Source organism: Pangasianodon hypophthalmus, chromosome 19, assembly GCF_027358585.1.
Source record: "Pangasianodon hypophthalmus isolate fPanHyp1 chromosome 19, fPanHyp1.pri, whole genome shotgun sequence".
NCBI lineage: Eukaryota > Metazoa > Chordata > Actinopteri > Siluriformes > Pangasiidae > Pangasianodon > Pangasianodon hypophthalmus.
This window is the reverse complement of record NC_069728.1, coordinates 2,318,662-2,462,840: the sequence shown is the minus strand read 5'-3', so window position 1 is coordinate 2,462,840 and position 144,179 is coordinate 2,318,662. Positions and strand designations below refer to the sequence as shown.

At 38.7% G+C, this 144,179-nt stretch overlaps 3 protein-coding genes and 1 non-coding gene across 4 annotated transcripts in view; 3 read left to right on the top strand and 1 right to left on the bottom strand.

Moving 5' to 3' along the window:
* cd2ap (CD2-associated protein) overlaps positions 1-42,740 on the top strand; it is a 56,938-nt gene extending 14,198 nt beyond the window's left edge. Inside the window, exons 2-19 of the mRNA XM_026946933.3 lie at positions 1-153; positions 7,168-7,345; positions 11,649-11,749; positions 12,031-12,151; positions 17,730-17,893; positions 19,832-19,925; positions 20,528-20,622; positions 21,859-21,957; positions 23,625-23,678; positions 26,853-26,889; positions 29,756-29,818; positions 35,851-36,004; positions 36,131-36,240; positions 37,569-37,684; positions 39,594-39,674; positions 40,779-40,948; positions 41,440-41,503; positions 41,983-42,740. The exon at positions 1-153 is cut by the window's left edge and continues 8 nt beyond it. Of these exons, the coding sequence (XP_026802734.3) occupies positions 1-153; positions 7,168-7,345; positions 11,649-11,749; positions 12,031-12,151; positions 17,730-17,893; positions 19,832-19,925; positions 20,528-20,622; positions 21,859-21,957; positions 23,625-23,678; positions 26,853-26,889; positions 29,756-29,818; positions 35,851-36,004; positions 36,131-36,240; positions 37,569-37,684; positions 39,594-39,674; positions 40,779-40,948; positions 41,440-41,503; positions 41,983-42,024 (1,896 nt within the window). The 3' untranslated portion in view covers positions 42,025-42,740. The remainder of the gene's footprint in view (positions 154-7,167; positions 7,346-11,648; positions 11,750-12,030; positions 12,152-17,729; positions 17,894-19,831; positions 19,926-20,527; positions 20,623-21,858; positions 21,958-23,624; positions 23,679-26,852; positions 26,890-29,755; positions 29,819-35,850; positions 36,005-36,130; positions 36,241-37,568; positions 37,685-39,593; positions 39,675-40,778; positions 40,949-41,439; positions 41,504-41,982) is intronic.
* Positions 42,741-47,816: 5,076 nt separating this feature from the next.
* ptchd4 (patched domain containing 4) lies at positions 47,817-73,081 on the bottom strand. Its single transcript, XM_026946831.3, has 3 exons — positions 72,246-73,081; positions 60,411-60,891; positions 47,817-51,981 (listed from the first exon to the last, which is right to left on the bottom strand). Exons 1-3 carry the CDS (start codon positions 72,801-72,803, stop codon positions 50,330-50,332), a joined length of 2,691 nt encoding a protein of 896 aa, XP_026802632.1. The 5' UTR covers positions 72,804-73,081; the 3' UTR covers positions 47,817-50,329.
* A 12,286-nt stretch (positions 73,082-85,367) lies between these two features.
* Positions 85,368-122,545, top strand: cnih3 (cornichon family AMPA receptor auxiliary protein 3). Its single transcript, XM_026946947.3, has 6 exons — positions 85,368-86,152; positions 92,135-92,203; positions 100,084-100,131; positions 114,872-114,984; positions 118,308-118,451; positions 120,508-122,545. Exons 1-6 carry the CDS (start codon positions 86,075-86,077, stop codon positions 120,533-120,535), a joined length of 480 nt encoding a protein of 159 aa, XP_026802748.1. The 5' UTR covers positions 85,368-86,074; the 3' UTR covers positions 120,536-122,545.
* A 19,156-nt stretch (positions 122,546-141,701) lies between these two features.
* On the top strand, positions 141,702-141,773 carry trnaq-cug (transfer RNA glutamine (anticodon CUG)). The gene has a single exon. It is a non-coding gene; the product is annotated as a tRNA-Gln (tRNA).
* Positions 141,774-144,179: the final 2,406 nt, after the last annotated feature.

Sequence of the window (144,179 nt, the reverse complement as noted above, 5' to 3'; positions counted from 1 at the left end):
GTGGTGGAGTATGAATATGAAGCAGTGCATGAAGATGAACTGACCCTTCGACTAGGAGATATAATCAAGAATGTGAGACGAATAGAGGAAGAAGGATGGATGGAAGGTGACCTAAACGGACGAAGAGGCCTTTTCCCAGACAACTTTGTCAAGGTGAATGTTTTCCACACGCTCCTTTCAGTGAATGTCTGACATGTCACTGCAGCTGTAATGCAGCTAGTTTATTTCTTGGATGGAGAAGCTGCTCGAATAGTTTTTTTAGTTGTATTTGGTTAGAGGATCGTTCGTACTCTTCGGTAGTTTATCTACACTAACATTTAAGTTACTATTTATAAACTCTTCCGTCATATTTCAAGACATGTCCCACCCCAAAGCCCATTTTACACTGCACAATTCCATTGCTCTTTTACGATTATTGCTTGTCACACAGTACAGCATGATCCTAATAAAATTCTATAACAGGCTGTGCAATAACACCAGATTATATGATAAAGATCCTAGACCTACGATTAAAGAAAATGACTACGTTCAGCCGTACCGAGTACTCAGCAACTCGGCACCGGTTTGTAGCTTGTCAACCGGAAATCATGAAATAGCCTCACGTTGTCATAACAGTAAATAAACTCGACGAACAGAGCTCTTGCTTGCTGATTAGCTAGCTGCACACCAGGAAGCTGTGATTCGTCCTCGATTTCTTTTATCTGTTTTGTCCTGTCTGAATAGCACCGTGATCAGACATTACAGAAACGTTCTCTCTGCAGTTGAACAAATCGCTCTTCTTTAAAATCCCATGTTTTGTTTGTTGTGCCACCGCCATTACCATATTTGTAGCTGTCCAGTGATGTTTCTGTAACTCCATGCCGTCCTTCAATTGGTGGATTTTAGATGCGTTTAGTAGCAGCGCTCACACTCTGCGATTTCAATTTTTAAATTTTTAAATTTCAAGTTTGTCATCTGCTGTCTTTGGTCGTAGCAGCACAATATCATCACATTGTGAAACTAACTCCAGACCAAATATTTTCTCTTACAGCATCCAATTGTGCAAAAGCCAGCTTTAGAATTAAGCAATTTCGCACAAGCAGCAGTGCAGTTATACAGAATATGGGTATCGTGCCGTTATTCACACATGATTGCGAGTGCAATATTGCTTTTATACAAAAATTTTATAAATAAGAAATTACATGTTACATAGCTACCTCCACTGCCACTCCTAGCATGTTCGTAACTAGGACCACATATCAAACACACACAGAACACGGCATTGTTGACCACAGCTAAACGAAACAACCATCTATTCTTTTCTAAGCCGTTATTTCAGCTTGTAACGACAATGTGATTTTATGAAAAAGTCCTCTCAAGAACAATGAGAGGATTTGAATTTTTTCCATTTTATATTTTTTGTTATATTTTCAAATTTTAAGATTTCATAATAAGTTTTTCCTTTAATGTTTCCTTTAGTGTTTTTAAGCAGTTGTTTAGTACTGTGATGTTTGAAGCTGTGACATTTTTAGACTAGGAGAAAAATTCAAACCTGACTGTGACTACCGTCACATCTTTAATTGAAGATCAATGATTTAATAAACAATCAAAAATTCAAATGAGTATTATCCTTTTAATCCTTTTTGCAGTTTTAACTGCTATAGAAAATTTGAAAAATGGAGGATAACGATCAACTTCCCAATGAGTTTATAAATGAGAAATAAATGTGAGCAGCAGCTACCTTCCAGCTTATATCTTTCAATCTAATGATTTTTGCGTTTGTACTCAGATGTACCTAGTGAAGTAGGCTGTTTGCGTTGGCTAACAATATGCATTTTTTCAGTATTACTATGACAATTATATCATTCTTCTCATTGTTTGTTGTTGGTAAATATATATTTTTTTTTTGACAAGCACATTTCTTTTGCACAACCTTAGGAAAAAAATCAAGACCAAGGATTTTGTTGATTTTTCTGTCTTCATTTTTAATAGCAATTAAAATTAATACATGAATTTGAGAGGTTTAAAAACAAAAGCATTGCCTGAACATGCGTCATAGGCGATGAGGTATGTAACTGCCTGGTTGTGTGCTGAGTCATGTTGTGTGCATGAACATTTGCTGCATTGGACTAGAAGTCGTAAGAAAACGCCCCCTCAACTTGAAGTTCCTGCTCGGGAATTGGGGTCTTCTCAAGCATTTACTCTGGGTTCAGGAAGTGACATCAAGTCAACATGGATGCTCACAGCGTGTTATATTAGAATTAAGCTCTATTATCTTTTACACTTATCATTTCTGACCTTTAACAAATGTTCTGTCATTAGCATATTTTATGAGGATGTTCGGGATTGGCCATAGTCATGAGTGGAGGACTGAGAGCTCCAATGAAAAAACAGTTTGGATTTTTAAATCCTGTTTCCACTGTGGTACTGAAAAATAACCAACTTCTTCAGTTCCTGTTTTTATTTTGCTTTCACAGGTTTCTGTAAGAATACAGTTAAGCTGGTTAGTTAAACATGCCATAAGTTAACTCTTTGCGAGGATGTTGTGTTTTAAATTTGGAATCCCTCCTACCGCAGCGCGCATCCAGATGCATGCAGATAAAGGCTCACTGTTGTGTGCTATACATGTTGGGACAGTAGTACAAATATTTGCATATTGCTTGAATAATGCCTTGAAAAATTTGAATAGTAATTTTGCCTGAAACGCCCAACCCTAGTGGCCTCTACGCTGAGTAAAGCAGAGTGCAGGTGTAAAATGATGTAAGGAATAACATCCAACAGAGCGTGAGGTTGTACGGTTATATTATAAATAATCATTTATTTACATTTACGTTTATGGCATTTGGCAGACGCCCGTATCCAGAGCGCCGTATCCAGAGCGACTAAGAGTGCTGTTGGGCGGGTTAGTATAGTATGATAAACATACAAAACAAGACAAAAGTGAAGTCATGTGAAGACTGCCAGTGACTCAGCTGTTCAGACATCTAGGGGAAGTTCATTCCATCACCTGGTGCCAGAACAGAGAAGAGTCTTGATGCATGTCTTATTTGTACCCTGAGAGATGGTGGGAGCAGTCGAGCAGTGCTAGAGGATCAGAGGCAGCATGGTGCAGAGCAGGGTGTGATAAATGCTTTAAGGTAGGTGGGTACTGGTCCGGTTTTGGCTTTGTAGGCAAGCGTCAGGGTTTTAAATCTAATGCGGGCAACTACAGGAAGCCAGTAGAGGGAGAGTAGCAATAGGGTGGTGTGGGAGAACTTAAGATGGTCATATAACATCAACGGTTATAAGTTTTTCTTTGCTAAACAGTACATTTTCTAAATCAAATTTATTCTCAGTCTTAGATTAGATTATGTGGAGCGTCTGCCGTACAAGTCCCCATGTATGAGCTGTTACTATAGAAACAATAACGTATTAGACCGGGTGCATTAATATAAATCTATAGTTCATGTTACAGCCGGAACCGCTGTTTGCACCATGTTGTTATATGATAATAATGCACACCGAGAATTCAGTGGTACTGTGTACTTTTGTATGTTATGTGGAAGATCATGTGTAGACTGCTAGTAAATGAGTTTGCACATTTTTGTGTAAGTGTTATAAAGTTTGCATATGTGTTTACAAATGCAAATCTTTAGTAAATGAGGGCCTGAGTTGAAGGCAGTTAGTATTTGTAGTATAAGTGTTTTTTTTGCTCTTAGGTTCCATATACACACACACACACACACACTGTCCACTGAAAAAAAAACATCCACTGAGCAGCAGTTCTGTGGACTGAAATGCCTTGTTGTTGAGAAAGGTGAATGGCCAGACTGGTTCGAGCTGACAGAAAGGCTACACTAACTCAGATAACCACTCTGTATAATTGTGGTGAGCAGAAAAGCATCTCAGCATGCACAACACGTCAAACCTTGAGGTGGATGAGCTACAACAGCAGAAGATCACATCAAGTTCCACCGTCAGCCACGAACAGGTGCCCATGAAAGCCTCAGATTCTTGTTCTTGACTGACAGGAGTGGAACCTGATGTGGTCTTCTGCTGTTGTAGCTCATCCACCTCAAGGTTCTATGTGTTGTGCATGCTGAGTTGCTTTTCTGCTCACTCCAGTTGTAAAGAGTGATTGAGTTACTATATCCTTCCCGGCAGCTTGAACCAATCTGGCCATTTTCCTCTGACGTCTCTTATCAACAAGGCATTTCCACTCACAGAACTGTTGCTCATGTTTTTTGTTTTATGTTTTCCGCACCATTCTGTGTAAACTCTAGAAACTGTTGTGTATGAAATCCCAGGAGATCAGCAGTTTCTGAAATACTCAAACCAGCCCATCTGGCACCAACAACCATGCCACGGTTAAAGTCTCAGAGATCACACTTTTACTTCATTCTGATGTTTGTTGTGAACATTACCTGAAGCTCTTGACCTGTATCTGCATGAATTTGTGCATTGGACTGCTTCCACATGATGATTGATTGATAAGAAAACTGCATGAACTGTACACCTGCGCAGTGTTCCTAATAAGGTAGATGGTGAGTGTACATACATATACACATACGTCATATGTATGTATGTATGTATGTATACCAGCGACTGGGTCATGGGCACCCAAAGCTCACTGATGCACATGGGGAGCGAAGGCTAGCCTGTCTGGTCCGATCCCACAGAAGAGCTACTGTAGCACAAACTGCTGAAGAAGTTAATGCTGGCTCTGATAGAAAGGTGTCAGAACACACAGTGCAGTGCAGCTTGCTGCGTATGGGGCTGTATAGCTGCAGACCTGTCAGAGTGCCCATGCTGACCCCTGTCCACTGCCGAAAGCGCCTACAAGCGCCTACAATGGGCACATGAGCATCAGAACTGGACCATGGAGCAGTGTAAGAAGGTGGCCTGATATGATGAATCATGTTTTCTTTTACATCATGTTGACAGCCAGGTGTGTGTGCGTCACTTACCTGGGGAAGAGATGGCACCAGGATGCACTATGGGAAGAAGGAAAGCCAGCAGAGGCAGTGTGATGCTCTGTACAATGTTCTGCTGGGAAACCTTGGGTCCTGGCATTCATGTGGATGTTACTTTGACACGTACCACCTACCTAAACATTGTTGCAGACCAAGTACACTCCTTCATGGCAACAGTATTCCCTAATGGCAGTGGCGTCTTTCAGCAGGATAATGCGCCCTGCCACACTGCAAAAATTGTTCAGGAATGGTTTGAGGAACATGACAAAGAGTTCAAGGTGTTGACTCGGCCTCCAAATTCCCCAGATCTCAATCAGATCGAGCATCTGTGTTATGTGCTGGACAAGAAGTCCGATCCATGGAGGCCTCATCTCACACCTTATAGGACTTAAAGGATCTGCTGCTAATGTCTTGGTGCCAGATACCACAGCACACCTTCAGAGGTCTTGTGGAGTCCATGCCTCGACGGGTCAGAGCTGTTTTGGTGGCACATATATATATATATATATATATATATATATATATATATATATATATATATATATATATATATGTGTGTGTATATGTATATGTGTGTATATGTATATAATTTTTTTTTCTCCTATTCTAGCACACCTCCCTGTAGGGTTTGGTTTATCATGTGCACTGTACAAATATTTTACCTGTCTATCTGTCTTATCATATCTACGTCATTGTCTCTCTTTGACTGTATGACGATACAAAGGACCGCTATTTTTTTTTTTTTTTTTTTTTTTTTTTTTTTAATGACCAAATGAAGGAATTATTCTTCTACTCTGTTTTAATCGGTACAGAATAAAAGACAGTATCATGTTAGAGAGCTTGTGTATGATTTATAGGTTGAGAAGTGAGTTGATAACCTGTGACCAGTATCTTTCTCGTAGTAAATTATTGCCTCTTAGACCTCATTACCAGTTCCTTTCATAGCCCCAGTTGCACTTTGCTCCCGGATAAAGCCTGTGATTTTTAGTATCAGGGTAGAGTTTCCCACAGGAATGAATATCACAGAGGCAAGTGACTAACATTTCTTTCATATTATAGAGTAGACATGGGATTTTCGGAATATAGCATCTGGTTTTAATGGTTTTAATTTCAAACGGTTTGGCAGTTTGGCATATCTTATTGATTTTCTGACTAATCATCTGGCCAATCAGTTTTATTCACCAGGGGTTGTGTTAACAAGGAATCTTTTCTTGTCCGAAAGCCACTGAGAGCCACTTGTGTAAAGCCACTGAGAGGAACTTTTCTCAATAAGGAGACATAGGATATGTTGTTGTGGATGACGGCACGTGTGATGAATGAATAGGGAGAGCGATCGGCAGATGCAGTAGCAGTCTGTGTATTAAATTCAAGAAGGAATTTCCAGTTCGTGATGCCATTTAAAAAAAAATATAAATAAATAAAATGAAAGTGGCACAATATAAACATGACAATCACATAAATGCTGTTTATTTTTGGCAAATCACCACCATAGCGTATATGCGCACATTTGTATTTTTCATGTACATTTAATCAGGGTATTGATTTACACAGTTCTTACGTGGCAGACTTTTTTGTTTTTTTTTGTCTGAAAGTTTCACAGGGCATCTGGTTGTGACTAGAGGTGTGTAACAAGGGAGTAGGGACGCAACAAAGAAAGTGACATGAGAGGGAGGTCTTTACAATCATATACATGAACTCTCTTGGGGTATATATGTAGTGATATATGAACTCGCTTGGGGTATATATGAACACTCACTTTGGGTTTAAATTTAAACACAAATACAGGTACAAATCTTTGGAGCACTAAACGGATAGTGTGATTATGTTACATCCAAAATGTGGCAACATGTAGTGGTTTGACCTTTAGGCTCATGAGCCACATTTGACCCCATACACACCTGTACTTGGAGCTGTCCAGACTGAGTTAGGTTTCATATTTAAACTTTAAACAGTAACCCCCTTCTTTTTTAATTGAAGGGGCTTGCACATTAAGTCCTACTCAGAACACCCTGAAAAATGAATACAGAGAGACTGCAAGTACTCAGATGTTGCCAGATGATACTCATGTAACATGTAAATTAATCATGCAGTCTACTATTGTCATAAGTAAAGTTTGAGTTACTGAAGCTGAATTTAATAACTAGCAGGATGTAGTAGGAAATAAATGTGTTTACGTTGAGTTCATTGACCCAAATCCTTTACATTACTTTAATCTGGTGTCTTTCTCTGTGTTCAGGAGTTGAGGAAAGAATCGAAAGAGGAAACGAAAGAGGTGAAGGAGGTGAAGGAGGTGAAGGATGATGCGCAGCTACAGCGAAGGTCGTCAGGGAACGTGGCCAGTCTGGTGCAGAGAATCAGCACTTATGGAATTCCAGCAGGAGGTCTGGGCTTCCAGCCTCGAACGTCCAGAAAGAGTGAGTCTTTCCACTTTCTCACTCAAACTTCTCCCCAAAGATGGCGTCTGTAGTAGAAATGAAGAAAGTGGTTGAATTTTGTTTCAGGTGAGGTACTCTGTAAACGTGGTGATAATGATGGAAACGTATTAAATGGTGGTGTTAAAACCTATCAGGGTTTATGTGTGGAATAGAAATATATACAGGGGCTGGACAATGAAACTGAAACATCTGGTTTTAGACCACAGTAATTTATTAGTATGGTGTAGGGCCTCCTTTTGTGGCCAATACAGCATCAATTCATCTTGGGAATGATAAATAATGATAGATACAAGTCCTGCACAGTGGCCAGAGGGACCCAGAGCCATTCCTCTTGCAGAACAGTGGCCAGGTCACTACATGATGCTGGTGGAGGAAAACGTTTCCTGACTCGCTCCTCCAAAACACCCCAAAGTGGCTCAATAATATTCAGATCTGGTGACTGTGCAGGCCATGGGAGATGTTCAACTTCACTTTCAGGTTCATCAAACCACTCTGTCACCAGTCTTGCTGTGTGTATTGGTGCATTATCTTCCTGATACAAGGCACCATCTTCAGGGTACAATGTTTGAACCATTGAGTCCACATGGTCCTCCAGAATGGTTCGGTAGTACTTGGCAGTGATGCGCCCATCTAGCACAAGTATTGGGCCTAGGGAGTGCCGTGATATTGCCGCCCAAACCATCACTGATCCACCCCCATGCTTCACTCTGGACATGCAACAGTCGGGGTGGTAAGCTTCTTTGGGGCTTCTCCACACCGTAACTCTCCCGGATGTGGGAAAGACAGTGAAGGTGGACTCATCAGAGAACAATACATGTTTCACATTGTCCACAGCCCAAGATTTCCGCTGCTGGCACCATTGAAATCGACGTTTAGCATTGGCACAAGTGACCAAAGGTTTGGCTGTAGCAGCCCAGCCATGTATACTGACCCTGTGGAGCTCCCGATGAACAGTTTTGGTGGAAACAGGAGAGCTGAGGTGCACATTTAATTCTGCAGCTGTGGTTTTATGTTTTTTGGATACAATCGGGGTTAGCACCCGGACATCCCTTTCAGACAGCTTCCTCTTGCGTCGACAGTTACTCCTGTTGGATGTGGTTCGTCCTTCATGGTAGTATGCTGACATTACCCTGGATACCGTGGCTCTCGATACACCACAAAGACTTTGTGTCCTGGTCACAGATGCGCCAGCGAGACGCGCATCAACAATTTGTCCTCTTTTGTACTCTGATATGTCTCCCATTATGTTGTGTGCATTGCAATATTTTATGTACAGCTGCTCTGCTAATTCAACCTTCACACTCTGCTCTTACTGGTGGAATGTGCAATCAGTGAAGACTGGCCACCAGGCTGCGCAAATCTAGCCATGAAACCTCCAACACTATATTGGCTAGTGTTTCAGTTGCATTGTCCAACTACTGTACATATTTTATTATGTTTCGATTTCATACCTAGATCATAAACAGTGTTAAAACCTGTGCAAAAATTGCAACAACACACCCAGTCCAAAAGATTTGTGTTGTTTATTGGGGCATTGACTGAACAGTATTTGTGGCCCGATACCGCAGAATGTTATTTTTTGTATAATCGTACAGTCTGGAGTGTGTTATTCCTCTTATACCACTGGGATTTACCAACAATTAAAATGGTTAATTTATTAATGAAAGACACATTGTGCATTTTAATAGTTTATAGTTAGATTTGATGTTGTAGAACATCTGAAAGACACGTTAGTTCCTGTTCTCGCTTACATTATAGCAACCATAAACAGTCATTCTCTCACCAACCTACCTATCTCTCCCTTGCTCTCTCTCTCTCCCTCGCAAAAAAAAACACAGTTTATGTTTTCTTGGTAAAATGACAAAGTATAAACTCCTCTTTCCTGAAGACTTTCCTGTGCTGGGAGATTTTACAAAGCACCGTGACAGTTAAAAAGCGCTAACAAGCGAGACTCCTTCCAGAAATGTTACAGCAACATCACCACATTAATGACTATACACTCATCGCCCACTTTATTAGGAACACCTGCATACCTGCTCATTCATGCAGTTATCTAATCAGCCAATCATGTGGCAGCACAAGGCATAAAATCATGCAGATACACGTCAAGAGCTTCAGGTAATGTTCACATCAAACATCAGAATGAGGAAAAAGTGTGATCTCTGTGACTTTAACCGTGGCATGGATGTTGGTGTCAGATGGGCTGGTTTGAGTATTTCACAAACTGCTGATCTCCTGGGATTTTCACACACAACAGTCTCTAGAGTTTAAACAGAATGGTGTGAAAAACAAAAAAATATTGAGTGAGCGACAGTTCTGTGGGTGGAAACACCTTGCTGATGAGAGAGATCAGAGGAAAATGGCCAGACTGGGTCGAGCTGCTGGGAAGGATATCGAAACTCAAATAATCGTTCCTTACCACCGTGGTGAGCAGTAAAGCATATCAGCTGATGCACAACACATCAAACCTTGAGGTGGATGAGCTACAACAGCAGAAGACCACATCAGGTTTCACTCCTGTCAGCCAAGAACAAGAATCTGAGGCAAGTTGGCACAGACTCACCCAGACTGGAAAAATAAAGACTGGAAAAAAGTCCAGGTGATTTGCTGATTAGATAACTGCACAAATCAGCAGGTGTACAGGTGTTCCTATTAAAGTGGACAGTGACTGTACGTTTTACTTTAACATGTTTTTTTTTTTTTTTTTTTTTTTTTTTTTTTTTAATTTGTTCTTAGATTATGTCGACTGACCACTGTACAAATCCCTGTGTATGAGCTGTTACTATAGAAACAATAACGTATTAGAACGAGCGCAGTAATATAAACCTAGCGTCCATGTTACAGCCAGAGCTGCTGTTCGAGCTGTACAAGCTGTTGCTGTTCTACAATAATGCACACCTTTTAACCAATCAGATTCAAGAATTCAAATGCGCTGTGCTAGAACTTTTAGGTTGTTAAACTAGTTAGCGTCTGAACCGTGAATATTCCTCCATTCAGAATTCAATATTCAAGCGATATTTTTTTTTAATTACAGTCTTATTGTCAGTAATGTCCGGTATTGGGTTATGGGTAATATATTTTTTTTTTTTCCCAGATGTGTGTGTGTGTTTTGTTTCTAGAGGATGAATCATTGTATCGCAAAATAAAATCACTGTAATTGAAAAGGACGGCACATGACCGCATCTTTCTCCAACTACAAAGTGTTAGTATACACAGCATACGCAGATCAGAGAAGGCGGGTCCAGAGTTCGCGTTCCAGTGGTGGCAAATTAGTCCAGTCCAAAACTTCCGACCTTTTTATCTCGTTGTCTTCAACAAATAAAGAAAAAATGTCACTGCATCTCATCACATATTTTGAGAAGGATGTAGGGCTGGGCAATATATATAATATATAATATGGATATAGTGATAAATAATTTCACAATACACTTTTCTGAGATATCATAGATATCTCTTTTTAATAATTGTTTAAAAATATATATTTATGTAGTAATTACAGACTAACTGGAAGCAGCTATATAGAATTTTTTTAGAATTACATTTTTTTTCTCTTTTTCAGTGTTAAATATTTTAATTTTTTTAATAAACAAAAATGTTTTTAAATGTAGAAATGAAAATACATTTAGTATGCTGTGTGTTTATTAATAAAAAAAAATAATATAGTTATTTAGTTTTCATCTTGGAAAAAAAAGTCAGTGATTCACTTTTGTTTTTTTGGTCAACAAAATATTTTTATGGTGCTTAAACATGCTGAGCTACTTTGTGTAGCAATATGTCATTAATGATAATTACAAATAATACTGAATCAAAAAAAAACTGTTTAATAAATAAATATTTCATTTTATTAGTAATATTTATTTCCCATACGCATTTGAGCAAAAATAGAATAGAGAAGTGTAGCACACGTCCTCCAGTGTATAATGTGGTGATGCTTTCAGGGGTTCAGAGGGTCTATCATTCAGCTTGAAAATGTATTTTAGTGGAAACACTGTAGCTGATGCACTTGGCTACGAAAAATCATCATATGTTTTCTACCAAAATCTGGAAGACGTGTCTGAAAGTAAGAATGTCATGTGGTGTTCAACTGTTTTTTTCCTTCAGGCATTGTGAATCCTATGAAAAAATGTGCCCTGACTGGTTGTGGGGTTGTGTGTGTGTGTGTATTAGTTCTTTGAAAACCTACTTCCTGAGCAGTAGTCAGTGAGTATCGACCCCAAACATACTTTATCGCAGGTTGGTTAAGTTGTTCAAGCCTGTGTGTGTGTGTGTGTGTTTGCTGCAGAGCCGAAAAAACGCCAGTGCAAAGTCCTGTTCGAGTATGTGCCGCAGAACGAGGACGAGCTCGAGCTGAAGGTGGGCGATATCATCGAAATCTCTGAGGAGGTAAGGAACGGTTCAGCCTTTTCAACGCAACCGTTCGCCATCACGCATGTGCTGCGCCGTGTGTTTAACATGATGCATATATCGTGTAGACTGTAACGATGCAATGCTGCCTGTTTATGGGTTGTTCCGAATAGCATCTTGTTCATAAATGCACTTTCGCTTTTAAAAGACATTTGAAGTGATTTCCACCAGGCTCGATGAAATATTTGTTTAATGGTAGATGTATTTCTTTAATAGAATACATGTAAGGAAGTAGTAGTACAGCGTGTGTGTGTTTTTAGGTGGAGGAAGGCTGGTGGAGTGGGATAGTGAACGGGAAGACTGGCCTCTTCCCCTCCAACTTTGTCAAAGAAATCGAGACAAGTGAGGACGGCGAAAGCAACGAAGTCCCAGACGAGCCAGGTACTGCTCGCTTATCCGTGTGAAGTTTTGACTTTTTCTCCATTAGAGCATGTCATAACAGGCCTCAAAGGAGGCTCTTGGTATTTTTCTTGGGGCGTGTTAGAGTGTGTTAGACTCTGGCACACACTCACTGTTTAGTCTTATATGTGACTCGGTGATTCAGTTGGAGTCACTTCCCAGGAGGCTTTGCTGTTTTAGTGTTGCTGTGGAGTGATTTTCATGCATTAAGGCAATGTTTATAGTGTTCAGACAGCACTGAGTGCTGAGGGTTTTTCCCAGCAGAAAGAAAAATTAGTAGTAAGACTAACTTTGGGCTTCATTTATCAGTCTTTTAGTAAAGTTGTGAAATAAGTTTACACACAAACCCATTTGCATTTAGTGACACCCACAATAAACAATATTTAGCAGTGTAACAGCACCTGAAAAATTTTAGATCTAGAGCCAGATTACAGAAAGGTGAATCAGATATGAGTGAAGTGAGGTGAAAAGAAAAGGTGTAACATGAAAACAGAGGAGAAAAAAGATCTACCCTGTGCTCAGGTGATCATAGACGTCACACAGGGGATCTGCTGTGTTAAATTGTTTTCAGTATCTTGGCCAGAATTTTGTATCTAAAGCATTATTTTATTTTTTTAATCGTGTTAATGCATAGCCATGTCAGAATCGTTTTGCGCTTCAACATCACAGGCTGTTGTTACTGTACTGTAAGCAGCTGTCCTGTTTTATGTGGGTTTTGTGGTTACCATAAGATAGAAATTAAAATTGAGAGAATTGATGGAGAAGAAATAGCAACTTTTTACCCTTTTCATTTTAATACATTCCCAGATGATTCGATGGACAATGGTGTCATACTTTGCAGGTTTGTCACGGCAAATTTTAGTATCACAGAAGTACGACATCTTTTAACTTACCATTTAAAAAGGACGAACATTGGTGTGAAAACCGTTACAGTGAGTCATGGAGCGTGGCAGACTACAGCGGCACTGACAGCGGCACTGACGGGGGATTGCTGCACGTCGTTTAGCAAACAAAACTGGCTGTGATTTCATGGCTGAGTGCAAATGCTGCAGAATGCATGATGTTCTTGAATCGATTTGCATTGAGGAACCAACCTGATTTCGATGAGTTTTGGTACAGCTAAGTTAAGTTCAGTTTGGTTTAATTTGTTTAACATGGATCCAAAAAAATATCACTGATCAGTAAATATGTATGGTGTGAAACTGAAGGAACGTCACATTATATTGTGATTATATATATAATCGCACACACACAGTAGTGTGCAAAGGTCTTAGAGACGTTGTGAGTAATGCTGGTAACACCTGAATGGACTTACTGCTATTAATCCAGAAGTTAAAAAAGGGTTTAAAAAAAAAAAGCAAATCTAAACACAATTGTGTAACAAGTCCTGAGCAGTTTGAATATAGATAAAGGATTTTGTACGGTGGCGGACTTAGCGAACTTAAGAATTTATCCACCACTACTACTACCAACAGCACAATATGGATTCCAAAGCTGACACACTGCAAAAAAACCGATCAAAACAAAGAAGAAAGACTCATCCACTGACAGATAAGATCTGTAGTTCTGAAATAGAGGTTAGACTCCTTGAAAGTATTAATAAGAAACTCGACTTACTGACATCCGTACATGAAGAACTCAAGGAACTCCGCGCTAGCTTGGAATATGCACATAACCACATTCAAACCATAGAGAAAGCAAACACTGAACTACAGTCAACTGTCCAATCATTACCTGAACAAATTGGAATGGTAAAAAAAGAAAAGCAACTAGACAACAGGAAAAACAATAAACGTGTGTATTTGGTTGTGGAGTGACTCTTTATCGAAGGTACAGCTCTTAGATGGCGCCTCAATATTTCACTACTCAAAGATCCAGAATGTATTACATTAATGCGAAGAGAGTGGACGTCCTTTATGGAAGTGAACGACTCCCTGGAGACTACAGCGTCAGTATTATGGGAAACAGCGAAAGTAGTAATCAGGGGAATAATAATCATTCATCATATAAGAAGAAAATACAATTGGAATTAGAAACTCAGCTGGAAAAGGAGATTATTGAATTATCAGGTAGATACACTAAGAACTTAGATGATCAAACACTCTCTGAATTAAGGAATACCCATAACCAACTGGAAGAAATTATACATAAAAAAAAAAAACACAGTTTATTATACGGCAACTCAAACAGAATAATTAATAAATCAGGTAAATACTTGGCAAATCTTTTACAACGTTAAAAATGACAAAACAATCCCATCAATAAGAAATTCAACAGGAGAAATCACCCAAGATCCATTAGAAATAAAAAATACCTTTCCCACATTCTACAATAACTTATATTCATTAGAACAAGATCTAGATATAGGAGGAATACAATCATTCTTAAATAACCTAAACACACCTCAACTCCCCAACACTCTCGATGTTCCTCTATCACCAGAAGAACTTCATAAAGCCGTCTTCCAGATGTCAAATAACAAATCACCCGGACCTGATTGTTTCCCTGCTGAATTTTATAAACACTTCTGGGATATATTATCACCGTTATTCAATAGACTGACAAAGGAAATCAAACACATCTAAAATCCCTTTGCATAAGAACACGGCAGCTATACCAGTGTTACTTAAACCAAACAAAGACCCAACGCAAGCCACCAGTTACGGACCCCTCTCATTACTGAACACAGATCTGAAAATAATTACGAAAGCTTTAGCCACCAGACTAGAAACAGTGACCCCCACATTAACCCACCCCGATCAGACAGGCTTTATCAAAAAAAATTACTCTTCAGATAACATCCGTAGATTATTTAACCTGATAAATATTTCTCAACAGTCCAACATTAATACAATCATTGCATCACTGACACTGAAGCATTTGATAAGGTCAACTGGACATTTCTGTTCCAAACATTACACAAATTTGGCTTTGAGGAGTCGTTCATCCACTGGATAAAAATATTGTACACTGCACCAAAGCCACAGTCACCACAGATGGGATCGCTTCGCCTGTGTTTACGCTTCACCGAGGAACACGGCAAGGACGTCCACTTTCCCTTTCATTGTCATTTTCATAGAACCTCTTGCAATGGCTATAATAACTGTTATCCTAAACACACAAGATAAAATTAGCCTCTATGCGGATGATGTCTTATTGTGTTTGCAGAGCCCTAAATCTTCACTTCAGGAAACATTTAAACTTATCACTACTTTTTCCAAAATATCAGACTACACTATAAACTGGAATAAATCCACCAGACTTCCGCTCTCTGATGAAGCTTGGGATTCCGCAGCTCAGGATGCATTTCTTCCACTCTGTAGGAAATATTAAGTATTTAGACATAAACGTCTCCTCCCGGCTGTCAGAGTTGTTCTCACTTTAACTACACTCCACTGCTTAAAACAATAGCTGATGACCTTAGATGGTGGGTGAATCTTCCTCTTTCATTAATAGAATGAGTAGCAACTATCAAAATGAAAATTCTCCCTCAGATTAATGATCTCTTTTCAGTGCTCCCTGTTATGCCTACAGAAAAATGGTTTCAATCGCCTAACTCTTCAGTTTCCCATTTTTACTGGAGGAACAAAAAAGCAAAAATTAAATATTCTACTTTACAAAAAAAGAAGATCTCATGGAGGTTTAGAAGCACAATTTTTTTTGCATTATCTGGCAAATCAACTGCAATATTTAGTGAAATCCAGACTTCCACCTTTACAAGACTCCTATTTACTACCGCACATGGGAACAGGAAGGAATTACACATCATCCTCTCTTCCACAATAATCACTTCCTGTCATTCAAAGATTTAGCCCAGAAATACAATTATGGGAACCAGCAGGGTTTTTTTTCCCCCAATATCAGACATCTGTAAAAAAAAAAAAATAAAATACATTCACAATGACAACAAACACTAAATTACAGCTCATCCAATACAAAATCATTCATAGAATACATATTACACAATATAAAAAATACAAAATGGGATTAGTAGATACTGACATCTGCACACAATGTAGCATGGGCGTCACTGATAATTATTTACATGCAATTTGGGCGTGTCTTCCAGTCCAAAACGTTTGGTTGTCAGTCATACAAAAACTTTCGGCTAGAAACGCCAAGAAAGTAATTCTTCAAAACTGAAAGTCAAAGTGCATACTCAGTTTAAATCAGTGGAATAGTCTATTAATAGAGTATATATCTATGGCAAAAATCACAGCGCTCCATAAAAACTATATGCCGGAAACCTATATAAACTATAAACTGGAAACCATTTCAAACTTTAAATATATACAGATTGACTGCATGTACATCCCTACTTATGTTTTTTTTTTTTTTTAACTATTATTTTTAAAAAATTTAGTTACTTTATTTATTATTTTTTCTTTCCCCTTTACCTTTGCTCTTCAAATAATAGGATGTTATATTTTCCTCTTTTGCTTTTTATTATTTATTATTTGCTTATTTTTTCATGTGTTTGTTCATCTCCTTAATTATTATTGATGTTATATATTAATTATTAATAATCCTTAATTATTATTGACGCCTGGCAGCGTATTTTCGTGACCTACTCCTCATGGGGCCTGTCTCGCTGAGGCTGTGGGGAGATGTGGGGCAGTCCATCAGATTATCTATCTATCTATCTATCTATCTATTTATCTATCTATCTATCTGTCTATCTATCTGTCGGTCTATCTATCTAGCTATCCATTTATTCTTTTTCTTCTTATTTTTTTCCTCCCTCTTTCCCCCATTCAATTGTAATAGCTATGGCTATTTTTACTGCTTTTTTATTTTTTCTTTTTCTTTCACCCCCTTCATACAGATATCCGTACACTTACATATACACACACACACACACACACACACCCTGAACCATTAACTACAGTATGTAGTATAATCATTAAATGCATATAAACTACACATTCACATTTTTTAACACCTATAATCATGATGAAATTTCTGTTTCATCTTTTCTGTACTCTATCACTTGCTGATTCCCTGTCTCCCTCGCTGTAACACGAGTATTAAAATATTCAAATAAAATAAAATAAAAAGTCTTCTGATGGTTACTTCCAGCAAGATAATGCACCATGTCACAAAGCAAAAGTCGCCTTCAGCGTCACCGGATCTGAATCCAGTACAACACCTTTGGGATGTGGTAGAACGAGAGAGTCGCAGCATGAAAGTGCACCTGAAAAATCAGCAGGAATTGTGTGATGCAGTCATGTCAACATGGACCAGAATCTCAAAGCAATGTTTCCGACATCTCATGGAATCCATGACATGATGAATTGAGACTGTTTTGAGAGCAATGGGAGGCCCTACCCAGTATTAGTGTAGTGTTCCTAATAAAGTGCTCAGTGAGCGTATACTGATACCTTGATCATTTTAAACTGTAGCATGATATAAAGCTTTGGCCGTACTGCCCACTATTTATGTAACTGTGTGTGTATATATATGTCTGTTTATAAGTGTATGCTAATAAGGTCATTCGTGTGTGTGTGTGTGTGTGTGTGTGTGTGTGTGTGTGTGTGTGTGTGTGTGTGTGTGTGTGTAGACAGTAAAGATGAGGTCACCAGTCCAGCTTCCCCTCACCCTGGAAACGGGGTCATCGCGCAGCCTAAAAAGATCAAAGGTGTTGGGTTTGGCGACATTTTCCGCGAAGGCTCAGTGAAGCTCAAACCTCGCTTGCCATCTGACACAGAGGAGAAGAAAGAAAAAGTAAGCCTGCTTTAACTTTGCAGCAGTCTGTACATTTTCTTCAGAGCCAGAACTAAACTAAACTAGATTACAGCTAACGACTAAAACAGACTTTACTGTTTTTAGTGACAACTGAAGCAATTGGAGGCACTTCCCACGATACGTTCATGCTAAAATTATACATGTTAACTTCACTTCTCGTCAAGAAAGAGAATATTTTTGTTTCAGTCATTGACTACTGTTCGCTGCTGTCAGCTGTAGTAAGATGGACATCGCATTCAGTCATTCAGTTTTGCGTATTGTCATGTTGCATAGTCGATGTGTCTGAGTTTAATGTTGACTCAAGGAAAAGTCTGTTTCTAGCAAGATGCATTGTCAAGTACTTCTTCCTCAGTGAGTGTTAAACCAGCATGATTATTATATAATATATTGCAGTTTCAATCATATATTTTATGTAATAATTAGTATGTTCTAAAACTGCTACTGGTAGTAGTTTTTTTATTTTTTCGATAATCTAAAAATAAATGTAGAAATTCATGAAGCTAAGTAGATTCGAATTATTAGCATGTGTCTGGGAGTGATGTACAGTGTACTGATTAATATCAACCAGGGTCTTCTTATTCTTTTGTCTTGATGTATATTAATGCACATGGATTTGGAATGAGATTTTCAGCCAGCACATGTAAGTGTGATGGTGCACATACTTTTGGCTATTTAGTGTACGTCACTTTATTTTCTATAATTAAACTAAGATTGATTCTCGTTTTCCTCATTAATCTGGACGCACGCACTATTGCCCTCCATTGCATAACTCCTGTTTCTAAGAACCTTTTATTTGAAAGCATATTCCAAATACATTGCTAACTTAACAAATAACACAGCCTTGTCTGAGTGTGTATGAGCTTATATGATTTTAAGCTTATGGATTTTACTTTGTAATTGGTTAAGGTGGTGTGTGTTATGTGTTGCGTATCATGTGGTACGCCCGTCACAGTGTTCCATAACAATTCAGACTGAAATGGTTGGTGTATATATATTAAATTTTTTGGGGGAAAAAAAAAGGATGCATTATTGCAAACTTTTCCTACCCATATAGGTTTGATATTAAGAGACTTTAGAAATTCGTAATTGCACAGCTTTTCTTACCAAAAACGTTCTCTTTTACTTTATTGCATTATAGCATATATATATGTATATATATATTGACGTATAGCAGTTTATCTTAAAAGTTGAGCAGAAGAAGGTTTTGACAATTTATTTATTTTATTTTATTTTTTTTGCAAAAAGAAAAATCCCTTGGATGGAAAGTGGCCATAGTCGTGTGACAGCAATATGATTAAGATTAAACAATCTAGTCTTGTCTGAATGACGGTGCTGTTCCACCATGTCTTCCTGTGCTTCTGTGCAGAGTGTTGCTTACGTCGCATAGCCATGGGCACTGGAGCGGTAATTATAGGTGTCTATGCCGTTACAGAAGCTCTGCCAATGTTTGCTTAAGTCCTGTGTGCCGTTGCTTTTGTTTTCGGAGCAGATTGTTTCGCAGGCATTCGACCCACTTTTATGTGTTGGATTTCTGTTGCGCCTCTGTTTTGAAGTTTGTTTTTATGTATGCGCCATGCAGACATCTCGCTGTGTGAGGCTCTTGCCTCGTTAAAGTGGGTCTGCATTTAATGACTGAGATCATACAAGTGGCATACAACTGAGATCATTTACAAGTGACGAATCAAAGAAGATAAAGAAACGTTTAGATTATTTGTCATTCTCAAACAGTGAATACACCACATACCTGCCTACTTGTGTATTCAGGTAACATGAAAAAAGTGGTAGGACTTGGCTGCTTCAGACCATCTCTCTCTCTCTCTCTCTCTCTCTCTATCATTGAGTGTATGTGATTGAGGGTGTCTTTGTCCCAGTGGCCATTGCAGCAGTAAACACGTTTGTGCTTCTGTTTTATTTCAGCCTATCCCATCATTACCATCAGCCTCTAAGCCCAGTCCCTTAAACATGGCAGATGCTCACAAAATGGAGAAAGATGGAGACAGCAAAGGTAAAGGTGAGTATCTGGTCATTGCCCATACTGCAGTTCAGACTAAAGCGTTGATGCATTTGGATTGAATTCATTAATAACAGCGTTTCATATGAATAAAAATGTCTGTTTATTTGGTGGTTTAGACCTCTCGAGGCACGTTAATTCAACCTGCCAAAATAAAGTTGAAAACATTATGTAATTTTCATGAAGTTAGGCCACTAAAAATGGTTAATCCACCAGGGTTTATAACCTGGAGTGATTTCACTCTTCTACCTGTTCACAATATAATGTATTACTATGCATAGTGATGATGCTTTGTTTCTTCCTAATATATAAAATAATATTTTGACGTAATGTGGGATTGAATTCCTTAATTGCAAGTGAATTTAAAGATCAGATTAGATTAGCACATGCGGTTCTCATGGTGAATGTTTAGAATATGTATAAATCTGCGTAACCCACTGTGCATATTACTCCCACACGTTTAAATGGGGCTGCGTCCCAAACTGCATAATGTGCAGTAAGTCAGGTGACTAAATAGTAATGATGCTAATGATGTACTGACAAACTGTAAAGTAGAGTTGTGTGCATTATACGTTGTCTGAAGATTTCGTTTCTGTTCACAGTAAAGGAATACTGCAAGGCCATTTACAGTTATGAAGCTACGAACCAGGATGAGCTGGACATTAAGGAAGGTGACATTGTTCATTTACTAAGCAAGGTGAGCCTGATCAGTTAACTGAGTTCTTTAAAACTTTCGCTTAATGTTTTTTTTCCCTGGTTGATACCGGATGTATAGCAAAAATCCATTATTATTATCGTTGCTGTTGTTTTTTTTGTTATTATTAGGGTGCCAGCCCTCTTGTTTTCATTAGTTTTTGTCTTCTTCTGGTTAAACGTATTGTGAAGAACAAACCGTAATTGCACACCAGTTTACAGTTTTGACCATTTCGCTCTGCCGACGTAGGTTTTTAGCTAATTTGCATGTGTTGAACATAGTTTTGCTAACTAATTTTGGTATATCTTCACAGAATTGTTGTTGTGAATACCAATAATCAGAAAGTATAACTTGATTTGTAAACAGTGTTGCCACCACATGCCAATCAGTTGTAGAAGGGCGAAGGGTGAGTTACACATTTTAAAATATGTGGTAGGATTTCTAAAATGTCCATTTTAAAAAATATTTAGCAGTTTTCCCAGCTACAGTCATGAAAAAAAGAAAGTGCACCCTCTTTCAGTTCTGTGTTTTTATTTATCAGCACCTAAATAACAGTTGTGTGGTCCTCACCAACTTCTATCAACAAACAAATAACCTCAGGGGACAGCAAAAAAACACAACAGATTTCAATATTTAGTCATTTTTTCCCAAAATGTAAACCAACATTGCGAAACCTGGTGGGAAAAAATAAGTACACCCTCTAATTCAGTAACATGTAGAACCAGCTTTAGCAACAATAACTTAAAGTAAATGTTTTCTGTAGGAGTTTCTCAGTCTCCCACATTGTTCTGGAGAAATTTTGGCCCACTCCTCTTTACAACATTGCTTCAGTTCATTGATGTTTGAGGGCATTCGCTTATGCACAGCGCCCTTAAGATCTCTCCACAGCATCTCAGTGGGGCTGAGGTCTGGACTCTGACTTACTGTGTAAGTCAAATGTGTCTGTGATATTATCATTCCGTGAAATTTTACCACTGATTCAGCGTAAATATCAAAACTTAATATTAAAATAACCCAAGTATGAATGACCGAGTTCTTAGAAGGAATAAATAAAACTACCAGAAATGGATGGATTAATCATTTTGTTTCTGCATGCTGTAGATAAGAAATGTAGGATTGATGCAGTGATAGCAACTCAAAAGCAGTGCCAGATAATTAACAGTAGAGACAATCCCATTGAGAAGAACTGATTGATTAAACAGAGATCTGTTTTTAAACCCCGTGTGCTGTGTGTTTTAGGATACAGGGGAGCCAGGCTGGTGGAGAGGAGAGCTGAATGGCAGAGAGGGAGTGTTTCCTGACAACTTTGTGGTGCTGATTTCAGAGTCAGAAAAAGAGGTAAAGTGTGAATAGTATACACACTAGATACTAATGATCTTGGTAATTATAGGCCTATTTCCAAACTTCCCTTTCTCATAAAGGTACTAGAAAAGATACTGGCCTTTCAGTATGATTTGTTTGAGCCCTTCCAAATCATCCTTTCTTCTCTGCCACAGTATGAGACAGCCAGTGACCCCCTCCACCCCGCAGTTTCTGCTCTCATTAACATTTCAGCTTCATATTAACTTCAGATCCCGCATTGCACCAAGGCTCTGTTTTGGGGCTCTGTTTCTTCTGTTTATTGTCTTCGTTTTTCTCCTTGGTTCCCTCATTACCCGACATGGTCTAAAATTTCACATTTACGCTGATCTTTCACAAGTGTACACTATATTTCCAAAGGTGGGTGGACATCTGACCAGTCACACCCATATAGCATGTGCTTTTTGAACATCCCATTTGCTGTTATAAAAACTTTCACTCTTGTAGAAAGGCTTTCTACTACATTTTGGAACACGGTTGTGGGGATTTGCGCATTCAGCCATCCAGCCACAAGGCTAGTGACGTATCAGTGAGGTGGCACTGATGTTGGGCAAGGAGGCCTGGGGTGCAGTTAGCAAGAACACGTGGGGTTGCTCATGCCTTCTTCCACCTTCATAATATCAGAATCCGGGTTTAATGGCCAAGTATGCTTATACATGCAAGGAATTTGTCTTTGGTTACACAGCAGCTCAGAGTATATACGTAAGTGACAATAACCTGACCACCTGTTCAACAACCCGTCTGTAAACAGTCTCGTCGCCATCACGGATGAGCCCGATGACTGTAGTGTTGTCTGCCAACTTCAGGATTTTGACAGAGGAGGGGGAGGTGCAGTCATTAGTGTAGAGTGAGAAGAGCAGTGGGGAAAACACACAACCTTGTGGGGCATCCGTACTGATAGTTTCAGTTCCTGAAATGAATTTTCCCAGCCTCACCTGCTGTGCTGCTAGATGACTCACACATACCAAGAAATCTTCCTGTATCACTCCTGTCCTTCAGCAACTACACTGGCTACCGGTTTCAGCTCGCATTCAGTCAATCAGATAATCAGATAAAGCACTTTATGGACACACCCCTTCTTACCAATACACCAGTCATTTCACTCAGATCTTCAGATATTGGTCTTCTTACCATCCCTTTCACTAAACTGGAGCTAGATCCTTCAGTGCCACAGCCCCAAGCTCTTGAGCACACTCCCTCAGTACCTCAGAGACTGCGCAGGTCTTGATTTAAATCAAAACTCAAAACACACATACTTCCCACACAGAAGTAAGCCATGTTCACCCTGAACTGTCTGTTTCATACTATACTTTTATCTTGTATACTATCCATTTTATGTTTTAATATTGTTATTCCTTTGATTGCTCTGTAAAGTGGCCTTGGGTCTGTGAAAGGCACTATATAAATGCAAAGTAAGCTAGCTAGTAACTAGTCTATCTATTGTGGTTTTGTTTATGTCTTTTGTTATTTAATTGAAATGGTATAGTGCTTTCCCAGGACAGTGCTCTGACTCACTTGTTTTTCCCTGGTGTGTGTGATGGTATGTGTCATGTCATTTTATTTCTGACTGCTGTTCTTCTCATCATCCTCCACCATTTTTACTTCCAGTTTTGAAAGAACATTTTCTCTTTAATGTTTTTTTTTAGACACTTGTATCCAAAGGCTCAATTAAGCAGACTCCCAAACAAGAACCAGAAGAGGTAAGGAGACTTGTATATTGAGTGGAATATATAACACCACTTTTCTTAATGTCCATGCTTGGCCTGTGAAACTGTGATAATCCATTTGACACGTGATCTGAACACAGTCGTCTGCGTTCCCCAGCATCAAGCTTAACCTAAATTGCAAACATTAGCAAAATTTCCATCCACAGTTGTCACTGGAGTGAAGGAATATTTCTCCAGCCTCTTGGAACATTTATGGTGTGATTTGACCCTTGGTGCAAAGTGTAGAAATGGTGGAGGGTGCTTGCTTTAGTGCATCTTTTGCCATGTGAAATGGAAATGTGACAAAAAGAGGCTCAAGTGATGGCACATGAGAGTAGGGCCAAGCGTTCAAAAGGCCCAGAGAAACGTTTTAAACCTCTGAATAAATGCCTGTGATGACTTCGTTCTTTGTATGTTGCATAACAATCCAAGATAAAAAAAAATCATGCATTTAAGACTCTTAATGATGATCATTTCAGTGTCTTAATGATTATCATTTCAACCAGGCTAACTTGGGTCCTTGATTGCATCTGAAAACATGACTAGAATAGCTGGATTGAGTTGTGTAATAACAGCATGCTCCTGTTTTGGCTGGGAAGCCTGTGATTGATGATTAGCCAGTCAGTGATTCGCTAATACATGTGGTGCGGAAGCCTGGAGTGGCTAGTTTAAAGTTTTCTGTTTTTCTTGTGCACAAACAGAATACTAAATTGGAGTCAAGTACTATGTTTGTGAGATACAGAAAACTGCTGTATTTGTGCTAAGTTAAATCTTGCAAAAGCATTATGATTATATATTCTGGTGAAAAGAGATGTGTGCAATCTTTGTTCAGATTAAAAAAAATATATATGTATATAGCAGTCATCCTTCAATTACTGTATATTTTAGGTGGCAATGGCAATACAATATATCCATATACTCACTCTTTTTGAAAATTGAAAATATCTATCCATAAGTAGAGGAGACTGGAACTCAGCTGCTTGTTGTGGGCCCTTTGACTTTAGTAATTGCACGACCTCAATTTAGTAATTGCACGAGAAATGTAGTAATAAAGCATGCACATGATTTTCTGTGTTTTTAAAAAAACACATCTACATGCTTTATCTAATCTTGTTTACTCTGAATAAGGCTGAGCTCACAGACTTGTTGTCTCGGTAACGAGTCTGACAACAGCTTAGAAGAACGGATCGTGTCAAATTGTCAACACTCCAATCCAGCTAACTGAGTAATCCAAATACGAAGAACAGACCTCAGGTCAGCTACAATATGTGAATGTTTTCTGGACCGTTGATATATCTGTACTGGAGAGTGTGTGGGTTTTTCACGACACACTAAATCTTTTGAAAATGGCGTGACGTGCATCTTCTGTTACTGCTTCTGAGCAAACAATATGAAGTGATGCATGTATGAATAAAGTATTAAAGCTAACATCTAACACATTTGAAGGCAGTAGTCACTTGGACTAGACTGTTTTTGTTTGCAAAAATGAAATGCTTTTGCCTTGAAGAAGCCTCTTGCTAATTAGACATGAGTAGAAAATGTGGACTTATGAAGAAATGCCTGGTTCTGTATGAGAAGTAAATACGGCCAAAAATACAAAGATAATTAAAATAATACAATGAAAACACAAACCTCCTTTTGGTATTGTGTTTTGTGCAAAGATCCTGACAGAACAAAAAATCTATAAATATAAATTAATTTTTATAAATCACAAGCTATCTCTGCTAAATAATAAAACTAAATTTAAAATATGATGAGTTTTGCTATTTCATTTGTTTTTTTTTTTGTCAACTCAGAATGGAAAAAAAAATCCAAACTTTTCTTTCATATAATGCGCAATAAAAAAACGCAATGTTTGTCTGTTCTTTCTCACAGCAGCAGAAAACATAAAACGAACATGTTAAAACAAAAAAACATGATAACTGCAAAATTTCAATTTGCGATACAGTTTTTAGATTAGACACGCTCAAGGTGTCAAAGAACGCAAAAGAAATGTGCTGACATTTTGTGCTCTTTTAGCTTTTTCTTCCACACCATGAATTTTCATTTTTAGTTACATGAACTTTCAAATATCTGTTAATTTGAAATGGATGTTTCTAAGACAATAATTAAACAGCAGAAGTTGTATAAACTTGGACAGAAACATTATTTCAAAGTAACAATTATGTTATGGTATCAGAACCCCAATTATAATGTTATGGTGCAAACTTGAGCAAAATTATTTGTGTTAAGACAAAAATTAGTAGGTATTAAAAAAGTTAATGGAGATATGGGGTAAGTAGCCATTAACTGCTTAAAAGTCTACTAGAGTATACTATTCTAGTAGTTGAAAGTGGAGAAAAAAAAAAATATATATATATATATATAGTCTTGGGCACATGCAAAGAAATGCTGTAGAGCAAAGATGCCTTCAAAAATAATGAAATTAAATGTTTCTGCATTAAAAAATAAAATACTATAAAGAGCAGTAAACAGTAATAAATGAAACAGAGTCAATATTTGGTGTGACGATCCTTAGCTTTAAAAAAACAGTATCTCAGGTACAGTGTGTGCAGTTTTATAAGGAAATGAGCTGTAAGTGTTACTGAGCATCTTGCAGAAGCAGCCACAGTTCTTCTGGAGACTGTCACACTTTCGTCTTATTTTTGCAGCGAAACCCAGCAGCCCTCATTATGTATTTATCTGAAAAGTGTCTCTTATGTAATCTGCTACTTTCTTTACTGACATACAAACATTGTGTGTGTAACATTTTTTTTTTTTTGCTGGAAAACTAATGTTTGGAATCTAAAATGGTTTTTGTACTGAATCAATAATGCAGAAGTCATAAAATAAAAATCTATAACAAAGTTTGTACTAAATATATATATATATATATAATTACTGCTTAGTGCAAAGCTCGTAGTGTAAAAGTCATCATAAATAAAGATTAAGATGTTATTATCAATTATTTAAAACATGGGATTGAAGCATACCTCCCTAACCCCACCCCCAATTTCTATAGAAATGGCACATACAGAGGAACATGATTAATCATCACCTGCACATGTTTAAATATGGGCTGTTTAATGCTTTTATCTTATTCCTCAGTAAGTAGTACAAGCATTACTCATAGTGAAATGAGAAAAATTTATCACTCTAAAATACAGCTCTGTCTCTGTTTCTCTACAGAAGCCAAAGAAACCACTACCACCATCCAAAACTGCAGGTATTATATAACGGTTTCTCCTGTGACTTCTTTTTTTTTGCATTTACATTTAAGCTGTTGTAAAGGTTCTCAGTTGCCCAGAAATAAAGTTTAATGGCTAACAGTGGTGCGCTAGCTGTAAGACATAAGATCTCTTGTTAAAGAACAGAGTTTTTTGCTCGCTAGCTGAGACTGTCACGCTGATGTGCATAATGAAGTTTTTATTCTCATATCATTCTTGTAATACTGGGGAGATATCTATAACAGCAGCACATATACACCTGAACACCTGGACCCCCGCTCATTCATACAGTTATCCAATCCGGCCAAAAAGACGTTATCCAATAAGAAGGAAAAGTGTGATCTCGGTGACTGATCTGGTTGTTGCTGTCAGACAGGCTGGTTTGAGTATTTCATACACTGCTGATCTTATGGGATTTCCACACACAGTAGTCTGTAGAGTTTACACAGAATGGTGAGAAAAACAAAAAGCATCCAGTGAGCTACAGGTCTGAGGGTGGAAACGCCTTACTGATGAGAGAACTCGGAGGACAGTGGCCAGACTAGTTCATGCTGACAGGAAGGCTACAGTAACTTAAATAAGCACTCTTTCAGCCGAGGTGAACAGAGAAGAACCTCAGAATGCACAGCGTGCTGAACATTGAGGCAGATGGGCTACAGCAGGGATCAATTTCAGTTTTAAAGCTGATTTGTGACAATGTCCATTGTTAAAAGTGCTATATAAATAGATCTGGATTGAATTGAACAGCAGAAGACCACATTGGGTTCCTATCAGCCAAGAACAGGACACTGAGGCTGAAGTGGGCACACCACCGCTCACCCAAACTGGAAAGTTGAAGATTGGACAAAGACCAGGAGATGTTTCTCAATCTTGAACTGTGCAGTTTCTCATCAACAAGTTGTTTCCGACTCACAGAACTGCTGCTCGCTGCGTGGAATAGTGAAGCAGTTTCTGAAATACTCAAGCCAGCCTGTTTGGCACCAACAACCATGCCACAGCCAAAGTCATTGCAATCACATTTATCCTCATTCTGATGTTTGATGTGAACAGTAACTGAAGCTCTTGACCTGCATCTGCATGATTTTATGCATTGTGCTGCTGCCACACGATTGGCTGATTTGGATAGCTGTGTGAATGACCAGATGTAAAGCTGCTTTTATTAAAGTGGCCAGTGAGTGTACATCTTTCTGTTTGGGACATACTACTAATACAGCCCTGAATTCTTATTTAATGTGTGTTAGCTGTTTTTCACATCTTTCATTCTTTTTAACCCACACGGTGGAAAAGGGTGCAGCAAAACCCAAAATATGTAGCAGCAATACTTCCGCGAGGAGCTCGCAATTGCATTTTTCTACAAGAGGGGCGGAATTCTGAAATCCAACAGCTTTAATTAGCTAATAGCAAAAGTAGTAATAGCTATATAGCCATAAATAAATAGACCTTGTACATAACGTAGGTTTGTTGGCCAGCGTACATTCTTGCTCATCAAACTTTTACTGATTCTAAATGATTAACTGCAGGAAGGAATGGCAAGGTAGAGGAGCTTGAAAATGACAGTTTGATCAGAAGTGAGTACGCTAGAAGACAATTGCTGCCACAAATTAGTCGATTAAAGCAGTGTTTAGCCAACATAATCTGCATTTTATTAATTGCATGAACTATGAGCAGTCTACATTATGTCATGCCTGTCAAGACCTACTGATAATCCAAGCACCCTTTTTCGACTGTGTCATAAAAGTCTAATATGTGGATCAGATTGTATGGTCCATCAATGCTTTGAGGTGTTCACTGACCATTATTAGCAATTATGCTCCCCATAATTAATTGAAATTATTAAATTAAATTATTGAAATTATTAAATTTCAGCATTAATAAATACTTAACCTCTCATCATGGTTTATGGTGTTATGACATGGTGACAGTGGTAGCTCATTGGTTAAGACATTGGTCACTGATCTGAATGTCGTGAGTTCAAATCCCAGCACTGCCAACCTGCCACTGCTGGGCCCTTGAGCAAGGCCCTTAACCCTCAACTGCTCAGTATAAATGAAATAAATGTAAGTCTCTCTGGATTAGAGTGTCTGGCAAATGCCATAAATGTAAATTGGTAGAAAGTGGTCAATAAAATTTTGGCTAAATGCTAGATTGGCAGTTTTATTTTTCATTTTTAATCTTTGTACTGGTCTGTTTGGTGTACCACTACTGTTTTGTAGTAGTTTATTTGGTGTTATTTTTTTTTGAGGAAATGGAACATAATGGGATTGCTTTCTTCAGGAAAGATATATGCAATGCTCTGTTCAGATTTAACTGAAATAAGGAACTTTAGAAGTGTCCTTACACTGCCTTCCAAATGGGACATTTAGATCAAGCCAAATGTGTGCCAGAAATTCTGCCCAGCTAGACAGCCTCCTCCAGGCTGAATGAAACACAGGGCTAGTTGCACTTTCCTTCCATTATGCCTGAATACTGTCTTTCAGTCTTTCACTTCCTGTACTATTACTGTTTTTCAGTCACTTTTGTTTTCTTATTTGTTATTTTTTTACCCTCTCCACTTTGTTCTGAAAATGGCATCTGAGGCTTCACCACTCGGTGAAGATGAAACTTTGTTAGCAGCGTACTGGCATTTGCATTTGAAGTTTTCCATGACATAGTTTCAGCTGTACTGTAAACCTAGCAAGAGGCTTGAATAGATTTCTGGCACATCTTTTCTTCCCCCACAGGAAACTGAATCAGCGTCTGCATTTGCAGCTTATATGTTTCTTGCATGTGGTTTTGCTCTTTTGTTTGTTGTATGTGTGCACTGTCTGTAGTATTTAGCGGGACAGAGGGAGAGGGCCGACTAATGCACCATGTTTCGTTTTTCAGCACTAAAACCAGAGGTCCCGAGTGCTGACAAGAAACCAACACAGTTACGACCTGAGGATAAAGGTAAGCGGGATCAGCCATTACTGTCAAAAACTTTCCAAAAATAAAACATCCTCAAAAAAACCCTGTGAGCAATGCCTTCCTTTAACTTAATGCATCACCCACATATTTATCAGGATTTTTCATGTTTAGCTTATTTTGATTAGTCAGACTACAAAGTAACTGTGAAACTTCAGAATTTAATTTTTTGTTTTCTTTTCTCTTTTTTTTTTTCGTTTTAGTAATAACCTGCAGGTATTTTAGAAAGATATGTTACCAACATTATTAGTAGTAGTCTTCAAACGATCAATATAACATACATAAACACTTTCAAAGTTCCAGTGAACGGTTGTCCTAGAGTGCAGCTTTATTTATTAAAAAAAACAAAACTAAAACAAGTAAAGCTAAAATAAGTTCTCAGTGTGTTGTAGCTTTAAAGTGACAGATTCATTTTTTGTATTCTATTATTTGAGGTGATGTAAGAAGTGAATTAAAACTTGCATGAAATATGACCATTTCTTATGTTCCGAAAGTTAAAGGAATACTTTGGCCCAAATGAAATGACTTTTTTTTCCTTTTACTTTAAACGTAATCAGACATGTTTAGTGTCCCACATTAGCTTCTTCATGTTTTGCATTTTAGCTACGAGACTAATGTAGCTGACAAGTACGGAAGGTTATAGCCTCCACTTCATCTCACACTTGCCTCAGAAGACATTGCTTGCTTGCTTAAGAGTGTGTACATAAATGGTTCAGTAAAATATGAGAATAAGTCTATTAAAATTGGAACTACATCAGCTGAAGCAATTCTAATATCGTTTATCAGGAAACCATTATTAATTATTGATATCTGACTTAATATTTGTATTAAGTAGTTTCAGTTCCTAGTGATCCTACTGGGAGGGGTAGCTTTCAGGTTTCTAAAGTTTTAAGACAGAAATTTATATAATAAATAAATAAATAATATACAATTCTTTCTTAAAACTTTAGAAACCTGAAGGCTACCCTTCTCGGTAGGATCACTATTAACTGAAACTACTTTTTACCTACTACATTTTAATACAAATATTAAGTCAGATAAATGTTTAATGAAGCACATTTTAAAGTAGAACGTGTATGCATTTACCCTGTGGAATGTCCTTTTGTGATATAACTTTCTTTAGATGCAAACATTTCACAAAACACACCAAAATGGGGTAAAACACTGAAAGGTATACCACTTAACTGCAGATTAATATCTTTACTGTTATCTAGATTTCTGTAGTGCAGTACTTCACCTTTCGAAACTCTGTGCTCTAGCAGAGTTTACACTGTAACCTAGTGTCACTACTTCTGTGTGTGCATGTATGCTGAGGCTATTTAACACAAAAGTGACATATTTGCAGTAAATATTGCCATACAAGCCATCTTCCCTTTCTACTTCTTGCCTTGTACACATTTGGAGCTAAAGGCTTTGACTGTGAAGTAAACAATGTAAAGGCCCAAAGTAAACAAAAGTAATAATCTTTGTTTTATTAGTATTGACAATTTGTGTTTAATTAAAAGTTATATCGAATATGCGATATGTGTATGTTATATTCGATATAACTTTTATTTTAATTATGGTCCTCATCAGCCCGTTGAAGTTGATGTCAAAACCAACCCCTATATTATAGAGTCTGCTAGGTTAGCTAGTTCAAAAACCCCGCTGTCTAGCCAACTATCCGGCTTGTGGCTCTGTGCAGCTAGCATGGGTGTATGGTTTCCCCTTAATGTTTATTGCTGAGTTAACTGTTTCCACACCCCCGCCATCAAACTGGGTCTGTAGTTATGTGCGTCCAGCATGGTTGAGCCTTGTTCTCTTTACGTTGGGTAAAGTTTACCTATTTCATTTGTTCACTTTACACTGAGTTGTGTCTGGTCCCTGGTGGTCTAGTGGGTAAAGATCACGCGCTCTCACCGCTGCGGCCTGTGTTCGATTCTTGGGCAGGGAACCAACCTAGCCACTGAGAGTGTACTAGCCACTGAGAGTGTACTAGCCACTGAGAGTGTACTAGCCACAGAGTGTGTACAGTGCCGGCCCCAAGCCCAGATAAAATGGGAAGGTTGTGTCAGTAAGGGCATCCGGTGTAAATTCTGTGCCAAATCAAACGTGCAGACCAATGATCCGCTGTGGCAGCCCCTTACGGGAGCATCCAAAAGAACAATACCACAACTGAGTAGTTGTATAGAGCCATGCTGTAAGATGCTTGTGCAGCTGGTGTCTGAATCCTTTTGTAGCCAGCCAGGCACCAGCTATGTTCTAATACACTGATGTTCTAATATCATTGCATGTGGCAATCTAAGTTGATCCCTCATTGACTATTAGTGGTGGGACACCTAGGTCAAGATATGGGGTGACTCAGATCAGTGGGTACAACCCACTGCCAGCTCTCAACCTTTTTTATTTTTCTCAAAGACGTAAGTGAAAACACTAGACAGAGCAGTTCAAAATAAGAGGTTCTACTTTCTTTATCTAATTTATTTCTTTGTTCAGAAGCAGCTCTTGGGCAAATTTTAACTTTGAGAGAGTTAAACTGTTTTTTAAAGGCCGTTCCTTTTTCGTATGCCAAAGTTGTTCAGTTCATGTGGGTTCTCCCTGTCTTCCCTGATGGCATGTGGGATCAGAATACTGATGTACATGAGCAACTATGTGTCTCCAGCAAGTAGGAGGCCATTAGGGGCCCGTCCACCTTCTTCATGTTCATTACAGGGCTTGACCTCATGGCAAGTCAGAAAAAGAGCTCTGAAGCAGGCCACACAATTCATTGGTGTGAGGCTAGATTCACTGAGGATGCTGTGTGGCACTCATTATTATGCTTGCGGTACCTGTGCGGTACCAGTTTCTGTAGAGGATGCTAGGGCGCATGACAGCAACTACAGAGGTAGTTTTCCTTGGGTTGCTGGAGCGAAGAGCTTTTCAGAAGTGGGTTATAAGCCTGTGGCTGGCCCCCATGAGCCCTGGAAGGGGTCTGCCTGGGGCAGTGCCCCATTTGAGAGAGATAGTAAGGGAGGCCTCCCTTACTGTCTGGGGAGCAGAATGGTTCCTGGGGTACGATCACAAAATCTCAGCCTCCTAGAACTGAGGGCAGCCCATCTGGCACTCAAGTTCTTTTTACCATCAGAATGGCATGGTAAGACAAGTATGTTAGAATGAGGAGCATTTATTTAAAATACTACCTAAGATTTCTGCTGTAATTTACTGTAATGAAAAGTCACTTTTGGCTTTTGTTACTGAAACGTATGACTACCCAAGGTATTTCTGAAAGCTCAAGGCTTTAAACATTACAGGTTCAGTACACTAGACCGGAGTTAGTTGGTAAAAAACAAAGCATGTAACAATACCAGTATTTCAAAATGTTGTGGACTTGAATGCAGGTTGTATCCAGAGATACAGTATTACTTATTAATTTGAATGGACAGAGAATGCAATTACATGATGGCAGGCTGAGAATTTAGCCTAGACTTCTCTATCCCCAGCCACAAATTGCAGCTCCTCTGGGTGAATCCCCAAATGTTCCCAAGCCAGCTGTGGGTTATAATTTCTCTCGGGTCCCGGGTCTGCCCTGGGGTGTCCATCCCAGGGCAATGAGATATTCCTGATACAGCTCTGGCGGGAGGTGAGGAGGAAAGGTGTCCAGACCACCTCAACTGGCTACTTTTGAGCAGCAGCTCTGCTCCTAAGCTCTCCTGGTCATTAAGCTCCTCACCCAGTCACATAGAGTAAAGCCAGCACCGCTGTGGAGCAACCTCATTTCTGCTGCGTGTACTCACCAACCTTATTCTTTCAGTCACTACTCACAGCTCTTGAACAGCCGATTTGTAAATGTATTTAAATAGTACTGTTGTTTGTGTGTGTTTTTCACTGTTACACATTACTGAAGAATGACTTAAAAATCCATCATCCATGAGTTTTCACTTTTGCCACAGTTCCTGACTGCACAGCTGGCAATATTATTAAGCATTCCTGCACTCTCCTTTGTAAAACTGAAATGGTGGAAATGTTTTGTAGGTCTTTTTCTTTTTTTTTTTTTTTTTTTTTTTTTTAAACAAGCAAGGGAAAAATCAATATCTAAGCCTAACTGGAAAACAACCTCTGGTCCACTTTTTTCAAAAATAGCACTACCATCCCACTTTGCCAGTCCAAAGGCACTGCCCCAGATCTCCATAGAACATTGAAGAGGCATGACAACCATACAAACCCAAACTTTATCCAGGGTCTTCAACATCTCCAGATGAATCTCATCCACCCCTGCGGTAAATCTGTCTGTTGATCAGTTGACTGCTCTACCCCCTACCTCTTTACACGAGTGTCCAAAACATATGCCCTCAAGTCTCCTATTACAATTCGAAAATTGATTATTGACCTAAGATGCTCTGATACCAGGTACACTTATGAGCAACCCCGTGTTTGAACGAAGTGTTATTGACAGTCTCTGGTTTGCATAGAATTATAGTAACATTTCACTGCACAAGTTTAAATCTGCAAAGCCATTCCTCCAAATCACTCGCCTCTAAGTATGTCCATCTCATTCTGGATGGTCCCCCAGAGTGATTTGGAGAAACTCCCGCAGTAGCACAATGGAGTCAGTAGGAGGTAACCTCTCAAGCACCTGGTTCACCTTCTCCAAGAAGTCTGAATACTCTGAACTGCTATTTGATGCATATGCAAAAAGAACAGACAGAATATTTGCTTCCTGAGACTTGAAATCTCATAGAAGCAACCGTCTTGTCCAGTGGGGGAAAGTTTTTCAACCTGAGACTAGTGATTATCCCCATACCCACTTGAGGCTTATCTCCTGTGGTAATTCCAGAGTAGGAGAGAACCACTTGGATGTAAGGTCTTATTTAGTCTATACCTTTTCATCCCACACACTAATTCAGGCTCTTTGTCCACCAGTGAACTGACATTCTACATTCCCAAAGCTAGCTGCTATTGCAAGGGTCTAGTCCATCACATGTCTGCAACCCAACTGGCATTGCGTATGACTCCCACCCTTCATCTGGCAGGTGGTGAGTCCACAAGATGGCTCCACATCGCCATTTTGGGCTGAGTCTGACCAGGTTATGTGCGTGGGCTGGCCACTAGGCACTTGTCTGTAGACGTCCCAGTAACCCTAATTCAGGCAAGGTACACATTTTTGTACCTTTCCTGGGGGTCTTGAGGGTCTTTGTCTGACCTCTCACCTCATATTTGTTCACCAAGGGTAACCCTACTGGAAGCATCAAGCTCCTGGTGACATAATCCTGAGGTTCACTGAAGTACATAAGCCCCTTCACCATGAGAAGGTCTTGATCCACAAAAGGGTCAAGAGAGGCACAAATTACGTGGGTTGTCATTTTTAAAAATAAAAATAAATGAAGTTTATACAGATGGCGAGATGTTTTACATGCTAGCTTGGTTATCTAGGTTATGATGTGTGTTTTAGGAGAATACCCCAATGCCAAAAAATTGGATTTTCTAGGTAGTTTGTGTCAATAGGAAGTAGCGCATATAATCTCCTGGATACCCTAAAATTATGTGGAGTTCTGATCAGACAGGTTTTTGTAGCTTTTAGTTATGATTAAATTGTAATTAGGGATGTATAGTTCTTGAATCATTGGTAAATGCTTATATGATGATAGATAAAACATCACAGGTTTTTTTTTTTTAAATTGAGTTGCCAAGGGGCTTTAAATCAATTTACAGAAGAAAAAAGTTTTGACATTTTTTCTTCATGGTCTTGCCTTCTCTAACTGAATAAATTGATTGTTGATTATCTTCACACTATATCATCAAACAGAAATCTACTGGTAATTCCAGAAACCTGGCATAGCCAATAACTGTAGCTCTTTACTTGAACACCTGTGAGCAACTGATACTCTTAGCACTTGTTTATTAATAAATTTTAATTATTTTGTTCTTTATTGTATTTTATTCTTTTGTATGTAATTTATTATTTTTGTGTTTCTCCCTTTGTATGTTAAACTCATGTTAATTGTAATGGATGTCCTCAGAGATGAACAATCATCTTATTTACTTGTCTTTTCAACTAAAAGTTGATAGGCCTCTGCTAGACAAACCTGTCAAGCCAGCTGCTCCCATTGTGCCTCCTAAAAAGCCTGTTCCCCCTCCGGGAAAAGGACTGCTGCGTCCAGTGGCACTGCCGCCAAAACGACCTGAAAAACCTCTTGTTCCATCTCCAGTAGCTAAGTGAGTGATTCTCGGCGTGTACAGATACAGATGCATCTTTGTTTCTAATCTAGCTATTTTTTAACTAATATTGCTCCACCAGGATGTAATATAATTCATTCAACACTGTACTTTATTTCTCCACAGGCATAATGGGGAGGTACCACCCACACGACCAAAGTCAGACTTTGAGCCATCATTACCTAGCAAACCAAAAACGCTGTCTGGGGACTGGGCTGAAAAGACCACCAACTTAGGTGTGTAACATCTTTAAATAAAGAGGCAGCTAAAATAAATCAGTAAAGAATTTAAAGACACTCTTTTTGGAAGCGTCATGAGCTGGGTCTTCATTGCTTAGCGCAGGAGTTTTTGTTGTTAGTGACACCATTGTACAGGCTCAGATTTTTTGTGACCCCATCCCTACTTTTTTTTTTTTTTTTAATAGTATGCAGTACATTGCTGTATCCACAACTTTCTTATTTAAAACTTAAAATGGGGCTCCCGAGTGACGCAAAAGAAAAGTGTTTGCCATTTCATCCAGAGATCGCAAGTTCAAGTACCGATGATGCCATAGACATCTGTGGCTGTGCTCTCAGTGAGGGAGGGGTGGTACAATCACCCCTACACTAGCCAATCACGGGTGTCTGTTAGCTCATGCATGTGGAAGTGGTCTTATATCTCAGAGTGTGTTATGCTGCACCCTGATGTTGCATGAGCAGCAGTTCGAAAAGATAAGGTTTTTTTTTTTTTTTTTTCCCGAACCACAACATCTTAAGGTGATGTTCAAATCTGATCACAGCTATTACATTCACCCTAGATGCACGCAAAGGCATGAAATTCTAGTACACACAAACATGTCCTAGCCAATGGATTAAGTGCGGGAGTTTAGTTTGTGCACTGCACTGCTCTGTGCGGTGTAAAAGACTACTCTGAATAATCTGGTAACTTATTGGATACTCAATAGGTGCTCTAGAGATTGAGCATCCCCATTATTTCACACTTATAATATCCCATGTCTAATATCACATATCCTGTGTTTAGGCCTGTTTAAACATATATGCTATACACCATGCATTGGTAAAGACACCTGTTGGAATATAATAGCTATAGTAGCTATAACTTATTTAAAGTGACAGCTGGCATTTTAAAGGCTCAAACTGTCCCAAACTGAATACCAGTGTACTAGCATAGTAAAAACCAATAGCTTGTAACCTACAGTGTTGTGCTATTTTGACCATTTTAGTGAGCTGGTATGTAGGTTGGGATTCAGTCAATGACAGAAAATGACAGAAAAAAAAATACACATGGTTTTAAAGACGTTCAATCACAAGCACAGCTCCTGAGACTTGCCATGTTGGTATGCTGTTGAAACAGAACAGCGCCGTTAGCCACGTTTGTCACACATAGACAGCAGTGACTGCGAAGAGCAAACTTTGTTTCTTACACCAGAAGGCAGTAATGCACTTTGCCGATGCCATTTATGCGTGAGATTTTTTTATTTTTTTTTGGGTGGGAATCTGATTTGTGGTGTAGTAATGTTTAGGCCATAACCATGCATTTCTTGCTTGCCTCGCTTATCCATTAGATCTTTTGAGTTTTGATGATGTGTCCTCTACCTCGGAAAAGTTGTCTCACCCAACTGCAAACAGACCAAAGATGCCTGGCAGGCGACTCCCGGCCCAGTTCGGTGGAGGCCAGTCTGTGAGTAAAACTGAGACATTTTTACATTTAATACACATCCGTCTGTAGGATAAATTAGGTCTAAGGTCTACTTCATACTAATACAGGTAATTTTGACAAAGCTGTTTTTATGTTTTGGCCACACGTAGTGTTTTCAATGTGTTTCTCATCCACAATGAAATGAGAAAACAAAAGAAAATGCCATTTTGGGCATGTATACATATAACCCATGACACAAATTCTGCCTCTTTCATTTGTTTTGATAAGATGGGCATAAAATATGCTTTGTTGCACATCCTAGCATCATTTATATTCTATACCAAATATTCAAACTAAAAAATGTAATAGCTAAAATGTCTTCGTATTTGTGGAATTGAAACTGTGGGGATCATATTGCAATCAAATGTCAACAATTTTTACAAAAGCTACATTTTCCCTTATCCACTCTCTAACACACACATTGGTGTTTTCAGATTTATCCATTTTGCAGAACAGTGTGGTGGAAAATGCCTTTGTAGTGTAGATGGAACGGTGAAATGGATGGAAGAAAAATGAGTTTTCAGATTTATCCATGTTAATGTGGATTACTTATTGAAATATATTGAAAAATAAAACTACTCAGTTAAAGTATGCATTTAATGTCTTTTGGGACATAGTTTTATGAATAACTGTGAGCTTGAGGTGTGGTAAATCTATTTTTATTGTATTAATGTTTTTATTTATTACTATAGATAATAATAATTAAATACTTAAAATAATAATTAAAAACACTACTTCTAAGATTTTATCAAGCGCTAGAGCCACGTGGTACAACAAAAACAGAAAAACCCCATGAACAAGAACAGCCTAATGTTTTTCTTCCACCTTAGGAGTGACAGAGATTTAAAAAATTTTAAAAATTATAAAAAAAATATACTGATGTATATAATTCACTTAGAGGAAACCTCCACCCTGAAACTTTTAATATATTTATATTGAGATATTTATGATGTGCTTAGCGATTCTGGAGATTTAACATTTCAAACATAACAGTCAGCTTTCACTATTAGCTCCTAAAAACAAAAGAGCAAGAACTTCTTTAATCACTCACCATTTTCCAGCGCCAAAGTAGTGGAGAGAGCAAAAGCTGGAGATCCAGAGTGTAAAGCATTTTGTGTGCAATAGTTGCACTGAGTTATGGGACATTTCTAGTAACCAACTTGGCTCGGCTAGTTAATGATCTACAGAACAAGCGCAATGGTTTTAATCGAGGATGGCCGTATTAGCATAGAAGTCTATTAGCATAGAGTCAAAAATATTAACTGTAAAATTTCATTATAAAATAATTCTTGAATATCTCAGAAATTATAGATATCAGCGTTATGTTTCCGGGTTGCGTATCCATCCGAGATTCTCATTAGCACGATATCTCAAGAACAAGTGGTTGAATGTTTGTAGGATTTATATGGAATTATCACTGTAACCAGCAAATGATCTGATTTTGGAACCGATCCAAACAGGGTCAAATGTCTGAAATAGTTTTTCTTCAATAGCTTCCTCCCAGTTTAAAGTATTTTTTAAGGGTATTCGAGGCATACAAAATAAAAAGAAGGACCTATTGAAGTTCTGTTTGTTCCTTTAACTTGAATGTCAAAATAAAGTATAGTTTTACAGTCTTTATTTTAGATACATGGCATAATCCATGCTATTTCAGAAGGCTCACAGAAATGAATACCCATTAAGAACTCCTCAGATTAAATAAGGGATTTGAATTGTTGCTCTGATCGTTCATTCCGTTTGACACTCATTCAGTCATCCTCTGTCCTGATGTTGAGAAGCTCTCGCTAAATAGGGAAACTATGCATCAGTAACATTTGCATATATGGTCTTATCTTATTGTGTCAAGATTTCCATACATGTTTGTGAAATGTGATTTGTACATATTTTACAGCCAAACAAAGAAGCCAGCGAGAAAGCTTCAAAAACAGAAGAAGAGGAAATTCCAAGACCAAAGTCATCTGACATTTGCAAGGTGGGCTAGTTGGCATGAGCTGATTTACGTCATATCATTACAAACATCGTGTGGCAGCCTGGGGAAAACTCTTCATACTGAAATGTGGACATTTTCTACAGGTTTTCACAAACTGATATATAGTTTCTCTGGTGTGTGTGTGTGTGTGTGTGTGTGTGTGTGTGTGTATATATATATGTATATATGGATGGACTCTTGGATTGGATGGTCAAGAGCTGCTTGATACAGAACACAGACAAAGTGTTTAAAAAATGCTTTCTGTGAGAACTGACTTGGTTTTCAGTTGATCACGCAGGGTTTCTTCTTTCCCCCAGCACATTTCAAAGCACAGTTATGCCCATGTTTCCTTCTGTTTATTATTCCTACAGTGAAACTCTGAATTCTCCTGTGTTTTTGGCTCTTCTTTGCGGAACCCTTTTCTGTAAACTCTGCTTTGGTTTGAGCGACATTTCCCCCTAGTGGGCACTCTCATGTTACATCCTGACGTGCTTGCAGTTACACGCATGCAGACGTATAAACACGTGTGGAACCGCATCATCAAACTTAGCCATGATAAGTAACTGGTTAAGCTAATACTCATGGTCAAGTTTGTATAATAAGCAATCTCCTTAAAATAAGAGTTTTACAAATATTAGTTTTACTCCAAGTCACAGGCAACATTTCATTTGTTTAAACTAGAGATGTTAATTTTACCAGTACTGACATGAAGACTAGGTAGAATTAGCAAATACTTCCTATGGGTTTTGTCTCTGCTGTTGAGTCCAGTATAGCTGTAACTGCCTCATTCTATTTTTAAATTTGGACTGAAATGCCCGGGGACATCAGAAAAAATAGACTTCAGTCACACCTTTTGCAAGCTTTCTGGGTCCTTTGCAAGCATATTTAGGGACACATTTGTTGTTTGACAGCCAGGAACAGCTCCATGTTTAGATGCATGCTGTGCCATTGTGTGGCATTACAATACTGTGACACAGATGGTCCTCATGCAATGCCAGAATAGCTGGACATCTTGGTTCCAAACCTTCTTTTATCAGTGTCCACCAAAAGTATGAATTATTTTCTCCACACTTGTTTAATTTCTTAATTCGACTTGTCTTTGTACAGCCTTCCCTCTTAACACCATCGTCCACTGTGCACAAGGCGGCGAATTTTTCCACTCCGGAGCACAAAGTGAAAACTGAGGTGGAGGAGGAGAAAGGCAAAGAACTGGATGAGCTCAGGACTCAGATTAAGGAGCTTCTGCTCTCCATAGAGTTACTGAAGACACAGCAAACGTAAGATGTCACTCAATTCTGTCACTAACTCTTTCCATCTCATATTAAGCATTTCACGATTAGTGGCCAAATGCGTATATTATATGTGCAGTATCCCAGCTGAGCCAAACAAAAGTCTCCTACTATTATTTTTAATATGATATACTATTATATTTTAATCTAAATGGCGATTATTACATAATCTCCATTTCTTTCAATGCAGGTGTTCCAGCCCTTAACACTTCCTCCAGTTTTTAATTCATGTTCTACCTTTTAAGGTTTCAGCCTTGTATATTTTTGCAAGCTGCCTTTATTTATTATCCAAATAGGCTACAGAGTCTTTTTTCCTTTCTCCCAAATTTAGCTGTAAGTCACGGGCTGCATATTCAAATCCGGTCTACAGCAGTGTGTACTCATACTTGGCAGCATTATATGAAGTTTTCCATTTGATGTCCTTATTAAGACTTTCATCTGTAATAAATAAAGATTTAATGTGTTTTTCATAACTGCAGGAGAGAGCTTACAGACTTAAGAACTGAACTGGATGATGAGCGGTTGAAGCGGGTGGCTCTGCAGGTAAACTGCTCTCAGTGGTATCATGTTTGTTAGCTCTGTGCCCCCCTCTCTCTCTCTCTCTCTCTCTCTCTCTCTCTCTCTCTCTCTCTCTCTCTTGCCCCCCCTCTCTCCCTCTCTCCCTCTCTAACACCTGTAGATGTTTGTTCTTGGTGAGGGTTCATAATTATCACCCAATTATTTACACAACAAAGTAGCCTGTGATTGCACAGCTGTTATGTATTTAAATAGTCTTTAAGAAGGTAATATACAGGAAGTGATGATTTGTACAGACAAAAAAAAATCTAGAGGTCTAAATAGAGCACTACATTATTTATACATTATAGTAATCATTGAGTACAGATTCATACAGCTTTATTTATTTATTTATTTTAGCTGTAAGATAAAGCTGTCATTTCATATGCTTTACAGATCACTGATGTGGATTCGTGGTCGTCTTTTAATCCAAAGAATCATTATTAATGCACGTTTCTCATTTTCAGATGGAGATAGAGAAATTAAAAAAGCAGGTACAATCAACATAAGATGGGACTTCTGTGCTGCTGAAAGAAAGCCGTCACGACTTGATGCTAGTCCATGAGCGGCAGATATCATTCCCTTAATTCTTTGAGTCACTGACCTACTCCAGAAATTGTAAGATTTACATTTGCACATAATGAGCGTTTTATATGGTATAGAATGGTGTAATTAAGACTGATGTATATGGTTTTTCTCGCTGTCTTTTTCTCTTTTTCTTTTTATTTGCCAACAATTGAGGCCTTATTCTATACTACTGTGCTGGATTTGCAGGCAATTTAATACTACTGAAGCTGTATAAAGTCATGGATGGGATTCTTTTTTTTTTTTTCTTCTTATTTTTATGTCATGGGGTAGATTTTTTTTTTTCCAAGCTATTATGATTGCAGCAATAATCTTTTGATATTAGCCTCTTCAGATTACTATGGAATATATAACCTACTCCGCTGCTGTAGTTACCATGTATCCTGTCGCTTTGTCAAGAGGGAGCTTTCCTTTAATTGTTTCTTAACATTTTCATCCAGGGTGACACTATCGTGCCTGTTTTACAAGTGTTAATATTGGAAGCTCTTTTATTGCTTAGCTTTGCAGCAAGATATATTTTTTATCAGCAATTACAAAGAATGGGAATATACGTACACGCGTATACACAGGTAGGGAAAGAAAAAAAAAAACAAAGGTAGGGAAAAAAGAATCTACATTTCTATGTTTCTAAATCCTCAAACACTGTGGATGGTCTATCAATAAAATGTCTTAGCAACCACATCTATCTTAGGTTGTATCAATAGGAAGGTTGATGCAGATTTACATATTGGATATATTTATGTAATGAATCATATATTTGTCTTAATAGCATTCAAGAGATTGAACGTTGTCCTTTGTTTGAGTACACTAGAAGTGTACCCTCTCTTCAGGCTTCTTTACTCCTGTGAGAAAGGGTTGTAAGTATTCTGCATCAGGGAGTGTGTGTGTGTGTGTGTGTGTGTGTGTGTGTGTGTGTGTGTGTGTGTGTGTGTGTGTGTGTGTGCGCGTGTGCGCGTGTGCGTGTCTCATTTTAATCCCTATAGCAATAAATAAACACAACTATACAATGTCGAGTTAAATGAAATAAATATTCTGCTGTTCAGTTATGACGTTTTTCCAACTTAAATTCTGTAGAGTGTAATTGGCTTTAACATTCCATTTTTATTTAAAAATGTGGGGAAAATTGTTGTGCAGACATTCAGCACGTATCTCCAAGTGAACCTGTTTACATGATTTTTGTAACTGAATTGCATGAACTGAGATTTTTTTTTTTTTTTTCCCAAGCTAAATAAATATCTTTATGTATAGAAGTCACACAAGTCTAACATTGTCTAGTGTTTGTCTAGTACTCTAGAAACCCCTGTGGGGTGCAACATAAAAATGCATTTCATTCACACTCAAGGTGATTGCTCGGTCCTAAAGGACATGATGACCCACTTTGAAACCTAACTTGCAGGTATGGTGCAAATCACCTGCATGTAACAGACTTACAGTATGCTATTTTTCCCTTTCGTCTTCTCTGCTCATGCACATTTTAGACCACATGTACACCAATGTCTCTATTTTTGGTATTGTTTTTTTATTACCTATTTTTTTATTTATATGTTTCAAGTGCCTTTTATGCTATGGAACTCGGTGGCAGCTTCAAGTCGGCCTTCCCTCATTGCTATAATTATTGCGTAACGCTTACCACTCTGTTTGCGGTTATCTCTATGAACTTTTGCTGTGTAGGTTTTTCCTCTCTAATGGGTCACCTCTCATTCTCCCTTCTGTGTCAGTTTCTGCCTTTTCTAGCCATCAAGCAAACTAGCAAGAGTCATTTTCCCCACGTTCTCTCACAACTTCCCCACTGCGGGACATATAAAGGAATATCTTACTCTTACTCTTAACTTTTCACTGCCTTAGCATTGACCATCTAAAGGACGCTGTGTCTGACTGTACCATGTGGCGATGCTGATGTTGACCCTGATATTGATGTTAGACCCTGGTTCTGAGTCGACTCTGTTTCAATCCCTGCAGCCCAAATGCCCATGTCTGGTATCGATTGGTAAGCGTAATAACACGCCCAGAAACAGTCTGAGTTAATTTGTAGGTGAATTAATGACTTGGCTGTAGACATGGATGTGCTGAAATTGATGATAGAGGAGCCAAGATTCAACAATTTTGAGGCTCGTGTCCAATACAAGATCCCTCCTTATAACCCAGTGACTAGGCGTTTTCCTTACTGGACATCAGAGGAGCATCAGGATGCTATGTCTACTGCCGTGTCCATGAAATTCATCATTTTGGCGCACATTGGAAAATACATTAGCTATTTTGCTGCTAGCATAGGAGCAACAATGCCGATCTATATTTTACCAATATATTTTGACCAAATAGTCCTATTCCACATGTCAGTAAATTCCCTGGGCCCCTACCTGAACCTGGCCTGAGACATCGTCCCCAGATGCCCCCTATGTCAACAGATCTGAACTTAACAATATACTCTGCCTAACGAAAACATTTCATTCCTTAAATAATAATGTTGTTGTATAATAATGAGAAATAAATGAGTTTTATTGTTGATACTAATAATCACAAGGCTTACTGCATTACTACAGAATAACTCAAACAAGAACAAACAGTGAAAGAAGCACCGCAGCATATGAAGGTCTGTAATGGGCTTGACTAAGGTTGTGAAGCAGTGTTCCTACCAGAGGAGTTTTCCAACATTGTATTTGTTTGCAGTGACCCTTCCTTCCAGCTGATGCCAGCAAAATGCCCTCATGGCAAAAACACTGTTTTTTTTTTTGTTTTGTTTTTTTTTTCCTTGGTCACCACAGTACCCTTTGTGGGGTATTTACAACTAATTGTTTACAACTAATTGTCTGTGAAATGGCTACATGGAGCAATTGTTAAGATACAGGAAGGCAGAAATTGTGTTGTCAGATATGTATATACAGATTTGTCAATTCACTCCCACTAGCTTTGCTATCCCTCGTCCAGAAGAAAGAATTACACCTCAAATAACATAAGAAACTTCCCATCAGTTTCGTATAATTCTTCAAGAAAGGTATAACTGCCACCGAGCATACGAGTCAACATCTCACATGATGATGATCACATGCAGTGCTAGTACCTCTTAATAATAATATGTCTGTCAGTACAGACATGTGCACTTTATATTTATTACCCAGGTGCAAAAAATCATGGACCTAAATGCACCACATTTTGCCTCCATTGCATGCATGATTCACAGTCAGTGTAAACTGAAAACTAACTCCAGAATGCTTGCAGCATGCCACATCTGTTTTGAGGTAAAATACGAGTAAAGGCCATACTGATTAAACCAGGAACATATCAGATGTGGTGCTTATGCATTTGTATCTGAGCAAGCTGAGGAGTCACAGATTCTCTGGATCTTGCTGAAATGCTCCAGATGTGGCCCACGTCACCCTTATGAAGATGTAAAATGGGAGGTTTTGTGGAGCATATGGAGGCATGTAGGTAGGCAGAAAGATCATGGACGGACTGTCTCCCTTGTGCTGGTGGGGGAGGCACTTTCATTAATCAAGGTCCACTTGCATTTGGTATGGAAAGCATTCGGTATATCTCATTGGGTCATTAGATAATAGAACACCACGTAGTATTTATTCTTATGAACTGCAACTGTGCCTCTCTCTGTTTCAGTATATTGTGATATATGCCCCTCTGATCGATCAGGGCACTATGTTCCGTACACTAGAAAAAAAAACAGATTGTCGGCATTAAGTCACTTAAATAACACACAATTTTTAACATCGCCAGACTGAATCAAACCATCAAACACTAATAAGTGGTTAAAATCCCTCTGCAGCTTCTACATGGTTCTCCCAATTTGCTTTTAATATATGAGTGGATGTCAAATCTCTCTCTGATTCCAGAGAGAGAACCTGGGCAAGAAAGTAGACAAGAAAAGGTTGGATCTTGGAGAGCGAATGTTTCCTATTTGCCATGTTTTGCCTCTAACTGGTTGTACTAACCTCTCAGAATATCACACTGAAACGCCCCTAGGGCTGGGTGTACACAGCGACTGTTTTAGAGTCCCAGGAGACTGGAGCCGTCTCATGGTACTTGTCCCCAAACTGATATAGCTCTGTACGGATTGTGCTACTCATTTTATTCAACACTGGATTTGGTTTGGGGCTACTGGCCAATTCCTTTAACATCATTCTCCTTTAGTTTCTGCAGCTCTGGCCAGGCTACTCTACCCTCACAGTGTGTGTGCTGTCGCCAAACATAATGGCAACTGTGCAGGTGGCATTTAAGTAATTGGGTGTTCATAAAATGTTGTATAAAATAAAACAGTGGATTAACAATTATACATCAGAAATATATACAAACCAGTGAAACATACATAATAAATACACAGCACCATAACATGGAACGATGGAGACCTGCATCAGCAAGCACAGCTTGTGTCTCCCTCACCAGTGCGGCTGCCTCTGGATCCTCACGTCTAGATGAAGCACAGCACATGTCAAATAAAAAAAATAGAAAACAAACTATCATCCACCTCTCTTACCATTCAATGATGCAATCTGAGTGAAATGTCCAACCCCTCATATTTTCGCCCCATCCTCCAGGACAAAGTCTCGCCCCATCCTCCAGGACAAAGGTTGGACATGTGCTCATCTTTACATGTGAGCTGCTGTCCTGAGTGCTGTTGTACTGCATACTCTTTCTTTCTAGGCATAAATTCACAAACATGCTTTTCCATGTAAGCATGCCTCCAGAAATGCATCTATACAAATGTAATATCCAGTTCTGAACTCGCAGCCCAAAAAAATGTTCTGCATTCAAATTACCTCAAAGTGGGAAGCAGGAGCTCGGAATTATGTGATTTTCAAGCTACAAAGTGGAAAAAAAACCATGGACGCCTCAATGTCTTTTGCTAGTAATAAGCTAACCAGCTAAACAGCTAACTATATAATGTTATATATTTAACAAGCAAATATATCTCTGTTGATTGATCTAAAGCACATACTTATATAATACATACTATAATACATATTATACATACACCGTTCAGCCATAACATTAAAACCACCTGCCTAATATTGTGTAGATCCCCCTTGTGCCACCAAAACAGCCCTGACCCGTCGAGGCATGGACTCCACAAGACCTCTGAAGGTGTGCTGTGGTATCTGGCACCAAGACCTTAGCAGCAGATCCTGTAAGTCCTGTAAGTTGAGGTCGGGCCTCCATGGAATGGACTGATTGAGATCTGGGGAATTTGGAGGCCAAATCAACACTTCGAACTCTTTGTCATGTTCCTCAAACCGTTCCTCAACCATTTTTGCAGTGTGGTTTTAATGTTATGGCTGATCAGCGTATAATTGTTTTGTTTTTGCTATACACTGAAGATGTTTGGGTTTGAGATCAAAAGATGAATATGATCACCTAAACGAATAGCTCCAGATAGTGTTCATGTAGTCCAGCATGTGCGCAGGTGAGAAGTTGCAATAATATTTGACATTTAGCATGTGTGTGGAAAGAAATGATTGAGAATGCAGTTGACATTCCATAATTTATTACTGACCTACTCAGCTTTTATTTTTGACTTTTATTGCATTTTTTATATTAAGAGATTTAGATAGAAAAAATCTTTCACTTTTCATTTCTTAAAAAAACTATAAAATCCTATACAATTTGTTTGTGTGTGTGTGTATGTATGTATATATATATATATATATATATATATATATATATATATATATATATATATATATATATATATATATATATATATACACACACACTTTTCTGGTCATTAGTACAACACAGATAACAAGTTACTAACAAGATGATATTGATTTAAAAAAAAAAAGCATACTGTTGCAACATTTCTCAAAATGTAAAAACAAACAAAAATGCACACTAACTAAATACATGCATACATACATTACATGCGTAGACAGTCATTCTTGGGAAGTATATGATTTAATGCATTTCTTTTCTTTATATAGCCTACTTCATTGGCATGCCCTCTTCCTACATAAAAATTACATAGTGATGCCATCATTAGTTACACATCAAGACCTCCATTTGCTTTAACGGCTGGTCAGATGAACATGGTGTTCATTTACACAAGGTGTTCAATGCCTGACATTCTGGGAAACCATACACATCCTCTTCAATAAGCCACCACTGCTTCAATATGGGGTTAGTGTTGTATTTGATGTATTGTTCTGCAATTGCTATATATTCATGCTCACTTTCAACTTTTTGGTCCACATAGTCTGCCTGTCTCAACGTGTTCTCACAGAAAGCAGGAATTCTAATGAGTTACTAAGGTGATGTTGAATTACATACAAATTAAGACTGTAAGAATAAAAGACACACCTGCTGACCATGCCCTAACCTTAACTATTTGTAAAATTTTAATGTGAGCTGAATCAGGTGAATTCTTCCAGATTTACAATCCTGAGACCATGATGCGTAAAACACTGGTAAATGTAGCTCTCTTGCAGTTATCTTTCTTTGGAATAATTCGTCAATACCTTCACGATTGCACCCTTGACTGGAGCAGTAATAGCAAATGGATCTAACACTGGCAACAATCTCTGGCAATAATCACACATGCTAGTTTTCACAAATAAAAATCTAATACAAATAGTTGACAATCAACATAGCAAATCCAATGTTTAACAGGAGAAGATTCACCAATATTTCAAAGTTTTTTTTTGTAGCAGATAGCTAGCATTTTATTTTGCCCAGCATATTGCCATAGACAACATTATTTACCCATGGCTTTCACAAACGAGGATAAATTAAATACTAGCTCCTAAAATACTCAGTCAACTTTAAATATATGTTTTATGCTATTCTAAAATTGAGGTTGAACTAATGGCTGACTAATATTAAACTACCTGTCATAAGTTAGATTAGCTCATTAGTTGTATCTGATGGAATTTTCCTTTAAAATATGTTGTTAAAAATCAAAGGACCATAATATTTATATTAGGCAATGATAAAAAATTAAGCCTGATAACATAATATTTTCGTAATGGCAGGGTATGTATTGTACCTTTTTTATTGTTGTAATATAGCCCATAGGAATTTGCTCATACTACACTATTTTTATTGTTATGTATTATTTTTAATATTGTATTGTTTTAGTTGACGGACTGCTTATGTACCTAATATTCATTGTTCTCTATGTTCTAGCAATTATTCCAACTACTGTGTTTAGTTCCTGCAGCCTGTGTTCTTCCTACAGCTATTTTGCACATTGTTCTTGTCAACTGGTGCGTATCTAATTCTATAACACTGGCATTGCTGACAGCTCTTTAAGATAGATGCTTGGACTGTATACTGTCTTACTAGTAAGTCACTTTATTAAAAAAAGAAAGGAAAAAAAGCAGAATGTTAATGTGGGTGAATAAACAAAGGCTGCTGCTGACTGTAATTGGTAATAATTTGGAAAAATTCTTTCACTGCCACTTTCAATGTCACTACCATGTCTATTGTAATGTCCATTTATCCACATAAATTCAGCTACTATTCTGGACATATAAAATGACTTGAAACATTTGGTTAATTCTCAGCACATGCTTGTTGGTTCTTGTATTACACCTTCAGTATGCTGCAAAAGGGATGGAAACATAGACAAATTACAAAGGACATCTTGTTCCAATGTAGTGTCATGAAATTGTACCTTCCTGTTCATTTGTGTAGAATGGACAGTGTATAACATCTGCTCTGCTCAACTATTCAATAAACTTAAAGTCATGCTACATTTATGAAAGCTTGCTCATTAGCTTTTGCACATATTTGATAACCAGGACGATAATTACTGAATTCCAAGTCTATACATTTTGTCTAATAAAAATACATATTCAGCACACAGGATTTTCAGTAATCTTAAATATATTATTTTCAGCCTTTCATTTATAAACATATTGATTTCTGGCCACATTTAGGACATAGGCTACAATTTTGGACAATTTAATACTTAATAGTATTAGTACTACTCTCTCTATCTACTCTCAGAAATAACTCCCCATTTTTTAGCAGCTCGTGCGATAATTTTAACATGAACTGCAGGCTTTACTTCCCAGACTTCCAATTTTTGTCTTACCCAAATAACAGGTGACCTGGCAACAGAAGCAGGCAGATGCTATGTACTAGTCTGGATGATTAGTGGAGTTGTTGAGGGTCATCCCACTTGAAAAGGTGGATCCACTTTGACCCCCATGACCTGTGAAATGCTACATGTAATTTCGTCCTACTGGACGGGACATTCCCTGTTACACTCACACAAACATCTCAGACACTGGTCACATGGTCAGGGTTATCTCTGACTTCGATGCACTCAATCTCCTCCCTCTCCCGCTCCCGCTCCCGTTCTTTCCTCTTTGCCCGTTTCTTTTTCTTGTGCCTTTTCTTGGAGGGAGGGAAAAAAGTCAAGAACACTGGGAGGATGATGAAACAGTGCAGCACTGTACATCCTGTGGTGAGTAACGAGCACTTGAACAGTGTGTAGGTCAGGTTGGAAGGCACAAAGAGCAGGGGCATTATCCCAATCACAAAGCATGAGGCATTCTGTAAAATGGCTGCCCCATGCTCTTCGAGCGAAATCTTGATGCATTGAGTCCTGGTGTGCTCGGTGGCCAGTACAAATGTGTAGAGGTGAGGGGCACAGTGATCCATGGCAAAGTTGAGAGTATAAATAAGGCACAGGATAGAGATACTGTCCATATCTACATTCCAGAGTGTCATGAGGCCTAGGACACCCAGCTCCACAGAGGTGACGGTCAAAATCAACCAGAAGTTCCCTAAGGGGTTAATGACAAGGAAGAAAGTGAGGATTAGGATGGTCAGGACACTGAAACCTGATGTTAGAATTGGGGAGACAACCGAGGAACTGTAGCGGTCCATGAACACAAAGGTGGGGTTGAAGACAATGAACTTGATGCTGTTTATAAGAGAGAGGGGTCTGAGTCTCTCAAGCAGCTCCACCACCTCCTCCCTTGTCTTCTCTGTGGTTCTGGCTACCAAGTACATCCTGGATGCAATGATGTCATACTCATCCCCATTTTTTGAGAAAATGATGTCTTCTGTGAAGTGCTGATACTCTGGTCTCCTTAGAAATGAAGTCTTGAGAATATTTATGAAATCACTTTTGGTTGATGCACTGACATTTGTGACCTTCAAATAATTAAAGTAATTATCAATCCATGAAATCTTATTGAAACCCTGCCCTAGTGTCTTGAGGTGCTCCTGTACTGTGGAGTTCCAGTATTCAATGGGCTCATAGATGTAGAATCCTATCACTGGGCTATAGTTGCTGAACAATTTCTGCTGGGTCAGGGCAAATGACACACTGGGTGAATTGCTGGCTAATAAATTCACTATATTGTAGCCATCACTGATTTGTAAACATCCCATGAATGAAAACGAGGCATAAATCAGGTAGAGAATGACCACAAAGGGCTTGACATATGTGTTAGTAATCCACTCTGTGTAATGCTCCCTCAGAAAGTGCTGAATAAAGTGATTCTGGTAGGGCATACTGTCATGGTGTGTGGAGAGATCATGGCCATCACTCATCATGGTCTTGAACCATGTGGGCTGGCGGTCCAGGTATTCTACTGAGGGGATTTTGCAGCAGAAAACGCTGTGGTAGCGGTTCTGCTCAAGTTGGCCAGCAAACACCAGGCAGGAGCCATAAAAAGAAAAGACGTAGAAGTAATTTACCAGGATGGCCACACACATGCTCTGACAGAACACCTTCACGGACTCGATGTTGGTGAAAGGACTGGCGCCCATGCCAAACGTGATGATATACAATGAACTTGTCATGGTGTAGCATACCATCACATCAGCAAAGGCATCTGCCACTCGCTCTTTGAAGGGCAGACTCTCTCGGGTTCTTCTCCAGCCAGCCAGGAGCTCAAACACTCCTTTGGTTCCATGCCCTATGAAGAAACACGAACATTTAAGGTATTTAAATATTCAAAGAGTGATTTAAATTTCGACAGATTCTGTGAACTGTTAAAATGCTGTCTTCATCAATGACTTTGTTTATATAATTTTTTAAGCCTTCTTGACATGACAGCAGGATTGCATGTACAGCTTGATAGACAGAACAGATCATGAGGTATACCTTAACACAGTGGTCTAAAAGTGTTTGTTGTGATGGGAGTGCAATCAGGGGCTCTGGCAGGTCTAGTTATGACAGCATAACTAAAAGGGAGTGCCAGAAAGTAACAAAGGCATTAGGGCACCCTGGAACTTAAAGTCCCACCACTCCACTGTCAACAAACCTGAGTGATCATGTGAGAAAGGGTGAGCGACAGCATCTTTCTATATCCATGAAACACCCAGTTCTGTGCCAGTACCTAAGAGAAAAGCAATTTAACAAATTGCCTGACTAAACAAATGGGTTTTCACTAATTGGAAGGCAGTCTCGTAACTTGGGGGCTTTGCAGGGACTGCACAGATTTGCACAGAACTGATATAGAGCCTGCATTTTTTATTCAAAACAGTCACTCTGGATCATAAGACAGTTCAAAGCTTTAAATGTCATTGGTAGTATTTTACTGGGAGCCAACTTAGTGTGAATAAAATGGGGTAAAAGGGTTAAACTTTCTGGTTCTAGTAAGGACTTATTCTAGTAAGGAGTTTGTTTATGCACCTACTGGAACATCCAGACAGCAATCCATTACAGTAGTCCAACCTAGAGGTAATAAATGCACGAACAAATTTTTCTGCATTATGTAATATCATTACATTTCTAAGTTTAGCAATCTTTCTGAGATTAAAAAAGCTAACCTGGTAATATGAGCTTCAAACAAGAGACCACCAAGGTGTGTGATTAATCACACCAAGGTCTTTGACGGCTGCTCGTGATATAACTGAAAGGCCACCGAGAGTTACTACATGGGCAGTGGTGGCTCAGTGGTTAAGGCTCTAGGTTACTGAAGGCCTTTAACCCTATCTGCTCCAGGGGCACCTTATCATGGCTGACCCTGCGCTCTGAACCCAGCTTCCTAACAAGCTGGGATATTCAAAGAGAAGAATTTCACTGTGCTGTAATGTATGTGTGGCAATGTATGTATGTTCTTCTTCTTCTGCATAACCAGGCATCTTACTTCTAGTTAGAAGAATATTGTGAACTATCAAAATCTGTACTGAGACCAAGGAATTTTCTTTCTTCTTTTTTCTCCTGCTTCTACATTTTTTCAACAAATTGTTTTCTTTAGGGACAGCAACTCCCATTAGATTTCCCCATCATTCGTCCTCAAACATTAAACGTAACATCCTCACTATTTCAGCATGACCTACCTTGACTTTATTCAGTTCTTGGGTGCACAGTGCTTAGCTATTATTCCTTTCATTAGTGGTAATGTTATCTTTGTAATAGTGTAGACCAATAGTCAGTCTGACGGAGAAGATTGTAGCATTAGATGTGCGCTTTCGGATGGTAGAGAGGAAAAGTTATACTGACAGTGGTATAGATTGAGTTGAGGATGTTCTGGGTGCCTTAGGCCGAGACAGTAAGCCCCTAAGTCCATCATTAGAGCCATCACAGCCAGATGAGTGGGTGATGAGTCAGCAATAATTTTGATTTATCCACAAAATTTTTTTGCCGTCCTTCTCACTATTTAGTACTGAATTGAATTTCTTCAGGAATTTGCGGATTTCCTTTCCGCTTTTTCTACGCTGTCTCAGTAGAAAAAAACAATAAACATTGAAGACTTTATTGAAGACAATATTCATCATTATAATCCAGCTGATGAGAGCAGTGTTTGTGTCTATATATTAAATGTTGCTCCTCACCCATGTAACTAGATATAAGATGGCTAGTAACGCAAAGGTAGGTAATCATGTAACATTGCTAGCTAATATTATGGTAACTAGCGGTCACTTGCGTAAGCCATTTGCTCCATTACAATAATTTAATTACAAATTTACTTACTAAGCAAATTGACTGGTTATTAGCAGTAGCTCAAAACCATGACTGTGCATGCAAAAAATAAAAAAAGCTTTTTTATTTTAATTAGCTTTATGCATGCTGCCAGTGTCCAGTGTAAAGGCTACTTGGATTAACATTACAGCATGTTGGATGTGGTGCTGCTGCAGTCTGATGTAAAATGAGCTTAAGGGGAGCTGCAAACTGAATGAAGGCTAATGAAATTTTAATAATACCAATATGACAGTTTATATTATAATGCATAGAACTTATTATAAATAACAGTTGGTTTAAAAAAAAAAAAAGTAACCCCATCTGCATCTCAGGTGACCCCAAGGCTGAGAACCTATGTCTTAGGATCAGAATACGGATCAGGGGTTCATGAGCATATAGAGTACATTGGGATGCTTTAATGCTGTCACCCCCCTCAGTCAGGTGATCACTCAAGTTTGTTGATGGTGGAGTGGGCATTTTATGTCCCTGGGTGCCACCATATATAAAATATAAATATACATCCCAATTTCTATAAATCTGCTTTGCGACAGTGTCTATTGTTAAAAGTGCTATACAAATAAAAGTGAACTGAACTGAATTGGACGGTGGTTTTGATATGCTCGCAGGGATGCTGATGTCTCCGGGTCATGCCTGTGTTACATTCTGGCTCTCCTATTTAGTTATGCTGTCATAGCTAGACCCACCCCCTACACACCCCTTCAGGCCACCGTATGCTCTTAGTATACCTAATAATCTGTTCTTCGAGCTGCACATGTTCTCCTGCTGCCTGATGTGATGTCGGGGCCAGAGCCTGACACCTTTCTCCTGCTGTGGCTCTCCTCAACCTCTGGACCTGTCTGATTCATCCTGATGGTCTCGTCCTTCTGCTTCTTCAGCTCAAAGCTATGTAATGACTAACCTCCTGCTTTGACCATGAGAATGTGAACAAGGGCCATTGCCAAAAATCCAGAACACAAACACTGGAAGGACATAGAGAGTTGTGGTACACTGGGCTGTTGAAGGCCAACATCCTTCACCCATCTGAAATGATGTGGTCAGGCGCTGGTGGACTTATGCCTGTGTGACCTTTTTAGTTATGCTGTCAACTAGACCTGCCAAAATTTCTGTGTGCACTTTTACACCCTTGTAAGCAATTACACACTCCTCTCATATCTAACAGTCAGTTCTGTATGTTGAGCTGCACATGAACCCGATGCCAGATCCTGACACACATTCTCCTGCTGTGGGCACTCAGAAGTTTCTAACTGTTCCTTCACTCCTGCTCTTGGTGCAAATAAAATTTTTAAGTAAAATGTAGATTTTAATAATGTACTATCAAGAATTGCTAATCATTGTATTATTAATTAATTGGAATTAATAAAAATTAATTTTGGCTTCTTTGTGCCATGCTGGTCTCCAGCACACCTTCACTGTGCTGTATCATGCTGACCAGAGCTATTCCTCCTCCCTTAGACATACAGGAAAGGATCACTTTCATTGCTCATGGTTCTCGGTCTGGGGGTAAATCTTTCATGGTATAAATAGCCACTGTCTCAGCAAGACATGTCTCTTTCTTTTCCCTTCACTTCCTGTCCTCCACCGCTGTGACTTCCTTAGGTAAGAAAATGCACCCTGTCTCTCTCTGCTACATTTAATGCCTCTGAAATAAAAGATTCAGTGCACCACTGAATATTACTGAGTTTTAGTCAGTGCATCACTCGGCTCCTGTCTTGGAGCTATCTGCATTTATGACTCACCTCCTGATGCTGTGGATAATCTCACCTGGATATACTAGAGACTTCCCAAAAACGCCTTATGCCTTTGACTCACCTTTAGTGGATAATTTCACTGCTCTGATTACAAAAACTCCCATATTTATTCCTTTACTTCAATTCATTATAGCGCCACATCAAACATTTAGTGTTCCTTCAACACGTTCAGTACTGTAAGCCTTTTCTTTACATGACTGTATACTGTAATGATTAAAATCCCACTATCCAGTGTCATCTAGAAGACGATGAGTTCCCTTTTGCACCTGGTTCTCAGTGTTTCTGTCATTATGGAATGTTGTTTTAGTCCAAATTAATTAAATAAATATGCACATGATATAAATAATAAAATGAGTAGGTGCAGCAATAAATATACAAATAAGTCAAACAATAAATAATACTGAATTCACTATAAAGATTTTCATCATATTCATTTTCATAATAACACTGTCACATTTCAGTACATTTTTTATTTCAAACTAGATCTTACGTCAACATTGTATTTTTCTAAAAATATGACATTTATTTCATAATGACACACTTATTTCATTCTGGTGTAATCTGTCAATCAACACAAATGGGGCTGAACTTAGTCGGATGATTTGCTAATCCTTTGCTATCGATTATTTTCTCCTGGAGCGGGCGGAGCGTCTCTAGCACAAGACTGGTGAAGTGTGTGACAAATCAGTGTGTGCTAGCTATCAGATGGAACCACGCGTGAGCACCGAATGTGACGCTTTCTTTAGCTGATCAAACAGATACACATGATTTAACAGCTGATGCTATTTTGACCTGCATTGAAGATTTGTAATGTGTAATGGGTGTAATGAACATAAACAGTAAGAAGCTTATTCATGATTGTTTTATGATTATTTAAATAAGTGGATTATTTACTCTAATCATCCCTTTGTGTGTGTGTGTGTATGTGTGTGTGTGCTTAATACTTTGCTCCAGTAGTATTATTATGCCATCAATAAGACCTTGTGATGTAATTTCATTGTCAGTTATTGACAGATATTAGATTTTAGCCTCCCATCTAATATCAGCACTATGCAGCCACCACTGTCTAGGCTGATAAGTGGATATAGACACTGATGATGCAGTTGTCATTCGTTTAATACTGACTGAGCACTGTGGAAGATCGTATGGAAGACTTTGGCAGCGACAGGCTGCTGTTGCAACAGTCTTTGAGGTGGAGGAATGCCGGAAAAATGGTTTGCAGCCTCTCTGAGAAGTTCAGAAATAGTCTTCTCAGCCATATATTCACGTAGCCTTCACTTTCCCCGGGATTCAGCTGGAAAATAATGCAGGATATGTGATGATTTTATTTGGTGTGCTGTTCCTTTGGCCTGAATGTGTCAGATCTTCTCTGACTCCTCCCCGCTGGTGTTGACTGACAGATTACAACAGAATGAAATAAAAGTCTCATTCTGAAATAAAAATGAGCTGAAATGTAACGATTGTGAAAATTAGTATGTTGTGATAACATTTACAATGAGTACGGTATTATTTGTTTATTGTCATTTATATATTTATTTCTGCCTTTACTCATTTCATTATTTATATCATAATTTTGACTAAAATGGTATTCAAGGGAGTTTTTCCTGGCCACTGTCACCTCTGGCTTGCTCATTCTTGCAATAAATATTGTATAAATGTCTGCATTGGACAGTCTATTATGTTTATTGTGCATGCTGTATGAGATCAAATGAAGTTGACTCGCCCAACGAATTTGCTAGCCCAGGTTTAGTATGAGCACAACCGCACAAAAGCCTGTGTGTACTGTGTGTATTGTTTGAAGCATCACCACCATGGCAACCTTATTAGGTCAGCATGATTTCATACTATCCCAGCTAAGAGTTACGTTTTGTCCCATCAGACTCCATACATGACACCACTTCTTACAATATAATCTACAATACAATAAAATATGCAAAAAGCAAAGGGGTTTGAATATTTCCTGAACACGCCCAGTCATCAACTGTGCAGCCGTTGAAGAATGCAGATGGACGTCTGTCCTTTGTCCACAAAGGTCCTGTTTACTACATCTATAATGCACAACAGTTCCTTTCTGAATTCTTATATACACTATACCCTCACTGGCTACTTTAAAATGAATACAAGTACTGCTGCTCATTCACGCCTTTATCCAATCAGCCAATCATGTGGCAGGGATGGACTTCTGCAACTTGTGCTCAGAGCGGAGATACATATGGTTAATGTCTCAGATAAATTTAGGAAACCTTTCATGCTCACAAAATTAAAACCCAATTAAAAGAAAAGGAGATATTTAATCACCTAATGAGTTTCAGAGATACTCAAACCAGCCAGGCTCCAACATCCAACATCCACGGTCAATGAGTCAATGAGATCAGTTTTTTTTTCCACATTCTGATGTTTTATGTGAACATTAAGTGAAGCTCTTGACCTGGATCTGCATGATTGTATGCATTGCGATGACTGGCTGAGTGAATAATTGCATGAATGAGCAAGAGTTCAGGTGTTCCTATTAAAGTGGCTGGTGAGTGTAATTAGATATAGTGCTAAACATTTTGCGTAGACTGAGATGAAGTAGGGAATACAAAATCTACCTGATTTACCTTCCTGTTTTTGTCCACTGAAAGCAATTCATCTCTACTTCTGCTGCCAAGAAGTGAAGCAGCCTCAAAGTGGATCTAAAAATAGGCACTCAGCATTCATTTGAATGAAAGTAACTCCAGTATTACCCACCCCTCTCACCGACATGCAGTCATTACACGACTGCTCTTGCTGACAGTCTGATCAGGTCTTGCAGTGACATTTTCACTCATCTGAAGAACATTTCTTTTGTTCCTTACATATTACACTAATGCATGAACATCACAGTCACTGAATGTGAATGTGACTGTGATGTGACTGTGAATTCCAGCCCTATTTACTGACGTCTATACTGTGGATCTGAATGCACATCACTTTAGTCCCTTTTCATACTGAAACACGGCGAGGTGGGTCTTTGTGACTGAAGCTTCCATGCCCCAATAATGAAGCCTTAAAAAGTTACTTAGATCTCTTCCTCTTGCCATCAGATTTAAAAAGGGCTCCAGCTACAAACTATATGAAATGTATATAACTTAATGAGATATGTCACTTCAATAATGTAAGAGATTCATACAAAACAAAAAAGAACTTTAACACTACCTACAATGGTAATGTTACAGCCTTGTGCACTCGTGGTCAATTTGATTAGAGCTGTGTGTGAGTGTGAGAGCTGCATGTGTGTGAGGGATACTGTATGTCCGAACAATGACAGCGCATACATGTGCTTCTGCTATGCGATAACTAAAATTGTATCTGTAGCTCACATTTTGCTTTGTTTTTGAATTTCCTCTATTCAGTTAAGAGCTTTCTGTTAGATGAAAGCACAAGAAAAGTTTAGCTGAGCAAAAGCTGCACAAAATGCCACACAGTCTGCCACTCACAGTATTTGTAAAGCTTTCAGTGGGTACTCTGGGCAAGTAACAGCTAGCTGGGCCAACCGCACATCGCGCCAACAGGATAGCAGCACTGTCTGGTAAGACTCATGGTGGTGGTCTGTGTGTTTACATAAACAATGAATGGTGCAGGAATGCCGACGTGGTCTCAAGCTATTGTTTGTCACTTCCTGCAGAGGCTGAAGACAGCCAAATTCCCTGCTCCTCACCGCTTTCTACAGAGGGATGATAGAGATCGTCCTGACCAGCTGTCTCACCATGTGGTACAGGAACTGCACAGCCTCTAACCACAAGACCCTACAGCGAATTGTGAGAACAGCTGAAAAGATCATCAGAGTCTTTCTACCCACCATCGAAACCTCATTCAACAACCACTGCATCAACAAAGCCACCAGTATAGTGGAGGAACCCTCTCACCCCTCTCATGGACTCTTCACCCTCCTGCCATCTGGCAGAAGGTACAGGAGCATCTGTGCCACCACCAGCAACAGCTTCTTCCCTGAGGCAGTCAGATTACTCACCACCCTGCTGCTTCCCAACGCTCACCTGGGCTAGTCAAACACCTTACCCAGTATGACTCAGTACCACTGCACACCTGCACTTTACAAAGCTGCACCGGACACTTTTATATTATGGATCTTGTTTTTGCTGCCAATATTGCTGCTACACTTGTGCTGCTACATCACACAATAGTTTACAGTTTACAGCCCATGTTCTGTGTATTTATTGTCCTGTTCTGTGTGTTTATTGTCCTGCACTCGTCTGACACTGTTGTGTATTTGCACTTTATGTAGTCTCGCGCACTGTTCTGTGTTGCACCATGGTTCTGAAGAAACATTTCGTTCCAATGTATACAAACTATATAGAGCAGTGACAATAAAAACTCACTTGACTTGACTTGGCTTGATAAGGCCACCTACTGACTGTTATAAGTGTAAATGTAAAATGTTCAAGATCCATTCAAGATACATGAAAAGGCCAGGTGTTAATGACTACCATTCGAGTGATCCAATCACATGTTAATGCGAGATGTAAACAGGGCCTAAAGTTAGCCATATTTTATATACTCTATGGAAAAAATATTGTCAAAGTGTTTTTATCTGTTTTATTTACAGGAACAAACAAAAGCCCACAAAGGTGACTTTTTGAGAAGACATTTATAGAAATTAGCACAATCACATGCAACAAGGAACACATACCCATCGCAAAGAAGGGGATACCGAGCAGTGTGGAGTTGAACTTGCCATGCGAGATGAAAAAGATGCCAGCAGCGGTGACATTGGCGCTGCAGACAGTGAGCACACCGAGCAGCCCCAGGAAGGGCTTACCACGGAGACAGTCGCGCATAGAGCTGGAGATGGTGGCAGCCAGTAGCACCAGCACCAGGCCCACCAGCACCTCGCCCTTCGCCAGTGCACCTGTAGCATGAAAGTCACGCCACAGACCAAACGATGTTAATGCCTGCACATGCAGGTCAGGGCTGGCTGTTGCTAAATGTTGCACCATCTTGCCAAACTCGCTCTCCCATTTTTCAGCAATAGCATCCTGCACTGTGGGAGCCAGCCGACGTAGGTAGTAAGTGATCTGGACAGCTCGTGCCGACTTGACATGCCTCTCACGCCCATGTGATGCCAGCACAACACTGCCCAGCTGGTGTCCGATAAATGCCACTCGGCCATCCTGGAAAGAAAAAAAAAAGGTACAATCATATTGACTGTCTCAGAATTCACCCCACCCATGCTCCAATACTGTTTTTATACACTGATGTTAACGTCCAGTCAGGATTGCATATCAGCTGAACTGTATACCAGCTACATTACTCAAATGGCCACTTTTGGCAGATAGGGAGGAGGGTATAACGTAGAGCAGACTTTTCAGTCAAAATGCACTCAACCCTGCTTGCAAACACAATAGAATTGAAGCAATTTTATTGGTGAACTGAAGAGATTATTTTATACATGCAGCGATTCCTTGCAAAAGTGCTAACTACTGTATATGGCTTGCTAACAAGCTACTAGCCAACAAAATAATTAGCATAGTAAAGCAAAGTATCTTGCCAAGTACTAAAAAAAAAACAGTTGCCAAGGGTTGGCTACAAAACTAAAAACTCAACTTAAACATTGCAGCCTGAAAGGTTATGTATGTATCCGTGGTTCTACAAGTGAGTTAAGGACCACCAGAACAAAGAAGTGGAGCAGTCCTGTGTCCTTGTCTTCAAGTACAAAGTACAAACTAATCATCACCTTGTGACTGTGACGTCATGTGGGTAGCCTATAAAAATTGCCTGCTATATCATGCCATTCATGTAAACCCACGTTTTCATGTAAACCCAAATTGTTTTCAGATAATAGAGCCCCTTTTTGGTTCTCCCCAAGCATAGAAACCAGCCAGCTAGCGGTCACTTCCATTGAGAGGCCACACTGGACACAGTGCTGACCTAGGCACATTCTTACCTGGAAGTGCACACAGATTGATAGATTTATTAACACACTGTGGCAATACCTTTGGCAGGAATGCTGAGTCTGAACTCTAGACTCCAACACAGTCATTGCCTGCTCACCAATAACAAAAGCAGTTCACAGACTCATCCGGTTGATGGCCAGCAAGAAAGATGTTTTAAGATATTTTCTTTTTACCTTGGCTTCTTCCATTGGTTCAAATAGCAAGTTTTAACAAACTGCTTAGCATGATATCCTTACTGAAGGACTACCACTGTCTGTGGTGGCGAAGATGTTTCCTTTTTAAGAAAGGTTTTGACTATGTTTATGCACTACTGTCCACAAGAAACTCATGCAGAGACAATGCTATCACACACGCAGACTCAGAAAGAAATGACGAATCTGGGAAAAAACACCATAATTCACAGTGCAAGATAAAGGGTCCATGGTGAAATAGTAAAAAAAAAGTTTCCCTTGCTTGCATACAACCATCAAGAAGCTTGAACCATGCATACTCATAAGAGTGTGTCTAACCTGTTGCCTACATGCCAGTGTGCTGGGGTCACTCACAGTGGCCAGACCGATAAATTAAAGGTATATGGTCTGAGTGAACCAAGTATTTTGGACAGCATGTCAATTCTAACAGGTAGTGGGCACATTAGCAATAACAATAGGTGGAACCATGGCCTGTCCTGCCCGAATAAGGCTATTCAACACCCTTCTTGCACAATATGTCGGATGCACTGCAGTATAATTCACAGTGATGGAAAGCATACAGTTGTAGATTTGGACAACTGTGCACCAATGCATAATGGCATAAACTGATATGGCTGACAGACATTGAGCTTTGAGCCAACACTGAAATGGTCTGAGGTGTCGGGGGTTGCCAATACCAGCATTCCAGCCAGATATAGAAAGTGCATATATTAACTTTTAGGCTTAGTATTTGCACACTTGAGATCAGGAGCTTTGTCTGGTTTATCGCCTGCCTGCTACTGGTACTGTCTGCACAGCAGCCAATCGAGATGAGGGAACACACACAGACCCTGGCTTTACAGGGACTCTAAGGAATCTTACACACACTTTGCAAATATCCTGGGTGTCAGAACTGTTGTGAAAGTAATCACCTGAATTCCACATTAATTGCATCCAGTATGATCAGTGTACGGAACTGCAGTTTTATCTAAGAAGGCACCTTAGATCCCAAATGGAGTGGATTCCACCTCCTTTTGTTTGTTTGTTTGTTTGGTTGTTTAAATACTTGTTGAAAAGAACTCAGCCAGGTGATCTGCCTATTAGGTAATAGGGTCCCAAACCTGGTCCTGGATTACCCCCTTCCATGCACATGTAAGTGTTTTCACTGCTCCCAACATATCTGATTCGACTAATCAGCTAACTAGCCTGCTAGATTTAAATGTTAATTTTATTGTGGCAGTTACCGTATACCATGATTTACTATCAAAAAGCTTTATTCTGTTCATTTTATTCCTGTACCAGTGTTATTGTGGAGAGGTGTGAATTGTTTGCCCAGCAGGCAGCTCACAACCCTCCCTTTTCCCATCATCCTGCTCACCTGAGTCATGATACTCTACACACAGAAACCCAACAGTGTCCTGACCAATCTTATAACAGACTTGTGGCGATAAAATAATTAATTTATTTATCCTGATTGAAAATAAGTCGATTTCACACCAGTGTAGTGCAAGAAAGGGTTAATTGAAGTAGGTGTGTTAGAGCAGGAAAAAACTAAATGTAAAGGACAGGGTGTACCCCAGGACCAGTGTTGGGAACATATGCTCTAGTTATCGGCAACCAATTCACTGAAAAAAAAAAAACTGAATTTGTCTCAGTTGGGTTAATTCTTTCTGAGCTTGGGTTTTTTTTTCAGCATTTTAGTTGATTTTCACAGGGTATATGCCCTCTGCTTCGCCCTTCTCTTTCTGCTTCATGGATGAAAGTCACAGCTTTTTATATAGTAGGTGAAAAATTACTTGTGTCTCACATCATACATTTATTTTAACTTCTGTAGCAACAAAGTTTGCCTACTTAGCCTAAGTTTGCACTAAGTAATTTTGGCCAATGCTGATGCGATGTTCATGTCACAACCTCAAAAGTTTTTTTTTTTTTTAATTAATTTTTGTTCTCTCTGGGTTGAGTCTGCTTTGCCCGTTCACAGCCATTCATCGAAAATAAATATGGACAAGCAATTGTCCACTCCAGTGTGAAAATCCCTTAACACGGGAGCACATTGCTTTTACATAATGTAATGTTGCACATTATATTAAACATTGCTATTACAACTTATTTATTATACTACATCATTGCCTCACATCTAAACAGAACATTGAATGACAAGGAATATGCTGTAGCCAGACAACACAGTTAAAAACCAAAGGCTTTCTGCCATTCACTTTTGTTGCGGGTGCAAACACAGCAGGTTTTATAATGTCGCTGTAAAATTCTGGAGTGCACCAGGTGGTCAGTATTAAAATTAACAGTTTAATATTTTGCATGCTGAAAAGACATGCCAAGTTGGTAAGTACTAATAGATGGAAATAATTTATGAATTACGACAACTTATGCAACAAGGTAGACAAATTGTTTTAAGAAAATAATGCAGCAGTGAGGCAATGAAAAAGTCTCCAACATGTATTAATCATTTTACTAAAGTATTAAGGAAGCTGGAAAATAACATCTGAAAAAAGCCAGAATGACCAGCTCATTTCTGTGTTTTGGGAGCAGTTGTTCTGAAATGTTTCAAATTAATGTTTGATGACAACTGCCCAAATTAATAAGTGTTTATCCAGTTTGTGCTCATAGATTTTTCTGTGTGCTCTTGCTTTTCCAAGTTAAACCCAGTGCTTCTTGGCAGCTTACAGTGGAACCCTAGTAGGCACTTAAGCATAAGTCGCTTGTGCTTGTGACGCATAACAAGAAGCAGACATGGCTAAGAGTACAGAGAGTAGGCTCCTTGCTGACACTGAGGACAAATTAGTTCATAAATTATTCTATATAGTGGGGTCTGAAAGACTGAGACCACACTGAAAGTCTGGGATTTTTTTATTTATTTATTTAAAGCGAGAAATAAATAGAAGGTTGTAGAATTTTGAAATATTTAAAACAAAGAAAGGAAATGTTAATTTAAATATTTAATATTCAAGATTCTGTACTATTGACCATGTTAACTACTTTATACAAAAGGTCAGATTTTCCTCATGTCTAATCTCTTCTGTTGAAGCGTGTGTTCAGACGACACTCCGATGTATTTGATCTAAAATGGATCGTAAGGTTTTGCACAAACTTGAGGAGTCCATGCCAGCTCGTGTGCACACTGTCATTAAAGCAAAAAGGGGATGTACCACATACTAAGAAACTCTGAAATTCATGTAAATATTTCAAGGATTCTACTTTTCACTCAAGTTGTCAATAATATAAAGTAAAGAAAATTGTATTAAATTAAAAAAGAATGCAAAATAGAAGCATTTTGACTAGTGGACCCCACCGTCTGTCAGTAGTATGGAAGTGGTTTGGCTGCACAAAGTCCGACTCCAAAACGCCAGCTATCCTGACTAGAAGATTAAGTTTCAGTTTCATTAAGGCAGCTTTAATATCAGCCTACAGCACATTCCCTGCTGCTGCTGAGCTGCACTCCAGCAATATGCTCTGATCATGAGAACACTCCAATGGTGGCCTAGTAGCACTCTCAGCCTGGGCTCATCACTACTTCAGGGTCAGTTTTTGTACGCGAGGCAGCAGTACTAAGCTCCGCTGAAATCTGTAGTTCACTGCACTGTTGCTTTGCTGCTAACATTTGTCACATGCCCGCTTCAGACTCCTCTCCATTCTAACTTTCTGAAGGCTGTCAATCTGCCTGATCCAGGGGGCTGAGCAGCTGAGCCTTCTGCTCACTTCTTCCTGCTGTGACACTGCAACAAAAGTTACCTTACCTTTCTCTTTCTAGCCGTGTCTGTTGCTCGCTTCACTCTCTGCTGTGTCAAAACTAGGATAATGAATAGTCAGCCATATTTTCATAGCCTGTGTGCTCCATGCATCACTGCTGGCATTATGCTGGAGCTAGGAGAAGGCTCTTTAAGTGCTTGTTAGCACTGCTCCTGTCCCAGAAAATTTTATTTCTGATCACTGTCCATCATCCAAATAAATCAGATATATCTCTTAGTTTACTTACCTTTTAATATAATTCAGTTGAATTCAATTACCCTTTAATGTATGTTCAAAGCAACCCCCACTTGCACCCATGTTTATTTCTCACTTATAATTTATATACGTAAAACTCATATTGCAGATACATGTTCAGTCAAATTTGTAACCATGGCAACTATTCTGACCGAATGTATCGTTTTCATTTTATTGACGACTTGCAAAGAACAACAGAACAACCTGTGCAATGTATATCCATGTTAAGATATAATACGATGAATCTATTTGCAATGACTGACCTGTGTTTATGATGTCTATCACTATGTTAAGGGAGGAAAGTGCTGCTGTCATCTAAACGACACGTGAACAAGTGCAACCCTACATTCATTAACAGCTTATCCTTGATATTGAAAAAAAAATCAAAAAGCACAGCAACAAGAAAAGGCGACTTTGAGTGTGCCATATGGTCTGTACATCAGTTTGCTTGTTCACTATCATAATATGTGACAAAGGTCTACTAATTTAAGTCATCAGACTCTTTTTAGGTCAAAATGTGCACAGCAGTGTCGCTTAACAAATACTTCAGGGTAAGAATGGCTAACGGTATAATGGCCCTGAGGATGGCCACTGATTTAATGTTATGGGACTTTGCTCTAGGTACAAGAGTTCATTGTTTCCAAAGTTTATGCGTTTTAGTCATTTAATTATTAATATTTAGTTGTAATATTTATGCAATGATATAAAAATTAATAACCAAATACACTTATCAACCACTTTAATAGGACACCTGTACACCTGCTCATTCATGCAATTATCTACTCAGCCAATCATGTGGCAGCAGCACAATGCAGAAAATCATACAGATAGAGGTGAAGACTTTCAGTTTATGTTCACATCAAGCAAAAAAGTGGCGGTCAGTGACTTTGACTGTGGCATGGTTGTTGGTGCCAGGCTGTTTGAGTATATGATGTAAGAATTAAAAATCACCCAGTGAGCTGCAGTTCTGCAGATGGAAACGCCTTGATGATGAGAGAGGACTGAGGCGAATGGCCAGACCGGTTCGAGCTGACAAGAAAGCTACGGTCACTCAAATAACCATTATTTACAACTGTGGCGAGCAGAAAAGCATCTGCGAATGCACAACACTTCAAACTTTGAGGCAGAGAGCAGATTTTATGCATTGTGCTGGTGACACATGATCGGCTGGTTGGATAATTTTTCTCTTACAAAGCCCCACAGTTATGGAACAGCCTTCCAATTAGTGTTCAGGACTCAGATACAGTCTCAGGGTTATAGGCCAATAACATATTTGTTTAGTCAAGACCTTTGTTAATAGTTTTGTTTTTTTTTTAAGGTAAAGATGCAGTTGCCCAGGACCCCCTTGTGTCTGTGTTACTTTCTGGCTCTCCCTTTTAGTTATGCTGTCACAGCTAGTTTTGCTGGAGTCCCTGCTTGCATTCTGCACACTATGTACATTTTCTTTAACCCCCTCTCAACCCCTTTCCCCGCCCCCCATCCCGTCTGCTGAGCTACACATGCTACTCCAGAGTAGGGCTGCACAATATATCGAAATTATCAAAATATCACAAAGGTAAATATTGCACTATGCATATTGCAAGGGCTTGCAATAACTGAATGATTTTAATACTCCACAAAGTTAACAAAAGTCAAAGTTTTAGGGTGACACAGATAGCAGAGAATGCTTTCTTTTCCTCAAAAGAACATGAAACGTATTTTGATTGTTATTTTCAGTTTTTAAAAAAAAAAAACAAAAAACAAACAAACAAAAAAAAAATATATATATATATATATATATATATATATATATATATATTTTACACACTTATTGTACCACATATCACATATCGCATTATTTAACAGGATATCACGTTTCTTTAATATCCTGCAGCCCTACTCCAGAGATGCCAGTGATTCTGACTCCTTCTGCTCTCCCGAACTGCCTAATCCATCCTGATCAGACTTCTGGTTGGAGTTCTCATCATCTGAAAATCACTCACTACTGCTGAGGATGGTCCCACATGGACAGCCTAAAGATCACCATGGGATTACTGTGGATGGTGCCACTTAAAATCCATGAAGATGGCTGTAGATGTTCTTCCTTGGATAACCTTAGGACTGCAATTGCTACGAACAGTTTTGCACTCAAGTCTCCATTATTGAACAGTTGATAACATCAACACAGTAGACTTTAAGTTAAAACTATAATGAATTCAGAAATGACTCTGATGCTTATATTCATAAGTTGCTCATAAGTTCCTCTTTACACAATTGCCCTTTTTGACTATATAGTACACAGTTATAGAGTGGATTTATTTATAATTACACTATCGGGTGTCACTCAGATGAGGATGGGTTCCCTTTTGAGTCTGGTTCCTCTCAAGGTTTCTTCCTTATTTCGTCTCAGGGAGTTTTTCCTCAACACCAACACCTCAGGCTTGCTCATTAGGGATAAATTTATACATTTAAAATTTATATCTGGACTTTATATATTTCTGTCAATTTGCTTTGTGACAATGTCCATTGTTAAGAGTGCTATACAAATAAAACTGAATTGAATTGAAATGAATGAATGTAAACTCCACAACTGTTTCTTCCCAAAGGCAGTCAGATTACTCAACACCCTGCTGCCTCCCAGCGCTCACCTGGGCTAGTCAAACACCTTACCCAGTATGACTCAGTACCACTGCACACCTGCACTTTACAAAGCTGCACCGGACATTTATGGAACACTATACGTATTGCTGCTAACCTGCCAATAGTTTACAGTTTACAGCCCTATGTCCTGTGTATTTATTGTTCTGTACTCGTCTTATACTGTTGCGTATTTGCACTTTATGTACTGTTGTGTATTGTTATGTGTTGCACCATGGTCCTGGAGAAAAGACATTTCGTTCCAATGTATACAAGCTATATAGAGCAATGACAATAAAAACATCCACTTGACTTGTGTACAGGTGTTCCTATTAAAGTGATCACTGATTAAAACAAATTAGTATGTGGGATTTGGTATTCAGCTAGAAGGCAAGCGAATACTTAGTGTCTGAGTATAAACAATGTTTATCTTCCCTCTTTTTTATGATATAGTGATAATGAAGTCACAGCACAATGACTTTACATAATCTCCTTTTCACTCAAACTGAAACCTGTATCTCAAACTGCATCATGCAAACTTGGTTAACATTCTGCATCTATCAAACAACAAGATATGCTGCTACAAGAATGTGAAGAACTGTGAATTATTGTATTCATCATGTACAAAGGTTATGGAGTGAATGAATGAATGAATGAATGATCAAAGATATTTTTATCTTTATTTTTACAATATTTCCTCACTGGTAAGCGTAGTGATTTCTCTACAGGAATGGCATTATCACAACATCAAGTCTGAACTGAATATTATCTAGCCGGATACTAGGTATGTGGTGATAATTAGGGTTTATACAATAAGCAAAGTTGCTTATTTTCCAATAACTGCATGTTCTGTTGTATTCGTCTTATACCACAGCAATTTCACATCAATTATTCTTTTTAAATTTATTGACTAACAAAACAGTGTACTTTTAACTGTTTACATTTACATGCAATGTTGTGGAACATTTCTAAGACAAGTGAGTTCCAGTTATCATGTTATAACATAGACAGCTATTCCCTCACCAGCTTCTCTTGTTTTCTCTCTCTTTAATTTAATTACAAAAAAAAGCAGAGTTTATATTCTCACTACTACTGTGCAACAGTCTTGGTTTCTTGTAGTGCCTAATGTTTACTGTATAGTAGGCTTGTGAGATACAGATTTTTTTTTTCCCCTTTCCATTTTAAAATATTGTAAGATAAACAAAGTAATCGTCCGGAACCGATGGCCTAAAAAAAAAAGACAGGAAGATGAGCTTTTGCACCATTTCAGGTTTAAGGAGAGTAGGGGAGGGTGTAATAATATTATCAGCTGTGCAGGAACAGGAACGGTTTGCTGGCAGCAGCAATCACGAAACTCTGCTGGATGGTGGATTTTTAGGTGATTCTACAGTAATGCGCAGTAAACAATTTTAAAAAATTATTTTAAAAAAAAATTGCAGTAGATTTTCAATATAATCCTTCTACAAATCAGCTCTCTAATGTCCACATGGCTGATAATTTCACTGTTGATGCTGCTCAAAGTTTCTGAGCATCTGCAGTGACCAGTGAACTCTGTATTTCCCTTTGCAGAAAGTGAGCGCTTCCAGGAAGTGACGGTTAATATAGTGCAGATAATTCCAGATTCACTGGGGAGAAAAAGACCACTTTTTGGCACATTTTTGAATGATAACGCGTACTAGTGTACTCTGATGTTTAAATAGCTCCTGCGCAAAAAGAGTAAAGGTTGTCAGTTAATATAATCAGCATAAATATCACTGAATATCATGGAAGTGTAATACCATGTAAGGACAATAATACTACTACATCAAACAAGCCTAGTGTATAGCTTGTATACTGTATTATCTATTGTATAGTCTAGTCTCTTGTCTGTATTTATTGTATTTATTAACTTTTGCACTGTCTGTCACTGTGTTATGACGTCTCATGCCTCATGTTAATTTTAGCAAATTCAAATTTTATTGGTCTCACACACACAAGCATACATTCCTAAAGTCACATCTGTATGTGATGAAAGGAATGGCAAGAAAACCTACTTGAACTTGAAAAAATGCAGATTGTCAACTTCTCCTTACAGAAAGCTTAATAATAGCTTAAATAAAGTCAGGGTTTTTTCTAATCAGTTTATTATTAGTCTTAGATTATGCAGAGCCTCCACTATATAAGTCCCTGTGAATGAGTTGTTACTATAGAACTGATTAAGTATTAAAATGAGTGTGTTAACATAAAACCCTGTGATTTGACGTATAGCCAGCACTACTGTCATAGAAAATGAATAAACACCTTCTGACCAGTCAGATTCAAGAATTCAAACAGCGCTGTGGTAGAAATATGATCTTCAGTATATACTATATTATCATGTTAAATGATCAGTGTGATCACAGTGATTCCTGCCAAGGAAAAATGCTGCCAAAAAAAAAAAGACCAGCTCTAGCAGGGGTTTTTAAGAATTTTTAAAAACATGATTTCATGATAGTATCGTAAACTGTGGTGATTAGTTGAAGTAGTCAAACATTTTCTGCCATTTCATAACTTCAGGCAAAAACTGTTGCCACCTGAAGCAAAAAGTCCCTTTTGCACTTTGAAGACTTCCAGGAAGACACTTCACTGTTTGCACGAGTTTAAACAAGAGGCACAAAAAAGACTCCCTTCATCAACAACTGATAAAAGCTTTCAGGGTCAGAGAGAGTCACTCGACTGGGTATGTGTTTAAAAACCCAGCAGGATAATAGGAAAGTTTAAAGTTAAAGAACACATACAAAAAAACCAGATCCAACATGTGCAGCTGAAAAGGTTTAAGCACATTAACATGGCCTAGAGGTGCGGAAATAAATAAATGATCTCTGACTTGATTTCTCAGATTCTACCATCTGGAAGCGTTTTGTTCTATGTTGCAATGCTCCATTCACAGGTTTCGCTGTGATGTGTCCATTGTTCATGTGCATCACTAACCGTAGTTTTGTGCATTATACCCTTGCTATACTAGATGCATTTGTGTAGTCGTGCATGCACAGACAAAAAAAATTGACTTTGACTGTGGTTTTGCAGATGAAAATGATCAAATGCACACTGAGGACACATGAATCCTAAACTGTAGCCTGCGTTCATTAAAAGCCGAGAAGGTTGTAATGAAAATCACCAGCAGCAGCACTGCTACAGCAAAACAAAGCCACACACACACACACACACACACGTCCACTAAGCTTGTGTGCAATGCAGGTCTATGCAGTTGATTCATAACATGGACACAGGATAAGGGAGCACACCAGCAGGAGAGGTATGTGTTCATCATTCCGAGGGTTTCCCCACTAGCTGCGGTAGCGGTAACGTCACTACAGTCTTCGTTTCATAGGCTGCTGCTGTACTGCAGTTTCATTGTTACATAGCGTTCACGCTGCTTTAGCATTAGCGTGTTCCCATAAACACACACACACACACACACACGCGCGCGCGCGCGGCAGTTTGATCCATCAGCAGCAGTAATCTTTATTCGCCAGTTGCACCAGGAGACCCCAGTCTCACGGCTAGAATGTGTGTCTGCATAAATCATATAACATATAACATATGCACAGATTATGTAAACGTGTGGAAGTGCCACAGATGAGAGAGTAATAAAGTAGAATGAATTTGGCCTATTGCAGAGTGCAGTCATTAGCATGTCGCACGTGCACAGTGCAAGTAGCTCATTAGTAGCCCGATAATATTGATACGTTAGTGTTTATTGAGTATTAAGGTACGAGCACATGACACGCCGCGCGCACTGTGAAGGAAAAGCGACACCCCTCTTACCCTTAACGTGGTGTTCGGGTAGCTCACTGGCACTTTAGCGAACGTGTTGTTGTTCAGAATGGCCTCGCGGATGTCCTCGAAGATCGCGATTATATCATCGAGGACGCATCGGCGGGGCTCGCGCTGGCCGTCGAGCACGCAGAGGTGCGCGAACGTGTAGTTGAAGCCGCGATGCGCGACGCGCAGCTCCAGCACGTGCCGGTGCACGCGCAGCACCTGCTCGGCCAGCTCGAGCACGTTGGCGCCGCGCTTCGCGAGCAAGATGAGGCGGCCGTAGCGGCCCGGCGTGTGCAGGTCCGAGTAGAGGCGGTGCTTGGAGCGCTCCACCGGGAAGAGGCTGTCGGCGAGGCGCCGCTCGACCTTGGCGAGGCTGTGCGCGGGCGCGAGCAGCCGCTCCAGGTCAGCCTCGGGCGCGAATCCACGCAGCGCCGCGCCGCCCAGCAGCGCCGTGAGGACCGCGGGCACGGTCAGGAAGAACACCGGGTGCCGGCTCACGAACAAGCCGAGCCAGTAGAACGAGGCTTTGAGCGCGCCGTAGATCGCTTGCCGCAGCATCATCCACCTCCTCCTCCACCACCTCCTCCTCTTTCTCCTCCTCCACCACCTCCTCCTCTGCTGCTTTTGCCTAGCAAGTGCATGTGACACGCGCTCCCATGCTGCGGTTTGCAAAAAACCAGATTATTGATCGGCTACCCTCTGTGTGCTCGTGCGTGTGTGTGTGTGTGTGTGTGTGCGTGCGTGCGTGTGAGTGTGTGTGTGTGTGTGTGTGCGTGTGCTTTTTTTAGTTTCTGCTCAAGACATGCCTCCTCCTCCTCCACCCGATCCGCGTTAATCTCGCTCTGGTTACAGCAGTGTGTGCGCTGCATTATTCCTCACTCCAGCTCCAGCATCGACGGATTGATGTGCTTCACTGCAACTATGTAGTGAGCTCCACAGAGGCAAGGCAGGTTATTTTAGGCAGAGTTTCTCCATCCAGTCATCGAAAACACCCAGGCCAGGTTTTTTGCTCTTTTCTGCTCCGGATGAACGAGAAGCAAATGCTGCAGAGCTCTTGATTACTTGGCTGTGATATGAGCTTGAACTGAATAAATATGACCAGCTAAATGTTTGAATTAACCCACTCTTTCTCTTGAGATCCTGAGATTATTAATATACAATACTGTGGTCTGATGTGTAGTTAAAGCCCAAGATTAAATACACTGTTCACTTTGAGTTGATAGTGAATCATTCCAGTGATAACATATGCAGTGAAAGATAACTGAAAGTTTTCTGCTGAGTTGAGTTTGCAGCTTTGGGCCATGAAGGTAAACTGGACAGGTACATAGAGAATTACCACAAGCAAACATAGGTCAGATTATGTTCCTAAGCCCAGGGAGTGTGTAACTGTTTGACAGAAATAACATCTTATTTCCATCAGCATCAACAGGAAGTTGACCCAGAAAGCTTGAGGTAGGAACAGTGACATATGCTTTGGCTATTAAGGTTGTAAAATTGTCGTGACTAATATATTACACATATTTCTGATGTATATATATACAATAATAAGGTAGTTCAAATCATGTACTTATGTTTATAATTTAATCATTTTCATGATGTCCAGTACGGTTCAGTAAAAAGAGGAAAAGTGAAGGGATGCATGAAACACCCCACAACTATGGTTGCTATGGTTGCACAAAATGATGCACTGATGGATTTTATGTGCATTAAATGGTGTTTTTATCTACGATCTTAATAAGCAGGAAATAAGGCAGACTGTACAGTATGTTACTCAGACCTACTGCATAGTATGAAGATATTTTCACTGTGTGCACCCTTAGTGTCACTTAGTGTTGTTTTTTTTTAACTGTGATTTTTACTTCACTCTGTTTGTACAGAATTTTACACAAGATTGATAATGACATTGGAAAATATTGAATATTTTTGAAGATTGTTGTTGCTGTGAGAAATAAATTATAGAATATTACTTAGGCCTACATATTAATATGTAGTCACTTTTACAATATTATAATATTAGAATATGGTGATGATGAATTGGAAAAGTCCTGTTATTGAAATTTGACTTATGATTCCATGAATAAGTATCCTCAATAACATTTTAAATGTGTCATTGATGATGAAAGTAAAGGCCTGAACGGACGAAAAAGTGTGTCCCAAATTCCCAAACATGATGTCCCAAATTACCCAACATGTCATTGAGAAATGGTCAGTCTTAACCAAAGGGTAAGCCACAGTATGATATAAGCATTTCTTTCCCCTTCACATGTAGACAGTCAACACCTTGAGGATTTTTAGAAATGTATCATATGTTAGGGGATTTTTTTCAACTTGTTAATAGCAAGAAAGCTTTTACCAATTGGAAATTCAAAAACTGTAGATATCTGAATTCAGGTGTTGTATGTAAAAACGCACAAACTCACCGACTACTTTATTAGGAACACCTGTACACCTAATCATTCATGTAATTATCCAGTCAGCCAATCATGTGGCAGCAGCACAAAGCATAAGATCATGAAGATACAGCTTCAGTTAATGTTCACATCAAACAACATATAGTGGGGGAAAAAATGCAGTAAACTGGACAGTTGAAGACTGGAAAAAGTCCATTACCATGTCTGATTAGAGGGAGCCTGTGCTCACTGTAGTCTCTGAGTGGAACACAATGTGGTCTTCTGCTGTTGCTGCTCATCCATCTCAAGCTTCAGTGTGTTGTGCGTTCTGAGATGCTTTTCTGCTCACTAGTTGTAAAGAGTGGTTATTTGAGTTTCCGTAGCCTTCCTGTCAGCTCGAACCAGTCTGGCCATTTTCCTCTGAGCTCACTCATCAACAAGGCATTTCCACCCATTGAACTGCTGCACACTGTATTTATTTATATATATTTTTTTGCTTTTCACACCATTTTCTGTGTGAAAATCCCAGATCAGCAAACCAACCAGTCCATCTATCAACCATGCCATTAAAATCACATTTTTCCTCATTCTGCAGTTTGATGTGAACATCAAAGCTCTTGACCTGTAACTGCATGATTTTATGACTTGTGCAGCTCCCACATTGGGTGATTGGGTGATTGGATAACTGCATAAACGACCAGGGATACAGGTGTTCCTATTAAAGTGGCCAGCGAGTATGGAAGGTATACCAGTATTAAAGTGAATGATGGAACTATTCTATGGATATTGTGATTAGCCAGTGAAGCGCGAATCAGGAATGGCACTAGACAAACTAAACACTTCCAGGTTTAGCACTCAGAAGTAGTCAAAAGCAGTGTAAATGGTGCAGTGAGCTTAATCAGGTGAAACTGTTACCAACGAACCAAAAGTTGGGATCGTCAGTTTATTTGGGTTCACATATCGCATTTTATGTAATATTTTCATGTGCATAGAGTCCATTTTACACCAAAACCAATGTGTCCCGTGCGCTGGCCGTGGAGCATTCATTTGTGTGCTTTATTTCACTTAATATTCAAATATAATATGAATATTGTATTTTGTAGTGTTTCTAGCTAGAAACCACAACCACACTGCACAAAAAAACCCTTAGTTTTATTTTAAGTTGCATGCTACTAGTGTCCAGTGTGAAGGTCACTTTCTTTCCCATGACAGTGTGCTGGACATGGTACTGCTGCAGTGAAGTTCAGTGTAAATTATTATTTTTTACTTCCATAACTCAGGTTTACATGCACAAAAGCGTGTTTGGTTAAAGATCTCCTGCAAAGATTGAGAACTTATGATGCACACAGTGAGATAGATGAATATAAATATGATTAATATAAATATGAAATATTAAAAATGCTATATGAAAAATAATAAAATGTGTATAATGGATGTTATGGGCTTACCCGATGGTTCGGCTCCACATCAGCAGAGGTCCACAGCACTGTAATGTTAGTCCACTTCCCCTTCACCTAGCTCGTCTGTAATCAATTACTTCCTCTTTCATCATTCATCCTCATTCAGAGACACTAAAAAGACACATTTTCACCTTCACATTGCAAAGTATTGCGCTTTATTCTCATTCTGCATTTATGAGCCTTTTTTTTTTTGTTTGGATTTCCTGGTGTTTAGATTTTTGGACTGTAATTGACATTGTTGTGATTGAGCCTGCCCCTTCGGATTTGTTTTGCAGATTGCTTGGCCTCTGTGTTTTTGACCTGGACTGTGTTACTGATTTCTTCTGATTACATCTTCTAATAAACTCTGCACCTGGACCATACCCTTCTGTGACCCACTGTTAGAATTAATTAGAATTGTTAGTTACCGAAGCATTCGGGCCTCACGACCAGACTGTGCAACAGTTTCTTCCCCCATGCCATCAAACTCCTCAATACTCAGAAACTGGACTGAAAGAACACACACACACACACATACACACACACAACTGAGCATCCTCCATCCTCTCTGCAATTTTTTTTGCACATCCCCACATTACATTATGCTGCTACAAATATTTATTATACTGTACATATCTTATACTCTCTACTGGGCTGCTCTTATGTTTACACCTACAGCAACTTATACTGTACTCTTTTTGCACTACTGTCACTGGATTCACTTTTGTCCATCTCAGTAGTCACTGTACTGTCTTGTGCTGTCTGCACATGTTTGCACTTGTGCACTTTATGTATAAATGTATGTAGTCCCTTGTAGTTCTGTGTTGTTCTGTGTTTGTCTTATGTAGCACTTGGTCCTGGAGGAACGTCGTTTCGTTTCACTATGTACTAACCGGCTGTATATGGTTGAAATGACAATAAACTCCACTTGAACGATTTTGTGCAAAATTGAGAAGAGAAGCCTTTATTTGTCACATATACAGTACTGTGCAAAAGTCCAGGCACCCTATTTTTTTTAGTTCAAACTTTGTTAGATTTTTATTTTATGAATTCTACATTATCGAGTCAGTACAAAAACATTTTAGATTTCCAAACATTACTTTTCCAAAAAAATATGTTATAGAAAAATGTTTGTATGTCAGTAAAGAAAGCAGCATATTACATAAGAGACACTTTTCAGATAAAAACATAATGAAGGCTGCTGGGTTTCGCTGCAGAAATAAGAAGCGAGTCGACAGTCAAAGTCTCCAGAAGAACTGTGTCTGCTTCTGCAAGATGCTCAGTAACACTTACAGCTCATTTCCTTATAAAACTGCACACACTGCACCTAGGACAACTATTTAAGAAAAAAAAGCAAAGGGTCGTCACACCATATATTGACTTTGTTTAGGTTATTACTGTTTACTGCACGTTGTAGTATTTTTCTTTTAAGTAGAAAGATTTAATTTCATTATTTTGAAGTTATCTTTACTTTACTTCATTTCTTTGCATGTATCTAAGACATTTGCACAACAATGTACATTATAGTACAGTGAAATTCATTTCTTCATGACAACAAATTTCATGACCTCATTTCAACCCGATGATGGCGTGTAATCCAGTAAGGCAGTATGGCTCAGACAGAGCTACAGGAACTAATCAGCACTATTCATCATTACAGAGTTTGGAGCTGGTGTGTTGATTACTAGTGGAGTTCCATCCATGTGGTGTTAATAAAACAGCCAAACGACTCCCCAGTGGCCATAACGGAGGACTATAGGAGCGTTGTGATTGGTAGAGAGACCTGACATTTAACTAGGTGGAATGACTGTAAGCAGAATGGATGGAAATAATGTAGCGAGTGTTGTTTCCTTCAAGAGCCATACATATTTTGTTGTCTCTTTTCACAATCAGCCCAATTTTGCTAAAGGCTCTCCAGTAGGTTTTATGAATGTCATAATTGAACTGTATGTGAAAAGCTGACACAGCAGGAATCTACATCCCTCCCACCAGTCTGTTACACTGGAGAATGTTAAAGAGTACATGTTAATCTACCGCATCCTTGCCATCCATCTAAGAAAGAGGGTTTGAAAAATTTTATACTCAATCATGAATCCAAAGTGAATTTGCTAAATCCTGCACCTGTGTATTTGTTGGTTCCAAAAGAATTATTATTAAGCAAATTTAACTCCGGATATTCTGCATCAAGCTCAGAGGTGGAAAATACTTGTACTCTTGCTTAATTAGATTAACAAGAAAAAAAAATTTACTTTTTACTCCTGTCATTTTTTTAATTTAGACCTTTAAAGTACTTGCATGCTAATCGATGTAGCTAATGCAGTAGTTATCCATGTGCTATTGAAGATAAGCCACTGCACTGCAGTAACAACCTAGAGCCTGAACACCGCTGGACCTCAGTAAAATGTTTCAATATGCTGGAGTAAGCAAATACTCATATAAAATGAGGTGCCTGCATTACCTCCCTAGAAGGCATGAACTCCATCTAATTTAAAAAAGCATGCTGGGGTACAGTGCCATGAAAAAGTATTAGCCCCCTTACAGATTTCTTCTGTTTTTCTATATTTGTCATACCTAATTGTTTCAGATTTGTATTCAAAATGAATTGTATTCAATTTAATATGGTGGATATAAAAAGTCTTCAAAAACCTGTTAAAATAGCAGTTTTTGTGATATAAAAATTAAACCAACAGAAATCATATAAGATCTTTTTCCACCTTAATGTGATATATAGCGACTGACACAATTCAGAAAAAAGTAAAAAACAAATAGAAACCAACAGAATAGAAATATCACATTCAAACATGTAGAAAAGTAATTATCATGCACCTGTCATCAATGAAGTGATTCTGATTAACCCCAAATAAAGATCAGCTGTTTCTGTAGGATTCTCTTGACATCATCTTTTATCCAACAGCTGAAGCCATGGCGCACAAAGAGCTTACGAAGCGTGTATTGGATCTCACTGTCGAAGCACTGTAAAAAATTTGCTGTCGATTTTACAGTAATTTACTGGCAACCTTCTGATCTGTGACTTGAAACCTTAACCACTGAGCCACCACATCTAGCTTGCAGTGGTTCAATGCAATCTTTTAGTGTTAGAAGAGTTGAATCAATGCAAGCTAGTTGCGGCAAGGTTGTGGTGGTGTTGTGGTGGCTCAGTGGTTAAGGCTTTGCATCACTGCTCAGAAGGTTGTGTGTTTGAGTCCAAGCACCACCAAGCTGTCAGGATTGGGCAAGTCCCATAACCTTTGGCTTAGTTGTATCCTACATCAGCCAAAGGAGCAAATGTATTGAGTTATCTGTTATTTTATACAACATTAAGATATTACAGTACTTTACTGTAAATATGTTTTACAGCTGTTTACTGTAAATTGTACAGTACTTTTATTTTACAGGATTTCTTTTTTACAGAGAAGGTACTGATCAGGAGTAGGGTACCAAAAAATTTACAGAACATCACTTATACCATGGAACACCATGAAGGCCCTCATCAACAAGTGGAAAAATGGGCCACCACGGTGACATCATTAAGAACAGGATGTCCCACCAAAACTGATGAAAGGACATGACGAAATCTTAGAGAGGCTGTTAAAACCCTCAGGCAATCCGGCTACTGAATGAGGACACTTCAGAAGTCTGCATGTTACTCTACCTCACACACAGACACATACACAAACTGTTGCACTATGGACAAACAAAAACTCTTGCAATCTTGCACTATGAGACAATTTTTTGCACACTACATTCCTCTAAAAGCTGCTAAACATATTTTTACATATAACATCTATATTTGTCTACTAGATTCTATTCTATTTTTCTGTTGTATTCATTATATTCTGCTTTTATTATATTCTGTTTTATTATGTATCACTGTTGCACTGTGGGACGAGGCACTAAGGAAAAACATTTCACTACATTAATACATCACATGTATGTAACATCACATGTATGTGACAAATAAAGAACCTTGAACCTTTTAAAAGACGTATGGCAACCTTATTGAAGCTGCAGCAATATCTGGCATGTACTGGTCACTCCCTGCATGTGACAACAATCTCTTGTATTCTTCACATGTCTGGGCTATGTCATAGGGTGGCAAGCCCAACTAAATTTTGCCAGAGCAACTCATGAGTGATAATGGTCCACAACTGGTGTCAGGAGAATGCCAGCTATTTCTGAACACAAAAGATATTTCCAGACAATGAAACAAGCACCAACGACTCAACCTGTTTCTGTTGACACACTCCTCATGCAACCACAAAGCTCATGCCAGCTTCGGCTTTGTTGAAATGATAACTTCTTGCTAGATTCAACCATCTGAGACCTCCAGGAACCAGGCAAGTTGTACAGTCACAGAAAAGGACTCAGGTACAGAGGTGATGTAAAGGAGCAAAATGGATCCCAGCTACTGTGATTGTTCAGTCTGGTCCAGTCTCCTACAAAGCTCACACCCAAGATGATATGATGTGGAAAAGACATGCAGACCAGCTGGTGTCTTCAACAAAACCTGGTGAAAAGCCACTACAAGTGGAAACCCCTGACAACTTTCCAGATACCTCAGCCAGGAACCATCTCCTGAAGATCCCCTGCCAGAGCAGAACACAGTGCATCCTCCTTCTTCGGCCGCTGTGCCAGAACTGCATACAGGAAGCTCAAGGGTGATCACACCAACTGAGCCTTTTTGTCATTGATACCTTCCTAGGATCCTGAAAGGTTGGATGTTTAGTATTGAAGCTAATCCACATTAAAGAAAAAAAAGTTGTTATTGTTATAAAACACAGAAAGTAAAGGGGGAGGAATATGACGTGTCTCTTCTAATGTTTTTTGACCCTTACACTATCCAGTCCCCTTACTGTACTGCGTCATCACTAAATGAGTATTGTAGTCCTGTAACTATCAGTAAATGTGGTCAGTAAGCAGAAACCTTACTTCTGCCTCTGTTTGGTTTTCTTTAGTTCAATTCAATTCAATTTTATTTGTATAGCGCTTTTAACAATGGACATTGTCACAAAGCAGCTTTACAGAAATAAATGGATTCACAAAAATATATTGTAAATATATTTAGTTGTTAAGTGATTATTTAAAAAGATTGAATATATTGAGCATTATACCATTTTACTCTTGAGATCAAATCAACCGAGTCAGCCGAAAGGGCTGTGTCTCAATCAGACAAAATTGTGTTGTATTTGAATACTATTTAAAATTGTGAGTAAAAAAGGACAACTTTGTGACCGAACCAGTACGTCTTTATAAGAGCTGCATTTTGCCAATCCTGGAAGATTGTGTGTGCATTTGTTTGTTTGTTTGTTTGTTTGTTTGTTTTTAAAGTTTTTTTAAAAGTAAAAGTTTTAAATGTAAAAAAAAAAAAAAAAAAGATACGCTAGACTAAGCATCCCATGTTCACAACAAAACTGCATGCAACTATTTTATAGCCTATAACTGTAATTACATTTGATTGATTTTGCCTCTGATTTACAGCAGGTTGAAGAAAATGTGCTGCACATGCTGTCTAAAAGACAAGGCAACTCTAACATAATTACTGCCATTCTGGGGGGTTATGCTGGCCAGATGAAAGTGGTATTTGGGCCAGAAATGAACCATCACTCCTCTTATCTGGGTGTCCCACATTATCCAGCAAAATTAGCTCAGATGACCTGCAGCCAACAATCACTGATCACCATAGAAGTACAGCAGTGTACGTTTTATATGTATTTGTAAAAAGAAGTACACTGGGTACAAAAAGAAGTACACTAGGTACAAAGTAAACTATTATTTTATTTTTAACATTAAATTTTAGATTAAATGTACATTAAATCATTTATTTTTACGTAAGGAAGTTCGATCCAATATCCCAATATATTCAGAATACATATATCAATCATTTTAAATTGTAATTAGAAAGATTTCACTTCTTTCTAAAAATATAATTTTAACTTGATATTAATGTGCAGTTCTTCAGCCAACACTTAGAAAAGAAATTTGAATCAGTAAACTAACCAGTGTGTAAGGGGACAGCAAGCTCGACCTCATGTCACACCACTAGACGGCGGTAAAGACCAACAGAAACATTGGTAGACTGGCTTCTGCCACCAGAGGGAGGCAGAGGAGCACCTGCTTCAATAAAATCTGTGGCAATGGACGCCACCTGTACCTGTCTATTTAAGGAGAGCTCTCAATTCAGTCTTGAGTAAACCTTGCTAGATGTTGGTGGCTCAATTCTCAGCCAGTAACGCTGGTAATATTCTCTTGGGTACAGCTTGATAATTTCTCTGGGTTTCTGTCAATTTTAATAGGAACACCTGTACATCTGCACATTTATGCAGTTTTCCAATCAGCCAATCATGTGGCAGCGGCACAATGCATAATGCACTGTGCCTGGTTCCGAAGGTGCTCAGTAAAACTTACAGCTCGTTTCCTTATAAAACTGCACACAGTGTACCTGAGACTATTTTTTTTAAGCAAAGGGTCATCACACCAAATATTGAGTTTGTTTCAATTATTACTGTTTACTGCTCTATATAGTATTCTTTTTAATGTAGCAACATTTAATTTTTGAAGGCATCTTTGCTGCTCTTCAGCATTTCTTTGCATGTGCCTAAGACTTATGCACAGTACTGTACACTTAGGGGGGCACAGTGGCTTAGTGGTTAGCACCTTTGCCTTGCACCTGCAGGGTTTGGCGTGTATGCGCGGCGCTTGCATGCTCTCCCTGAGCTTTGGGGGTTTCAGTCCAAAGACATGTGTTGTAGGCTGACTGGCATCTCTAAACTGTCTGTAGTGTGTGTGTGATTGTGCCCTGCAATGGGTTGTCCCCTGCCTTGTGCCCCAAGTCCCTTAGAATAGGCTCCAGGCTCCCTGCAACCCTGTGTAGGATAAGCAGTACAGAAAATGGATGGATATATATATATATATATATATATATATATATATATATATATATATATACCAATCAATCATAACTTTAAAACCACCTGCCTAATATTGTGTAGATCCCCCTTGTGCCACCAAAACAGCTCTGACCCGTCGAGGCATGGACTCCACAAGACCTCTGAAGGTGTGCTGTGGTATCTGGCACCAAGACATTAGCAGCAGATCCTTTAAGTCCTGTAAGTTGTGAGGTGGGGCCTCCATGGATCGGACTTGTTTGTCCAGCACGTCCCACAGATGCTCGATCAGATTGAAATCTGGGGAATTTGGAGGCCAAGTCAACACCTTAAACTCTTTGTCATATTCCTCAAACCATTCCTGAACAATTTTTGCAGTGTGGTAGGGCGCATTATCCTGCTGAAAGACGCCACTGCCATTAGGGAATACTGTTGCCATGAAGGGGTGTACTTGGTCTGCAACAATGTTTTGGTAGGTGGTACGTGTCAAAGTAACATCCACATGAATGCCAGGACCCAAGTTCTTGTTCTGATGCTCATGTGCCCATTGTAGGCGCTTGTAGGCGCTTTAAGTGGTGGACAGGGTCAGCATGGGCACTCTGACCAGTCTGCAGCTACGCAGCCCCATACGCAGCAAGCCGCGATGCACTGTGTGTTCTGACACCTTTCTATCATAACCAGCATTAACTTTTTCAGCAATTTGTGCTACAGTAGCTCTTCTGTGGGATCAGACCAGATGGGCTAGAATTCACTCCCCACGTGCATCAATGAGCCTTGGGTGCCCATGACCCTGTCACAGGTGCATTATATGATGCATTATCATGCTGGAAGTAGCCATTAGAAGATGGGTAAATTGTGGCCATGAATGGATGCACATGGTCAGCAACATAACTCAAACAGGCTGTGACATCCAAGCAATGATTGATTGGTATTAACAACCAAAGTGTGCCAAAAAACATTCCCCACACCATCACACCATCTCCACAAGCTTGGACTGTGGACACAAGGCAGGTTGGGTCCATGGGTTCATTAGATCAGGCTATATTTTTCCAGTCTTCAACTGTCCAGTTTTGGTGAGCCGATGCCAACTGCAGCCTCAGCTTTCTGTTCTTGGCTGACAGGAGTGGAACCTGATGTGATGATCTGCTGTTGTAGCTCATCCATCTCAAGGTTCTATGTGTTGTGCATTTTGAGATGCTTTTCTGCTCACCACAATTGTACAGAGTGGTTATCTGAGTTAGGGTAGCCTTTCTATCAGCTACGACCAGTCTGGCCATTCTCTGTTGACCTTTCTCACCAACAAGGCATTTCCATCCACTGAACTGCTGCTCAGTTGATGTTTGTTCTTTATCGCACCTTTCTGAGTAAAGTCTAGACACTGTTGTGTGTGAAATTCCCAGGAGATCAGCAGTTATAGAAATACTCAAACCAGCCCAACATGGCCCTTCTTGCCATGGTCAAAATCACAGAGATCACATTTTTTCCCCATTCTGATGGTTATGTGAACATTAGGTGAAGCTGCTGCCACATGATTGGCTGATTAGAATATTGCATGTACACACACACACACACACACACACACACATATATGTGTGTGTGTGTGTGTGTGTGTGTGTGTGTGTGTGTATATATATATATATATATATATATATATATGTGTGTGTGTGTGTGTGTGTGAATGCACAATTTTATTGTATTATTATTTTATTATATTTTATAATATATTTTATAATAAACTCTAACCCTTTAGCTTTCAGATGCCATTCAGATGCCTCGCAGTGTTGACCCTGCAGCTCTTCATCATCAGAGCAGCTGATGGCTGAATTCGTCTCACATACATAACTTCAGCATAACTTAAAAAAACACACAGCATCTCATCAAGGATATCATCGTAGTGCCCTAGCGTCAACAGGTTTGGGTGAAGAAGTCCTCTACAGGTTATAAAAAGGTTCTTGTTATACTCTGTTTGCTGTTCTCCATATTTAGTTAGTTCACTAAGCTACTGTTGAATTCGTTTAGAATTTGGGTGCTTGAATGCTATTGGCTGTTGTGTAAATCAGTCAAGCAGTTTAGCACACCATCAGTCTGACTTCCTGCTGTCAGGACCATGAACTCTACATTCCCCAAACACACTGAGGCCTACAAACATGGCCGCTCTAGACTACACTTCCCAGAAACCATGGCAGTTTACCCAATCACTGGACCTTTAAACACACACACACACACACACACACACACTACAGACCTGAGTTTGTGAAGCAGGTGTGAATCAGGTGTTTTGGGAGCAGGGAAAACATGAACATATGCAGGAAAGGAGGTTCTCCAGGATGAGGGTTGGGAATCTGTGGGTTAGTCCGTGCCAGTGAGGGCATGTTTGCTGGGTTTGCTGAATACTGCTATAAATATAAGATTTGTTATATAAATATGTAAGTATACATGTAGTATGTAGTATGGCAGATAAATAATGTGACATTTCAAAGTCTATCCGCAAGATGGCGCCAAGGTATGAAGTTGAGGAAGACTTAGTGAAGCTGTAAAATAAAGGAAAGGAAAGGCCTTTGGTTCTTTGGTAATAAATCTCCCATTTGCCATCATTTCAAATGATATAAATTGTAAATTTGAAAGGACCAAGTGTTTAATCACAAGACAGCACACAGTGTGTTAGGATTTGCATTGTGAGTCACTGACAGTGAGAGAGGATGAGGGAGGGATGTGCACATCCACCTGTTTAATTCAGCCCCATCCTGAGCCAAAGGTGTGAGGAAGAGGAGCAGAGAAGTCTGGACTCTCTCTCTCTCTCTCTCTCTCTCTCTCTGTCTCTCTCTCTCTCTCTGTCCTCGCGCTCAGTGTGTTCACGCAGCCAGGATCCCCGCACGAAGCTTTGCTCCTCGCTCTTCATTGCGTTCCTCGGGAGACTGCAGTCATGGAATTGTACTTGAGCTCCTTTTGACATCAGAAAGTCTATAATAAAAACCCCAGCAGTGATTGGAGGAGACGCGTCGCCGCTCTGGATGAAGATGTTGCAGTCGTGGCACGCGCTCGAAGCGTAAAGCGCTTTCTGCCCCACATTTCTTCTCCTTTTCCGCCGCCGTGTTTGGAAATTCAAACAGCAATCAGTAATGTTCACGTTCGCTGCCTTCTGTTACATGCTTTCCCTCGTCCTCTGTGCTTCCCTCATCTTCTTCGCCATCTGGCATGTAAGTGTGTGCATCAGTCTTTCCCTGTGTATCTCATGGTCAAACTGGAACATCATTTCAGTCTGGGTTTAATAGAGCTTTAATAGACTAACACTTTTTATGACTCTCGTTTTCCATGTAAGAGGAAATCTATAGCCTTCTCCACGCATCTGCTTATTAGTAGATGAGGATCCACATTATATCTTCACATCTGATAAGTTATGCTTAGCCTATTTGCATGAACCCTTTTATATTTCAGTGTGGAATAATAGGATGCATACATGCAAATGCAATCAGTTACAATGATAAACAGAGTTCCTGTCTAAAGTCTTAATGAGCTGAACAGTGAGACATTGGGTCATGAGTTTCTCAATCACAGATTTACCTAATCTTATCCTGACTTCACCCCCAAAAAACACCCAAAATACATCATCATTTCACCTTTTTTTTACATAATACAGAAATGATTTGAGTCACCAGCTTGTATGGGGTTTTCTCTGTCCCTGATTTCTTTATACACAGCCTACACGTCATATTGCCATCTCCAAGATTTGGCCCAGCTCACTCACTCATTCATCCTGAGTTTGCTTTCTCAAGGCAACTAATGTAAAAGTGATTCAGGTCTTAATGGGGATTACTGTCTTGTCTTTTCACTCAGTGTTTTGCAGGACAAGCACTGTGGAGTTTTTTCCCCTCCATATTATTTACCTATAGGAATGTTCTGCTTGCTCGTCATAAAATATCATACAATTATATCATTACAAAACCCATTATAGTCATTACTCAATTACAGTCAATCTTATTCATAAAGGATGTACAGGAAGTACAGTGGATCACAGTGCAGTCATTTGTCTGTCCTTTCAACCTGTGCTTAGATTTAATTATTATACTGCACTAAGACTAATAAATAATAAAGGTTAACTTGAGTGAGATCTAACATAAGAAGCATGAAGATGATGCTTTGCATACTGTAGGTACAAAAATGAAAGTGTTAATGATTAAGTGCCTTGTAACCACAGTAGTGCCAGTAAAACTTCTCAATGATGGCTATGGCTCATTATATCCGTATGTGGCATCACAGTATACAGACAGTATCACCTTCTTTATGGTTTTCGAATGTGATTTTTTTTTTCTTGCTTTGCTGTTAAGTAAACCTAGAAAGTGAATATTCCAAATTCTAGTGAAAACAGACCTTCAAAGAACTTTCTCTATGTATGCAGCAGTTAATCACATTTAGTCACGCCTTTTTTAACTGCTCTTTTATCTGATCAAATTTGCAAGATTTTGTTCTTACTGTTACACACCTTACTGTTGTGCTGCTTCTGCAGAGATGGCTATTGACTGGACTCAAAATGCCCAATCATTTTCCGAATTTGTGTTTTGCGTCTTTGAAGTAGCCAGTCATATGCAGGGTTTGGGGGCGGGGTGTTGTTTCGGGGGGACAGTAACATCTATACCACACAGGCATACCAGCACCACACACAGCCCTATCACCGCGATATTGGTATCACTCCTGTGCAGAGAATAGTCAGCACGGGTCCTAAGGTGGTTCCTTTTCACAGGTTGTTGACACATTGTGCACAGCAGCAGAAGGGCTACAGTCAGTACACACCTACAGGGTAACCTATATGGTAGGTGTACCTGATAAAATGGCCATTACATGTAAGTGTGTGTTAGGGAAACCTAATAGTGTCAGTGTGTGTATACTACCTTTTGCAAAATCATATAAATTAACGCACAATAGCTAATGCATTATGTGGGTCAGTGTCTTGTCAAGAACCCTCCTGTCCCACGTATGCGTATTAGTTTTATTGTTTCTGAGGACGCACATCAGCGCAATCTGAGGGAGGCGTTTTGCTGAGGCAGTACGTTTTATTGTCGAGTTGCGGAGAGCGAGCAACCTGTTTGTCATGTTGTTGTCCTCAAGCTTAGACAGAACAGATACGGCTTTCTTAGCAGATAAAACTGCACATCCGCATGTTATAATGAGTGTTCCCAAATTAGCTTTACTTTTCTTCTAGTGCATTTTCAGTAGAAGATTTTATCAGTAATAATAATAATAAAAGCAACCCAAGTCAAAGATACATTAATATAGCAATATAAAATATAACAATTAGTTAGGCATTCTCCATATGCCCTTTTTAAAAAGTTTTTTAAAGCCTTAAATTTAAAAAAAATGTTATCAAGAACATAGACAATGGTTGTATTTGCTACATTGCGCAATATTACTTTTTTGCATGTGTTTTCTACCATTTTTTTCATGCCTTTCGTGCATTTTAGGGCTAATGTGTTAATGTTTTTCATGCTGAGACAGCATTGAAAAGGGTCTAATTGAAGTATTAATTAAGATTTTAATCAAATTATTGATTACACTTTGCATGAACAGAGTGAGGAAACTGACCCAGTTCAAGTGTGTTTCAGCCTTTGTTAACATTTAAAGAGAGCTGTTCAATTATTTATGTGCCACTTGTGTTTTCTGCATCAGAGAACATTTACTTTTTGAAATATGGATTTGTATGCAATTATTATCGAATGGGCAATCATGAATAATTCAGGATATGGTCTGAATTTTAAGGGACATATTCATAGAGGGAAAGCCTGTTTTATTCTGTATTCCATAGCACAGGCATGCACAAGTAAGCAAATTTATACAGAATATTATGGAAAACTGTATGAACCATAAATTTTATAATTTAAAATCAATTATTTATAATTTAATAATTTATAATTAAAAATCATTGTTGTTTTATCTCCTTCAGTTAAGGTTTACTATATACCTACTAAAGAATGGAGGTGATGCATGGATACGTGAGGTAGATATGTGACGATATACAGCTGTAACACCATCTCATATAACAGTATAACAAAAAAAAAAAAAAAACAAATAACAAAATCCAAGGTTATTTCCAAGTGCGGTGCATCATTTGACTCTAACTCTTTCACAATATTTAAAAAATATGAAAAACTATTACACATATATTATTAAAATATACAAAAAATACATACGGGGCCGAAATTAGAGAAAATGGTTAGGTATGTAACTGTGGTACTACAGTGAAGAGAAGGAACGCCAGAGTGGTTTTCTTTGTAACTAGTGGATGCTATCCATCAGCGCCTTGCCGAGCACAAATATCAAAGTCATCAGTCTCATGACTGTGGCTGTGATCCCATGTGGGTAGCTTATAAAAGGTCCCAACCTTAGTGACCCAAGTGGCCTTGCAGTGCACTCACAGTGCAGTCACAGAACCTCAGTGATGCACATAATCTTCTGTTTTCCTTCCTTACATTTCCTCTGGATCTTGTAGAAGCTGTAAAAGTCATCACAAGGATAGGCCACACATCCTGCTAGCAATAATAGTGTTGATTTATCGAGGACTGGAATTACTCGGTGTTGAGATCACTCCCCAGAGGTCAGATATATAATTTTAAAGTCTGTGTCATAGTGATCCCTTGTTGGAAAGTACACAGCTCTAGATCTGGCCAATTGTGTGCCAACACATCCTTGCCCTGAATAGCTGAACTGACTTTGCCAATTCCTGAGCACAGGACTGCTGTAAGACTTCTGCTATCTGTCAGCTTGGCAGGAAGGCACCTGGTGAGACAGAAGGTCTGCGTTTGCCTACTTATAGAGCTTGCTTGTCCACCTCATCATTGCTTGCAGTTTTATGCCCCCTTGATGATTGCTGTAAAACACCATCGTGGTGTTGTCAGTCTTCACTAGTATGTATGACCCCCTGAAGATTTTGCAGCATTAGACACACAACGTTCATTTTAAAGACATTGATATGATGCCAAAACAAGGAGGCACCTGTCACTACAGTTTCCCTCTTTACAGGGAAACACCTAATGTAAGGGCATGTCCCAAAAGGGAAACATGCACTGGACCAACACCTCAGGGTGCATGCACTTGTCACTACTAGAAATACATGCCTTTGTGATATGGCTAACAGGCGCTGAGCATTCAGCTAACACTGAAACACTAAATACGACTACTGGATTATTAGTATCCCAGTTAGACATAGAAAGTCGGCACATGTGCAATGTGTGGCCACTTGAAATTGCATGACTGTATGCAAAAATAAGATAGCTCTGTTTTCCCAACCAGAAGGCTTGCATGCTATGTGATTTAAGGCCTCATGCCACAGAAATGGCACAATTGGCAAAGGAATCAAGTGACTTTTTTGTGATTGAATTTTTAATCCTACCCTCTGGAAAATCCAGCTTGGTCTGACGAGCTACCAGCTGCCAAAACACAGGCCCACCTGATCCAACTGATCCAGTCGGAAGACCATCTCTTGGCCTGTGTTTTAGTAGCTGATTGCTGGTCAGAGCAGCTATATTTTTCTTGATGGTAGGTTAATGCTCATATCAAGCACTTTGTTTGGCTCATCACCTGCTGTTAGGATTGTCCACACAACAGTCAAATGTCCAGATAAGGGAGTACATACACACCCTGGCATTGGAGGAGTTTTAAGGTAACTCAAAGTAACTGCTTGGATTTCAGGCCTTGACCCTGAGCTCAAAGTTCGCTTCCATTCAACTTTGACCCAGTTTACGCTAACCGTTTCAAAACACAACCAATAAGATGCATTCTCCTCGCTTTCCCGGCAACAAAACCTTCTGCTCATTCTGTTCCAGCTGCCACAAATCAGCAAAGGTATATACTTTTATTTAGGTGGCTTATTCTTCTTAGAGGGCTCAGCAGGCATATCTGCTGTTTGCTCTACTCCCTGCTGTGACCACGTATTGTCAGAGGAAGGTAATGTCAGCAGTATTCTCATAGCCTGCAAGCGTCGCACGTCTCTGTCAGTGTTCTGCTGCAGTTGGGGCAAAGCTCTGTAAGTACTTGTCAAGAAACTCTGGACCCAAATCTATTGGGCATTCATCATATCTATCATCCAACTCCATCTCAGCTGGATGGAACAAACAGCTAGCCATCCTGAAATACAAGAGGTTGGGAAGAGGGGAAAAAAGTTCAGGAATTCACAACAAATATTGAAACTATGAGATTTACCTTATAATCTGCCACGTGTATGTGTATGTATGTATGTGTGTGTGTATGTGTGTATATATATATATATATATATATATATATATATATATATATGTGTATGTATATATAAAAATGTATTATATATATAATTACCCATTTATGCAGTTATCCAATCATTCAATCAAGTGGCAGCAGCACAATGCAAAAAAATCATGCAGATACAGATCAAGAGCTTCAGTTAATTTTCACATCAACCATCAGAATGGGGAAAAAGTGTGATCTCTGTGACTTTAACCATGGCATAGTTGTTGGTGCCACATGGGCTGGTTTGAGTATTTCAGAAACTACTGATCTCCTGGGATTTTCACACACAGCGGTCTCTAGAGTTTACAGCATTGAGTGAGACAGCAACAGCTCTGTGGGTGGAAATGCCTTGTTGTTAAGAGACGTCAGTGGAAAATGGCCAGATTGGTTTGTGCTGTCACAAAGGTATATTAACTCGGATAGTCACTCTTTACAACTGTGGTGAGCAGAAAAGCATCTCAGCATGCACAAAACATTGAAACTTGCGGTGGACAGGTTGCGCTGGTCTTTTTCCAGTCTTCAACTGTCAAGATTCTGTGAGTCTGTGCTCATGATAGCCTCAGATTCTTGCTCTTGACTGACAGGAGTGGAACCTGATGTGGGCTTCTGCTGTTGTAGCTCATCCACCTCAAGGTTTTGATATGTTGTGCATCAGCTCTGGAATCTGCTCATTCTCCTCTGATCTCTCTCATCAGTAAGGTGTTTCAGCCTGCAGACCCTCCACTCACAGGATGTTTTTTATTTTTCACACCATTCTGTGTAAACTCTAGAGAATGTTTTATGTGAAAATCCCAGGAGAACCAGCCCATCTGGCACCAACAACCATGCCACAGTTAAAGTCACAGAGATCACACTATTTCTTCATTCAGATGTTTGGAAAATTTTTCTAACAACCTTTTTCTTGTTCTTTTCTCTGCTGTTTTTAGATAACAGCCTTTGATGAGCTGCATGCGGACTTCAAAGTCCCAATTGATCAGGGCAATCCATTCCATGCAGTAAGTACATTTTATGGACTTAATGATGGTGATATTGCTTGTCTTGCTCTGCTCCTCCATACAAATGAAGTGTGTGTGTGTGTGTGTGTGAGGATAATAATAAAATAATATTTTCACAGTGTTGGAGAAGCTACTGTACTTTGCACTGAATTTAAAGTAGCTAAGTAGCTACCCATTTGATAAAGTAGCTAGCTACACTATAAGCTACTAAGAAAAAGTAGCAAACTGCATTGAAACTACTGTCAAACTAAGTTAATTCAACTGTTTAATTTTATTGTGCAGCTAATTTAATGCACAAAATAAAAAGGTACATGCCATAACAAAGAGATTTTGTTTTTCTATTTGTAAACCACTATCATTAAATTAACTTTACTTAACTACTTAACTCTAAAATAATAATAATAATAATAATAATAATAATAATAATAGCTGCAAGCAGCATTTTCGAGGGCCAAGCGCCCAGACTTGGTGAGCCATACATTCACAGTCGCACTACACTTGTTGCCTAAGCAATCACAGGAAAGCAGAGCCATAACTTTAGACAAAGTGATTCAAGAGTGATTTGTAGTTTCAATCATGATGTGTATGTTTTGACCACGGACAGTGCTGGAATTCTCTGACTGTAGGAGGAAAAGTCTAGAAGAACAAATTTCATCAGGGTGGCATTGCTGCTGCAGCATTGTTTAGACAGGTGTCAAGATGATGTGAGCCAAATGTGGTGAAGATTGGACAAAATTTGGAGGAGGAGTAGGAAAAATGGCAGTTATTAATCATTTTTGGTATGTTATTGTAATTTTTGTTACTTCTTTCATGAAATTTGTTGCATAGACTCAGGTCCTGAAGATGCCTACCAAGTTTTGTGTCAGTGCACAAAGTCATTGCTGAGATACAGCCTCACTTCTGTTTGGCGGCTCTGCCATCAGATTTACCAGCAAACCCTTTGGACTATTCAAAATTCTTTTGATAACTTCTGTGAGGCTTACTCCGAAGATGTTGTGTACCAAATTTGGTGATGATGGGACAAAATATGTAGGAAGAGTAGTGAAAAAACTGTTTTTGACAAAATCCAAGATGGTGGAAAATCTAATTAGGCAGAAATCGACGTCACAGGGTGCCTCAAGAACTCGTCTTGACCCAGAGAAGAGTGATGCCTGGCATTTAAATTTTGGACACATGGCTCAAAAGTTATGACCATAAATGTACTTCCAACTTAGGCCCAAATTTGACCCCATGGTGGCGCTAGAGCGTTGGCAGCACTTGGCCCAAATTTGGACAGAATATTCCTTAGACCCTCAACAATCAGTGTGCCAAAATTCGCAACTTTTTACCAGACGGTTCTATGGGCTGCCATAAACACCCTAGCCAGAAGAGGAAGAGAAAGAAGAAAACAGAATAATAATAATGAAACAGAATAAAAATAGGGTGCCTATGCACCTCTGGTGCTTGGCCCCCTAATAATAATAGGGTGGAGGACTAGTGGTTAGGCCTCGGCGCTCTCCCGGCCAGGGAACCAGCCCTAGCCACTGGGGTTGCACACGACACTACACTCACAGTGCCAGTCCCAAGCCCAGATAAAACTGAGGAGGGTTGCGTAAGGAAGGACATCCGGCATAAAAACTGTGCCAAATCAAATATGCAGACCTATGATCTGCTGTGGCAGTCCAAAACGGGAGCAGCTGAAAGAAAACCCCTCTTAGCTTAACCAGCTAGGTAATCCACAACAATAACAAAAAATAAGACGCTACCCCACCATTATTTGTGGCCTTAAATAGGTTCTTAGTTTTAATCAGCATATTAATTTCCTGTAGTTAAGATAGTAGCATCTTCACTGTTTTATATTATTTGATACTACTGAAATCACAAAGCCATTTTTTTTTCAGTTTTAAACACATTGTGTTCTACACTAGTGCTGTATGATATATAACATTTATTGTTGTACTTCCTATGCCAATACCATAATATAACCTTACTATTAGGTTTTATGGTTATCATACATTTAATGTGTCATATCTTTCCACTTGTAATATGTGCATAATGTTAGAAAATCATATTAAAATGGCCTCTCTGATCTGCGGGAGCAGTCCGATATGTTTGCTGCCCCTGAACTTGAGAACGTTTTTGTCATCTGCAGCGCTATATGAATAATACAGCAACCAGCTGTCTGAACTTCATCTTTCCCTGGCTAGAAACTCAGTGACTGACAAATCCAATTCATCACACCTTTAGAGCAGGGCCAACTTTCTTAGAACTTCTTTAAATAAATTAAACTAAAAAAACAAAAAATCAAACAAGCAAGCAAAAAAAAAAAAAAAAAACTATTTTTTTGTCAGTCTCAATTTGGTGGTTTAATTAAAATTGATTAGGTCATACTGCCAAGTTATCAAACAGCTGGAAAATACTGATTTTCAAAATACAGCTTTTAACATCTGAATGTTTTTCTAAAGCTATGCTTGATTTAAACTTGCTTGATTTCTATGTGACTACATTACCATTTTCCTTCACTAGGCTAATTTCACTCAGTTTTTCAGAGAAATACTTTTGCATTTGCAGCCTTGAGAATATTGATTGTATTAGTCTGTTCATATTATTAATACTTAATTGAGCCAAGCTGTACTATACAGCAATGTACTGATGCATGTTAAAATGTGTAACATTGTGCAGACTTTAAAATGCATTTTTTCGGTCTCCAGAAATAAATTTGAGTTAAAAGGAGTACATAAAGTATAATAAAACAATAAGTATAATCAGATGTATGCAGTATAAATTTATGGTTAAATTATTCATCACAGTGTGCTTTCATGACATCGTTCAGAATAATGTGCTCTGCTAAACCTTGCTAATTTCCAGTACGAGCTTATGCATGGCATCTTGCATAATGCTGTGCTGGCATTTTAAAAAACCATGAATGCACCAGGGAAAATACTGGCTAATAGCTGTTATTTTAGCAGGCATAACTCAAGAACCTGAACCATCCAGTTGACAATAATTCTCATAGTTTTCAGGAACCAACCGGGTTTAACTGCACAAATGTTTGGGTTGACTTAAACTTATATTCTCAAAAACAATAAAGATAGCACTAAACTGTACTGAAGGACTCAATTCCATTGTCATATAGTCACTTCCCAACTGGAACAAACCATAATGAGGATTAGGGATGGCATGTCACAAACTCATCTGACAAGGCTAACGTGTTGATAAGTGGATATTTGCCGTGGGAGAGTACAGTGTTTTGCGTACATTATAAGACATTGCCACTCTAGGTGCCCTTAGTTTAATCCACCCTAGTTTAATAAATTGTTATGCTGTGATGACCAGCAGCACCCCCTGGCCACTTTAATAGGAACACCTGTACACCTGCTCTTTCATGCAGTTCTCCAACAGCCAATCATATGGCAGCAGAGCAACGCATAAAATCATGCAGTCATCAGAATAGGGGAAAAAATGCGATTTCAGTGACTTTGTCTATATCATGATCGTTCGTGCCAGACAGGCTGGTATTTCAGAAACTGCTGATCTTCTGGGATTTTCACACATAACAGTCTCTAGAGTTTACACGGAATGGTAAGAAAAACAAAACAATGTCCAGTGAGCAGCAGTTCTGCAGACAGAAACGCTGTTTTGTAATGCTACTGAGGTGTTTAATTTGGGGGGAACAAGGCATGAGCTGGGTGAGAGGAGTCCATAATTATAGACTGGGCTCTTGTCCTGCACCTGGGTAAGTAAATCTCCTGGACTTGTGTGAGATCTGTGCTGATGATTTTTAATGCAGTTCTTCCAGTCCTGTGAAGGAGTTTTAGGTCATGCTCAGACTGCCAAACCACACTGTGATGTACCCAGTGAGGACACTCTCTATTGTGCAAAGTTGACCATGGTTGTGTCTTTAGTTTTTTAAGAAAGGACAGATACTGCTATGCCTTTTTGAGGATGCTGCCGGTGTTTAGGGGGTAAAAGTATGGAGTCTGATATCTAAAGCTCCTGAGAATTGCCACAGGTGAACCATTGATGTTGACAGGAGTATGAGCTCACAGTTAAACTCACAGAATTACAGAGCCAGGTTGGTGTTTTGGCACTAGATGGACAAGTCTAGAATCTTCCTTCTCTAGGCAGACTCCTTGTGTTGTCTCCAAACTTGATGATATTGTTGACACTGTATCTGTCAACAGTCATGGATTAACAGAATGTACAGCAGGGGGCTGAGGCAGCATTCCCCTGCTTACTGCCAGTGTGGATGATGTCTTGTTGCCAAACCTTACTGACTGGGGTCTGTTAGACAAAAAGTCCAATACCGATTTGGAAATGGAGCTGCCCAGGCTACTTAAGGTTAATGGTAGTTTAGATGATACAGTTCAGCATTTAACAGAATTGTAGTAAATAAAAAGTAAATAAAAAGCATTATGACACACGTGCTTTTCTTGTCCAGATGTGTCAGGGTTGAGCGCAGAGCAAGTGAGTGTCATTGCTGAGAGATTGAGGCGGTAAACAAATTGAAATGGGTCGAGAGTGTTGGGGTATGGTGAGGATAAATGACCTGATTAGCTTTCCTAGGCACTTCATAACAACAGGTGAGAGCGATGGATCGATAGTCATTAAGGTTGGAGACTGTCATTTTCAGTTTAGGCAGGTGCACAATTGTTGTTTTCTGGAAGCATTAAGGCACTGTGCATGCAGAGTATGAGAGAGTAAAAATGTCCTTAAAGACTTGTGTCAGCTGATTTGAGCATGTCTTCAAAACACAGAGCAGTATTCTGCCAGGGCCAGGAGCTTATATTGTGTAAATTTCTGCTTTAAGCAGGAAGCAGAATTAAAGACAAATGGTCAGATTTGCCAAAACGAGGTTGATGAACAGATCTGTATGCCCCTATGATCATGGGGTAGCAGTGATACCAGGTTCTGTCGCCTCTAGTTGGGCAAGTTACATGGAAAATTTCTGGCAGTACCTTTTTTAGGTTGCAGTGGTTGTCCTCGGTTATCACTTGGAGTGCTTCTGGGTAGTGGTTTTCTTGTTGTGAATAGTGACATGCAGTTCGTCTAGAGCCTTGTTAGCATTAGCATCCACCTAAATGTACACAGTGATGTGCAGGACTAAAGAGAATTCTCAGGGCAGATAAAACAGATGGCATTTTATAGTGAGGCACTGTTTCAAAATCTGCACACCAAATTATTGATTAAAAAGCAGATACTACTTCCTTTACCTTTGCCAGCAGCCACCACACTACAGTCCAATTGATATTCCTAGAGGTTTTAGACAGGTATAAAAGGTTATGCCAGAAAACTGCTAATCATACACCATAGAGGAAGTAGATTTATAAAGAAAAATGCACAAAACAACAATGTGACATACAAATAAACAAAACATTTGTTTGGAGCAGTGCAAGGCATTTTGCCATAGAACGGTGGTATTTTGGAACTCAACACCATCTTTTCTACTATGTATAGGAAACTACAGGCTTTCCTAAACTGAAATATGTTTCTCTTTTATATGGTTATCAACCACAAGAAAAGATCTAAACTTTTCACATTTGGTTACCCCAAAAAAGGGCATGGTAGCTTGGTGTAACATGTTTACCTTGAACCACAAGGGTTGGGGGTGCGAGTTCTGCCTCCGCCCTGTGTGCATGGAGTTTGCATGTCTCCCTGTGCTTCAGGGGTTTCCACCGGGTAGTCTGGTTTCCTCCCCCAGTCCAAAAACATGCATTGTAGGCTGATTGGCATTTGCAGATTGTCTGTAGTGTGTGTGATTGTGCCCTGCAATGGGTTGGCACCCCGTCCAGGGTGTCCCCTGCCTTGTGCCCCGAGTTCCCTGGGATAGACTCCAGGCTCCCTGCAACCCTGTGTAGGATAAGCAGTACAGAAGATGGATGGATGGGTTACCCCAAATAGTGAAAAGTGAGAAAGTTGCATTTTAACGTTTGAATTGATTAGACATGAACTGAGAGGATTAAGGGATTAGAGGAAACTTCTGAATGTGTTCATCCACTAAATGGCAGTTCACAGTTTTAATCCTTCTTGGAGTAGGTGGAGCAAATGCTTCAGAGGGGACCTCCTACTGACTCCATAGTCCTATTGGAACACTTCATGCTCATGTTGGGAATGACTTAGATATTTTGGAGGAGAAATGTCCTCCCAGATCTGAACCCAAGTGGTGAAATGTTATTAGACTTTTGTGCTAGCCATAGAAACATTTTGTTCAAACACATGGATGCTGGGCTTCTGAAGCGGTACAACAGAAAAGCTTTCACCATATCATCTGGAGATCGCAATTTCAAATCCTGAGATGCCAGGAGTCAAACAGAGCAAAATTGGGCATGCCCTTTGGGTGGGAGGGATGGCATACTCTCTCTCCCCTGTCAATCACAGTGAAACCAGCCAGTTGTGGGCATCTGTGACCCCATGTATGCAGAAAAGGGCATATAGCGCTTTGCTCCGTGTTATGCTGCCCTGTGATGGAACATGATTAGCAGTTAGAAGAGATGGTGTCAGAAGAAGCACATGCTAACCCTCACCCTTCCCAGTTGGTAACTCTCCTATTAGAACACATGGTTACTCATCTATGCCTTTATTCTCACCTGTGGTTGCAAGTTGTGGGTTGTGACCAAAAGAATATTGTGCCCAGTACAGGAGGCAGAAACGAGTTTGCTCTGTAGGGTTGCTGGACTTACTCTCCATGTTAGGGTAAGGAGCTCAGCAATCCAGGACAGCTTCGGAATAGAGCCACTACCTCTCAGAAAAGCCAGGTGAGGCGGTTTTGCCACTGCAACCCTCACCAGTTAAAGTGGAAGGAGCATGAATGAATGAATGAATGAGTTATATTTTGCATTCATAAAGTCAAACAGTTTTGTGATGGCTAACAATTAGCAAGCATACAATCTAGTTTATGTCATGAGAGGTATTAGCTGCCATTTATTAGTTTTGGTTAATATTAATTTAGAGTCAATAACAAACTATTAGGAAAGTGTGCCAGAAGAAAGCATGGGTAGAGCGATTCTATCTCCTGGCCAGCACTGGTAACCTGTAACAATGGAGACTCAGAGCGAGAGTTAGGATCCATGTATGTGTGGTTTGTTGAAAGAATTAAAGGTGACAGCAGGAGTCATGGAAACAATAAGGCAGTCAACACAGATCGGAAAGACTTTGCAGTGTCAAAGAGGAATACATGAGCTTATATATATACATGAACCAGGCAGTAAACCAGAAGTAAATGAGGGAACTAGGCTAGTATTCAGGAGACTGCAGTATGGGAGGGGTAGAGTTAAGAGTTTCTGGGTGCAGCCAGATCTGGGTACTCCTGGGGAATTCCTGTTTGCCACAACCCAGGAGCATTCCTTTCAACTATTTTTAAAATATTGTAGCTTTTACAGTAACAAGCTACTTTTCACCAAGTAGCGGCGTAATGTGACAAAACGCTACACCACACTTTCCCTTTTCATATAACAGGTTCAGCATTGTTTCTAAATCAAACCAATCACAATCTGCAAACTATTGTGTCTGTCTGTTCTTTACTTGCGTGGAGAATACCTGTCTGGAGGCTAACAGGATCCCACTACAGCAAAACTCTGCTGTAGATTTCTTTCCCTTGTCTCAAATAGGGAATAACCAAACCGGACAGGGGCTAAGAACTAGAGGACAGAAGATGACACAATGATTATTCCTTGATTACTTCATATGTTTTCTTTTTGAGCTCTTTGTTCAAGATCAATAACTCAATCAAAACTTTGTAATGTCCTACAGTACTAGTAAATGTTGTCTACTGTTACTATAGGCAAACACACAGAGCCTTTTACAGAAGGTTACCAGATCATAGTATAAACACTGATCTTGGGATCAGTATTTTGAAATTAACGTTATGGAGGATTTAACAGTTCTTTTGTTTCTCTCTACAGCGTGAAAGACTTCGGAATATTGAGCGAATATGCTGTCTGCTCCGAAAGGTAAAAAAAAAAAAATTTTTTTAACAAAGCACACACTATGTTATACCATATCTGTCTACTTAAAGTTTAATTAGACGGATCCAATAAAACATGGACACGCCAGCTATGAGCAAAAACAGATGTTATGATTTTATGTATTGTGGTTAAACTAGATCCTCTAGGTGCTTTAAGCTAGGTTAAACTAGGTGCTTACTACCCAAACAATGCCTACATTACTTACTGCAACCCTTAGTTCAGTTGTGGCTATAATGGTTCTTCCTATAATCCCTGCTTGAAAAAACAGCTTAGACCAGCCTAAGATGGTTTGCTGGTTTAGCTGGTCTCCCAGCCTGGTCTAGCTGGTGTTAGGGTGGTTGTAGTAGGTTGGCCAGTTTTCCTCCCAGCTTGACCAGCTTGGTTTGGCTGGCAGGTCAGCAGGCGTTGGCAGGTCCCCCAGGCCGGCTGTGCTCGTCTGTCTGGCTGGTCAACAGGGGTGTCCTAGTCTGGGAGCACTAATATCATGAACTAGTGGCATGCTTAGGCATGTGATGGGATAACAAAAATATATTTTAAAAAAATTGTAAAGTTGAATGTGTGCATGGCGTGACTGGCAAGTTTTACTCAGAACACAGTAGTGTAGTGCTTGTGATTGGAAAGGTCATATGCGCTGTGACAGCCATAAACAGGATTGATAGAGAGCTTTCCATCTCCTAGTCCATGTGCCATGCTGTTCAATGTGAGGCTGTCAAAATCATTAATTGATGATGTTGAATCCAGGGAGAAAATAAATGTAAATATTGTAATCAGAAATAAATGTAGCTATTGTAAATTTGCAGAGTTATACATCTCAGAAGGACTTTTGTCTGAAACATTCTGTTTCTATTAAAATTTTGTACTATGGTGCATTTTGTATTACTGCAATATGTAATAGTTATAATTATATACAAAATAAGTATACATTTATTACTGTAAACTCATTGGCGACATACATGTCTTATTAATGTCAATAACACAGTTCACCTGATGTCTCTGTGCCTAGTGGCTATGAAGATTGACATTTATTTTCCAAAACAGATGAAATATTTTATACGTGTGCGGGGCAAAAAAGGCAAAATATGGTTTAAAAAAAAATTCTATCAAGTGCATTAATTCTTTCAAGCCTACAGATGGGACCATTCAGACATCTCACTGCGAAGGGCGGAGCCTTGGAAGGGAGTAGGGCATGGTCAGGATGGATCGCAATCAATATCTGAGAGTTAACCAGACCAAATACATATTTAATTCATTGAATTATTCTGCATGTAAAATTGTGTAGCTGCCTTGCAAGAAATGAGACTGGATTGGAACAAGACTGCAAGGTCTGAAGAACACACCATATTATGCATTATACTCAATATTACGCATTATATAAGGATTTGCCAAAATGTAAGGTAAAAAAACTATGGAATATCATTCGGTAAAAATGAAATAAGTATTTATTTTTATTATCTTACTCACTTATAAGTTCATATTTGTTACATTATAACAGGTTGTTATTTTATTTTATTTAAAAGTTATTTTTTTCATAATGCTCTTTTAATAATAATAGTTCATAATTATGATTTCGGTATTCGTTATTTATTTAATTATTTTTCAATATATTTACTGTGTATATTTATTGCTGCATTTACTCATTTTATTGTTTATATCATATTTATTTATTTATTTTCGAATAAAATGGCATTCCATATAAAGCTTACGTGACCCGTATGTAGAAAGCAATGCGATGGCCAATCAGTCATGTAGCCAGAGGAAAAAGAGAAAGAGACGCACGGAAGAGGCGCGTGAAGAATTTGAAAACGTAGCGTGCGAGACCTTAATGGACCGATTCGACAGGATGGACTTCCCTCATGGGGTAAGTATCACTGAACTCTTATTGATTTTAAAATAAATAACAAATGTTGTGATTCAATAGAAACAGTAGAATGTTAAATATAATATATTGGAACTGAAGTAGCTATTATTTTTAGTATTAAAAAAGTTTGTTAGCCAGCAGCTAGTTAACCTTTTGTTGATTACGCTTGATAGTTAGCTTGTTGAGCTAAATGCTGCCTGATGAAATTTAAAGAAAAATTAGGTGTATATACTTGGTAACAGTCGTCTGAATGTATGAGTATTAGTGATTCTACCATTATATTCTGTTTTTATATCCCACCCCTTGATAGGTGACATTGTAACGAGATAATCAATTTTATTCACTTCACCTGTCAGTGGTCTTAATGTTATGGCTGCTCTGTGTAGGTTGTGAAGCCATTTTGTATAAAAGTATGCTAACAGTATTGGTGTGTTTGTGGGCACATGTGAGCTGAGGTGGCTTCCGAGGTGTCTGCTGCCATCTCCTCTGACTTTTGCTTAGTCTTTATTTTTTTTTCCCTTACAACTAGTAACACACTGCATACACTTTAGAAATCTAGTGCATAAAATAAAATAAAATACTTATTTTGGTTAAGTTTTTGAAAATAATACTAAAAAGAAAAAGCACAATCTCCAGTGCTCATCCAGTATTGAGAATGAGAACAGCTTTCATCAATATGTTTCATCAATAATATCAGTGTGAATGAATTGGGCATCAGTGTAGACTAATGTCTTCATTTATTTTATCCTCTCTGTATACAGGATGCTCATTTGAAATGTGAACCATATGAAGGCGATCAAAGGCAGCACTGATTGCCGAACTCTGGGTTCTGCCTAAGGTTGTATCACCTAAATCTGTGACCCAGGCGATTGACCTCGCAGCATACTATAAAGGTCCATCTACACAATGTTCTCTAGACACATCCAACGTTGTGTACAGACCAGAATTTGTAAGCTTAGTGACTGTTTTTGAATTCTGTTCTAGTGTATTTTTGTTTAAATAAATTCATTTTCAGTAAAAAGCTGAATGCACTGGAATTACTATTTCTTCTTTTGAGATGGTGGCAATTTGTGAAGGAAATCCACACGTGAGGGTCCATTAGATACTTTCTATGAACATGATCTTTTTGAGCACTATGCCAGTGTAGCCTGCACGGCTGAGAGATTCGGTTGTTATAATTTAGGGCTCATTCAGGGCTCATGTAATATTTCCAGAAAGCAGCTCATGTCTGCAGTCATCAGGTTCCTCAGCAACACATACAAAAAAAGGATGTATGTCAATTTGTAGTAGAGCCAGTTATCAGGGGTATGTGTGTATGTATGGTATTCGAGATGATGTATGTGAAGAATAAAACATGTTGGCGTACAGGCTGAAGAGACATCAGACTGGCATTAATCACGACCTGTGAAATGAACAGTCTTCGTTATCTCTGATTACTCTTACTAGTTGAATCTATTTTTGATGATTTCTTCCAGAGACAATATAAGGAAGCAACAAACAAATCTTTATTAATTCCCAAAAGCAGAAGATTCATTTGCCTTCATAGCATAATGCAAAGACATGGGACCAGGAATAAAGCCCTGCCTTTTTTTATCCAGAATGGGGCAAATGTAGGTGAGCATGATCTCATGAATACACAGCCAATTGTGTAGCTGAAAAAAAACCAAACATACAGTCAGGGGAAAAAGAAAGTACACCCTCCTTTACTTCTATGTTTTTATTTATCAGAGCCTAAATAACAATTGTGTGGTCCTCACCAACTTCAATAACCAAACATATAACATCAGGTAACAATTAAAAAACACAACAGATTTCAACATGTAGTCAGTTTTTCCAAAAAGAAAACCATCATTCAGAAACCAGGTCGGAAAAATAAGTACACCCTATAATTCAGTAACAGGTAGAACCACTGATAGCAACAATAACTTAAAGTAAATGTTTTCTGTAGGAGTTTATCAGTGTAGAACCCCAGTGTATGAGGGTGTGTACAAAGAATCGGGAGACAGACGGAATCTTAACTGAGCATCGAGCTCACATTTATTCAGACCGCGCTTTTCAGCACACTTTCAAAACTCAACAGAAAACAACACAAAACTTGTGGCTTTCGCTCCATCAGATTCAAGTTCACGCTTCTTGTCATGTGTATGTGTTTGTGTGTGTCTCGCAAGTTCTGCCAAGCCGTCTCGCGCTGTGTCTCTCTTCGCTCACGGGATACAGGACCAACTGAAAGGAAAAAAGAAACAATAAGCCATTCAGACTGCCGGTAATAAGGCACAGGTGAGAATCATCACGCATTACCTGCCGGTTCAACCCGCCTCTTCTCCATCCCCAGCTGACGCTCAACCACGCCCCCACCACCACAATCAGTCTCTCACATCAGTTTGGAGAAATTTTGGCCCACTCCTCTTTACACCATTGCTTCAGTTCTGTGATGTTTGAGGACATTCACATACAGAGCTCTCTTAAGATCTCTCCACAGCATCTCAATGGGGTTGAGGTCTGGACTTTGACTTGGTGATTCCAACACCTTGATGTCAATTTGCTGGTGTGTTTGGGATCATTGTCCTCTTGCATGACCTAATTTCAACCCAGCTTAAGCTGCTGGACAGATAGCCTCACATTTGTCTCAAGAATATTCTGGTATAAAGTGGTGTTGATCGTTGTCTCATCTACTTCAAGTTTCCCAGGTCCTGTGGTTGCAAAACAAGCCCAAATCATCACCCCCTCACCACCATGCTTGACAGCTGGTATGAGGAGTTTATCCTGGTACGCTATGTTTAGTTTTTGCCAAACATGGCACTGTGCATGATGACCAAACATCTCCACCTTGGTCTCATCAGTCCAAAGGATATTGTTCCAGAACTTTTGTGGTTTGTTCAGATGCAATTTTTCAAACCTAAGTTATGCTCCATATTATTTTTGGAGAGAATGGACTTTTTCCTAGCCACCCTTCCCTGAAAGCCATACTTGTTCAGTGTTTTTCTGATTGTGGTGTCATGAGCATAAACATTTAATGTGCTTACAGAGGTCTGTAGGTCACAGGATGCAGCTCTTGGGTTTTTCTTTATATCTCCGAGCAGTAAACTGGACTTGGACTGAATTTACTGAGATGCCCGCTCCTGGGAAGATTGCCAACTGAATTGAAGGCTCTCCATTTGTAAATAGTCCTTCTCACTGTAGAATGTTTTGTTGTTTGGAGATGGCCTTATAACCTTTCAAAAGTTTCTGAATGTTGGTTTACATTTTGGGATAAAATGACTGTATTGAAATCTGTTGTGTTTTTTGTTGTCACCTGAGGTTATTTGTTTGTATAAAGAAGTTGCTGAGGACCACACAATAAATAAAAACATGGAACTGAAGGAGGGTGTACTTTTTTTTTCCATGACCATATATAGGTCTGGTTGAAAATAGGTGCTTATAAGGTTTGATGAGGCTGCCAAACCTTTAAGAAGGATCATTAAAATTTACGCATTAAGGCTTATTTTCAAAATATCTTGCAGCCAACCTTCTTTCCTTGCAGAAAAAAAACTAAAAACGAACACAACCTTTTCCCTTAAAAGGCAGTTTGCTTTAAAAATAGCAGCATTGCGGCTCAGAGGAAATAGGCAGTGTTCAGATAGGCAGCACTGGACCCATTAACCTGTCACAGAGCTCAGAGACAACACACTAGGCAGAAGACTCGGATGCTGCTGGTGTTCCAATATTATTAGCTCCTTCTCTGTTATTAGCTTCTTTTAAGTCTCATATTCAGTTTTCTGCTTAGCAATAAACTTCTGATTGACCCAATTTTTTATTTTGGAGGAAATGACTTGTGAAGATAATTTAAAATAATTAGTGTATCTTATGTGTTAGTCATCAGCAAGATTAACTATTTATGGAAACAGAAACACAAAACACCTCTTGTGCAACCACCTGATAGGGAGTGTGTATGCACAAGTGGGAATGTACAATCAGTGGCCACTTTATTGGGAATACCTATAGACCTGCACATTTATGCAATTATCCAATCAGCCAATAATGTCGCAGCAGAGCAATGCATAAAATCTTGCAGACACAAGTCAAGAGCTTCAGTTAATGTATTTATAATCGCACTATTTGGTGTCACCCAGATGAGGATGGGTTCACTTTTTAGTCTGGTTCCTCTCAAGGTTCCTTCCTCATATCGTCTCCTCATATCGTTTTTCCTGCAGTCCTTGCCTCTGGTTTGCTCATTAGGGATAAATTCATACATTTGCAATTTATATCCTGAATGTATTTATTTCTGTAAAGCTGCTTTGTGTCAATGTCCATTGTTAAAAGCGCTATACAATTAAAATTGAATTCAGTTGAACTGAATGTAAGCATTAAACATCAGAATGGGGGAAAATGTGATCTCGTGATTTCAGCCGTGGCATGGTTGTTGGTGGCAGACAGGCTGGTTTGAATATTTTAGATACTGCTGATTTTTTGGGATTTTCACACTCATCAGTCTCTAGAGATTACACAGAATTGTGCGAGCAAAAATGCCTTGTTGTTGAGAGAGGCCAGAGGACAATGGTCAAGCTGACAGGATGGTTATGGTGACTCAAATAACCACTATTTGCAACCGAGGTGAGCAGAAAAGCATCTCGGAATGCACAACATGCCGAACCTTGACGCGCATGGGCTACAACAGCCCACTCCTGTCAGCCATGAACAGGAATCTGAGGCTGCAGTGGGCACAGGCTCATTCCAAACTGGACAGATAAAAATTGGAAAAATGTCAGCTGGTATGTTTCCAATCTTAACTGCCCAGTTTCTGTGAGACTTTGCCCACTGCCTCAGATTGCCTCTGACTTTTCTTATCTCTGAATCTGGCCTTCTGTCCGGCATTGTATTTTTTGCTCTCACCATAAAAACATGAGCAATAATCCAATAAATATTAGGACAGTGCACCATTCTAATGTTGGAGTAAATCACGTTGCTGTTTACATTTAAAGAGTGATAGTAATCTCTGCAGAGTGATGTGTTGCTAATTTGGAAAGAGGTTAGTAAAATCATGTAGTGTGCACTAGGAATTGGGAAAATAGACTGAATGAAATAAAATCTGTTTTATAATAAAAAGATGAATAGAGAACGAAAATGTTGTGTATATGTAGCTTCACTTATATTGTTTATGGAACCTTATGATAAGGTGTATTATTAGGTTTATTAAAGCCTTACAAATGTGTACTTACTTTTTTCTTAGTATATAATGAGTGTTACTACATTTAACTTCATTTTCCAACCTGGAAGATGCCACAGTTTCAGTGACAAATTTCTCAAAGGAAGCCTGAACAACATAATGGAAATATCAGTTCACAGGCATTCCTATATTGGGAGAATAAGAGTCCTTCAAAGAGAAAATGTGTGTACTTACTTGTTGTGCTTAATTATTGCTACTGTTAAAAGAAAAAGACAGTAATTGAAGACTAGGAACTCTTTTGAAACCCAATGCATGAGGAAATTTTGCCACAAGTAAAATGAGAACTGCAGCTGGATTAGTCACCAAAGCAAACAAACTGAGCAGATAATTGTAATGCACATTCGTGAACACATACAGTAATACGGTTTTTACGTAAATGAAATGTTCAACCATGCAGATAAGTGAAAACTTTTTCAGAGTATGTACATTGTCTTCAGATTATCTTCTAAGGTCTCATTCCTCATAAAGGAGGTATAGAACTCTGTAAGGACATTTTAGTAGACTTGTACCAATAATTGCAAAAGCAGCTAGTGGGGATGCAGAAATATAGAGAGATAAAGGAAGAAATGAGATTCAATTCAGACAGAGAAAGAGAGAGAGAGAGAGAGAGAGAGAAAGAGAGAGAGTAGCAGGTGAGTACTCACTTATTAGGTAAGTGAGGCATGAAGTGCCACTCATTCACATCCCTGTAATCCTGTAGTGAGAGGAAAGTGCACTTGGAAAGCCCTTGATAGTGCTGAGTTCAGGAGCTCAATTTTGTCAGTAGCATCCCATTAATTAGAGGTAGAGGTAGAGCAACAGCTTTGGATGAGCCAGCGTATGGTAGACGTTTAATTAAAGACATTCAATGCTCAGATGCTGATTTGGTTTGAGATTTTACAGATGAAGATTGACATTACTGCAAAACATGGCTGATTTTGCCTCATCGAACACAGTGCCAAGGCATATAGAAGAAAAGGCATAAGGCTTGAATGAGACTGTGATTACTGAAATCGAACTCATTATATCACTGTGTCTGGGCTTTTATGTAACACCTAGAATATCATTATAAATAACTGCAACGCCAACTTTTGTGCCAGCTAGATGAGGTTAATGTACGTATATAGCTGTATCCAAGAGTGCTAGATTCATTTAATGCTACATACTCATTTGGGCTAATCCAAATCTCTGGTCAGTAATAGTTTCATTTACAATAAGCCCTATAGATGTTAAGATCTAATATTCAGCAAACCTAGCTTCAGATCAAAGGTGCTGGCTGTTTAGAGTTTCTACATTTTTGTTTAGCTTGGGGAACAGACACAGTCTAAATATGGTGGAACCTGAGTGATGACAGCTAGCAGATGGTCGGTTTAGCCTGTTTGTCTGCTCCCTGACCTCAGCTCTGGATTGTCACCAATTAACTAGGCTTATACTGAGACTATGTGCTATGCTGCAAGAAATGACAGCAGCACCTTCCAGAGTGGGATGGACATCGTCCCGCCCTAAAAGGCCAGCCTTGCCCTCAAACTATTTGAATTATCTATAAAGCCCACATTGGTAAATGTCTCTTAAACCATTTTGATCAATATGACAAAATTGTTTGTATGAACGTGAAAACACTAAACACTGTGGTTGCTTTTCTAAAACATTCAAAATGCAACAAATAGCCTTAAGTCTAACAATCCCATGCCCTCTTCAGAATTTGCTCTGCCTTGGTCTGTCAGATTGATGGAATATTGCTCAGGAGCTACATTAGCACTGGTGCGCTCTGAAATATGTGTCACTCAACTTGAGGAACCAATGGGAACAAGTGAGACTGACCACAACACCACAACAAAGGCCAAGGTGATTGACAATTCTAAACAATAGGAAACAATCTAAACTTAGAGAACACTTTTTTAAAAAAAAAATCAAACACAATTGCAAGACTCAGTGACTGGGAATACAACTTGAGAGCCGTGGTTAAGATTGTGTATCTGAGGTAAGATTGTGTATCTGAATGACGATCCCGATCGTGACAATGTTCTAGCGTGGTGGAAGTTCCACAGCCACAATTCCCCCATGCTGCCCCCCTCACATGTTTAACTGCTCTGTTTCTTGTTTTCATTAAAATGAAACACCTTCTTAACAGTATTTACAATAATCAATAATTTATGGATTTCCATTTAGTACAAATTTTGTTCTGATCAGAGTATGATGTTCTGTATATTTATATTAAGAAAGGAAATATCGCAAGCGCAGATACAAGCAGAAATAACCGTGGGAGAGGGTGGGATTGGTCAAACTTTTCCAGCGGTGTGGCCAGGATTAGTCAAGAGTGTCTCTGGGCACAGGCGGGATTGATCAGCACTTTTAGAGGAGATCACACTTCTAATACACACTTTCTATGTATGCAGGACTTGTTGCCATAGTTTTTATTCATGTGAATTTCAAAGCAGATAATATAGTGATCAGATGGCGGGTCTTTAAGTACTTTGCTAGCATACAAGGTACTTTCTAATACTCAGAATCCTTAATATCCTTCTCAGTATGAATACTGAGACAAATGGACAATTCTTGAGTAGTTGTATTTCGTTACTATATTTAAGTGTTAGTGAAGTATTATGTGTACTTATACTTTACTTGAGTAGTATTGAAATTGAATATGTGTACTCTTAATTAGTTACATTTTCCAATTAAAAAAAAACAGGAGATCCCAAACTTTTTGGGCAAATGACCCCAATCTTTAACCAACCTACATGTTTTGTTTTGTTTTTCGTTCCACATTTATAAAGTAGGACTTATGCAACATTTGAACATTTATGTTAGTAACATACTGTAGGTATGTGTAACATAAGTGGGAAAAAAAGAATATTCCTTGCACTGACTTACCAGTCTGATGTCGAGGATGGTGTGATACATGATATTTTGCGTGCACATTCAAAAGCAGCGGCAACCCGAGTGCATTGTTCACAAGGTGTAGACTGCAAGTCAGACCCAAAACATTCCTGTACGTCAGGTTTCCTGATTTTATGCTCGGCGGTGTTAAACTGATGAGCTAGTGCAGCATGTCAGGATAGTGAAAAGCCTGAAAGAACGTGTGCCCTATTCATTTAAAGGTGGCTTTCTCAATGTGACTCCCAGTAACATTTCAGAATATTAGCACACAAAACCCGTCTTTGATATTTTTACTATTGATATATAAATTATTGAATGAAATAAAAGAAGAGATTGTGAGTTTCTTTCATGACCCCGTTTGTAAATTAAGCGACCGCATGTGGAGTCACAACCCCTAGTTGCACACCCAGTCTGACACATTCAGGTTCTCCTGACCAAAAAAAAAATAAAGTAACTTGTGTAGTACTTGGTCTATCCTAACTAGCAGGTTAGCTGTTATACAACTTTGTTTCCAATCTGTAGCCTATTGAATTTGTATTTTGCTTTTTATGTGAAAGCCAAAAAAGACTGCAGTAATCATAATATTCATGAGTATGAGTGCACATCTCATGTCTTGTCCAATTTTGTGTAGTGGAAGAGAATACTTGAGACAGAGACAGAGTAGACACAGGGCAATTCAGGAGAGGAAATACATAAAAGCTGTAGCTTTCTCGTATTCTTCCACAGTAAACTTACATTATCTTAGCTATCATAAAGTATATGACTTATATAGCTTACATTCTCCTTGTTTTTTTCTATAATGTACAGGACTGTGACCCACTGAATCTCTTTCACTGTTGTTCTCTTTCATTTTGTTCAGTCAGTTGTGTAATCTTTTGTGTAATCTTTCATTTTTAGAATGTTTTTTATTGTTTTACTTGATTGTTCTTTTTTATTTTGAATTTGATATCTTGTATTTACAGTGGGGTCGAAAAGTCTGAGACCACACTGAAAATCTGGGAAATTTAAAATTGGAAATAAACAGAAGGTTTTAGAATTTTAAAATAGTTCAAACAGAGTCAATGAAATTTTAATATTCAAGATTTTGCGCTATTTCTGGGTCCCAATTTAAATGTAAGCAAATGTGTGATATTGACCACGTTAACTGCTTTGTATAAAAGGTCAGATTTTCCTCATGTCTAATCTCTTCTACTGAAGCATGTGTTCAGATGACACTCCAATGGATTTGATCTAAAATGAGGTAAAAATAAGGTTTAAATTAGAAAATAATGCAAAATAGAAGCATTTTCACTCTCAGACTTTTAGACCCCACTATATATACTCATGTTCTATAAAGACTTGTAGGATATTAAATGTTTAATTATTTATGTGTTTAGATACTGTTTGGTAAAAATTTTACAGGACATGCCAGTAAGCTAGTGTACATTTACAAGGTAATGTTTATGGTGCTATAAATCATAATACCTAGCCTACGCAATCAGTAGTGTACAGTTGTTTTTTTTAGACAATGTTGACATTAATTGGTGTTATGCAGGAAGTGAATAAGTGCATTATATATACATATATATACAGTCATGGGAAAAAGAAAGTACACCCTCCTTCAGTTCTTTGTTATCAGGGCCAAAATAACTATCGTGTGGTCCTCACCAACTTCTATAAACAAACAGATAACCTCAGGTGACAAACACACAACAGATTTTAAGATGCAGTCATTTTTTCCCCAAAAAATTAAACTAATGTTCAGAAACCATGTGGGGGAAAAATAAGTACACCCTTCCTATTTCCACAGTCATTAGTAGTCAGATGTTACTAATGAACAAGAAAAGTTAATCATCAAGAAGCATGAGCACCTCTATAAAAGCAGAACTGTTGGCAGTTTGGTGTTCTGGAGCACTCAGGTGTGTGTCTACATCATGCCAAGAAGAAAGGACACCAGCCACATTAAAATAACTGCACATTATAAGGATGCAGTTGGAAGAAGAGAGATTTGACAAGCGTGTCAAGTAGCTTGCTCCCTGGGTAGCAACTGAAGTATTTCTTTTATGAAGATACAGGCACAGAAGGTAGCTAGGAAGGACAGAGAGTGAGAGAAAGAACACCAGCTCTGCAGAGGTGAAGACGGCGACATGGTGCTGACATTTCTAAAAAGTTTGACACATGCCATTGGAAGCCTAGCACTCAAAAAGCAATCCCTATTAAAAGTAGAAATCATTGGTTAGTGCACAAAGTTGAGTTTGGCCCAACTTTCTTCTCCCCTCATTAATTCCCTCCATCTGAATGTGTAAGTATTAGCTTCAGCAGTCATAGCCTTACCTTTAAATGTTCTCACATAGAAATAAATACTTTCTGTGCATCTCTTACTTCCTTGCAATGGCGAGTCAAGATTATTCACTCTTTTATATGGAGTCTCTGGTTCACAGTTGTCTCCATTTTATTGCATACATGACTAACTTTGATTTGGTAAAATATCAAATATAAGTTATAAGTTATATTTAATATCGGGTTATATTAAATATAAGTGGAAATCAATGCAAATCTTTGCCAGAACTTGATAAGTGAGTGGATGTTCGGGTTGCACTATGACATCCACTTGTTTTGTGGCCTGTAAATTAGGAAAGACCTCGATATTTCAGATATTAGTACAAAAATCAACTTCTTAAAAATTATTTAATAAATTTTTAACACTACAGTATTACATACAGTAACAATATTTTCCATCATATCTTTTTTTTTTGTGAAACAAAAACAGTTGACGCTATGGGAAATTGATAAGGTATGCTTGCAATCCACAATAAAAGCTGACCTTGTACCAACCTGACGCTATATAAACTTTATAGCCTCTCTGTGTTTAGCTTCAAATCTCTAGTTTAACTGGCTACACTTTCCAGCAGTGAGGTGGCAGTGTTGCTGCTGCTTAAAACCAAGTAGCTACTATCAAGTAACTACATACAATATTTCAATAAGCTAAATAGCGGAGTAGTGCTATAAATACTATAAATACTTTCTTTTAAACAGCATAAACAAACACAGTATATTCATAATCCATTGGGTTCTGTATCTTTTTTTGTCTGCTGGAAGGAAAAAAGACAAAATGATTTGAGAAGGTTATTGACTGTTTCTGAGACCAAGCTATTTATTGTTTTTGATTCACAATAATGAGATAATGTATAATTATACTGTATCTTATAATTATAACGGGTTCCCAGGTGGACTAGTGGCTAGCGTACGGCACTCTCGTCACCGCGGTCCAGGCTCGACTCTCGGTTAGTGAACCAACCGCAGCCACTGGAGGGTTGCATGAGCTAGTGCACTCTTAGTGCCAGTCCCAAGCCCAGAAATGGGGAGGGTTGCATCAGGAAGGGCATCCGGTGTAAAACTTGTGCCAGAAATAAATATGCAGACGGGTGATCTGCTGTGGTGACCTCGAACAGGAGCAGCCGAAAGAGGAAAAAAAAATTATATAATACATAGATAGCTATAATGGATGCTGCTTCAATGCAGTTCAGCTTAGCTACATTTAAGCATGTAGTTTGACCTGTAATTGCAAAACTTTTTTAATTGCTTTAAAATAATGGGTTTCATGAAATTCATATTCATTTGTTATCATTATTTTTCTTTTTGCCATTATCTTTCTTTTTGTCTTTGTCACTTGGATGCATCAGAAGAGTGTCAGCATTTTCTGCAGGATGGTGTGAGATCGCTTGTTGTGTGAACGTCAGTTATTTTCATTACACCGGGATAGTCCTCCAAGACCCTGACCAGGATAAAGTGGTTATATTTTTAATTCTGAAAGAGGCTGAGTGACAGTCTGTCTAGAAATTTCAAGTATTCAAAGTAAACAATTTGTATTTACATTGAACACTTTGTATATATTATATATTTGTATTATGTATTAAGAGTAAACACTTATTGTAATTGTCTAATTACAATAAAAATGACATTAAAAAATACCTTGAAGCATTAGATTGTATAATGTTGTAAGATGTCACATCTTTGGTCTTGATTTTTCTACCAGAATGTAAAAAAAACATTACCATATAACTAAATAAAAAATACAGATAAATAAATAAATACAAAGAATGAAATGAAAATGAATAAATAAAGAAATAAAATACAGAACACAACTGCTGATCCTGGAAATTTCACACACAACAGTCTCTAGAGTTTATACAGAATGGTAAAAAAAACAAACAGAAATTTGCTTTTTTGAACATTTAACCTCATGTGCTCAATCAATTTTTTAAAATAAATTGATTAATATGTGAACTCATCTTTTGCGAACTGTTCCTAGGATTTCCAGATCTTCCAAACTGTGGTGTCTAATTACTCAGAAGAGTATGTCCATCAATAATTATTAAAAATCTGTAGACATTTGTAAAGCACATGGTTGCTGCCTACCAATCAGTTATTCCAAGGCAAGGTTTAATTTACTCAACAGTTATGACACATGACATATATGATGGATATGCACCAAAGTTGAGAGGCCTACTGAGGGTTAGATTCTGAGGTCGTGTGCTAAAGGTCGTGTGCTGGAGTGTGGTCACTCATAGGGGGCTTGGTTAAGTTCAAGTGCATTTTTCTCACATGCTGTATATACCACATATATTTAAGAGTAAAGTATATTTATATTAAACATTAAGTCTATTTATAAAGTTTACTTTATTGTACTTTTGTTGCACCTCTTAAATGTACTTTCCATTTTTCACCTATGGCTATATAAGTGAATGAGACTTTAATCAGAAGTGATACTGGGTTACCATAAAAACCACAGTAATGGTAATGTCCACTGTTTGTCTGTCTTCCACCAGCTGGTGCTTCCTGAGTATTCAATCCACGGTCTCTTCTGTATCATGTTCATGTGTGCCCAAGAGTGGCTAACTGTGGGCCTCAACATCCCTCTGCTTTTCTACAACACATGGAGGTAAACATCTGAGCCGACTTCCTGTCATTATCATGGTCATATAAATGTGTTTTGTCTGGTTTGGTTTGGTCAAAAATAATATTTTTAGGCAAATCGTTACTGATATCTAGTGCAACTCAAAAGTGCGTGCTGTTTCTAAATCTCTAATTGCTATGGGATGTAAAAATTAAACAAAATTCCTATACCTCAACAGTAAAGAATCATCTTTATTAAATTATACCATAGTCTATCAGGATTAGAAGTGTGACGGCATACCACTGTTATGACTGTATACCATAATCAGGAAATCTGAAGTAGTTATAGAGTTATCCATATGCTGTGTGGAGATACTGATGGCTAGTGCCTCTGATGCTTTCAAATGTCATGTGTAAAGACGGTTTTTAAAGTTGGACTAGTTTTTAAAGAACTACCATTCCACTTGAAATTAGAGATATTTCTACACTGGATGTATACTACAGAAGGCTAAGATCAGGCCTCTTAATAAGTCTGTTTATTAAAAACAGGCAACACTTTATTGAAATAGTCTGTTTAGAGAATCTGCAATGCATCTATGTACTGTCAGCAGATTTAAAATAAATACTGCAGCAGTCCTAAGTGTCATTTACAGAAAGTGAGTGAGTGAGAATCTCTATTGCTTATAGCTGTGGGGCTCAGGTGGCATGCACATCAAATGGATTTTGGGAAAAAAATAAAAATAAAAATAAAAAAAAAGACCCACTAAGAGAACATGCTGCAGCCGTTACTGTTCATGTTACAAACGTATGTGAGGAACTGGTTGTCTTGCCCGTGTCTGCACCTCCAAAAGTTGTACAGCTTTCATGATCCTAAGCCTCCAACATCACCACATCATCTACTGCCTTGTTGTTTTGACCATCGGCAGCTTATCATTTGCCCGTTTAGCCTTGTCTAGTTTATGCCTGATTATTGCCTAGCCATTTGTTTGTCTTCTTTTAATAAAACCATAAGCCTGTACCTGTGTTTTTGTGTCAGCCTTCATGGCACAATTATGAAAGTTGGCCTTGTGATATGAGGGTGTACTTGTACGTTTCAGTGCTAGTTACTCCAGCAAAAAGGAAAATGAGGTGAACTAGTTTCACTGGCAAGGACTGAGGGCAAAACATCTCTGTGGACAGGATTTAGATTTTCAGATTCAGCTGATTTTTGATAGATATTTTGTGCATAATTGAGGTTTATGTAGTCAGGTAGGGTTCTTGTGTATCTACTGTCACGGATTGATAGCAGAGGTGGATGCAAGTGCAGATGATTTATTAAACAAACACAAGGGTGAGCATAAGAGCCATAAACATGAACTATGGACTCAAAGCAAGAATCATACAAACTAGAAGCGACAGCAGGGCACACACAGAACAATGACAACAACAACCGCTTGACAAAGAGTGCTACATAAGACAGGACTTGTATACAACTGCTCAATATCCCACTACGTGATTCAGGTGCAAACAGTCATGTGACATGGTGAGTGTCATGGACAGGTGCTGTGCAGTGGCTGATGGGTAGTGTAGTTCTGCGCATTTGGCGCTCCCTTGATATTTACAAGTGCTATATTTACTAGCTGCAGTGGTATTAACCAAGTTTATAGTCTATAACATGTTAATTGTTGGAGGAGCCGCATACTATATGGCTTCTGATGCTGGCTTTCTCATGAAGGACAGACGGAGCATGTAGCATAAAATCCATCCAACCTGACTAATCTCAGCAACAAGACCAATCTTCCTTGTCAAGGCATCACCACACAGTTCTTTTTAGCCATCCATTGGGAAGATTTTTATATTTTTATATATTTTTTATATTTTATATTATATATTTCGCAAGCCTGAGCTAACAACAGCTATGTTCACTCAAGTCTCCTATACGCCTTGCTAGCAATGGCACTTATATTAGGTGATACATGCCTTTGCAAACAATGGAATGAAATGAAACTAAAAATAAAATAAAATAAAATGTTATTAAAACAGTACAGCTTCCTGAAGAGCTTTTTAGACCAGTTACAGTGCCCTTCACCGAGGGGTCAAAAGGTTAAAAAAAAAATAGTATAATAACTGTACAATTTTATATACTCCTGATGTTGGTAAATTACATATGGAAATTACATATAACACTGAAGCTGCGTAAATATTAAATTATTTAGTTAAGGAAAATCCCTCTACTTCTCTCTTCTGCTTTTCAAACAATGTAGTAATGCAGTTTTGCCTTTTTAAAAAGTAGGATTGCTTGAAAAATCATTGTATCCTATTTCAAGGGACAAAGTACACCTGTCCCATTAAAGCATACTGGTGATATAATTACTTTGTTCTTATGCTATAATATCATACAGGTGTACCAGCTGTTCACAGGGCATATCCTGGATGTCTAAAGGACAAATGGAATTGCCTACACAAGAACTGTGTGTGTGTGTGTGTGTGTGTGTGTGTTTATAAGCTGACCTAAGCACTACAGACAGTACTACAGGCTACATGTGACATTCTACACACTGAAACCACAGTCAGTTGAAAAGGCCAGAAAATGAGGGATGGGCAACTCTTTTTGGTTTATGGCTCCAAATTTTTTTTAATAAATTCATTACAATGCAACTTGGCAAACTACATGAAATGGTGCAATGAAAACAAATAATCTGATTTAAAGACAATGAAAAAAATGTAAGTGATGCTGTCTTTATACCTGTCTATGCAAACAGAACAGCTCGGAGTAATGTAGCCATGAAAACAATTACTACTTTTTAAATGAAAATAATTACTGTCAGCCGTGATAAATCTGACTGAATGGTCCATTACAATGTCCACCTTGAAAATGCAATAAAATTCATATGCAATGGGGCAAATAGTCAGCACCCCTTTTATCTTATAATAGATACTGGCTATGTCTAGTTTGTTTTAATTCTGTCAGGTATAACCTGTAAAATGTAGATCTGTTCTGTGGCACATTTTCATTATGCTGTTCTTGGGTTTACTGTGTGATTTAAATCATCTGGGTTTGATGATTCTCAGTGATTTTATTGTACCCTGTTAGATTTTTTTCAAAGTCTGCTTTGCTGTAGAACATATAAATTGTAACACACAGGTGTTATGTCACATTCACTCACAGTAGTAACACACAGTGACTCCAGCTGGGAACCACCAGGAGATTCAGTGTAGTTCGAACCCTGATTACAATCTGCACATTTAAAAGCTCATGCTGAGTGCATTGTGGAAAATCTACTATCCAAAAGTTGTGATTGGATTATTACCCAGCAAGAGCCTAAAACAGTAGGGAAATGATGTAATGTTGCGTACTACCCACCCTGTGTTCTTCCCCATTTTCGGCAGGTACTTCCACAGCCCCACAGACACCAAGGAGCTGCTTTATGACCCAGCAAGTGTCATGAATGATGAAACGCTTAAGTTCTGTCAGAAAGAGGCTTGGTGCAAGATGTCCTTCTTCGTGCTTTCCTTCTTCTATTATCTCTACTGGTGGGTGTCTACCATTAACACTGCCATTACAGCACTGCAACTTTCTCAAGAGAAGTCTAAAAAAACGGATTTGCATACCTGCTGCTGAAAGGGCATACTTTCATGACCATGACACATATAAAAAAATAAAGCACAGGATTGTGGCATTGTAAATTCTTTTATGTTCATGACGAGTGATGCAAGCTGTGATCTGGTACAGGAGTAAACAGGAGTGGACTTAGATGAATACAGAGGTGTGGCTGTGATATAAAATGAGCTTCTTCCTTTTAAAAAAGCCAAATGTGGGCATATGATTAGATTTCATGGTAGACTTTTTCAGCTACAAACACTACAACATAAAATGTTGTGCAGTCTAGGACAACCGCGGAAACCCTACAGGAGCTATATTTGTTAAGAGTTTGTTCTTGAAATAAGACGAATGGCAGATTTTCACTTTGTGGGTTTATCATTGGAACTGAATGCTCATGGGCGAGTAAATATAGCTATACATACACAAAGATGCAATTCTTTGTAAAACTCTATATATGTAGCTAATCTACTGTGCTTCACACTAGCTTCAATTGTGAAAACAATTTCTGGATTTAATTTCCAAATTGTAGTTTTATTTATTTAGGCTAAAGAATTATTTGATGACTGCTATCAGTGCAACTGTTGTGCATGAAAATCCCAGGAGATCAGCAGTTTCTGAAATACTCAGACCAGCCCGTCTGGCACCAACATCCATGGAACCAGTTAATGTTAGCATTAAACATTAGAAAGGGGGGAAATGTGATCTCAGTGACTTTGATATTTTTTCCTCATTCTGATGCTTGATATGAACATTAACTGACACTTCTGACCTGTATCTGCATGAGTTTATGCATCACACTGCTGACACATGTTTGGCTAATTGGATAACTGCATGAATTAGCAGGTGTAAAGGTGTTCCTATTAAAGTGGCCGGTGAGTGTATATCTAATCCACTTATGTACCCCAAACCTGCATAATTATTGTTAGCAATTACGATTGTGAAAAGAACAATTTGGATCAATTTCAAATCAGATCTTATATTGTTTCTGTAGATAGTTTATTTTCAAAGATTATACTATATGGCCAAAAGTTTGTGGACACTCTAGAAGTAGCAGGATGAATTCTGAAGCATATAGAGTGATACTTTCTGCAATGCTGCAAAACTGATAGGACAGTGCCTCACAGTACAGATGGATAATGACCCAAAACATACTGCAAAAGCAGCTCAAGAGATTCTTAAGGTAAATATTAAATGTTCGTAAATGTCCGATGAACCTCAACCCAACTGAGCAGCTTTTCACTCACTGAAGACAAAACTGAAGGCAGAAAGACCCACAAACAAGCAGCAACTGAAGGCAGCTGCAGTAAAAAGGCCTGGCAAAGCAACTCAAGGGAGGAAACTCAGCATTTGGTGATGTCCGTGGGGTCCAGACTTCAGACAGTCACTGAGTCCATACTATCCAAGTATTAAAAATAATCCTAATATTTATGATTTTTAGTTTTTTGTTAGTTTGTTTTTAGTTTTTAGTTAATTGTTAGTTTGTCCAATTACTTTTGAGCCTGTGAAAAATGGCTGTAATTCCTAAGTCGTTAATGCAATAGTTTTGTTAAACCCCTTGAATTAAAGCTGAAAGTCTATACTTCAGTCACGTCTTGATTGCTTCATTTCAAATCCATTGTGCTGGGGTACAGAGGCAAAATTACCAAAATTGTTTCACTGTCCAAATACTTATGTTCTGACTGTATATAGGAACATTAACCTACTGTATGTAAATGATTTGGAATTTTTTTTAACTTACAGTATGCTTGGTGGAGTACATATGTGGTTACTGATTGACTAACTGTCCTCAGCCTGTTTCGCTTAATAGTTATAAATTGTTTTATAATCACTGATTTTTGCATTCACATAAATTCTGCATCAATAATTTGAGACATTATTATTATTATTATTATTATTATTATTATTATTATTCTTTTTAATGTGTTCTTATGAATTGTGTTTATATGTATGAAATGAATTTAATAGTTTTCCATTCTTGTCTTCCAGTATGATCTACAATTTGGTGACCTCATAACAGTTCTTGGCACAGAGGAAAATATTGGGATATCAGAGACTGTTTTCTCAAACTTGTAGCATTAAACTAATCACTGGATCTTAAAAGAGAACCTTTAAACACATATTTGTTTGGCACCTGAAGAAATACGGCTTTGGCTGTACCTATGAAACCATCAAATTCTGGAAAGCCTACAGGCTGCACAATGTGAGGCACTTGGCATAATACATTTAGCACATGTAATTAACACTGCACAGACCGCCTCAGATATATCACATGTCCTTCAACATATCCAGGCTAGAAATGAGATCCATGCAGGTGTTATGGGAAATTATGGCAGGCTTAAGCGAGTGGTGGATTTTTACCAGGCCAGTGTGTTTGTACGATGTAAAGACAAAAAACAGTTTTAATATGAATCACATGTTTCGTCTTTTGTGTATATTGCAGAATCTGTATAATGCTCTGTTTTTTGCTGTTGTTAGTTGTTTTAGAAGGATAAATGTGAAATGATCTATATTTACATATGATAGAGAATACATTATGAATACATTATTATTTATACAATATTATTTATATACAGAGAATACAGAATTACACTCAAGTCTTCCTGTATTTAATATGTGTCAAGCTATTAGTCAATTTAGGCAATATGACATTTTCGCCAAAACACCTTATTCTCACATGCTCGATATTTGTTGAGAGGGAGAGTGTGATCACCAGTTTTTTTTTTCAGTGCCAGAAAATGTTTTACACATAATCCCATGGCAAAGAAAAGGTGCTGAACACTTCCAAATTTTTAAACATGTTTAACTTTTCAGAAAAGCGTTGAAGTCTTTATTATCACCCAGCTAATCAAGTCCCAGCTCAGGGAGCAAGAGAAAAGAATGGACATGTAGGAAAGAGTGCCAGGAGAAAAAAATGTGTCTTTAATGTTGCAGTGTCACTAGCAATAAGACATTTGTTAGTTTTGGGACACTGGTATCCGATGTCATGGTCCCACTTTAACTGCAACTATATACAGTAGCCTAAATGTCTCTTCTTCCATAGTTAGACAAACAGTTGAGAAATAAAGCTAATCTTTATTAATAATAATATTAAAAAGCCTAATCTAGATAGAGCTAGCTAAGCTACATAGCTGGTACCAGTTAGGACTAGATAGTGGTAACATACTACTACTGCATTTTTTTTTTTTTTTTTTTTGTATAAGCACAAAAAGCTCCACGCAGCATTTTTTCCATTCGAAGAAGAAAAAACTTAGTTGAATGCAGCCTGAAAATGAGTGTCTGGAACACCAGCGTTTCCGTTGCAGTTTAAAACAAATATCAAAAATGTTTTCATTGTTCATTATTGCAGAGTTGGAGTGTCAGATGCTTTATGCCATAACAGCAGCAATGCATAGAAATTAATTTAGATATGAAGTGAATGTTTAAAAAACAACCTAAATTGAGAATCTCCAACAAATGATTCGAGCAGTACTATGTGAAAATATCCATTCATTAATTATTTAATTAAATAGTTAGTTAAATAGATAGATAGGTAGTTTGTTTGTGTGTTGTTTTAAGTTTGTCTGTTTATCTATACATACCTCATTTTTATAAATGTCACCACACCTTTTGTCCTGCTCCTTGCAGCCTCCTTAATCAAAGTCCTGACTGTCAAGCCTTTGAACAAGGGGCAATAGTGTTTGATTCTTCTTGTAACTTTTCACAGAAAAGTAGTAACCACAAAGATCATTGTAAAAACAAAACATTTGTTTTACCACGTAACAATTTTTTTTTTATGAAAAGGAGATCCTTTCTGATGTTGGTTGAAACTTGTGTAATAATAATAAAACTCCCTTTGGTAGTTTGTAATACAGCTGTCATTGCCTTGTGTAGTTACACATAATGTATGATGACCAGGCATTTTATATCTAAGGATTATGTTTCCATCTGATATTGGTTGGATATATTTGTATATTAAATAAAATAAATACTATTTTAACATCATGGAATGGAATACTGATCCTGTATTGTGCTAGTAAATATGGTTTCCTACTTCCTTTGTTTTCTAGTCTCCTTGTTTTCCAGGGTTTTTCAGTGTTTCCCATGTTCTGACTCTGTAATTTGACACTGTATTGTCCCAGTTTATCCCAATTTACAACCTTTATATCACATCTCTGACTCAGACTTCTTTCTGCTCCATACTCCATTCCTTCTCCTAAGTCTGCCCCAGTTTAGTCCGTGGCTCTGATCTTAACTCTGTCATTGACCTTGACACTGTCTCTTTTCCTGCCTCTATTCTCTGGCCATGATCCAGTCCCAGACTCTGTCTCAGCACATGATCATCATGTCCTGAGTCTAGGCTCTTTAGCTGTGTCCCTCCACCTGTTTCCAGTGTCCCATAAGCTAACAAAACATCATGTAACTATGTATATACTGTCCTCTAATTTTCTCTCTAATTTTTGTTTTTTAATTTCTATGCATTTTAGACTGTTTTTCATGCTCCGAGCTATTGCCATTGTTGGAATCTAAAACCTTAAAAATTTATTTGATAATATGAGCAAGCTATTCTTAGTTCTTGAGCTATTTAAAAAAATCTTTGATAATAAATCTATGTACAGTTTTTGGGGCAATGATACATACCCTAAGGAAGGAATCGTGCAATCAAGAGTGTGAAATATATCTGCTTTATTAGTCCATGGGTGACAGAGTTTTCTTATAGGGGCCTTTGATTCACACATTCATACATAATTTCCTACTCATATCTTCCTTGAGCTCAAAACCGGTAGTTTTAACCCTGTCTTTACAATGAGCATTTCTGTCATGAGCGTCATTCTCACATCCCAGCTCCACCTACTCGCCCTCCACATCACATACTCTGTAATTCAGGTTAGTTAAAGATGTCACTGGACTATGGACTAAAATTACGTATTTGTTTCACAAATTCCCTGATTAGTGTCAGCTCCAGGATGTCTTGAGCAGGGGATCCAGATGTGTTCCTCAGGACTGTATCCCTCCAGGTCTGTGAAGTACTGTAGATGCCCTCTGTGTCAATGAGAATCAGGAATAGCCTGTATTGTGTATGCTGAAGGCCCTTTGATGTCCAAGGGGGTGGTCATCTAACGGGCTAGACATTACAGCCTACAATTCTCTGTTTCTGATATCATAGTTCCTATCAGCTGGTTTGAGCTTTTGTGAAAAGAAGGCAATTGGATTAATTTTAGCTGCGGATCCCTGATGTTGGGAAAGGATCCACTTCAACAATGATGTACAGTTTGAGTTCAGGGTGTTGAACCAGTGATGAACCCACGCTTAGGAATTAGGTGAGGGGTGCAGATGCAACCTTAGTAGTTTGCTGATCCTTGCTGATAAAGTATCCCATGGAAGTGACTTAGGGATTGTGAAATGCATGCTTCTTAGATGAATAGATGGTTGGCCAGATGACTTAATGTGCTAGATATGATATTCCAGTTCTCTGGATGAAATCACAGCTTGATAAACTTGCCTGTAATGTCCCAGAAGACAGCATTAACAAATGCCTGGAACACAGAAGGGGCTTTAACCAGGCCATATGGCATCACCACATATTCATAGTAAACAGATTTTGTGCTAAATACCATCTTCCACTTGTCCCCCTTTCAAGTTCTAATTAAACTTTAAGTACCACACAGATCAAGCTTAATAAAGATGGTGATTGATTTGAAATGATTTACGGTGACTGATTTGTGGTGGAAGTCACAGAGGGTGATGGACTTAACAGTGATTTGGTTGATGCCACAATAGTAAATACAGGATTGAAGGTTAGTGTGCTTTTTTTCCTGAACCTGAGCTGTGACAGCTTGACATATTGCAATAACACCTGCTTCATCCATGCTGGATGTGAAGTCTTCTGTCATCAACTGCAGATAGGAGGATGCAAGTGCAGGTTTGGGTTTTATTAAATGAAGCTGAAGCAAACAACTAAAGAGGTTGAGGTTAAGACCACACTCAAAAAAACATAAATATGCATAGGTTTACATAGGTCTACATAGGTTAGCATAGGTCACACAAACAGCACACAGGCAAAAACAGGGCAAGATAAAACTGGTAAATGACTAAACAAATCAGGGTTAAACTAGAGAATCAGACAAGCACATATAAAGGGTTAATAATATCACAGACTATATAGCTGGAGAGAGACATTGCAATAGTTGATTGAGAGTATGGGTTATTTAAAGGAGCATGTAGTGAACAAGTGTGTGTGATCAGAAATCTCGCAACTGAGGCCGTGATTGTTTATATCAGCTATCATGTTTTTACCCCCCAAAGCCACCTGCTTCTTTACGTTAGAAACTGACATGTTTCATACCATTTCCTGTTTTTGCTTTCATATGGTTCATTTTGTCCTAGATGCTCAAGCACCCTGACCGTGAGCAAACAACTCCAATTATGCGGTTTGACATGTGTGGCTGTCTCGCCTGCAGTGACAGATGGGCAACCTGTCAGATTGGTCAGTGCCTCAAATGCCCACACATGTCAACACACATTACCCAATAGGCCAGCAGTACAAGAGCTTTACCTGCTTATTTGTTCCCTTCTCTCTTTCATAAAGATGTTTTAAGTATTTCAGGGCATACACTTTATTTCCTTTTTTCTCTTTTATGAAATGCTATTGTTTTATATGAGCAAAACAATTAAAGAATGAAAATAAAGATTATTTAATTAATAAAATAATGCAATAAAATATAACCTAGGAATAATTCAAACTGATGAAGAGACTGAGAAGAGAATAAAGATAAATTTAGCACTGCCTGAAATTCTCATGTCACTTTTCACAGGTCATTTTAGCCTTGGAGACAGCAGATTCAAGATTCAAGATTTTATTTGTCACATACACAGTATATAACTTGCAGTGAAATGAAAACCTGGCCTACTGCTCCTTACTGTACACTTAAATACTTAAATTAAAAATAAGAAATTAATAAGAAGTAAGAAATAATAAGAAATAATAAGAAAAAATAGGAATGTACAAATTATGCAGTTATGTTACATGTAGTAACAATACAAAGTGCAGTGTGTGGAGTGATAATGGAGTGCAAAGTGATAAGAGAGTCTTTATGGATTCCTGAGGGATTTGTATTGGGGACTGATCCGTGTTGAGGAGTCTGATGGCCTGAGGGAGGAAGCTCGTCCTGAGCCTCTCAGTTTTAGCCATCAGACTACGGAAGCGCTTTTCTGATTGCAGCAGGCTGGATAAATATTTACCGGGGTGGGTGGAGTCTCTGAAGTTTTTAGAAGCTTCGGTACTGCATCGCCTGGTGTAGATGTCGTGCAGAGAGGGGAGAGCAGACCTGGAGATGCGCTCAGCTAAGTGCACCGCTCTCTACAGGGCTTTGAGGTCCTGGGTTGAACAGTTTCTGTACCACGCTGAGATGCACTGAGACGGTAAACTAGCCCCAGTACAGAACGTTTTCAGGATCGCTGGGAAGACCATGAATTTCCTCAGCAGTCTCAGATGGTACAACCATTGTCTGGCTATGTTCACATGAACTTGGATGTGATGAGTCCAGGTCAGGTCCTCAGAGATGTGTACTCCAAGGTACACAACACTCTCCTCACAGGGGTCCGACCAATTTTGGGGTATATTTCTGCTGCTGCGTCTTCCAGCAGTCCACAACCAGCTTCTTGGTTTTGCTGACATTCAGAGAGAAACAGTTAGTCTGGCACCAAGTTATTAGTTTCTCCACCTCATCAAGGTAGGTAGCCTCGTTGTTGGAGATCAGTCCCATAACTATTGTGTCATCAGCAAACTTGACGATAGAAGTGGAGCTGTGAGTGGACACACAGTCATGTGTACAGAGAGTAGAACAGGGGGCTCAGGACGCAACCTTGTGGGGCACCAGTGCTCAGCACTGCAAAAACTCCTCATCTAGTCAAGACTTGCAATCTTATTTCTAGCCATAAAATCTTATTGATCTTATTTTAAGAATAAAATACTATGCAAGAGCAGGCCGTGTAAGATTATTATGATTGTTTTAAGATTATTTATCTTTTTTTCTTACTTACTTAGCAAAGCTTAAAGTTAGTTATTTTACCTGCAAATTAAGCTTATTTACCATCACAGGCATCATTTGAGGCCAGCCTTGTATCTTTTAAGACTTTGTTTTAACTGTAATAACTGGTTTTAAGGTTGCCCAATAAAAAATGCTCAATAATCACACTTAGGACTTGTTCATTAGTATTATTTATTCCAAATGCTTGTTTTATGTCAACACCAACACGTTTATTTACAACCTAACAACAAATTATAAGACTCTGCAGTATTAAGTCATCACACTCTTTCCAATTATCCAGTATGGTTTTTAATTTCCAGTTTTAAGTGCAATGACATCTTCCAGATTATATTTTGTCAATATATACAGACATTTTTTAAACTGACTAGATAATATGACATCGGATCGAGGAGCTTTTCAGCATCTATAAACTCTGTTGCCTGGTATTTTGAGAAGCAGCAAGTAATGATTTTGCTTTGTTTTTGCATAGTAACTACTGTGTGTTACTGAGTCTTCATTTGAATAAATAATTGTTGATAATATGTATGCGTGATCTTGATTTTAATAATCTTGTTTTAAGTTTAAATGCTTTGTCTCATTTTAAGTCAGAATATATAATGATGACAATGCTTAAATTAAGAGGAATTATCTTGTTTAGTAGCTCTAGTTTTAAGATATTTTCACACAAATTAAGATAAGCAAACTGTTAAAAAATTAACAATTTTAATGCTTATTTTAAGACATTTTGTTCTTTTCTAAAGCCTAGATATGGTTTCTTATTTCAAGAAATCTTTCCAAGTATAATTATCTTACTGCACTGGTGGATAATTTGACTTGTTTCTAGTCTGTATCTTTTTAAATCATGCATTTGTTTCTTATATTTAGACGGTTATTTTTTGCAGTGAGTGTGATGGTCTTGGAGGTTAATTGGCCCACTCTCACTACCTGGGGTCTGCCTGCGAGGAAGTCCAGGACCCAGTCACAGAGGGGGCATTGAGTCTGAGGTCCCTGAGCTTGGAGGCCAACCTGTGTGGGACTATGGTATTAAAGGCTGAGCTGTAGTCTATAAACAGCAGCCTCACATAGTTCCCTTTGTTGCTGTCAGTGTGGGTGAGGGTGGTGTGTAGGACATGAGAGATGGCATCCTCAGTAGACCTAGGGTGGGTTGATGGTGACAGGTATGGAGGAGCAGATGGAGTTTTTGATAAGCCTCTCACAAACCTTCATGACAAGTGATGTGATGTCTACAGGATGATAGTCATTTAGACAAAAGTACTGTTAAGTATTGTTCTTTGGCACAGGAATGGCAGAGGGTGTGGTCAAGCTCTGGTTTGTGAATGGAGGGTGGAGTTGGGAGAATGAGTGGTAGTGATGAGCATGCACCTGTGCGTGAGCGGTTGTGAGGAGATAAAGGGAGGAAACAAGAGAGCGTGGGGGTGCTGAGTGTCATGAGAGCAGAACAGCGAGAGCTAAGCTAGATTTTTTGTGTGAAAAAAAAAAAAAAAACCCTTGAGATTACATCAATGTGTTAAAAATGGGGCCTCAAGATGATCCAGAGGCCTTTACTGATCTCTTCAAGCATGCAGCAGCACCCTGGGACTGGCCAGAGACCCAGTGGGTAGTCCGACTTCTTTCCCTACTGTCAGGGGAAGCCCAGCTCACGGCCCAACGTCTGCCAGTCATGAACCTGCTGGAGTACCTGGACCTGAAGAGAGCGATCTTGCTACGGGTCTGTAATAACCCCGAACAACACTGTCAGCACTTCCAATCACTTAGTTCAGTGAGCTCAGCCGCCCATTTGGCTTCACCCAGCAGTTCTGGGACACCTGATAAAGGTGGTTGCTGGCAGAGGGGCACAGTAATGAAGAGGTTGTGGACATCGTACTGGAATAGTTCATTGCTAGACTGCCTGAACTGACGGTGGAGTGGTGGAAGGAAGAGGTGGTATAACTGACTGAGGACGACAGTCTGCAGCATATCCGGGGGCAGGCAGCCTCCCCACTCTCTCTCTCTCTCTCTCTCTCTCTCTCTCTCTCTCTCTCTCTCTCTCTCTCTCTGGACACTAGAATGTTATGAGGAACGGAAAGGAGAGGCTAGCTGCAGTTCTACAGGATCCTGCAGATTCAGACATAGAGGATCTCACTGATAATGACTCTTCTAGTAGCTGTGAAAGAAAGGAAGTTGTCACTAAACATCCATATACCAAAACAGTTCTACCAACGGGCCAGAATCTGGAAAAAAACTGACATTCTGATGTTCCAGTGTCCAGTAAAGATTCTGTACTGTGCATCATTACCTTCTCTTCAGTAATAATAATGAGCAGGCCAATACCATAGACAGGTTCTTCAAGATTCGTCACGTTTGACCAGCTAAGAAAGCAACGCCTTCTTATTCTACCAGACAACAAGCAAAGCATTAATGAAGTAATGGTGGCCTACAAAAGTACAAGGGCTGGAAAGCCGAGGCAGTACATATCAAACAAACCAGATAAATGGGACTTTATATTATGTGCTGGTCCTGCTGCTCAGGTATCATTCATGACTTTTTGCTTTATGAGAGAAAGACCACCTTCCTCACTGTTTCACTCCCTGAGGCAGAGAAGAAAATGCTTATGGGATAGAAGATTGGGAATACTCTCTGCAGGACAGGGAGTGAGCTAGGTAATACCGTTGTTTATTTTAACAACTTTTTCACAACCATCTGTCATCAATGAGTATCAGAGGGATTCTGACATAAATAAAGATCCGCTGTATCAAAGGGATTCTGACATAAATAAAGATCAGCCTCAAATTAAAGATCAGCTGTTTCTGTAGGATTTTCTTGACATCATCTTGGTTTCATCCGGCTGATGAAGCCATGGTCCGCAAACAGCTTACAAAGCATGTATGGATGCATATAGAGATCTCATTTTCAAAAGGTATCAGGGGAGGGGTACAAAAGAATGAGTTGTTTTTACTTTCCAATTCCACACCATCTATTAAACAAGATCTCTTTCTCTGTAGCAAACTTAAATAAGTCTGGTGATCCTGCTTGCTGTACTACAAAATACTGTGTAATTGAAAATTCCAAACATGTTTAGGCTACTTAGATATGGTAACTGTCACTCCCTTTCCCAGTATTCCCTGTATTGCAAAATCCCTCAGCCGCAATTATACAGCAGCATCTGACATTGAAGAATAAATGGACACATAATGTTAGTTTTAAGGACATCAGTATCTTTCAAGATTGTTTAAGGGCATCATTTCATTTAATGAAATTACTGAACAACAAAACAGTAAGCCACCAAAAATACAAGAATTACAAACTAAATTTTGGGATAAGAGACTCTATTGGACACATAACATTGAGGCAGTATATAAGAAGGGACAGAGCAGACTCTATTTTTTAAGGAAGTTGAGGTTCTCCATAGCACCATAGCTGAATTAGATCCCCTCCATGGACATCTAATTCAGCTATGGTGCAGCAAAGAGCAGTACAGGAAGTCCTTCATACCCACCACAATCAGACAACTGAGCAATAACATGACACTTTCACATTACTCTGCACTGCACTAATTTGTTTGTTTGTTTGTCCATTTATTTATTTTTTTATTCATTTTCTTATGGACCATCACACATTTTACTGACCATTACTTGCACCATCACTTTACTTATTTTTTCACTACTTATCATTTTTATCTTTATTTGCATACGTACTGCCTTATGTGCATTGTAGTCTGTAGTCTGCATTGTAGGACTAGTGGATAGGCCATGGCACTCTCAGTACCCCAGACTGGGTTCAGTTCCCGGCCAGAGAACCAACTTCAGCCCCTGGGGTAAAATTGGAGGAGGTTGCATCAAGATTTGTCTGAATAAAAAATGCTAAATACAAATATTCTTCCTGTGAGTATTTTTATTGCAAGCTCATGTTCTCTTACAGTGAATTTTCAAAGTCAAAATTGATTAATGGTCAGCAAGTCTTTCAAAGAAAATCAAAAACTGAAAAATGCTACTTGCATACGTATTTAAACTCCCAGGTTCTGAAAGCTTCAGATGAAAGATGTTGTCTTTACGAGGACACAACTGACTTATAATTGGCCTTCACCTGTGAAATATTAAAACAGCTCCCATTTTCTGAACAAAAACCCCTTCAGTTGAACTGCCATTGAGACGGTCAGTCTGAAGGAAAGAAGTGAAAACAAAGACTGAGAAGCATTCTAAGGAAGGTAAAGATAAGGTAATAGAATTACAGAACTAAGGAATAGGGTAGAAATTTATATCTAAGAGGTTGGACATCCCAAGAAGCACTGTGGGATCAATAGTCAGGAAGTGGAAGCTGCATCACACCAGCCAAGCATTACCTAGACAAGGGTGTCCCTCAAAATTCAATTCAATTCAATTCAATTTTATTTGTATAGCGCTTTTAACAATGGACTTTGTCACAAAGCAGGTTTACAGAAATAAATGTATTCAAAAAATATATTGTAAATATGTGAATTTATCCCTAATGAGCAAGCCAGAGGCAATGGTGGCAAGGAATAACTCCCTGAGATGATATGAGGAAGAAACCTTGAGAGGAACCAGACTCAAAAGGGAACCCATCCTCATCTGGGTGCAACGGAAAGTGCCATTATAAATAAATCCCTTCTATTATTGTGTACTATATGGACAAATAGTGCAATTGTGCAACCAGTAAATTCATTACAGTTTTCACAAGAAGTCCAGTTGGTTAAAATCTGTCCACTGATGGAGTCCTGAGTATGAAGGTGCTCATGGCAACTGCAGCCCCAAAGCCACTACAGCAATTGCAGTCCCAAGCCAGTACAAGACAGTACAACCCCCCATATGTGATTCCCAAGCCATCTCCACAGCCCCCAGGTGGCACCATCCCCAGCAATCCAAACGGTTCTTCAGCCCGTCCATGTGGGGCCGCCCCCAGTAGCAGTGAGCAAACTCAACCGATGAGAACTCCAACCAGAAGTAGGGCATCAGGATGGGTCAGGCAGCGAGGAGGAGCAGAAGGGGTCAGGATCACTGGCATCTTAGGAGTAGCATGTGTAGCTTGAGGGAGAGTGAGAGTAAGAGAGAGAGAGAGAGAGAGAGAGATTGTTAGGTAAGCTTTTGTCCTGTAATGGTTAAGGACAATGTACTTTGTGTGCGGAGTGTAAGCAGGGACTCTGACAAGACTAGCTGTGACAGCATAACTAAAAGGGAGAGCCAGAAGGTAGCACAGACATGAGGGCACCCTGGGACATAAAGCGGCCAGCCACTCCACGTCGACAAACCTGATTGAATGCGTGAGAGTGGGGGGGGAGACACAAAAACAAGCCAAAACTGTTGACTGAATCCAAAGTGAGGCCAACAGTTACTCTGAAGGAGTTACAGAGTACAGTGGCTGAGAGTGGAGGGAAGGTACACCACACAACCATTTCAAGAGCTCTGCATAATGACTGAAGCCTATGGGGGCATGGCTAGAAAGAAACTGTTGCTCAAGCAGAGCCATATGAAAGCTAGAGAGTGACCCAGTGATGGTGTGATGAGAAGTTTCAAAGCGCTATGTGTGGTGCAAACCTAACGTAATCCATACCTCGATTAATTCCAATACTTTTGCTGACCTAAAAAATTGCAATGTCTGCCACCAAAGGTGACATGTTCCAAGTTGTTTAACACATCTAGATGTAAATATCAGGAAATGAAAGCTGAAATTCTGAGCTATTATCTCATATTCATCTTTTGATCTCAAACCCAAATGTCTTCAGTGTAGAGCAAAAACCATTCCAAAAAAATTCAGTTCCAATACTTTCAGTGGGGACTGTATATTTTGTATATGATATTTACCTTCATGTAATTATATAATCACAAGCAGAAACACCGTGCCAATGAATTTAAAATTGGTTGAAGCAGAATACAGGATAACAGGGGAAAAAGGCTTTGTATTGGAAACACGAAATGAGTATACACTGACCAACTAGACACAGCTAAAAAAATTAAATAAAATAAAAAAAAACATATTTTATGTTCCTAACATATTTAACTTCCTCTCATACACAGACTGTTTTCAATTCTTCTCACAGCCTTGTGTTCTATAAGAGTAGAATGACATAACTAGCTTCACACACATCATGTAATTACCATCCATGCAGCAGCCCAAAGGGAATTTCAGGAGTGATTAAATCTGTATATGTGGAGATGGGGATATCGGTGATGTGGTTGCTCAGTGCCCGAGGGACAGGATGCAATAAAGGAGAAGAAGTGGTGATGGTTGGAGGAAGGAAGGAAGGCAGTGCTAATGGACTTCTGGTCTGCTGTGCCCACTCTGGCTTAATTTAAGATGGCATCCAGGCCTTGTCTGTCCAGACAGATTTGTTATTTTTTAAAGCATGGCCAGGGCCAAGTTCTGAAAAATGGACAGGAGGATTATCAGCTCACCCCAAGATGCACATCTGCACTACGTACAAAAATTAATTATAAGCATTCTTTTAGTCATCTATAAATCAGCCATTAAAAATATACACATTCCAGATAACCCTTCTTGGTACATAATGCACTAAAAATCTCATAAACTACAATATATAGCATAACAATATACTGTACATTCAACATTCAAAGCCAGACATCCAATTGAACATAGAGTATACTGTATCCATCTATCACAGACACAGAGCGGTCCTTTTCTGACCTCACTGTCCTATTCTGTAAAACCACACTGGCAGTCCACTATGGGATGTGTGTACTTATAAACAAATCTATTAGCAAACAGGCCACAGGCTTCTGTAGAGGGGAATGTAGAGAGGCTTCTGAAATAGCTGAGAGCAAGAGACTGCTGCGACAAATCCTGTGCCCACCTCACTCTGCAGAAAGGGATTCTCTTTCAAACACACACACACACACACACATTACTGTGCTACACCATTTGACCTCCTGCTTCACAAAAATCTTTTCTGGAATAGTTCACAGTTCAATAAATTCACAGTTGTCACAGTGTTTTAAGATCTCTTTGTCTGAGTAGGTGCATGTTCATTAAATACTTTAAAATTAAAACATTAAAAACTTCAAATTTAGGTTGACACATAGTATGTGAATATGAACTTCGTATTTTTGAATTATACACATCACATTAAAAAAATTTTCCCCCTGTGGTATATTTAATAGATTTACATTTTTACCTATTTACCTAAATTCAAATGCCAAAAATTCAAGTCTCAAAATTAGAGATTTTGTTCAAGTTGAGTCATTCCCAAGGAAAAGTAGACACTTTCAGAGTGGTCGAACTCAGCGTTTACCCAATCAAAGTTGCCATGACCACAATGTGAAGTGTTAGCTTTTTTGGCATCGGAAACACTTAGATAGAGAGCATCCTCATCATTAAATTAAAATGCATCAAGTGGGATTTTGACACAGTTCTTATAGTATAACACTTCAGTCTCTAATTTAGCCCTGAGGTGTTTACCTTCTTCTAACTCACCAAAAGTTTTTGTGTTTTTGCCTTTATACACCACCTACACCACCACAATGGATTTGAAATAAAACAGATGTGATCGAAGTGTAGACTTTCAGCTTTATTTTAAGAGGTTCCACAAAAATATGGCATTTACCATTTAGGAATTACAGCCATTTTCTACAAAGTACCTCCATTTTCAGGGGCTCAAAGGTATTTGGACAAAGTGACATAATTGTAAATATAACCATAATTTTAATACTTGGATGAAAATTCTTTGCAGTTAATGAGTGCCTGAAGTCTGGAGCCCATGTTCTCAAAACTCAAATTCTGATTTTCCTCCCTGGAGATGCTTTGCCAGGCCTTCACTGCAGCCACCTTCAGTTGCTACTTGTTTGTGGGTCTTTCTGCCTTCAGTCTTGTCTTCAGTAAGTGAAAAGCATGCTCTATTGGGTTGAGATCAGGCGACTGACTTGGCCATTGAAGAATATTCCATTTCTTTGCCTTCAAAAAGTCTTGAGTTGCTTTCGCAGTATGTTTAGGGTCATTATCCACCTGCACTCTGAAGAGGAGTCCTATCAGTTTTGTAGCATTTGACTGAATGTGAGCAGAGACTTTAGCCCTATACACCTCAGAATTCATCTTGCTACTTCTGTCAGCAGTCACATCATCAATAAACACCAGCGAGCCCGTTCCATTGGCAGCCATACATGCCCATGCCATAACACTGCCTCCACCATGTTTGACACATGATGTGGTATACTTTGGATCATGAGCTGTTCCTTTCTTTCGCCATACTGTTCTCTTCCCATCATTCTGGTACAAGTTAATCTTGGTTTCATCAGTCCAAAGAATCTTATTCCAGAACATGGGAGGCTTTTTTAGATGTTTTTTGGCAAAGTCTAATCTGGCTTTCCTGTTCTTGAATGTTACCAGTGGTTTGCACCTTGTTGTAAAACCTCTGTATTTACATTCATGAAGGCGTCTCTTAATTGTAGATTTTGACAATGATACGCCTACCTTCTCCAGAGTATTCTTGACTTCTGTTGATATTGTGAAGGAGTTTTTCTTCACCAAGGAAAGGATTCTGCAATCATCCACTTTAGTTGTCTTCCGTGGTCTTCCAGGACTTTCGATGTTGTTGAGCTCACCAGTGCTTTCTTTCTTTTTAAGAATGTACCCAACTGTTGATTTGGCCACACCTAAGGTTTTTGCTATCTCTCTTATAGATTTATGTTGTTTTTTCATCCTAATGATGGCCTCCTTCACTTGCATTGAGATCTCCTTGGACTTCATATTGGTAGCTCCAGTCGAACAGCTGCCAAATGCCAACTCAATACCTGATATCAACTTCAGACCTTTTATCTGCTTCATCTGTCTTGAAGTAACAAGGGAATGGACCGCACCTGGTCAGTTAACTTCTTGTCAGTCAATTGTCCAAATACCTTTGAGCCCCTGAAAATGGAAGTACTTTGTTTAAAATGGCTGTAATTCCTAAATGGTAAATGCCATATTTTTGTGGAACCTCTTAAAATAAAGCTGAAAGTCCACACTTCGATTATATCTTGATTGTTTTGTTTCAAATCCATTGTTTTGTTTCAAATCCATATATATATATATATATATATATGTGTGTGTGTGTGTGTGTGTAGCAGAAAATATTCTCAGGCAAATTGCACCTGGTGTCAATATAAAAGACACTGCCACCGATTGGGAAGATTTCAAACAGCAAGTAGCAATCATGGTGAAGGTTCTCAGACACAACATTATTAAACACCACTTGAATAAAAAGTTACAGATCCCTTAAACAAAGGTTAAGCATCCCTGTCACTACAATCCCCTGCCAAGCTGCTACTGCTGGGCCCTTGAGCAAGGTCCTTAACCCTCAACTGATAAATTGTATAAATGAGATAAATGTAAGTCACTCTGGATAAGGGTGTCTGCCAAATGCCATAAATGTAAATGTATTTCACAACACGTTCTCATACTAATGGTAAGAGAGAAGCCAGTTGCTTTTCAGCTGATCTGAAAGCAGAAGGAACAACAGTTACACAGAGATTATTAAGCAATCGTCTCTGCAATCATCACCATTCCTGCTTCTCTGTGTCTTAAATTTGAACATGAGCTTTTAGAAAATCAGAACAAAAGACAAAACAAAAATAGAATTCTTTGGCAATAATTCAGCTTCTCATTTTTGGAGAAAGAAAGGTTGTGTATATGATCCCAAGAACACCATCACCACAGTGAAGCACGGTTATGTAATTGGTCCACTGGATAATTATTCTAGTATTTGTTCTAGCCCCTCGGTCAACAGCAAATTCCAACAGGCTGGAAAAACACAGGATTATGTGTGGGGCTGTTTTTATACAGCAACCTCCTAGTGAGCCAGCCTGTTCTTTGTGTTTCACAAGCTTTTGAACTTTACAACAGGGAGAGAAATCCATTTAAATGTTTAATTAGACAGCCATGTTACAGGTTGCTAATGGCTCATTCAATGGATATGCATCTCCCCAAGAATGTTTCAGGGTGTTTTGCTCATCTTTCTAAACCTAATTTATTTTAATGGATAAGGTATTGCAGTGGGTGGCTTGATCATAGTGAAGTACTGTAGGAGGCACAAACATGCCCCTCATCAAGGCATGAATACTGTGGCCAAGGTATTGATCCTAGTTCGAAAGGCAAATACCACCACCATTACAGTACACAGAGTCCTCCGTTGATTAATGGCTTTTATTTAGCAAAAAGATCCCATGTGGTTATTTTGATACTATCATCTTATTTTACTGTTTTTGTGTTTTGTTTTGTTTTACAGCAGAACAATGGAGAGCTATTTTAGCTTTATCTGTAAAGGTTATGATCTATACTGAGAATGCTGAACTATCTTTGACCTTTTATTATATCTCAACTACGTATACTCCAATTTTCTGTTCTGTGGGCCTTTCAAAACCAAGCAGGACTTCTCTCTCAGCAGCACTCAAGATCCCTAGGCTTGTTTACTGTATGTCTCAGTCTAAAAAGCACTAAGCCTGTTATTAAGTATTCTTTGTGGCATCATGGCCCATTTTAAGCTGCAGCTACTCAAGTCCCATACACAGTGGCAAAGGAAAAGAGACCCCAGGTGACCTCATTACCCAACAACCACACTGAGGGCCTGGAATCATATGGAGCAAGTGACCTCATTAAACCTTCAGCACACACTACCTTTAAATATTTATGTACTTGCTCACAACATTGCAACGTCTTAATGAATGTAGGTGGATAGAAAGGGCAATCAACGAAGTACAGAATGTTTTTTTTTTAAAGAACACCAGTGCAGAAAGCATAATATGTGCTTATCTGATGTATTTTGAGCTGTGCTGTCATCCATACGTGTATATACTGTATACGTATACAGAGAGAGAGAGAGAGAGAGAGAGAGAGAGAGAGAGGTTTACTCTATCAGCATGACTTTCGGGTATGACTTTTGGCATGATTTTTTTTTCCCTCCCCTGTTGGTCATGGAGTGACAGCTGCTATGTCATACTGAGTCCCTGGGGCTATTTGAGGAAATGCGCCTGACTGTTGCTTCCTTTGCCTCCTTCCAGCTATACTCCTGCTAGCTCAGCTCATCACCAAGAATGACTTTCATTAGCGCAATGGCTCTCTCAAACCTCAGTGTCGCGCTCATTCACTCACCTTGCTTAGAATCAAGGCTGCACACTTAATCACTGATAAACTGTAATCACTATATTAGTCATTGTAAAATGGATGCCAGTATATATATGCAAATGGGAACTCAAAGAAATCACTGTGAGCATCCTGATCTCAGAGGTTCCAGTTGAATGTATCAGCTCATTCCAGCTGAATAAGTCATATCATTAAAAAAAAATCATTTTGGTTAAAATAATCAGCAATGCCAGATAAATTCCTTCCAAAAATGTTAAAAGGACAACATATTCCAACAATGTCATAAAGGAACATAACTAAACGGTGCTCATGATCACCACATTCACATCACTAGGAGTGGCCTTTTAGAGCCTGGAGAATGTCCATTGTAGCAGCAATACAGACTTCCTGGAGTGGCACGACTCTAAATAATAACCACGAGGACGAGATGCTCCTGTAAGAATGGCATGTCCCAGTGGGGGCTGGGCATGTAACCCATCTGTAGACCATGTTGATGACATCTACTACCCAAATGGGTATTGTTTAGACAAAGGAGTTTTGCTGACTTAGTAGGGGTAGGGGAGGGGTTGAGAGTTGAGAGTGACTATTCATAGGAACGGGGACATATGTCTTATCTCTATCCCAAAGTCTCAAAAACTATGTGTGCATGTCTCAGTGCTCAGTGCTTGCACAAGTGAAGTGCTCTCACACATAAGCATTTTTGCTGCATGCTGGCTTTACTTGTCCGTGCTGGCAAATACCTTTATTTACGCAATCAATTCACAGCACCTTGTGCTCACTGTTCAAAGCTAAGCTCAGATCAGGTTCTGTGCATTTGGGTCAGGTCTCTTCAATTTCTCTATTAAAGATACTATTTCAGTGTCATGTCTCAGTTGGTAAAGTACTGATTTTACAGTTTACTGGTGCTGTTAGGGCCCGCCATATTGCAGTGCAAAGAAGGCAGAGACTCTTGCCAATCTTATGATGGAACACTAAAAATAGACAGCTTCCTTTTGTCCGCTTTTGAGCAATTTATCTCTGTAATCCCATTTTGGCATTAGAAAAAAACAGTGTTTTACAAATCTGGCTTGTCGTTTGTTGCTCATTGTTGTGTAATATTTTTGTGTACTATACACAAAGGAACTCACAGAAGCATGATATCCAACATGAAAAGCTATGAATAGTTCTGTCAAGTGTGTCACATTCACTTGATATGCTTGCGCTGAGCGGATACACAGTGAACAACCTCAGTCTCAGATATTCCCCTCCCTCCCCCCCTTTCTGGCCCAATTTCCATATAAGCAAAACAAACACACTGGATCCTCCTTTGAGCAACAAGGGAACATAGCGGTACATGTTTCCAGGAGAAGCATTTAGATGTATGCAGTTGGAAACTGGGGATATATTTTGGGTACTAATTATTAGGTTTATTAGGTTAAGGTTTATTCACCATTTTGTTCAACGCCTTCAAGAACAACTGAAACAGTGGTAGAGAGAGAGTCTAAATTAGAATGTACATGAGGCTTGCTATCAGTACTACCAACAATTTAAAAATAATATTGCTTATATTTGTTTCAGCATACAACATACACTTCCCAGTACGTACTTTAGATCAATAAATTAAAAAAATTGATTTGTGTATATGCTGCGCACGTACAGAAGTGATCAATTAATAAATTCGATTTTATTACAGCACATATTTAGCTCGATATGTCTGGTTACTGAATCACAAAGATGAATGTTTTATAAAAAGTGTTTTATTCTGATGCCCTCGCTATAACAGCTCATGTTAATGCCTTTCAGAAGGGAAGATTACAGACTGTTGTGAGATTAATCATGTTTATGTATATATGTGCACTTTTATTTTGTGTTTTAATCTTTTTGGGAAATATTGTTTTTAATTTGCAGCTACAAAGAACAGGTCTCAGTATTGTTTACAGTATTAGATAGAATACAATACTGGCTAGATTATCCAGTAGTAAGATTACTTGGCTAACTAGCCTAACTAGCTGTGTTATGGAGTTATTAATCCAACATGATCTTAAAATCTGACTCAAAAAGTAGCCCTCATGAATATGCAGTACATTGAGGTATATGCCCACACAATGGAATAGCAGAAATCTACATAGGAATGAATACAGACAACACATTTCTTTTTCATATTTGGGAACAACTGTGAAATGTATAAATTGGTGACAGAAATTAAAAAAACAACTGTCCAAGCCCTTTAATGCTTTTTGCCACTAACCAAATATTAAAATAATAGTAAAAAAAAAAATAAAAAATTACAAAAATGTGTATTGATACACAATAATGCAATTATAGCTTTGAAACATACTTTCGTGGATGTTTCATGGATTTTCACTTAAGTGTTGATGCTGGGTTCAGACCACAGTCATGCAATATATGTACACATCTTTAAGGTTAAAAGAACGTTTTATTGATTTTTGTTGATCAACTCTGGCGAATATAACACGTGATCTTAAATTGCACGCTTATTTGTTCATTTTTGGCTTTAAACGAATGTAATGTTCTGTTAAAAGTGTATTTAGCAGGAAAAAAAAATTGGAAAGTCTTCACGCACTAAGGACGTGAGCTTTTGATACACAAGCTGTCAAAACACATCCTTGTGCTCGTCTATCTCACCCAAACTTGCTTGTCTACCCAATACTACAGAACACATTGTGGTGGGAGGTTTACTGTATAAATGAGAAACCAGAGAAAACAGTGGGGATATTTAAATCCTGTTTCTACTGCAGTAGTGAAAGACAGCAAAGGCAGGTATTTGTCTTAATATCTAACTTCTTGTGACACTGCTGTGGGTGCTGAAGACCTTAACGCTTTTTTTATTCACACAGCATCCAGAACGTTTCTGAGTGTCAGGTAAAACTTTTCCCAACACTTTTCAAATAAACAAGTCCAGCTTCAAACAACAAAAAAATATTAACTTCATAAGTAGTCATAAAGTTTATTTATTATGCAGTTCAGGCTTTTCAATGCACCATGCCCACAACTCATCACGGTCATTCATTCACTCAGAGTGACTTTTTGCTGTTTTCTCACTTATGAATAAGTAAATATCCAAATTCTGTAAGGGAAATCAGTTTATTATAAACATATTTTACCACTGTATATGAGCAAATAAAGATTTTCAGCTTTACAAAATGAGCTTAGTGTTAATAAGCTTAGCACTGGGTTTAAATAAGAGCATTTATTAAAGAGGCAGTGATTATTGCTTCAGTTAGATTTTAATTCCACTATTGGATTTGCTCTTTAAAGAAAGCTTCAAACTGATCTCCAGTTCCAGTGTACATGCTCGAGATATCATATGGCTGAGTGAAAAAAATCCCCCTTGATTTATGAGTGAAAAAAATGTACTTCTATTTTGCAATTTATCTACAATAGAATTCCAAGAAGTCAACAATAAAATGTAAGCTTATCCTGCAACAAAACATTGACCTAAAATAGGACAAAACAAAAAAGTGTGTGGGAGTTGTCAGTTTCAGCTGTCAGTTTCAGAAAGCTCTTGAGTGCTGTGCTCTTTACTGTACAATTGTGTAGCTTGTGTTCCGTTCTTCAGCATTTGTGGAGTTAACACAGAATTGTAACTCTGGCTGTCTCTGTTTAATTTACAGTGTATCAGTCCCCATACTCTTCCTCTGATCTTCATTTTAATGTCATCTTTACATCATGCCCAAACACTTTACTAAATGCATAGTGTTCCACTAGTTTTGACTTCCCTATGCACTCCATTCTGCAGAATATTTTGTCACATATCTTTAGTCACTGGTTGCTCATTAGCATCCGTTGTTGGAGGTATAGTCTGTACACAAAATGTGCTTTAACTCAACAACAGAACAGGCACTTCTTACCATTTTGTTTATCTTTATGATAATCTTCCATGTGCTTCAATCTGCCTGAAAGCTAGCACAACTTCACTACAAAACTTCCCTAGAAGGTGGTCTCATGCTATGAAATGTACTCCCTGCTCCAAGCAAAATAATCGATAGCAAAGGATTAGCTAATCACTGAATAGGTTCATTTTTGTCATTATGAAATGCTTGTGGCATTATGGAATTAAATTGTCATTATGAAATAACCAGCTCATGCCTTGGTTCCATGGTGTAATGGTTAGCACTCTGGACTCTGAATCCAGTGATCCGAGTTCAAATCTCGGTGGAACCTGCGAAGCCTTTGCTCAAGGTTCTTTGCTAATGTGAGTCATTCTGGAAAAGTGTCTGCTAAATGCTGTTTAGTTGCTGAATTATTTCACATTATGTTGACTCATTTATATATTTATTGTTATATTTACATAGTGTTTTATTATTTACATCACAGGCATATGCATTTATTTAATTTAGACTAAAACTTTAGTCTAAAAATTGATCGTATAACACCACTCAGTCTCTTTGGCTAAGAGTCTATCAACATGGCACATTTTGACAATATTTTCTCACTTTTTCTTGCAAAAACATTCACGATCCATCAAATTGTAAGAGCATCTCCTGTGCACAGCTTGCTTCAGATCACCCCACAGAGTTTTAGTTGGATTCAGGTCTGGGCTCTGGCCATTCAGAAACATTGATCTTTGGTTAAGCCTTTCTTTTGTTGATTTGGATGTATGCTTTGGCTCATTGTCATGCTAAAAGATGAAATTCCTTTTGATCTTCAGCTTACTAGCAGACACCTGCAGGTTTTGCACTAAAATCGACTGGTATTTGTAGCTATTCATGATTCCCTCCACCTTGATAAAAGCCCCAGTTCTGGCTGAAGAAAAGCAGCCTTAAAGCATGATGCTGATATTTAGTACAACAGCATGATTGGGAGTTCTATAAACAAGAAATTAATAAGGGGCAGCTGAAATTTCAGACACAATATGGCAATATTATTTTTGCTTTTTGTTCTCTTCTTCATTTTGTTCTAAGAGTAGTTCATTCTCTCATAATATGTGTGTTAATTTGGATTCCAATTAGAGAGACATTACTGGGCATTTTTCATGCTTTCCATTGCAGCACCTACCCACCATTTTACTTCAGATGATAATAACAATATGTATTATAACAGTATCCCAGTATATTCATTTAGTATTTTTGTGGTTTCCTTAGTGTAATACTTCTCTTTTGTCATTCATGTTTAAGTTTGCCATTTATGTGCAAAGCATAACTACTCTTTCTCTTCTGTATTATAAATTATTTGACAAACAATTTGGAGAAAAGGATAAGGAGGCAAGATGTATACCATCTGGTATGTCTTTTAAGAAAATAACATATAAATCCACATATCTATACAGCTAATGCATTCAGTTGACATAGATCTGCAAAACTCATTGGGGAAAAAAAACAATATTAATTTTCAGAGCACAGTCATGCCTGCTACTTGTGAATGTGAATATTAAAAAGATTTTTAGAAATGTCTTCTTGAACAATACCCATTAAAGCCCCCCTGAAGACTTCTGGCATCCCATTTTATTAGCAGCATGCTCCCAATGTGCTTTCAACTCCTTACTAATTATCTTTCACTGAGTCATTGTAACAGCAAGTTGCTAATTAGCCACTCTTAATGACGTTTTTCATGGACCTTAGCAAGGCCTGATCACGCTCTCTGTGACACACTATGTCTAGCCCCAAGCAGAGCAGTTCACTGAGGCAACTGAAGGTGAGGCTTAGCAATTATTTATTTCAAAGACCTTTCATAGATCAGAGAGAGGTCAAGCAGCGTTTTGATGCCTGTATGATGTTGCCAATCATGATATCTGTGCAGTGACTGAGATTTCACACTGTAAGGGCTAAATATACAAAGAAAACATGCTTGGTTGAAATTTAAAATTGAAAATTAGGCTGAAAAATGCAAAATGCATGTCTATTGAGTTGCCAGTTTATTAGGTACACCTACAGAAAGTCACATGCAAAGAAATTCTGTAGAGCAAAGAAGCCTTCCAAAATAATGAAATGTTTCTACATTAAAAAAAATACAATAAAGAGCAGACAATGAAACAAATGAAACAAAGTCAATATTTGGTGTCATGACCCTTTGCTTAAATATTTATTTATTTATTTATTTATTTATTTTTGCACAGTACTGTACATTACAGTGAGACACTCACTGAACATTTTATCATTTTACGATCCATGTAGTCTGTTTTTGCCAAAATGGCTGGTTTGAGTAATTCCAAAACTCGAGAGTTTACACAGAATAGTGCATAAAACAAAAATCATCTAGTGAGCGGCAGTTCTGTGGCTAGAAGCCCCTTGTTGATGAGGTCAGAGGAGAATGGCCAGACTGGTTCAAGCTGAGAGGAATGCTATGGTAACTCAAATAACCACTCTTTACAACCATGGTGAGCAGAAAAGCATTTCACAATGCACAACACGTCAAACCTTGAGGCAGATGGGCCACAACAGCAGAAGACCACATCATGTTCCCCCTCCTGTCAGACAAGAACAGGAAACTGAGGCTACAGTACTGAACAGATTCAGAGAAACTAGACAATTGAAGATTGGAAAAAGAACAGGCAATGTTTTTCCAATCTTCAGCTGTCCAGTATGTACAGAGTTATGTAACTCTAACCTGAATTTCACTTACCATGCTGAG

Coding starts and splice junctions, on each gene's coding strand:
- ptchd4 (XM_026946831.3), bottom strand. CDS start 72,803: ATGATGCTGCGGCAAGCGATCTACGGCGCGCTCAAAGCCTCGTTCTAC. Junction 60,892..72,245: donor ACCCGAACACCACGTTAAGG/GTAAGAGGGGTG, acceptor TTTTCTTTCCAG/GATGGCCGAGTGGCATTTAT. Junction 51,982..60,410: donor TATCCCCTTCTTTGCGATGG/GTATGTGTTCCT, acceptor GTTTCTTCATAG/GGCATGGAACCAAAGGAGTG.
- cnih3 (XM_026946947.3), top strand. CDS start 86,075: ATGTTCACGTTCGCTGCCTTCTGTTACATGCTTTCCCTCGTCCTCTGT. Junction 86,153..92,134: donor TCTTCTTCGCCATCTGGCAT/GTAAGTGTGTGC, acceptor TGCTGTTTTTAG/ATAACAGCCTTTGATGAGCT. Junction 118,452..120,507: donor TTCTTCTATTATCTCTACTG/GTGGGTGTCTAC, acceptor CTTGTCTTCCAG/TATGATCTACAATTTGGTGA.